General features: G+C 41.8%; 3 protein-coding genes and 3 long non-coding RNA genes across 8 annotated transcripts; 4 read left to right on the top strand and 2 right to left on the bottom strand.

Annotated features, from left to right (window-relative positions):
- Nucleotides 1-17,190: 17,190 nt before the first annotated feature.
- Nucleotides 17,191-26,486, bottom strand: LOC134099792 (uncharacterized). The gene is made up of 4 exons (XR_009941164.1): nucleotides 26,393-26,486; nucleotides 25,536-25,637; nucleotides 22,440-22,623; nucleotides 17,191-17,347 (listed from the first exon to the last, which is right to left on the bottom strand). It is a non-coding gene; the product is annotated as an uncharacterized LOC134099792 (long non-coding RNA).
- An 8,502-nt stretch (nucleotides 26,487-34,988) lies between these two features.
- Nucleotides 34,989-38,119, top strand: LOC134099790 (uncharacterized). Of its 3 annotated transcripts, none has more exons than XR_009941162.1 (5): nucleotides 34,989-35,104; nucleotides 36,596-36,659; nucleotides 36,945-37,042; nucleotides 37,198-37,387; nucleotides 37,792-38,119. It is a non-coding gene; the product is annotated as an uncharacterized LOC134099790 (long non-coding RNA). The 3 variants fall into 3 exon arrangements; XR_009941163.1 differs by having other exon boundaries at nucleotides 35,000-35,104; nucleotides 36,481-36,659; XR_009941161.1 differs by having other exon boundaries at nucleotides 35,000-35,104; nucleotides 36,481-37,387.
- An 8,570-nt stretch (nucleotides 38,120-46,689) lies between these two features.
- On the bottom strand, nucleotides 46,690-92,995 carry nectin1b (nectin cell adhesion molecule 1b). Its single transcript, XM_062551695.1, has 6 exons — nucleotides 92,043-92,995; nucleotides 62,580-62,951; nucleotides 61,517-61,816; nucleotides 60,958-61,075; nucleotides 57,995-58,146; nucleotides 46,690-50,140 (listed from the first exon to the last, which is right to left on the bottom strand). The coding sequence occupies exons 1-6, from the start codon at nucleotides 92,098-92,100 to the stop codon at nucleotides 49,644-49,646; spliced, it is 1,497 nt and encodes a 498-aa protein (XP_062407679.1). The 5' UTR covers nucleotides 92,101-92,995; the 3' UTR covers nucleotides 46,690-49,643.
- Nucleotides 92,996-97,447: 4,452 nt separating this feature from the next.
- Nucleotides 97,448-98,662, top strand: ttc36 (tetratricopeptide repeat domain 36). The gene is made up of 3 exons (XM_062551696.1): nucleotides 97,448-97,607; nucleotides 97,900-98,088; nucleotides 98,285-98,662. The coding sequence occupies exons 1-3, from the start codon at nucleotides 97,502-97,504 to the stop codon at nucleotides 98,551-98,553; spliced, it is 564 nt and encodes a 187-aa protein (XP_062407680.1). The 5' UTR covers nucleotides 97,448-97,501; the 3' UTR covers nucleotides 98,554-98,662.
- Nucleotides 98,663-101,816: 3,154 nt separating this feature from the next.
- Nucleotides 101,817-105,682, top strand: nufip2 (nuclear FMR1 interacting protein 2). The gene is made up of 2 exons (XM_062551924.1): nucleotides 101,817-102,105; nucleotides 104,208-105,682. Exons 1-2 carry the CDS (start codon nucleotides 101,958-101,960, stop codon nucleotides 105,509-105,511), a joined length of 1,452 nt encoding a protein of 483 aa, XP_062407908.1. The 5' UTR covers nucleotides 101,817-101,957; the 3' UTR covers nucleotides 105,512-105,682.
- Nucleotides 105,683-105,774: 92 nt separating this feature from the next.
- Nucleotides 105,775-111,893, top strand: LOC134099135 (uncharacterized). The gene is made up of 2 exons (XR_009941113.1): nucleotides 105,775-106,976; nucleotides 107,221-111,893. It is a non-coding gene; the product is annotated as an uncharacterized LOC134099135 (long non-coding RNA).
- The last annotated feature ends 2,111 nt before the right edge of the window (nucleotides 111,894-114,004 follow it).

The raw sequence follows: 114,004 nt of genomic DNA, 5'->3' as shown, positions 1-114,004 counted from the left end.
AGAAGAATGGTGCTATTTTGAGCATAAGTGGTTCAAAAATGTTCCTTTTGGACACATTTGGCAGCCTGCCCCAAGCACTTCCACTGGTGGCTTTTTGGATGCAGGCACTGAAGCCGGTCAAACCCAGTACTCCTTCAGTCAAAGTAATCCACAGTAGCTCTCGAGGGTGTGTTCATTTCGTTGTCATGGTCAAATAGACCCTGGGTTGAAATCGCTCCGGAATTACGCTTTAAGGAAAGGAAGTAAATGAAGGAATCTGTGCTGAGAGAAGATCCAGATACCCTACTATCAGACTATTCACTTTATTCTGCACGCAAATAGTGGAAGGCACCATCTTTGACCACTTTGTGTCTGAACATTCAAATTGAGCAGTACATCCATTGTGATATATTGAGATAGCGGAGTTCTATCGAGGTGACTGGCATCATATTGTTAGGATAGGTTGGAGTAATATGGTAGCACTGAACTACTGGTGGGGCTTCAGTGTCATCACCACCTGTGGCTAATTGGTAAATGATACCAGTCCTCTCAATCAGGAGAGATGAGACAATGGTTTGAGGCCTGAGGGGCAGGGCCTAGCTTTCTCCATTTTTTTGCTAGTCACATTTGTGTGGCCCGTGGCACTTTAGGACAACTTTGGATTGCGTTTTGATTTTACACCACTTGTGGAAATAAAATGTGAACTCCACCATCTAAGCAGCTTGTGCTGGTCTAGCATACCAGAGGAGCACCGGGCACCCTCAAAATAACTGTGAAATAATGCCCATTGGTATTCCCTGCTGAAAAAAACACCTGTGGGTGTGCAAGGATCATTTAGCATGGGTGTCTGGCGGAATAATGATAAAATGTACTCACCTCAAACTAGGAAAACAATTGTGTTGCTCCTGGTTCCTCGATGCACTCTGTGTAAGACAGTGCCCTACTGTACGTCTTCCTAACTAATACTTCTAGATATGCAGTTGAACAATGATTTCTTTCTCTTTTCTTTCATAATGTCCTTGATGCTTCCCTCAATCTTTGTCTATATTTTCTCTGTTTTTTCTGCTCCACTTTTCCCATCATGTTTTATTTGTATTAATGTGCCATTGGTGATACCACGGATATTGAACATTTATTCACAACTAAAAACATTTTTTTGAAAAGAAGCCAATTCAGCTTAGTAGTGACGTTCTTGAATGTTCCAGCCTGATTTTTCGGACTTCTGAACACATTTACTTCAAAATAATTTGGCTGATCTATTCACCATGTGACAATGAGAGACAATGAGATATTTTATGGATTGCTGTTTTCATAAGTATTCAAAAGAACTTTCTAAAAATATCAATGGAAAATTTTCCAAAATAATATTTCGTAAGGTGAAATTTAGGTCTTGGGTTTGGGACAGCCACCTTTCAATTGAAAGTACCATAAAATGTAGGATTTTATATACATTAAGTTTGATGATACCTCAAATATTATTTTACAATAACTTCCCACATATACAGCGCCCTCCACAATTATTGGCACCCCTGGTTAAGATGTGTTCTTTAGCTTCTAATAAATTATTTTTTTTTCCAAATAATATAGGACCACAATGAAAAAAAAGCGTAAAATCCAACCTTTAATACAAGTGCATTTATTTAGAAGGAAAAAATCCCACATTAAGAAATAATTATTCTTCATAAAATCACCTGTTCCACAATTATTGGCACCCCTAACAATTCCTAGGAAATAAATGTAATTAAAGTATTTCTGTCATTTCTGTCATTTCTACAGTAGTTTACAAAGTCAATCAGAGTATGTAGGAACATTTAATTAGTAATTCTTAACATCCTGTTTCCCTGGGCTATCAATATGACGTGACACAGAGGCCATTTCTCTTCAACATGGGAAAGACAAAGGAACACACTGTTCAAGTAAAGCAGATGTGTGTCAACCTTCACAAGTAAGGCAATGGCTATAAGAAAATAGCCACCCGCACACCTGCCCATATCTATGGTCAGACGAAACGTTAAGAAGTTTAAAACAACTGGAACAGTGGTAAACAAGCCTGGAAGAAGACGCATGTTTATTTTGCCACCACGCACAGTGAGGAGGATGGTAAGAGAAATAAAAAAAATCTCCAAAACTCACTGTTACAGAATTGCATCAAATGGTTGCATCTTGGGGTCACAAAGTCTCCAAAACAACCATCAGGCACTATCTACATGCCAACAAGTTGTTTGGGAGGCATGCAGGGAAAACAACCTTTCTCACTCAAAATCATAAGCACAAACGTCTGGAGCGGTACTGGGCCTTCAACTGGGACCGTGTGCTTTGGTCAGATGAGACAAAGTTAGAGCTTTTTGGCAACAAACACTCTAAGTGGGTCTGGCGTAACAAAAAGATGAGTATGCAGAACAGCACCTCATGCCCACTGTGAAGTATGGGGGAGGATCGGTGATGCTGTGTGTGAAAAAGTAGTCCATCATCTTGTTTTTTAAAAGATAAAACAGGATATTTTTTGGTAGAAAACATGGTCTTTCTTTAATTCATGAAAAAGCTTTAAAAATGGACCACGCACAATAACTTGTATATCAATCTGACACTCCTTCACAACCAACACCCTAGTCCTTTTGAAGAGCACCAACATGGGTGGAGCCTAATTAACTCATTAGCCCCACCTGCAGACAATTGCTCAGCAAATAGCATTCTAATGTGCAAAAAGCATTCAATTGAAATCAGAGAAGATGAGCCTGCATCTTCACATTACCTTCCCCTTCTTTTGAGCTTACAAACACAGTTTGAAGCGCAAAATACATAGAGATAAATAGAACAGATTGTGCAAGTCAACAGTGCTTAAAAGATCAGTTCAAAAAGTTTCTCAGGTGACTGCCAGTCTTCGTTCCCAGATCACTCCTTCTTGGCCAAACACTGCACTCTTTACAGCATACACCGCCCATCTGAATCTTCCTCATCCAGGCCTCCAGACCGCCCGCCACACCGCTCAGCCCTCTGCAATACCAGCAGATACCTGGGTCTCCGAGCACCAGCCTAATCCCAAGGCCACAGGCCAGTCTGCCACTGGATAGGTTCAGGAAATCTTCAGTCACTGCTGCTCTTTCAGGCTTGGCAATAGCTCCCCACAAGGCTCACATCAGCAACAAGGAGTTCCCGAGCTATTCCTCCTTCAGGCATAGGCCAACCCAACAGGACAGCAGTGCAACTCCTCCAGTGATCTCTTCTAGCAGGTCTCTCCATCGACCTGCCGTCCCCTTCTCCGCAGTGCACCTTCATGTTCCAAATTAATTGAAAATGTGGGTCCCCTCCACACAACTAGAGGGATAATCCCACCGCTGCCACCAATTGTGAAAAAGTAGTCCATCATCTTGTTTTTTAAAAGATAAAACAGGATATTTTTTGGTAGAAAACATGGTCTTTCTTTAATTCATGAAAAAGCTTTAAAAATGGACCACGCACAATAACTTGTATATCAATCTGACACTCCTTCACAACCAACACCCTAGTCCTTTTGAAGAGCACCAACATGGGTGGAGCCTAATTAACTCATTAGCCCCACCTGCAGACAATTGCTCAGCAAATAGCATTCTAATGTGCAAAAAGCATTCAATTGAAATCAGAGAAGATGAGCCTGCATCTTCACACTGTGGACCTGTTTCTCTTCCAAAGGGCCTGGGAACCTTGTTAGGGTGCATGGCATCATGAATGGTTTGAAATACCAGGACATTTTAAATCAAAATCTGGTGGCCTCTGCCCGAAAGCTGAAGATGGATCATCACTGGGTCTTTCATCAAGATAATGACCCTAAACATATGGCCAAGTCTACACAGAAATGGTTCACCAGACACCGTATCAAGCTCCTACCATGGCCATCTCAGTTCCCAGACCTCAACCCCATTGAAAACCTGTGTGGTGAGTTGAAGAGGAGACTGCAGAGGAGAGAACCCAGGTCGTTGGATGATTTTGCGATTTTGTGCAAAGAGGAATGGTCGAAGATCCCTCTTTCTGTTTTCTCTAATCTTGTGAAACATTATAAGACAAGATTAGGTGCTGTTTTATTAGCAAAAGGGGGTTGTACAAAGCATTTACATCAGGGGTGCCAATAATTGTGGCACACATGATTTGATGTAAAATAATTATTTCTTAATGTGGGATTTTCTTCCTTCTAAATAAATGCACTTGTATTAAAGGTTGGATTTTACGCTTTTTTTCATTGTGGTCCCATATTATTTGGGAAAAAAATGAATTTATCAGAAGCTAAAGAACACATCTTAACCAGGGGTGCCAATAATTGTGGAGGGCGCTGTAAGCCGCATTATGTATAAGCCGCAGGACAGTGTTTAATGCAAGTTAAAAGAAACAAAACCATATTAACACCATATTAACCGCCCCCCTGTACTAACCTCATAGCTGAAAAAAAAGCAAAATGAATGTATAAGCCCTGGCTAATAGTCGGGAAATTACGGTAGTTCTTAATAGATATTAAGAAAGATCTTCATACAGTATGTAGCATTTTCATATGTAAATGCTTTTTAAATATTACTTTAAAAATTTGCACACATTTGGTAGAAGGGCCCAGTAAAATGAACCTTCTGTAACAGTTCAATTTCATGTTCAAATTTGTCTTATCAATCCAAAAAAAGCAAATCATGCTTTAGACCATTTTATTGTAAAAACAAAGCACCGATACAGGCACTGGCGCTGGAGAGCATATCCACCACCCTGTTCTGTTCTCCCGGAACATGAGCCACGCGCACTGATAGGAGGTGACACCTCACCCATAACAGCAACTTTTTCGCCAGGTGACATACTGTAGGTGGGGGGAGAGAATGCTGCCTTGGCGATTGATATAGGCTACCGTCACAGTATTAGCGGGCGAAAATGCTTGAGCCGCAGATGCACTGAAAAAAATGCTGCTTGCTCCATGTCCCCCAGACCGATCGCCCCTTGCACACTGTTCCACAGCCCAGGAGGGAGGCATCCGTATTCACCACGTGACTGTGGGCTATCCTCCCCTCCACTCCACTTGAACACGTTTGTTCCTGTCCCTAACAGGGTGTGCATTGAATGGTGCAAACCATGCTTGGAGATCTTGCATGTGCAAAAGGCCGAGCATCTCGGCTACATGCAACTTCAGGAGGGTCCTGGAGTCTGCCAGCAGACCCCAGTCATTGAGGTAATTTAATATGCGAACACCCCATCTCCTGAGGGCCTAATGCTTCCTGAAAGACTTTGGTGAAAGTGTGGGGTGATAGCGCTAGCCCGACGCGCAAGGCAGAGAACTCCTGAACTCTCTTGAGCACAAAGTGACTTCTGTGCCGAGGGTGAATCGGAACATGGAAATATGAATCTTTCAGGTCTGTGGTGGCCATCCAGTCCCCCTGCTGCACGCTTTGAACTCCGGTGCATGCAAGGGGGAGACCACTGTCCGCGTACACGTGCTCCAGTGTGCACCCTGCAGCGCTGTGGCAGTGGACGGGGGTTGTTGCCCTCACTGATGGGGCGGCAGGCGAGTCCCGAGTCATTAGGGTTGATCATTTATATTTTTTGATTGGAGGTTTTTTAATTTCTGTATTATCAACAAGTGCTTGTGTAGATGTGCGAAGGGAACACACTGGCATGCTGACGGAAATAGAGGAAGGGGTAGCGCATTTATTGGGGGCTCGCTATCCTCCCAAGATGGCCACAACCGTTAACTGGTCTGGGGCTGACCAGTGGGACCAGAGCGAGAAGTAAAGCTCTCCTGGCTCCTCCTCAGGCCACGTCTCGGCTGCCCACCATGCTGCTGCTGCAGGAAACTGCTCCTCAGATCTTGGCAGCGTGGCTAATTCCCTTGAGAGGAGGGGAGACTCCTGCCGAGCATCATCCCGTACATTCTCCTCCGGGTTCTGCTCCAGCGAGCTACTCTCGGAGGTCCACAAGGGACACCTGGTCATCATCGGGAGACCCCAGAGAGCTGCCTGGAGAGGCCGAAGCAAACTCGCCAGCGGGGGGCACTGCAGCCAGCCCGACCGGCAAATTTGCCTCCCCATGCTCGACCAGCAGCTGCTCAGAAAGCGTGAACGCTTCACAGAGGGGGGTGGACTGGGAGCTTAGAAGAGGGCTGTTGGCTTCCATCTCCTCGAGCAAGCGAGCTCAGAAGAGGACAGCCTTTGGCTCCAGCAGAAATGCGGGACCCGTCTCGGCATGGGATATACACAGACAGTTTATGCAGACTGAATGTGGGTCTAGGGCAGGGATGAACTGCCCACACCCTTGGATGCAACGCTTCATCTTTCATCTGGGCGGCCTCGAACATATTTACTTTTTAGATTTGCTTTTTTTTTAAGAGAAAGAAGAATGCTTCATCTTCCATCACCAGGCATTGATAGCCAACTTCTTTTTCTTCTCTTCGTGTTTCGGTTTCAATTCTTCCTATCTTTCTGTCAGTCCAGTGGTACCAGACATTGCTAAAGAATGAAATAGTGATTGCTATCGGCCGTGCCGGTTAATACAGCTGAGCGCGCCAATAGAACCTTAGCAGGACCTGTGAGAGGTGGTGATCACGTGATTGAGGAGTGTATACCCATTGGTAGTAGTTCGACTGATAGAGAACCCTGTACCATTCACACTGGTCGTTTGTTTTGTACAGCGGTTATTACCGGTATATGGATTATATTGGATTTCCTGAATCCAATATTATTATATAGTATATTGGTTAGCTGGCAGATGACATCTTCTTGTAATGAAGAGCCACTGTGTGCAAATATCCATGTAATAGCCTGTTCTGCTGTCAGCTTTTGTGTTGATAGCAATGTAGAACAAGACTACTGTGAAAATGAAATGCACGTGCATTCAAAGGTCATTGAGTAATTGTGTTGCAGGAATTTAATCTTCAGAGTTAAATGTCAGTCATCTGGGGGCTTTGCTGCTTAGCATGTGAAAGGCAGTCAGACAATATGGCTGTTTAGTACAGTCTGTAGAAGGTGTTTTAATGATTCGGGTGGCAAGTGCTGACCTCTGCTAATCCCTTTTAACACTTTTAACACTTTTAACACGCACAGAGAAGCACAATCATAGGGATTATTGAATCAGTTTAGGTTGGTAAGAGTGACATTTCGATAAGGTTAATATAGTTGACTGCCCATCAAAACATACAGTGAGGAGAAAATGTATTTGATACCATGCTAAAGTTGCCTAAAAAGAGGAATATAAAATCGTCATTTGACAATTGATCTTAATGTCTTAATTCAAAAATTGAGTAAAAATAAAACCGCTAAGTACGCCAATTTTCTTTGTGATGGAAGAATGTTTCGTAAATAAATAAATGTTCTTCCTAAATGCTAGGGGGAAGTAAGTATTTGACCCCCAATGTAACCCTATGGGAATTCAACACATAGGGTTAACATAGGGGCGGGCAGATTTTTATTTTTTAAGGCCAGCTATTTTATGGATTCAGGATATTATGCATCCTGATAAAGTTCCCTTGGCCGTTGGAATTAAGATAGCCCCACATCATTACATACCTTTCACCATAGCTAGAGATTGGCATGGTGCTTTTTCCAGTAGGCCTATTAGCCTGTTTGATGCTCATTGAGCTCAATGCAAATCAAACAGGCTAATAGGCCTACTGGAAAAAGCACCATGCCAATCTCTAGCTATGGTGAAGGGTATGTGATGATGTGGGGCTATTTTAATTTCAAAGGCCAAGGGAAATTTATCGGGATGCATAATATCCTAGATCCATGAAATAGCTGGCCTTTAAAAATAAAAATCTGCCTGCCCCTATGTTAACCCTATGTGTTAAATTCCCATAGGGTTACATAGGGGGTCAAATACTTCCTTCCCCTAGCATTTAAGGAAAACATTTATCTATTTACGATACATTCTTCAATCACAAAGAAAATTGGTGTCCTTGGCGGTTTGATTTGTACTAATTTTTTGAGTTAAGGCATTAAGATCAATTGTCAAATGATGATTTTATATTCCTGTTTTAGCAGGGTATCAAATACATGTGCTCCTCACTGTACACGTCTTACCTGCCCTGACAGTATCAGAGTATCTAGCAGAATTCAGGAACCGCTCAAGAGCTTGTGACTTGGCAATTGGTATAGTACTTTTCCTTGTATAGTAAAAGGTACCCTATTTTATTGGAATTAGAAACTAACAAAAAACGCTATCCTTAGTGTGTTCCTACAGATAAATTCAGACACAGAAAGATTTGTACACTTATTTTGTCCTCGTCATTTAAAGATGTCCTTAAAGGGATAGTTCGGGTTTTAAGACACAAAGTTATATGGGTTCCCCGTCAGCAACGTTGTGCATCAGCACTGACTTACCCCGCAACAGCGTCCTGTGAGCCGAGATCCAGCCGGTTTTTGATGCTGAAGAAAGTAGTCCGGCAAGTTTCTGGGGTCACGAAAGTAAAGTGTTTTTCTTCTCAAAACCATATGCGTTCAAAAGAGTGATATATTTGCACCACAAAAACGTTGTCCAGGAAAAATTCAAACCTCGTTATCACTTACTTATTTTTCGCGATTCCTATCACTGCGCGCTACTGACAGCTGGACAACGTTTTTGTGGTGCAAATATATCACTCTGTTGAACGCATATGGTTTTGAGAAGAAAAACACTTTACTTTCGTGACCCCAGAAACTTGCTGAAGAAAATAGTCCGGCATCAAAAACGATCAAAAACCGGCTGGATCTCGGCTCATAGGACGCTGTCGGGGGGTAAGTCAGTGCTGATGCACAACGTTGCTGACAGGGAACCCATATAACTTTGTGTCTTAAAATCCGAACTATCCCTTTAATATTGTGTGCACTGTATGCCTGATAGGCTTGCTAATGATTAATTCTAAAAGAACTTTGCCTTGGCTGTCCTGGTTTGCTGCTAAATTAAATCCAGCTGTTCTCTGCTTCTGGCCATTGCCCAGAAATTGGCAGGCATTTTTTGCACTCTGGGTCAGTGTTTTTCTGTTTCCACTAAGAGGCAGCATAAACCTATTCTGAACTATGATCTAACAAAAAACAGCCAGCGCAGAAAAGTCTAACTGCTGAGTCACATAAATAAAGTCTTACCAGTACAAATATCATGCCATATCTTGTATAAGTTATAGACAACTTACAGTCATGGCTGAAATTGTTGGCACCCATGCTAAAGTTGACTAAAAAGTGAAGAGAATAATAGAGAATAATGTATCATGAATAAATAAATGATCATCCCAAAATACTGAGGAAAAAATATTGGCACCCCTATGTAACCCTATGGGAATTCAACACATAGGGTTAACATAGGGGCAGGCAGATTTTTATTTTTAAAGGCCACTTATTTCATGGATTCAGGATAAGTGTCAAGAGTACAGTAGTATTATGTATACAGTGGGGAGAATAAGTATTTGAACCTATGCTCAAGTTGACTAAAAAGAGGAATATAAAATCATCTTTTGGAAATTGATCGTAATGCCTTAATTACAAAATGAGTAAAAATCCAATCTTTAAAGGGATATTCCGCCATTTTTGGAAATACGCTCATTTTCCACCTCCCCTCGAGCAAAACAATCGATATTTACCTTGTTCCCGTTCATCCAGCCATTCTGTGAGTCTGACGATACAACTTTTAGCTTCAGCCTAGCATAGATCATTGAATCGGATTAGACCATTAGCTTCTCGCCTGCTAGCTTCATGTTTAAAAGTGACTAAGATTTCTGGTAATTTTCCCATTTAAAACGTGTCTCCTCTCAAGTTAAAAAGTGCAGTAAGACCAACTGAAAATGAAACCTGGCGTTTTTCTAGGCTGATTTGACATGGAACTACACTCTCATCTGGCGTAATAATCAAGGCAACTTGCAGACTACTGGCACTACTACTGCTTGTTGTCTATGGGGACTATTTTCAGGTGCTGCGTACGATATTACTGCGCCTATGGTACGTTTGCAAGTTGCCTTGATTATTACGCCAGATGAGAGTGTAGTTCCATGTCAAATCAGCCTAGAAAAACGCCAGGTTTCATTTTCAGTTGGTCTTATTGCACTTTCTAACTTGAGAGGAGACACATTTTAAATGGGAAAATTACCAGAAATCTTAGTCACTTTTAAACATGAAGCTAGCAGGCGGGAAGCTAATGGTCTAATCCGATTCAATGATCTATGCTAGGCTGAAGCTAAAAGTTGTATCGCCAGACTCACAGAATGGCTGGATGAACGGGAACAAGGTAAATATCGATTGTTTTGCTTGAGGGAAGGTGGAAAATGAGCGTATTTCCAAAAATGGCGGAATATCCCTTTAAGGGCACCAATTTCTTTGTGAATGAAGAATGTATTGTAAATTCATAGATGTTTTTCCTTAAAATAGGAGAGAATAAGTATTTGACCCCTATGTTGAATTCCCATAGAGGCAGGAAGAGTTTTTACATGTATTTATTTTTAAAGGCCAGCTATTTCATGGATCCAGGATTCTATGCATCCTGATAAGTTTTCCTTGGCCTTTGGAATTAATATAGCCCCACATCAGCACATACCCTTCACCATACCAAGAGATTGGCATGATGTTTTTTTTTTTCAGTTAGCCTATTAGCTGGTTTGATTTGCACTGAGCTCAATGAGCATCAAACTATGATTTGGTAGTTGGAAAATGTGCTTAGTAGTTGTACTAAACTATTAGCTTTAATATAAACATTTCACTTGTGAAAGGTGGAAAGGCACACTTAGGGTGTGTAGGCCATTTGGGGACCCACTTAAATATCAATCTTTATGATTTAGTCATATGGATTCCCTATCTGGGTGTTGATGTGAGGAATCCTGAAGTTGACCTACCTTTACCACATCCATCTCTCCAGCAATCAATGGCGACATGAGACATAATGGACTCACCCAACACTGTTCAAAATGTTCCAGGACTCTGCCTCCCCCATTTCTGTCTAATTCTTTTTCAATAATCCATGTTAGACACAACCCATGGGCTACAAATCTGTTAGTTAGGGTGAATGAAACTAATGGATGTGAGAGCTTGAAATGAAAATCGACGTGGCACAGCTGTCTAGGGCAGTAGATGCGACATGGACAAGGGGTTAGTTAGGGAGGCAGGTAGAGCAGGAAATTAGCAGTTGAGAGCAGGCACTGAGTAAAGGCAATGTGTGTTTAGACAAACCAACACTGAGGCAGGTGCACTAAGATTGGTACTGTTTGTGCTGTGAAACTGCAGACTGTACCTTCTCTTTCTATTTACTGAAACTGACTTTTCACTGTTGCGTTTCTTTTGTTGCCTTTTCTGTCTTCTGACTTTTTTGTCTCTCCTAAGTGCATTGCGCTGACCATTGTGAACCAACCCCTGTGTTACGCTCACATACTGTAGTTGTCTATATTTTGACAGTCTAAAACTAATGGTCACTGGCGAATATAAACTAATTTTGTGCTTTGTCCAGTCCACATTGGGTGTGGTTTAGTCATGAAACGTTATCAAACATCCAGCACTTGGCACAAGAAGGTAAGCCTTATGCTTCTTAATCAGTCATAGGTCTGTTTTAACATTAAATCAATGAAAGTGTCTGTGATTCCCTTTAACAGCAAGCAGTACAAGTTCAAACAGCGCATCAGTATTTTTATGGTCACGGGCACATTTGAAGGAATCTGCTTGCATGCGAGACCGTATGGAACAGGTATTCCATAACCATGTTTTACTAAAACCTAGCAGAGTATATAGCCTACACGCATCTGCACTTGTCTATTATTTGAACTCATTAGCAAAGTGAATCTAATTTCACCATGGTCTCATAATCAATGACAAAACAGCTATAGTTACTATTGACTGACAAGAAGTTACCATCGAAACATATAGCCTGAAAAATGACAGTGCGTCTTCAGCTGTGCTTCATACTGTATGTTCCTCTCGCCTAATCACTTTTATCCGTCATTACCAATTTGTAAATGATGATGAATAACTACCCATTGTGAGATGTATTTCGTAATATCGTCATTTTAATTGTGGTTCCCATTGTAGTCATGTAATTTGCAATGTTTTGCATGGATGTGCGCTGGTGCGCTTTCCTGTGATGAGAGAAGCAGGGTGCGTTGTGCACCCGCCTATATAATATCACTGTTGATAATGTGCCCTTAAAATAACTTATAAACAAGTCACAGATATCTGACCAGGTTTCCCTTGTTCAGCAGCACAATACGTTTTAGGTAGTGGACTATAGCGGTTTTTAGATAATGTGTGAAATTTGAGTCACAAATTTTGACTCTGCGTTTGCAAATTATGTAATATGTGTGGATTGTGGTGTTTGCATATACAAATGATATTGAAACATATCTCTCTCCATAGCCAGAGCCCTCTTTAGGTCATTAATTACCACACTCAATTGGCACGTTGCTCAATAAAAGAGACATGGCAAAAAACTCTACGAAAACTCTAAAAAAGTCTACGATAGGAATAAGCTTTGCGTCATGATGATTATAGACTTTGCGCGATGCTTTAGACTATCATGATAGGGCCCAGTGAATGCAACATAGCAATGGGGGAGCACAGTGTACGGTTTCACCAATTCACAATTTAGTATATCAAGAATTAACACAATAGCGAAAAGCAGCCTCAAAGGCTATCAAAATATCCCAAACCAAAGCAGTGCAGGGCAAACAGGCCTTCAGACAAAGGCACACAACACTACTGGCACGCAACGGGCATCTGTTGCTCTCCAGAAGGGAGGAGCATCAGTGTTTTTTAAGCCAACAGGTGACCTCTGCACCTAAATTGCTGCTAATCACACTTCCAGGACACCTGTGCAGGAAACAGCAAACCATGGCCTGGGGGAGGGGGAAGCCAGAGGGTCGCGACACCCTGCTTGTGGGAGTGTCTTGAGCAGGTGGAAGGATACTGACAGCTACGGTATATGTTGTACCCCATCCAGGAACCCTTTATTGTGGGGAGCTTGGGCATACCTGAGTGTATGCAAACAATTCCACATTCCTATTTGGTGGATAGAAGCCATTTTAAATGTCTTTTTTTTTCTTTCTTTGATGGGTTATGTTGCACCCAACACATTGAGGCGCCAGGCGCATTATTTCACTATTATTTTAAAGTTACACTATGCAATATTTTGACCTTATTATAACTTTTCAAACCCAATTTGATGGTAAAGGAACTTGCAATTGGGGAATCCTTCACCTAGCATAGCCATACAGCATAGACGTAGTGAGTTGCTATCGAAGAAAACAGCCATACAACTTCAAAAATAGTCAACCTGAAGACATCTCGGGAGAATTGTGAAACATTACCTTGTCAGTAAATATATCTTTGGAGACAGTTTTTGCCTGTTTTTAAAGGTGAACTACCGGTATTTTCAGCTTAAGTTGCCTTAACTGCTCAGTTTTGGAGTCATTGGACTGGTTATTTGACTTATTTCGGGTTGAATGATGGCTAGCTGCCTCGCTTCCCCCTAGCGCCTGTTAGCGGAAAAAACACGCAAGTTTGTGCCACCGGAATTTCGCAGCCTCGCGATTATACTCATGAAAGGCAGACTGACCGTTTGAGTAGTGTTGTAAAATGTACACACTAAAGCTGTAGGGGAAGCTCTGCAGAGAAAGCTGCAAGCATAAAACGAGAAAACGGTGAAGAAATCGCCAAACATGCATACTGTAGTTACTCTTTAATCCCTCACCTCCACAACAAAAGCTTTTCCATTGTGTAGGCCAGAGGGAACATGCCACGAGAAGTAGGCTATTTACAACGGCAGAGTAAAATAGAAGTATATGGCAACTCTATGGGAGTCTATGGAATTATTCCACCTCCCCTCGAGCAAAACAATTGATATTTACCTTTTTCCCGTTCATCCAGCCATTCTGTGAGTCTAGCGATACAACTTTTAGCTTCAGCCTAGCATAAATCATTGAAACGGATTAGACCAGTAGCATCTCGCCTGCTAGCATCATGTTTAAAAGTGATAAAGATTTATCGCTTTTAAAAAAGATTTCCGGTAATTTTCCCATTTAAAACGTGTCTCTTCTCAAGTTAGAAAGTGCAATAAGACCAACTAAAAATGAAACCTGGCATTTTTCTAGGCTGATTTGACATGGAACTACACTCTCATCTGGCGTAATAATCAACTTGCAAATGTACCATGGGCACAGTGATATGACGCAGCATCTGAAAATAGTCCCCATAGACAACAAGCAGTAGTAGTGCCAGTAGTTTGCAAGTTGCCTTGATTATTACGCCAGATGAGAGTGTAGTTCCATGTCAAATCATGTATGGAGATCTGGGTCCATGCAATTATTCAAATGGGAAAATGGATTTTGAATAATTGTGCCTGTGGGTTTTATGTTCTTCGTTTGGTTAAGATGGGGAACTCAATTTTTGCTATATGGAAGCTAACCGAAGCTAACTTGAACTTGAGTACTCCAATGTAGTCATTCCAATGTTACAAATAAATAAATAGAAAGAGTTATAAGGGAACCAAAATAAAGAATCACTACCTGAAAAACTGTTAGATCAAGCCACATTTGTGTGTGTGTGTGTGTGTGTGTGTGTGTGTGTGTGTGTGTGTGTGTGTGTGTGTGTGTGTGTGTGTGTGTGTGTGTGTGTGTGTGTGTGTGTGTGTGCAGTTGGAGGTAAGAGTGGAAAGAAATCAGGGATGGAACCAAATTATATCATTAACAGTGTGACGTTTAATGTTAAACTGCATTAATTTCTTGTAACACATCTGGAATATAATGTTAATATTTACACCAGACATAGTCCCATGTAAAAAAGACCAGAAGTTGAAATGTCTTGCATGTACTTGAGAACTCTAGCAGTGGTAATACACACAATGACTAAGAGCTCATTTCCCACAATACTGTAAACTCCAACGATATTTATCTTTCACAAACATAATCAAAGATATATAGTTCATATGTGTTAGAAAACGTAGCTGAGATGCAACAATCTGTATGTACAAAATAAAAAGGATTAAAATGGTAAACAAAACTATGGCAGCTAAAATAATTCAAGCAATAAAAAAAATGGTGTGTGCTTTAAAAACAAACAAAACAAACAAAAAACCTTGTATTGAAATATATAGTAGCAAAGGGACCTAGTTGTAAGTGATGACTGATTTGTGATAATCAGATAAAGCAACAACTATTAAGTATGTGCAACATGAAGATAACTCAATCAATCCTTTTAACACCTCTGTGACTGTAACCAGAAACAAATGTTGGACCTAATGAAAACACTAGCACATTTAAGGAAAGAAAACAATACAAGACAACAGGGTCACACAATATGTAGCCTCACAAATTTAACTGAATCAAATAACCACTGGTAAAGCTCACATTTTAACAACCTTCAACATCTCTACAATTAATTTTGTTATTCACATTGACCACAAACACATTTTTTCTTTTTTTTTAACATACATTTGACATGGCAAATAATGTGAGATCTATTGTGTGCTGTAGAGCTTGTCTGAGAGGACATCATATTTGTCATTTGTGGTACATGTTCTTTTCAGCTCTATGTTAACACTGAAATGTTTTGGGGAAATTCTACTTTTACCACTCTAACACAAAATTGAAGAGGCGTTGTTTTTTTTTCCTGCCTATTTTCTAATAACTTTTACGTGAGACTGCCATAGGCACATAAGCCTCCTCTAACTATTGTGCTCCCTAACAATAATGACCTTTCATATCAGTGTGTGTCAAGGAAATGTCCCAGATGGGGACCATACGTTTACTGCATCCACTGATGAAAGTAGGATGATCTGGTACATTTTTGGATTTTCTTATTTGCCTCCACGTACAAAAGACCATGAATGTAAACCTTAGTGGAAAAAGCAAGAGTGAATATACTGCTCTATTTCTTTGGTAACAAAGTGGAAGATGTCGAAACAGAAAGCATGCTGTTTTCCCTCCCTTCACCATTACAAGAAGCTTTCGCCCACTGATATTTTGTAGAAAACTGAAATAGAGCCCTTAATTCTCTCTCTTATGATTTAGTGAACAAAACATTCACAGCATTGGCTGCATGGACTTCTTTGAAGAACATTAAAGGAGTGGCAGAGTAGACATACAGTGGAGATATAATTGAGGAGCAGTGAAACGACCATGATTCCCAATAATCCGGTGTCCTTTATGCATCTTGATTATTTGTTTTGAAGTCTTTTTTTACGCATTTGTTCATCTTTTGAATGGCTTGAACAGCAGCTAAGATAAATACAATAATGCCTAAAACAGAATAAGCAATTTGCACACAACACAATACATGACTTTATATTTGCTGGCATGGAAGACAGTCTAAACCTTCATTATGTACCTGTAAGCTAACAACTCCATCATCATAAAATCACATTTTGTTAAGACTTTGTATAGTGGGATTCCTCTCAATGATGCCTTGTTATTGTTAATGTATCTGTTGCATATGAATGGCTAAGCTGTGTTGAAGGAAGCCATAGGTTAAAACAGGCACTGTCATTTTCCATGTAATTATCCTGTGGCTGATGTCTGTAGGGATGTATCCATGTCATTATTTTGATTAAAAAAAAAAAGCTAATTGGGACTAAATGTCATGTACTTTCACGAGTACACACTGAATCACACATAATATACATTGAAATGCAAGCAAATGTAATGTGCAAAACATAAATGTGAAGGAGCATACAAAAGTGAAACAATGAATAAAAATGAATCACTACCACTATAGGAGAGAATAAAAAAAGAACTAGGACACATCAGTGTGTACTGTACAGGGACTCCGAGGCAAAGTAAAGACAAGTATAAATGCAAGGATACAGTGACAGTGCATAGACCAGGGGGATGACACCAATGACTCATGAGTGTTCTAGAATACAAGGGAGGAGAAGTGGCCTTGGCAGGTAAAGTAGCGGTAGTGTTTCCAGAATGGGACGGAATGGTGAGGGTCCCTAACGACAGTCTTTGTAACATGCAGTGCACAATATTTAAGGATTAAGGTCCACAATGCACAAACACTTTTAATCATTCTGGGAGAGAATGCCCACACACTTTCATGCGGTCCAAATGAAAGGATGAGCGTAAAAGAGGCATAAATTCTATGGTACTTTGTAGATGGAAAACAGTATATTTCTACTGTTGTTCTCTGTTGATGCTGTCACGACACGTTCTCCTGAGCAGGACAGCACATGGAATGCGCCATTCAGCCTATCAAACAGACTGCTCCTTAGGGAAAGTATATGGGGGGCGGGGGGCAGGAGGATTGGGGGAGAAGGTGTACATGGGTGGGTTAGGAGGCTGTGGAGGATAGGGGTTCTGAGGCAGGAGGGTGATGGGAGTGTAGGAAGAGGAAGCCGGTATCTCAATACGGTGATCCTGGTTGCAGGCATGATGGTAGCTCACATATTCAGTCGGGGTTGATAGCTCTTCGAAACGGTTCCCAGTGTTCTGTAGAAAGAGAGACAAAGACACCACAAAAGAGACAACAATGCACCCAAATTCTTCAAAGTATCAAACAGACGAGTGCATTCACATTCCCACCAGAGGTGTGAGTTTTAAAAGGCACTCTGCTACATCACAACCTCTTAATGAAGTTCATGTGACATGATACATAGTGTTTACCTGTATGTCTCAGTGCTGTTGATGATTGTGGTCTTGCAATGTGCCTCAAAGAAAGTTTAATTTGTGAATGTCCTCAAGCTACTTTTATGGGCATAACTATGTCTTGAAGCAGACTAATAGTCAATAGACTAAGACTCATGAGTTTTGATGTTGTGTGGATGACAGCCGTTGTGTGAAAGATTGATCGCCTGCTGCTACAGATCAACATATCTTTATGTGGGCTTAGTTTATTACTGATAATGCCCTGCAGTTGGATACTCATTAGCATTGGCATCATTAGGCCTATGTTGGGGGTGGAGCTTTAGAGGCCCACCTACACAAAGAAATTGATCAAAGCTTGTTTGATGCAATTTGACACATCAAGCTTTCTGCCTCCGAGACAATTCAGAGCTGTAATTTCACAACCTGTGATTTATGAATCTACCTCGCACACCTTGCAAATGTGAGGTGCGTGGATCTATCTTGCACACAAAATGTGTGGAATGTTAGTTTTGACAGCCTTGCTGCTGTGGCCCTTGCTATCTAGAGGATTGAGAAAGTTAAATATGAAGAGTGTTAAATAAAAGATGGTGAAAAGTTCCTGAAAGGGTATTCCTTAAACTTCTATTTTTCTGACACTGGCAATGTCAGATGCAACAGTAGATGGCTAAAAAGCATGACTGTGCAGGATCAAGGACAGGCTGATACTCAGATTTTTAAGACATGCACAAATTCATTAAGATTCCGTTTTGTTTTTTGTCTTAGAAATTTAGTTGCAGTAACACTTGTTTCAATAAACTGTAGAGCACTGCACTGTGCTGCATGTTTAAAAACGTGGTAATACCTTAAACTTGGATACCATAAAGAACATTTGCTGCAATTGCTCAAATGCATTAAAGGTTTTTTTTTTTTTTAGCTTTATCTCTTTTGCTACTGATAAGACAAGTTCTCTAGCTCTCTGGCAAGGTCTCAATGGAACCATTTTATGACCGTCTTTTCTTTTCAACATTTAGTTTATCTCGCACTTGTTTTAAATATGTGCACATTTTTTCCTTTTTCCAAAAGTCAGTGCTCTCATCATGGTTTTCTTAATTTATGTTCCGGTAGCACGCTAGTGTCAAATAGGTGGACGCATGTAACTTCTTGCATCATTGCGTGGATATGGCTGAATGTGATGCCTGTTTGCAGTGGTGGACAGTAACTAAGTAGATATACAATAATTCATTCCTGTACTTAAGTAACTTATTAATGTACAGTATATACTTTACCGAAGTCTTTCTATTTGGTGAGACATTATACTTACAGTACTCTACATTTCAAAGTGAAAATTCTTATTTGTTACTCCATTACATTTAGTTAAACCGATCGTTCCTTTTCACCAAAGCAAATAAAAAAATTCAAAGTGAGTGCCCTGAATCTGGGCTCAGTGCACAGTTTGCTCTGAACTCTTTTCAGTTTTGTTGAGACTAATTGGACCACTGTGCAACGTTCAATTCGTCACAAGCCTGCAGCAACATGGTGAGGATGATTTATTCTCATGCCAAGCACTACATAAAAGTAAACCATGTAAATGATGGAAGAAACAGCTGACACTGACTTGCCTGAACACCACTGGCCTTATTTGTGTGAAGTGTTTAACAAACATAATGTCAGACACAGTTTAAAGACTGGTGTGCCGAGGGTGGCATTAGTATTTTCACCTAAAGTCAGTTGATTGAGCAGAAGTTTTGATATGAAAATGATAAAAGGACATTAGAACCATAATCCATCAAGGTACTTTTACTTTTAATACTTAAGTACATGTGAAGGCAGATACTTTTGTACTTTTTTTTTGTACTTTTGGACATTTAAAGTGAGTACCTCTTTTACTGGAGTAATGTATTACACAAGGTATCTAGGCTGCATGGGTGAACTTGCTCAGGCTGTAAACTTGCACATCTATCTCCCCTGCTTCCAGTCCACAACCTTTGGGTACAATCACAAACTACCTAATCCAAAAGGACTATCCAAGCGTACGATGCCCATTGATCACAGCTCTTGTGCAGTAGAAATAAATGCAGACTCCCCATTCTAATGTTCAATCTTAAAATATTGAGCTTAGTATGGTGATAGCCAGACTACAAGGTATCTCTATACTTTCACTCAAGTACGTAGTTAGTGTACTTTGTCCACCACTGACTGTTTGCATTGTAAGATTCAGACAGAATGTCTGAAGGATTCAGAAGAAGTCGAATGCGCCCACTGATGTGACACTACCGGAACATGAAGTACACTCTCTGTACACTTTAAAAGTTTACTTGGAATACTTTGATTTGTCTGTATGGGCACTCTCCACACTACAGCCAAAGTGTAAAGCTATTTTGAGCCTTGCAGTGGTTTGAAAATAGAGATTTATTTTGAAGTGGCTCTATGGCCATTGCTCCAACCATTTGGTTGCTAATGCAAACAACAGTCTCCGATTAACGTCATTTTACCTCTAAATTAAACTTGTCATCCATAAATAGACCCTAAGTTGTGCACATGTCATTAGTTAGATGTTGAACGATGCATCTATGTTAGTTACATGCTAACCTCTGTAATAGTCTGGAAAACAACATCCAGGGAATGGATAGTTCTTTACTATGCCATAACCTGAAATGGTGCGTGCAAAGAAAGCAATAGCCATTAAAGCAGAAAATAAAACAAATGGGTGTCCTTTGAGCACACCCACTGAAATAATTTGTTTCCTGCGGAGCCCCTTAGGGGACAAAAAAGTTTCTCATGTTTTGATTTGAGAAAAAAAAAAATTCTGGAGATCACGAGAGTTTTTGGTGCAAACAAGAAAGTTTCTGGTGCACACTAGAAACTAACAAAACATTTTTTTGCCTGTGTCTTCTTAAAAACAGGAAAAGAAGGATGGAATGTGAATGAATATAACTTACAAAGAGTTTCCAGTTATCTTTACATCTATGAGAAGGATGACTCCCACCCTGTTGGCAGTACTGTGTTCATAAAGAAAAATATAGTGATAAACTCTGCACTCCTCATAGGCGAAATTACATCATTATTATGGAATGCAGAGGAGAGGAATTTTACACATTAGGGTAAGATGCCAAATGCAGACATGAAGTATAAAACAAAGAGCTACAGGTAACTGTATGATATGATTATATTTTGGACTTATAATGAGGAAATTAATGTATAATTCTATAATTCTATTCTTTTAGATTCTAGTCTTAAATGATCGGAGACTCCATTTGCCATAATGTGAGTCAGAGTAGTATCTAAATGAGTTTGGAGCCGTGATTTTAAGATAGAATCGGCACTCTTTTAAAAATTTAAAAATACTACATTGCCCATGTTTTTTTGTTTACTTTTCTGGAATAGCTTTATATTACAGCCCCTTTGTTACAGTTGTAAGAGTTGTAATTACTTTGTACTTACACAATGAAGTTGTGTTCATTTATCATTTTTAATTGTATTTATTGTGAATTCTGAAATAGGACATTTGGTGATCTATCCATGATATGACATGTTAAACCTATCATCAACATTATTTTATGGAGTAGAAACCAGATAAGGTCTCAGAGTTTGTCTTTGTGTTTGTGTTTACTACAGTTAGTAGTAAAACTACTGTAGCCCATACCCTAATGTTGATGTCTACCGTAAATTGTTACTCTGAACTGTATTTTGGATCACAATTTTTTAATATAAAACATACGGTTACACGTCACTTGAAGGTACAGTATCTACATAAGGGTGACATGACACTATCATGAACGTGTCATAAACATTATAAACAAGTCATAAACATTTATGACATAATGCTTCTTTCAAGCGTTTTTTGTCATGATAGGTTAGGGTTAGGGTTGGGGTTCATGTGTCATGACAGCGTCGTGTAAATCTTATGTAGATACCTTCGAGTAAATTACCCAGGGTAATTCAATTACTTTAATTACCCAGGATTTTCTTTCTAACCAGAAAATGGCAGCGTTTCCCAGATTCGTTAAGAAGCTCTTAAGTGCTATGGTAAGATCTTCTTAGGTGCGCTCTAAGAATGTTCTAAGAGCCCTCCTAAGAAGATCTTAGCACTTAAGAGCTTCTTAACAAATCTGGGAAACGCGGCCAATAACAGTATGAACACATTTTGTGACCCCGATTTGTCATTAAGGACTAAGACGTGAGCAGGACATACTGTAAAACGAATTCTCCTCTAAAGATGACTGTTTCAAAGAAAAAAAATCTGTGTAATTTTTGTTTATTGTATAGAACCTTCACACATGCCTATACACAAAGTCATGCAAAGACTGATCATGCAATTAAGACTCACAAAATCTACCAAACTGAAAATCATCCGTGAAAAATGCGGTCAGGTCAGGTCACAGTAGAACTGAGTGAAACTATTCCATCTCAGGCGCTCGAGTCATGCTCAAATCATGTGTGGGGGTTAAGGAAGGGGCAAGCTACTACTTACTGCTTTTGAGTTATAATGACTACAGGTTATTTTTATATTTGTATTAGGTTTGTTTTTTCATTCCATAATTGGTTCTGCTTAATTGGCTATTTGTGATTTTACCAATAGTTTCTGTAAAATAAAAGACCTTGAAAGATTCCACTAAAATGTGATTGCTTTCTTTGCTCTCACAAAAGAGGGTATTCTGTGAGTTGCTGTTCAACCAGAACTGATCCTGTTTACCACTGAATGATTTTGAGAATGTTCTCCCAAAAATAGCACTGTGGTACTTTTTAGTTATTTGATTGTTGAGCTTTGTTTATCTTTTTTGGTTTGTTTTTTGTATAGCTGAAATAGAAAACCCAAGAAGAGGGGGAATAAAGAAAACAAAGCCAGGGGTAAGACACTGAGGACACATTGAAGGAGTGCTCTGTGAGAGAGTGAGGAGATCAACTAAAAAAGACAGCAAATGGAGGAGAAGTAAAGGGGGTGCGTCTGCATGTGTACCTTGAGGCCAGAGTCTTAGGGGAAAGGCCTACAATGGCATGCGCTAGTGTGAGCTAGGCTGGATGGTTGCATACTCGACCAGGTCCCCGCCAGTGTGAGCAGAGCTTCGTGGGCTGGGAGAGGAGGCCAAAGCTGCAGTATCCAGCTCCGCATACTGGACATCACAGTCCTTGTGGCCAGAGTTCTGGAGATAAGAGAGGCGAAAGGTGTGTGTGAAGAGTGTGGCTGTGAATGAGAGCGATAGATAGATAGATGGATAGAGTGAGAGAGAGAAAGAGAGACCTATGGCAGCAGAGAGAACAGAGAGCGAAAGTCCTTGTGTGTGTGTGTGTGTATGGGTGTGTGTGTGTATGTGTGTATGTATATGAGATAGACATGAAGATTTAGATGATGTGTGTTTTGATAGACTCCAGACTCAAGACCAATCAAAGAAAAGAGGACAGGAAACTAACGGAGAGGCATGACATGGTGGCATGATGATGACCACAAATAAAAGTTCAAACAGAAGCGTTTGTACAGATAAAAATGGATGTATGCGATGATTAATGTATGAATGAAAGACAAACCATGAACTACAATCAACAGACAATTTAGGATAGTTATTTGAAAAATAACAGACAAAACTAGAGGACAGCCTGACATAATCCAGATTCAGATACTTGTCACATGCATTTTGTAAAGGAAACTAATAGGAACAAAAGAGCCAAAACACAGACCAATTATATTAAAACATATTACATTTTGGCTTAGGTGGATATATTGTTTCCCATTGTGTTCACATTTTATCCAATTGTGCAAGCATTGGTATGACTGTAAAATGTGGGCCTCTGAGGGTAGTACACCATTAGACACGACAAGGGACACTTTCATTGAGGAGATGTTAAGAAAGAAAGAACTGAAACAAACAAAAAGAAGACAACACGACTGTGGTTGAATGAGGTTACTAAACAATTCAAACAGACTGCAGGAGATGAGCATGAGAGACATATTTTGGTGTCTAAATGTCAGAGTTTTTTGAAAATCATGAACCATTCTGAAAAGGAGAACACATGTGGATATTACAGAACATAGGAAAGGTTATTGATACAGTAAATTTAAAAGCATGTTGGGCAGATTTTGCCTGATCTCCCTGTATCATCTTTTTCCCGTTTTATTGTTTTTCTTTTGGCGCCTTTAAGCCACTATAGATAACTAATAGCTAGCCTAAACATAACTCCCTTGAAACTAGCATTGGGAATTGATTTGTAATGAAAAGAATATGTCACTTGATGACGTCACATATAGTTTGGTGTAGGCCTGAGTTAGTTTCTCGCTGTCTGAAAATATGTGAGCATTTGCAGTTCACATGGCAGTCAAGGTAGCATAATTAATTCAGAAAAAGGGAGAACTTATTCCATCTGAAGGTGCTTCCTGACTACACTGTTGTATCATGCTCTTGTTGAAAAATGGTCTCAAGCAACTCAAACAATTCACAGCAAATTGACAGATAGGATTATCAATTCATAAGTTAACAACGGCTAGAATAACTAAACATGAAAATGTGTTGCAAATGAAATGAGCATAACTGTATTGTTATAACAGGTGTAGCTTGAATAAGAATGCAGACCTGGTTGCTTCTAAGCATTGCACACGTTATCAAAGGCTCACCAAAGGCTATTTCCCATTGCCTTTACGGTTCATTTGCACAATTCTTGAGATGGTTTTGGTCCCTTTCGACTTGACATTGGTGATTGACTTTGTTGACATTTGTCTTTATTATGACACAAACCTCTAACGTCCAAACTTTATTGGAGTTGAAGAGTGTTGTTAGTGGTTTGAAATGTTTTGTCCTGTAGAGGGTCTATCTCACAAGGACATTTGTTTTCTTTTCCATGAACCTCCTTATGATATCAAGGATTGCCAAATCACTGAGTGCTCATTTAGTAATTAGAGTAAATAAGAGGGAAACTAACCTTTTACAAGTTGCTGGCTTTGTTTACCAGTGCACAGTCATAGCTGTTGTGATGATGTACAGAAGTGCTGGACATTTGTGCTATGTACATGGACATGAACTTGGCATGCACAGTTCGGGGTTATGTTGTAATAATCCATGTTATAGTGGTATTGGCATGTTCTGACTGAATGGATGTCTTATCATATCACTGCTGACAATCACCAATAGATTTTAACAGATATGCACTATACAATATACACATGCCAATCAAAGACATAAGTCAGAATTCAAGAAAAACAAAACCATATTTAAACTCAGTTGTCATTTCCAGTATTGAGTAGTAGACTATCACAATGTGCTACTCATTTGACTATAATGATATCCACGGCCATGTAGCCTACATGTCAAGGATGCTCAGCTGCGGACTCTTCTGCCGCTGCCCATGGTCAAAGAAATGCGTTCAGAGCTGAAGAGGGTTCCTTGTCTCTATCTGCCACCGCTGTTTATTAGTAACACCGTTTAGCGAGGACAATGAACTACCTTCAAACTTAATGCAAGTATTTGAGAACTACCTATGGTGGTATGGTCATCATAATAATTGCAATTTGCAAGAGCCAGTACCAAGGCATGCTCCATATCCCTGCAATCAGACAGGCAACACAGGAGGGAGACAACTCTAATAACTACATTACTAGCTCATAAACAAAGTTACAAAAATAATTGCTACTATTATAGCTACATTATAGCTACATTTACAAAATGAAGAGAAAAAAATCCCAAACATTATTTTTACAAAATATAATAAAACACTTTCAGACATATCATTTATACACAGAAATACTGCAGTTAGAATCACCATCTTGGATTATTATCTCGAGTTGAGGTTCGTATGTCACGCTACTTTCACTCGGATTGGCAGTTCCCATGTTGTTGCTCAGTATTTTCATAAGTCCCAACCTACTGTAGCTCGCAATGCAACGATCACTTGTCCCTTGTCGCTGCAAAATGCAACTCTGACTGAAAATGAACGGCAGCTAGTAGCTTTGTCTCTCTCTCGTGTCACTTGTCTGGCTAGTGGGTAGAAGAAATGTAACACACTATGTCTACATGCATGGGGCAGTAACAAAAGCAATCCCTTGCTATTTGTCTGGGACAATACTCACCACCTTATCAGTGAAGGCAGTGGACTCAGAGGGTGCCATGTCATAGTAAGGAGGCTGGAGAGGAAGCTTCTGCATTTCCTCATCTTTGTCCAAGTGAACCACCTACAGAACAGACAATAGCTCATACACGCGAACCTATACACGCAGAAGTGATTCGATTTCCAACTGGATCATCAGGGTGCATTAGTCTGACTATGAGAAATGTGATTTTGTACGATTTCAGTTGGACTAACATGTTCAATTTTAGTCGTTCTAACACAATTATTAGATTTCTTCTAACGTCATGTAAACTGACTGCAGTCAAATTTTGACTAATACTGCTTTTTCATGTTGTTTTTTGCTTAAGAACCTTTAATTTTGTATTGTGCTTTATGAAACAGGAATGTATCGTAGCAAAAAATACAGAAATATGCATTTAGAATAACATTAACAGTGTACAAGTGTTGTAAAATCTATACAAGTAATACAACAGAAAATACTGTACAATCCGAAACAATACTAAAAATATATAGAACTACAAATGTCAAAATATGTGTGTCTGGGTTTTGAGCTGGAACTATCCAGAATCTTTTGATATAGGCATTTTCTGACACATGAAGAAACTGCGTTTACTATGTACATTTTCTTAAATATGCCAGCAGGGAAAAAGCAATATTAAAAGCACCACTTAGGAAATATTGTTTTGTAGGAGACATGAAAGAAAAAGACACAAAGAAAATATGTATACTACCAACTCAGGACAGCTACCAAAAATAAGAAAGTAATGCCATAATGTATTTTAAGAAAACAATAATCTTGAAAATCAACTGAAGGAATTCCCCCAAAAAAATATGTGTGGATGAGATGGCGTACTGTACCTGAATATCTTCAGATGTCAGGTGGCCTTTGAGATCACTGGTCTTCTTTTTTGGAGGGGGTGGAGCTGGCTTGTGAGCAGGTGGGAGGTCTGTCCTATTGAGGAGAAGTAGAAAAGGTATTGGTTCACAGTGACGACTTTTTAGCCTGTGAGGTACTGTCTGTTTCAACACGCATGTCTGCTTCCAAAGAGGGAACACTAATTCCCTGGACTGTCTGATATTCTAATGCCATACGCAACATCTTATGCACCAGATAGGGGTGGACTGATTCATTGTGTCATTGTGCTGTGTCTAAACAACAATGTGGGGGATATATATACATATATTTTCATTCAATATATATCATTTTACCCCAGTCATTGTTGTGGTGGTGGTTTAAACTGGGCTGTGCTGGGTTGTTTTTATCAGGACTCTTCCTAAAATATACCACCTGACCAAACAGAGCAACTGGGGAGGGCCCTTGTTATGAGTGGAAACCAAGAACGGTCAAGCGGTCAACTTCACAAGGCTTTACACCGTCTTTGTAGTGATGGGAGAACCTGCTGGAAGGGCAACCAGCAGGACTCAGCAGGACTCCTCCAAACAGGTGCTTATAGAGTGTCTGGACAGAAGCGCTCTTGAGGAACACGCCCATAAAACCTGCTTTGAGTGTGCCAAACAACTCTGAGGAAAAACATTCTAGTCCATGAACTATTTGGCAGAGAATCACATCAGTTGTTGGCCAATGTATGGTAGACTTGAGAGTCAAAGATATACAAAGTTAATGGACTTCTAAAAGCAAAAGGTACCATTCCAGCGCTCTAGAAGCTGGGTCATACTAAGATATCACAGAATGAATACATCATATTGTGCTATTCCATGCCTATCTTAGTGTAACATTTCAAAATATTACATAACAATATCAAAATTCACACATCTGCACTGCACATGATGTTGCGCTTGCAACAAAGAAATCCCATTATACTAATAACTTACCATGTATCAGTCCTTATATTCCAAGATCAGGACATCATTCTGTGCATCATACATGCATTATGCTCTCAGATGTTCTCATGTCCTCACTCACTCACTCACTCACTCACTCACTCACTCACTCTCACACACACTCACACACACACACACACACACACACACACACACTCACTCACTCACTCACACACGCTCACTCACACACACGCTCACTCACACACACATTGAATAATGTGACCTTTCATCAAGGCCAGTTGACTTCTCCAGTGCTGTATGTGTATACCTCTCGCATGAGAGCACACTATCTTTGAAGCTCATTATTTACACTCCATATGACCTTGTCTCAAGACTGTGCTTTGCTGTGAAGCCACAACATGCACCAGAGAGCTAATACCAAAACTGCACCCATACATCGCTCGTGCACACAACAGAGGAATTTTAGAGAACATTATAACTGATAACAATACATTATATTCAATTCTATTCTCACTAAATTAAATGCCAAAATTGTATATTCAAAAATCATACCATTAGATTTGACTGACAGGTCATTTTGTCAAATAAGCTACTATTGTTCAATTATCTATTGTTTTAAAATACCAAATGAGATCATAAACAGCAGCAAATGATTTGATTTGGTCATGGCTTGTCTTTAAACTTTAATTTGCATTATGAGCACAAAGCTGTGGTCTCCTAGCGTCATCCTTTGGACTCCTGAGTTATTTATTTAATTATCTATTTTTGTAATCACGTTGCACATTGCACACACCACAACCTCCTGAGGTTAGACAGGGCGAGAGAGAGAGAGAGAGAGAGAGAGAGAGAGAGAGAGAGAAAGAGCAGCTTGTCAGAACTGGTTGACACTAGAAAAGAAGCCTCTGTATTTAGCCCTGAAAGCATCAATCCACTGCATCCACCAAACCTCAAAGCAGCACACGTGCAATGAAAAGGGATTCACTGTGTTTTATCTTTTCTGTGTCTACCTATCCCATTTGAAATGGCATTGCCCACAGGAAGGGCATCTCTCCTTTCTATTGCAGCCTACTTAAATGGCTAAAAATACATCTAGAGAATTGTTTGGTCATTCTTCTTACATTTCCTCATTTATTGCATTTCTTATGTTTCCTGCCCAGACCACAGAATAATTATACATATCCTGGATGGCTGGTGTGTTTATCTGTCCTTTACCTGACGATATACTTTCCAAAACAAATTAGATTAATTGTGTTTTAATGACAGCTCTAGACATCTCGTTTCAGTCTCTGGCCACCAGTTTTCGTTCAATTCGTCAAAACCACTCAATCATTTCATAATACTTGAGAATCTCATTTTCATAATGTCCACCTGTCTTCCACACCCTGAATCAACACATTTCCTTTCCAAAAGCAGCTGTTGTCATCACAGCACACAGATACGACTGTATCTCAATGCTATTTTTAATGATGACCTTTCACTTTGCCTGTTATCTACAGCTTTTTTACCTTTGTTACCTTGGTGATGAAATCAGGAGATAAAATTGCCAGTTTCCAGAATGATTTGTTAAAAAATAATCTTTTGTCTTATCTCATCTGTTACTACTAATAATAATAATTTACATTATTATAATTAGCTTATTGGATTACTATGAAACAATATAGTATGATCTTGAAAGTCCTTTAAGACTAAAAAAAACAACAAAAAAAACCTCTTGTACATACCTTAATCTTAATACATTGATTCAGATTCACAATGTCAGTTAACAACTCAAGGATTGAGAATCAGTTTCAGTTTGTCATTGACTTGATGGTGAGAGCTTGTATTTCTGTTATTTTGTGTGAATATTCCCTCTCCTGATCATATGCTTGGATGACATTTATAATTTCACTCTACACAACCACTACTTTTCTCTCACATTATTCATCAGAGCAGTATGGCACACACATGACTTAATTTAGAGTATTTGGGGGACTTTTTGCCTTTTATTCAGACAGTGCGGTGAAGAGTGACAGGAGGTGAGTGGAGACGGAGAGATGGAGTAGGATCAGGAAATGATCGCAGGGCAGATTGGAACCAGGGTCTCTGTGGACACTTGGACCCAAATGTATAATCACTGCAGTCACTTGCGGCACAACTAGAGTTCTCGTTATTGGTGTGAAGTGAACCCATAAGAGCTGGAAAAACAGTCTAACATTGCTCTGTGTTCAGCCAACTGTTAAACAAGTGTGCAGGGACAGTCTAGAGCAATGACCTTGACTCTTGGGCTCCGCACTAAGCAGTGATAGGGATAAACGGCAGAGAGCCTATGAGTATAGCGACTAAATAATTACACATGGACCTGATGGCTGGCTATTATGTTGTATCATCACAACATTGTAATATTCCATCACTGATTACATGGATAGCATTTTGTAAAGTAGAATTTAAGAACAGGGAACACATGTTGACCCAAGGTGCTGGTTTGGGAAGCGCATGTAAGAAATTATGACCTACAGTAGCTGTCTATGACACATATTCATCATGACACTGCAGGTGCTCCTTGCACTGTAACTTTAAAATGGAAAATGCAGATGTTTTCAGTATTCCACACTGCCGTAGTCTTGATTTGATTCGGGTAGCCTTAAGCCATTGAAAAAACACCAAGCATACTGTACATACAATATAGCAGTCACTGCAAGTTCAGACATACCAACATATAGACAGACCCTGTTCTCATAATACAGGACAATAAAAGACCAAAGCAAGATAGTCTACATATAAAAAACAACGGCTCATGCTGGTTTTACACCAAACTTGGTACGGTCTTTACATGCAGATGAAACGGAGCATGCAGATTTATACAAGGAAAGGCTGCACAGGAAATAGTAGCAGATTTAGCACGTCTAACTTTGATTCATAAATACTTTATACTTGACTTGAATATTTCAATATTTGATTTTTATTTGAATTTGTAACTAATGAAATGTGAAAAGCAAGACAGAGAGCGCATACCCAAACCGGTGCTGGGTATTATGCCGTACACTATTTATTTGGTGAATTTGGTTGTATGCCAAATATCGGTCAAAGAGAGAGAAGTATGCATTTACTTTTAATTAACTATTGAACCATCCCAAATTTGTTTCAGATGTATTACTCAAAGTGTTGCATTATGCTAACACATGACTTTCCAACTTCACCATGTGCTTTTTTACACCAATAGATTATTCCTATACTGTATGTATTTTGAGGGCTATCATATTAGCCTTTAGGTCTTGATATAGATGTTTAAATTCTAGATTATGTAGATGTAGGGTCTCATCACAAATGTCTATCTGTTTAGCTTTCAGGGATGGCCTGTAATTGCAACTACAAGTAAAAGGTCGGATTTTGGTCTCTTAGTACAACAAATCATAACTAAAGCTAGAAAATGATCAAATTGTATATTTTGCTGATTTTCATAGATAAGTGAAGTGAAGAAAATGTCCATGTGGATTACCACTTTATCCTCTCAATCATATAAAACCGATGTGCTAAAATACTGCTTGCACTGACACAGTGGAGCAAACAATGCTTTGTTTGGTTCTCATGCCGCTCCATCAAGGGACCTGACAAATGGGAAGGGGAGGGACACGGAGAGGGTCAGACAGGTCTGATGCGTTTACTTTCCTGGTAGGGGATTCAGGCTTCTCAGGAGGCTGAGTGACCGGTGGCTGTGTGACCGGACCTTGTGTCACACAACTATCAGCCACAGCAATGCTGGGAGGAAATGGGGAGAGATAGAGAGCGGTTACCAGCGCAACAGACAAGAGAGAGAGAGAGAGAGAGAGAGACAGAGAGAGAGAAGTGAACTGAGAAAAAGATAGTGGTGGAAATGAAGAGGAGAAGAGCGTGCGATTTTCGCTTTCCATGATTTAAGAGTGTGTTGGAGTGGCAAAAAAAACCACAATGTCTTCTAATTTACTATCAAATTGTCTTGAATAGTGTTTTTAAAGAAGATCCAAGTATCTTGAAGACTATCTCATTATCTCATCTGTAACTATCTGTGAGGGAATGTACAGTACAAATCCTGTCCTCGATTTATTAATTGTTCAATATACCTGTTGCTGAAAAATGATAGAAAATTGATAGGCATTTTATAACTTTGGTAACATGGTTGGATATGATGGCCTAATTCATTCAAAACATGAGTTGATCAGATCATGAGTTGATTGTGTTTCAATATGGAAAGTGGATCATTTCAGACATTCCAGTAGCAAGACTCTTTGCCATGATGCAGTAGGCCTACTCAAACTGAAATAAAGCAGTAAATCAATGTGCTTGTGCAATAAGATGGTGGTTCTTGGAATTTCTAAAAAAATAAGATAAATAAAAAAAATAATAAAAAGGGATTTGGGTAACACTTTATAATAAGGGTACATGACTTCTCATGAACTAATGCATGAATTAATGCATGAATTACGCATTAGTTAATCCATTAATATATCATGAATCATTATGACTTAACATGAATTCACTGATTGTCATTAATGAATTAATACATAAATAACTCATCATCTTAAGCATTAAGTACGGTTGGCACATCATCATGAATCATGATTAATTAAGCATGATCATGATGACTTTTAGTCAGACAAAATTTTGGACATCACCGTCATGGAGAAAAAAGAAAAGTAATTACACATGAATTCATGTTAACTAAATGTCATGAATTATCATGAGTTAATTCATTAACTCATGCATTAATTATACATCAAAATCTCATTAATAAACATGAATTAATAGTATGTCATTAATGACATCAGGTATGGACAACAAATTCATCTTGAGCATTAGGTACAGTGGGTAAATCATTATGAATAATGATCAATTACACATGATCATGATGATTTCTAGGTTTTTGAAATGTGCTCCAAGGGGTAAGTAAACTATACATTAACTCATCATGAACTAATTAAGACCATTTTCAGAGAATATCGAAGAATCCACTTCTTTCGTCAGTGATAAAGAAGGGTCCATTTACCACTTTAGGTGAGGGGCCACAAACATGATGAACTCATGAGTAATTCATCATTAATTAATGTAAATTGACAATTTTTGCATGACTTCAAACTTCATGCATTTAAAGCACCACCTGTTCATCACTTTATCTGAGGGGCCACAGACATGATTAACTAATGAAAAGATAATGCTTAGCTAATGAGGACATGCCTATATTTGAACGATGTGGATTCTTCGATATTCTCTGAAAATGGTCTTAATTAGTTCATGATGAGTTAATGTATAGTTTACTTACCCCTTGGAGCACATTTCAAAAACCTAGAAATCACCATGATCATGTGTAATTGATCATTATTCATAATGATTTACCCACTGTACCTTATTGTTGTCCATACCTGATGTCATTAATGACATACTATTAATTCATGTTTATTAATGAGATTTTCATGTATAATTAATGCATGAGTTAATGAATTAACTCATGATAATTCATGACATTTAGTTAACATGAATTCATGTGTAATTACTTTTCTTTTCTCTCCATGACGGTGATGTCCAAAATTTTGTCTGACAAAAAGTCATCATGATCATGCTTAATTAATCATGATTCACGATGATGTGCCAACCGTACTTAATGCTTAAGATGATGAGTTATTTATGTATTAATTCATTAATGACAATCAGTGAATTCATGTTAAGTCATAATGATTCATGATATATTAATGGATTAACTAATGCGTAATTCATGCATTAGTTCATGAGAATTCATGTACCCTTATTATAAAGTGTTACCGGGATTTGTTTTAATGTTGTGTAAGATGGTAAAGGTTGTCCAGGATGGTCGCAAGCCCAGGCTCTGAGAAGTTCAGCGATTTGTGTTGAAATATCGGTAGCACCTTACAGATGGACTATAAGATTGTTCTGTGGTATTGTGAGTGGGTAACATCATGATACACAACACAGCTCATTACAGCCAAAAAAATAATTTAATAGAGTCTAAGATGTTCCTAAACAATAACCCATGAAATGGTTTGATATGGTATTCATTTCCAATAATAACCCACTAACAAGTGATTTACTTTCATTGCAATTGCATGATATCGGGGGTATAAGATACTGATAAAATATTGAAAACATATTACCATACATTGTAAATTATTGTTTATATTAGAAACAAACTTAAAAACATGTAATAATAATGTAACAGTAATTTCTTGATTGTAATGAGTTATGAGTGTGCTATTGTTACCATGATTTACCCATTTACTTGCTACTGATCTGTAAAGTGTTCCTGCAATCACTTGAGATCCCTGTTGTTATAATGTAATCTTCTGATGGATAGGTCAGGTAAAATTGGGAGTAATCTTTGTAGCTAAACCTATAGAGGTTTTATACTTTTGGACGAGAAAGAAAACCTATACCTTGAGGTACCCCACTGAACTCACCCTATTGGAAAGGTGAAGCTATCTATCTATCTATCTATCTATAGTCAACTGATTGATGGAAAGTACCTGTATTGCCCACTGACTGACAATCACTGCTGCACAGCCAGGAAAAAGATTATGGATAGGAGGGTTTGATAGTTCAGCTGTCGATGGCAAGACGCAGCAGCACTTGCTGCACTCAGAGCTTCTGTCATGAGCAACCCAGCTGTTTCAGTAGAACAGCCTCTTCTATGGGTTGAGCATGTGATCCCATGACAGACATGGCATTAAAAAAATCTTTGGGATCTTACGATAAAAGTAAGTAGAGAGACAGTCCTGTAATTCTACACCTGAGAATGTACAGTAGTAGGATTGCTACCATACCTTTTTAAATAAGCAGCTCTGAAAATGACACATTGCGCTCAAATGCTGTAAAGGGTAGGAAAGTTCAAAGTGAGTGGGTCCCGTGTATGAGTTCAAAGGCTGTTCAGAAAAGAATGAATGTAAATAAAGGGCATCATTAATCTTTAGTGAGGATAATGGTGGAAGATGGTGGAGGCAACAAAGGAGAGGAAATGTTTGGGTGTAAAGGACCGGAGGTATGCCAAAATGAGACCAAAGGTAGGGGAAGTGTGTCAGACAGTTAAAGACAACTAGTTAAAGTACGAAAGGTCATAGCGCATAAAATAAGTGTTTGTAGGTATGTTTGTAGAAGTTCTGTGTCAGGACGAGGTCTGTCGCTTTGAATATAAAGGCTGCATATCCATGTAAGATCAAGTGAGATCTGGAGGGACACTATCTAAGGAATGTGTTTACATAGGGTAAGCGGTAAGTAGCAGTTTAGTGGAAAAGAAGACAGCACTACGTCCAGCTCATCCATAAAAATGCTGATGAAGGGTGCATGGAAAATAAACACTGACTCTGACCGGATGAGCCCCCGAAAGGCCACGGTGCTCAACTAAGGTCTACTTGTCTGAAGGCAGGAGTTGTATGAGAAGGCCTGTCCCACCTCCTTGAACAGAATATGTTGTGTAGAAAGAGCTGCCAAGATGGCCATGTTTTCCAATGTTATCCACGTTACAGTGAGAGCCAGCATCCATGGATAATGGCCAAGCAGGGATAACATCAGATTTATTGGCTGCCGACTGACAGTTCAACAACCCAACAGAAAGAGGAAAGAGAAAAGTCCGAAGGTCAGGCAGATTACATTGCCTTGCCTTCTGTTGAAGCAATGCACCTTTGTCAATTGTATGACTGGGACAGATTGGAAGCACATGGCTTCAAAAGATGGTATGCACAGGCAGACCGAGGTCCTGAGAGACAGAGATTAAAGAGAAGTGCCAGAAATGTTGGAATCTTTGCACAGGTAACTTTACTTTGCTTTATTTACTTGTCCTACGTGCACAACTGAAATGGTAGCCCACAATTAATAAACTAACCCTGTCTATCATTTAGTCACAGCAAAAGACCTTTGATTTTTGCCAATGAAAGGAAATTCCGTTTGTAAATGTAACAAATTGTGTCCAGATGATAACTCCCCAGTCCTCCATTTTGTGGTCCCAAATGATAACACACATTACCATTCTGTACCACAGAATGCTGTTTTAGTTCACATAACTGTATTGTAGAATGGTCAGAGAATTTTGTCCTTGACAGGGTCTTTGACATTATTCTTCTTATGTCACTAGTGTTTTTTCCTGAGCCAGATTATGTTCATGTGAGTGTCATGTTGTCTCAATGTTGAGTGTGTTCACCAGCCAACACCCCCTCATTCAAATCATTCTACAGCTGTGTTATCTGAGTGAGCTAGTACCTTAGCCTAACCCAGGTCCCAGAGAGCAACTACAGCGTTGAATAGAGCCTTTGGGGTCACTGACCTCTGCCCTTCTCAACCAAATCCTAGATCATTATCTCCATGCTCAGTACTCACAGGTCGTTATCTGTCTCAGTCCGTGGTTTCTGGCCCCGTCGATAGACCATGCAGATAGTTACAATCACCCCGATGATGAGTCCTGCCACAACCACCACTCCCAGTACGCCAATGAAGCCACCAGGCATGCCCTGTGGAAGAGGCTTTTCTGCAGAGGGAATGGAAAGAGATAAGATCTTAGACAATTGATCAGCCTTGGAAGATTTCCTGGTTCCAAATAAACCCTGTTCATACTTATACTTGAACAAAAGCATAACAAAATAACTTGATGATATTCATCACTCATACTCATATCGACATCCTTTTCTTGCCATCTGAAGCAATTGCAAATCAAAAACAAAATAGTATTTTTATGACAAGCCTGTCATACCAAACCATGTTCAAAGTGAGGAAATGAGGAATCGATGTCTTCTGTAAGGTTTTTGTCAAATCCACCATAAATAGACACTGTATATGTATAGTATTTGTGCTTTTTTATAAACCATGAAAGTGTGTAGAGTAAATGTGAATAGTCTGTGTTCATTTCTGCGTTTGGCAATACATTATGTTATTTCAAATAAAATAATAAAAAGATCAATATTGGCATGTGTAGATAACCTAACTCTTCATTCTTAAGCAACAAATATACACACAGCACAAGATAAACAGACTCCTAACATTACTTATTAGTACTGTACATTCTCAGATATTGTTGGTTATGGTGTTTCTTTGACCACACATCAGCAGAAGATCAATTGTTTTATTCTCTTGTAGTAATTCCAGTAAAATGTTGTTTTAAACGTGTAGTTTGTTTGTTTGTTCCAAACCATCAGTTTTGCAGAAGCCCTTTGGCTTGGTTTAGTTGCACCTGGCAGTATTCCAAGTGGACCAAACTCTCTGAGGGCACATTCAAATATGTGGTGTCATCTGTGGTATTTGCCTTGGCAGGAGAAAGTGTAGGAACTGTACACCAAGCAGGAGTAGGAACCACACCAAAACAAAGTAGTTTGAGGTAAGAACATAAGCAGGCCCGAATAAGCAAATTTGGAACACAATTCCATGCACAAACAACACAAACTAGGCTACTACAAGTGTACAAAATCACATATAGTGCATTACTGCTTTAGGCAAATAACAAAAGCAACACTGAGTAATACATAATGAAATATAATTGCAGAGCTTTTTCAGTGTTCCACTCTACATTTATAAAGAACTTCACTGTCCCCTCTTGCCAGTTTTCACATGTGTTTATCATTTAAACAAAAAAATAAACTTTATTTGTAAAAATTGTTCTCAGAGCTACCACAGAAAATCTATTGATTCTCAAAGTGATTAAAGCATCCCTCCATACCCCACATCTGATGCAGAACCAAGATCGTCCTGCACTTGACCCTGGTACAGTATGTGATCATCCAACCCCCCTGCAAGGGAGGGTATATCCTGTGTCATCGGCTGAGATGCTCAATGACCATCTTGAATGTTGCATGATGTGTTTTTATGGCTGACTCCCAAATGACTTTATCGTCCCTACTTCCCACTTCTGCCACCAGGGGGTTCCGTACAGACAGCTCTGTGTCCCCATCACCTGACATCAACACACATGGAATCGCCTCTCCCTGCAGAGCCATCATAGCATCACTGCTGCCTTAATGCTGACCTGATCCAGTTGGTCAATTCGCCCCCCAGCAACTGCTCAGAAACAGCTGACCAGAAGGTTCTGGGTAGACAAGGCCTAATTATGTGAGTACTCTGTGGCTCGCTATTCATTAGTCTGTCTGTCCCAGCCTACACCCCATGCGTCCACTACCACAGCATATGTGGGTGCATTTTTCCAGCCTTAGCCTACATTTTGTGGAGTATTTGTTTACTCTATGCACCCCACTTGTTAACCATGTAAAAACAATAACCCCCCTAACACACACACACCCAAATACTTTACATTGTGTCACTGCCATCTTTGTCATTGTGGTAATTGACTCAGTGCCTGGGTTCTGAAAAAACCCCTTGAGATTTTGTTCATTGTTGATGTTTTTCTATTAATTATTCAAATGAAATTGTATGCAGAGGGGTCCTTTGTCTGTTAGAGGACACAAAGAAGTCTCTTCAGACTCTTCAGTCTTTAATCACAATCCTTTTTTTTCCAGGGCAAGTGCTGCTTACTCATCTAATTAACTGACCAATCAGATATTTACAGGACACATTTTCACATTACAGGAAAAGTCAATATGCATTTACCCGCCCTTGTCTGGGTAGAGCACGCAGAATGTGTGCCCATTGATTTAGCTAACCACTTCCATCAGGTTGGTCACTACACCACATTAAGATCAATCTTGTATGCGTGATGTATTTTGCTGTAGCAAGAAAAACATCAGTTAGTTGTTATGCCAGACATTTTGTCTAATTAAATGACTCTCCTGACAAAAAAAACATTATACATGTAACCAGAGTCTGTAAACACAACTATTTAGTTGGATCATGCTGAAATTGGCCACTCGTCCCTGCAAGTTTTCTCCATGTTAAATAAATCACGCATCTCAATTTCTCTCCATTCCTACTTTTGCAACTCCTTGTACGCCGTACTTCTTACATGCTCTATCTTTGGTTGGTGTGTGTGTGTGTGTGTGTGTGTGTGTGTGTGTGTGTGTGTGTGTGTGTGTGTGTGTGTGTGTGTGTGTGTGTGTGTGTGTGTGTGTGTGTGTGTGTGTGTGTGTGTGTGTGCGTGCGCGTGTGTTCGTGCGCGTGCGTGTGTGGTGTGTGTGCAGTAACAGTAGTAGTAGTGATAGTAGTAGTAGTAGAAGTGATAGTAATAGTAAAAAAGCAAAAAAGGCTTCTCAAAGCACTTTGAACTGCTGTAATAAGTATTTATTTGTCATTGTCAAATGACGTGCAACGGCTGACAACACTCTGCAATGTTTAATTAACACCATTGCAACAGTTTCAATTTTGTTTCAAATATTTAGAGTGGATTGGCCTTTACATGCTCTGCCTTTGGTTGCTCAACTTGAGTGGTTTGGAACATCTCATCACAAGATATTGGTGATTGAAGTGCTTTGATTATGTCTTATGGTTATGGGCTGGGTTGATACCACATACCACACAAATACCATCATTTTGGGGGCAATGGTTGGTGAGCTATTCTGTGAAAAAGCTTCTGTTCCCTTTGAGCCTATGTGACTACGTGCCAACCCAGGGGGGGAAATGTCTGCTGTAAGCTGGTATGCCCTGTACACAACTTGATATATACATACATACATAACCTTTGACCCCATGGCCTTGACCACCTTATCTTGACACAGCATTCATCATGTGTGCATGTCTGCAAAATTCTGGATATATGGTGCAGACTTTCTTTGTGAGCAAAACTGGATGCAGGACCCCATGTGACCTTGACCTTTGACCCCTAAGTAGGCCTACCTTATCAGTTCACCGCCCACTTATGACTAAGCATGTCAGGTTTGATAAAGTTCCTTCAGTATGCTTGTAATTTTATGCCCAAACACTGTGCTGTAATAACTGGGTGCAAATAGCAGGTAGAGGCATAAGAATTGATAGTTATCGAGAGCCTGGAGCTGGTAGTGTCTACAGAAATTCAAACTATTCATATCTTGTCTATGCCTACCTCTCTCCACAACAGTTTCTCCCTAAAGGTTACTGTTTGCAACCTCATGTTACAACACATTAGCTAGCCTGCTAGTTATGGCAGGCAGATGACACAGATGACAGGCTGTTCAGACTAGTCTTCACTCTTGGTGTCAGTGCTTACTGTTACACAATATCTCTTGGTGTTATGGCCCTGTTTTGTTGTTGTTGTTGTTGTTGTTGTTGTTTGTTTTGTTTTTTGACACTGGTTACTGGATTTAATTACCCTTGTTTTATATGTACCGGTATGTGACAAGCCTCTTACCTCTGATGGACTGCTGGCAATGTCTTTAAGTAAGTGCATGGACTATGCTGCAACTGGCAGCACTTTTTGCACAACTTGCTGCGCAGATCTGAAGCCAACTTGTTGTTCTTCAAAGCAGCACTTCAAAACGTGCATTGACTTGAAAGTGTGAGAGAGCTCACAATGCATCTGCCTGCTATGCATGGGAGGTATACCGTTTTCAGGTTGTCCATCTCTAAATGTGTGGTTCTGTCTTTTACAGCATAGTGTTTGCATGATATATCCCAAGCAGGCTGAAGGATCTTCATCGAACTTGACATAGGTAATAACTAGAAAGGCCAGATGAACTGATTATGTGCTGAAGGTCGCAGGGTCAAAGGTCAAGGTCACATGGAGTCATACATGTAATCTTAAACAGACCGGAGTATGACAAGTACTTGGTGCACATGAGAAAACTGTCCTGTGTGAAGCAACAGTCAGTGACTCAATATAGTATGTCTTCCTTGGACGATTAGGATGTTATGACTTATAAACAATTTCTCAGTGGAGAAAATTAATAGTAGGCCTATTTACTTCCGGAAATGGAGAGGGCAGTCGCAGTTGAGATCTATAGGTGCTTTCTATTTCTCCAAGCCTCATAAGCATCCTATGTACGTTTCTTATAGCTAATACAACAGTCACTTTGATGGTAAACTAACCTGTTATAGAGAGATTGTTTTCTCAGCCCTACCCGTCTACAGAGAACCAGCCTTGCAACTTTGCTCTCTCCAGACCTGGAGAATAGCAAATTACTTTATGGCGATTGTCCAATAGCCTACTATTTATATGAAATCCTGTAATATTACCTTGTCAGTTGGCATAACACTTTGGAGATTATCTGGCCAGTTGTGTAAAATACAAATACTCCGCAACTGTAGGGGGAGCCCAGCAGCAGAGAAACTTGGATTGGTTTAACAGTTGATGTGGTACAGTAGGTGGCTGCAAGTGAGAAGAATTTTTAAACGTTTTAGTTGAAGTATATCTGAGTTTCCACTTTGCATCTTTTAATCAGTGTGAGCAGCAGATCTCTTATGTTAGAAGGTTGTTACATACATGTAATAACAGAAAGCTGAGCATTATTCTCAGTAATGTAGACTGCCTGTTGGTCATACATTTGTGATAGACTCTAGCCAAAAGCAGTTGTATGTTTTAACCTGCGTGGGTTGAGTGTATCTGTGTGCCCATAAAAGAGAACTCAAACTCGGTTTACTTTGGACAGCTCTGATGATGCTTTTCCCGGTTGTTGTTTTTTTTTCTTGTTTTTTGCTCTGGTCGTTAATAAAGATGAAGCCTCTGCTCCCTACTGTATGTTGTCTGATCTTTGAGGAATTCTCCCACATGCACACATAAGTAAACATTACCTATAGACGTGATCCAACAGTTCTCCAATTATATTTGTAACCCAGAACATCAATAAAAATATGAGCACAAAAACATTGAGCAGAAGAGTGTGTCGTTAAATAGAAAAGCATCCCCCTTCTACGTGCTGCCATTATTACTGTCCCCCTGTGCTCTGTGCTTTGTTGGCTTGGAGAGCCTAGACATGATTTCTCTCTTCCTCTCTTACCCTCCTTTCTCCTATATTCCCTTCCTTTCCTCTAGTGACTAAATGGCTGCTCTCTCTTCCTCTCTTATCCTCCTTTCTCCTATATTCCCTTCCTTTCCTCTAGTGACTAAATGGCTCCTCTCTCTTCCTCTCTCTGTCTTTCACACACTCCATATGTTTCCATTTTGTCTGGCATGTGTGACAAACATAACAGAAATTCCCAACGCAAAAAAGCCTTCTCCTATTTCTTTCACATTTTCTTGGCCACATGGCTTGTGACTCATATACAGTCATGATTGCTTTAACAGGCAGCCCAGGTCCATGTATGACTGGAAGGTGGTGTGGAATCATTTCTTCAGTGAAAGTGAGACACAGCAATTTGCATCCCTGTTTGACTCAGAAAGTAACTCAAGAGAATACACATTCACAGCCATGACCATTGTACCTAGACTGAGACTGAAGCCTCCACATTAACATTCACAAAAACAGGAGTAAACATGTGGGGAAAAGAGAGATTAAGGATGGCATAATATCACAGGTCATTTAGTAGACTGGCAGTATGGTACATATCAATAACAGTTGCCGTTTTCCTTTTTGTCGTGCAAGTTAGATTTGACATTCTGTCCCTTCTGCAAGAGATTATAGATATATCACTATACAGTGTACATTTAAAAATAAGGATAATGAAAAAATTGTTTAGATACACATGCACTTATTAAAAAAAAATACAACAAAATGCAATATTTCGGTGTGGGTGTGTCTGTGTCTGTGTGTGTGCGTCTGTGTTTGTCTGTGTGTGTCTGTGTGTGTCTGTGTGTCTGTGTTAAACATCTTGTAAGCAAGCATTTATTTGTATCACCATAAGCACATACATTTAGGCAGAATAGTTTCAAAGTCGCCACATGATCTGCCTCTCCACACTAATCATCACAATACCAGCAAATAAGCAGGCCACATAGACAAACAAGAAACACTCTTATAAGTAAAAATGACTGCTGATCATAACACATATGGTTATGCTCATGAGAATGTATCTTTCATCACTAAGTAGAAAGTGATGAGAGAAGAGATGATTTTCTGAGCAACAAAATCTTTGAAGTTCCTTGAACTGCTTGATGAAAGAGGTTAACTGTAATTTCTTCAGGGCTGAAAAAAACTGACTCACTAATTCCACACAATGTGAGCATTTTAATACGTTGGATTAGCTCAGGACAATAGATGTAACAATAACAGAATAAGGGGACATAATAGAACATTTCGAGGGTCTATGGTCATGTGAAGAACAGATAAAACATCTGCTGTTCCCACTAGCCACCCACAGTGTGTAGCACTGTGTCCAGGACAGACCACCCTGCAAAAATTCAAGAAGTGCTTTTTCGGAATGACATCACCAAATATAAGGCAAACAACACCAATTAGCATGCTAACTAGCTTTTATGAGAGTCAACAGTGCCATTCTTGAGCAGATTTTTGCATGGAAGTACCTCCCCAGTGCCTTTAAATGGTGAAGCCAAGTCATCTTCTAGGAAATGGGGAACCTAGATGATGTTTATGTATAATTTTCAGTGATGCAGTGAAAGGGTTTTAGATGGTGAGGCCGATTCTTCCATCAGACCAAAGAGATTCCAGAATGTGAAACACATACATTCTAAAACAGATCATTCCAGTCTAACCGAAGAAAATATATTTCTTGGCGGAGGAATGATTATTTATGAATGAAATTATTATATTTATTGTTGCTGTGTCTTTATTTTCTGAAACCTTGCCAGTTCTAGTAACCATGTTAGAAAAGCAATAAACCCTCTTTTCTGCCAGGTGTATAGTAACTGTGTAATGCAATAAGCCCCCTGCTGTACTTCACACTGTGCCTAACAACACCTTCACATTTAGATACTGTATGTGAAAGGAGGATTGGAAAGTATTGGAATCAGAATAGGAGTTGGAGTTCGGGGATTGGAGAGTATTGGAATCAGAATGAGTTTTATATATTTTTCTTGTGTCCTTACGTCAGAGTTAGTTATTTTTTGTTATGTGTTCTTCCACATATGACATGAGGAATTCTGTTCCTGCTGCCTTGTGTCCCTGAGTAGGCTATATCTGTGTGTGTCTGAGATATGGGAGAATCTGCAGTGCTGATTTGTTCTGCGTGGGTACATCCCCTACGTCAGTACTTATCTGCTCAGATTGCCTGGTTGGCACTAATCAGGGTCTGATTCAGTATGGCACGTAAAATGGGATGAAAAAATGCCAATTCCTGTTGGCTTGGAAGGATACTTAAACCTCCCACCCTTGATGTGCATCACTGTAAATAAAACTCTGTTCCTGATGTTCCCTATTGCCTGACTAGGTCTTCATTCATCTGTGGGATCCAAATCTCCACCAGCCCCTTAGCTGTTCTAAAATCACCGGAATGTCGGCTTCTTGGGGCTTATACCTGAACTATAGTGACAACCTGGTCACTTTCATTCTTTTCCAACAAAGATCAAGTACTGTAGGATATGCTAACATAAAACTCAAATATGCACTATTATTTGCATACTTAGTAGTTGCCAAGACTTGAAATGATCAAATGTACAGTAATCAGGCTATGAATGATATACTAACAACCCCTTCAGTAAAATAGGTACAGTAGGAATGCAACTGGGAAGTTTGGTGTATGCAAGTGCTACTGAAGTGGAGATTTCTGGCACCAAATATGAGAAGAAAACTCATTTCGAGAAAACGGCCTTTAAACATATGATCTTTTTTTCACTTTTTAAGAACCCCATAGGGTGATGTGCACACAACAGACTACGATGGTGATCGAACTTAGGCCTACTGTCTCATGCTAGGAACAGATGCCATGTTCTCACTGAAGGTTAACTGATCATTAGTTACAAGATTTTGGTAGTGTTTTGGTAATATCGTTATTTCATTGGAGGTGGTGGAATAACGATAATATAATGAAGTCTGACTGGTATCTTTTGGTGTGTGTGTGTGTGTGTGTGTGTGTGTGTGTGTGTGTGTGTGTGTGTGTGTGTGTGTGTGTGTGTGTGTGTGTGTGTGTGTGTGTGTGCGTGTGTGCGTGTGCGTGTGCGTGTGCGTGTGCGCGTGCGTGTGTGGTGTGTGTGCAGTAACAGTAGTAGTAGTGATAGTAGTAGTAGTAGTAGTGATAGTAATAGTAAAATAAAATCTATAATGCATCTTCAAGCACAAATGCTTGAAAAAGCACTTTAAACTGCTGTAATAAGTATTTATTTGTCATTGTCAAATGGCGTGCAACGGCTGACAACACTCTGCAATGTTTAATTAAGTTTCAATTTTGTTTCAAATATTTAGTGTGGATTGGCCTTTACATACTCAACTTGGTTGCTCAACTTGAGTGGTTTGGAACATCTCATCACAAGATATTGGTGATTGAAGTGCTTTGATTATGTCTTTCACTCGGTGGCACAACAACACAAATGAGTGGTTATGGGCTGGGTTGATACCACATACCACACAAATAGCATCATTCAGGGGGCAATGGTTGGTGAGCTATTCTGTGAAAAAGCTTCTGTTCCCTTTGAGCCTATGTGTGTGTGTGTGTGTGTGTGTGTGTGTGTGTGTGTGTGTGTGTGTGTGTGTGTGTGTGTGTGTGTGTGTGTGTGTGTGTGTGTGTGTGTGTGTGTGTGTGTGTGCGTGCGTGCGTGCGTGCGTGCGTGCGTGCGTGCGTGCGTGCGTGTGTGTGTGTCTATTTACCACTTGATCATAAACCTATACCTCAGCATTGCTGCGTAATCTAACCACATCATTATATTTCATGCAATGCACCTGGGTCATAATGTGTAGTAACATGTATAGTGAGGTTGTTTATTGAGTCAATGGATTTAGCTGTATCACATTGAGACACTGCAAATGATTGACCTGTTGTCAGATGTTATGTGAGCATTCTTAAAGGATATTTTAGTGAAAATAGGTGTTGGTTAATGGAGAAACTTCCTGCAGTTGCTGTAGAGATATCTGGTTTTTCAGGTTTATGAATCATCTACAAAGTCAGTATTGAAAGACTATTACCCACTCAACCGTCATATTTTGATAATTATGATTTATGATAATCTTTTAAATAGGGAGTGGTTGAAACCTTTTGTGCCTACAGCATCCCAGAGAAAATGATTACCAAAACAAATGGTGTTTCTGGTTGTCTGTCTTTTTTTTCCACAAATGCCAGTTTACAGTATGTCAATATCTTTACTTACTTGTGATTTTGGAAATATACATAATACATGAAGTTGATATATAAAAAATAATGTTGCTTACTTTTAAAAAAATATCAATACCAGATTAGCAGTGCTTGAATCTTACCCTGATCCTGGAAAGTTAAAGTTGCCTTTTAGATTGTTTTTTTTTTTTCAAAAACTTAACACGTACTGTATGTATCTGTACCTGTAATTCATCCATGGTTTGTCAGCTGATGTGCATGTTTAAAAGTAGTGTGCAATGTCTGTTAAATGATACTGAGGAGAAACCTTTTTGTGACTTAACTGCAGCAAAGAAAAGAATCTTAGAATATTGGGTTAAAATAGAGATGCCTGACTTAACCAGGCGAAGCCCAGAACTGCAGCAGCCAGGGCAAATGTAGTGGCAGAAATGAATGAGCTCCAGCAATAACACATATATACAGTATGTTCTTCATCTACCGTACATGTAAATATGCCCATCTTATTGTTTTGTTATTTTTATATTTAATGTGGTGTGCAGCTATTTACCTTGGTTTTGACTTTAGTTCTGTGTGATGATGGTCAATGTTTTTGCCTTATTGTTCAGTTGTTCTGCCTAACAAACCTTTTAATAAAAGGTTCATCACACAAAGACAAGGATAGCAGAAATGCCCAAAGGTGACATGAGCAAAATGTTCCAAGATTTCATTGAGTAAATAGCAAAAGCATTTGGTTTTCCACATTTAGGGGAAATTGACCCACTTTACTGCCTATTGACCTCCATTTTCTTCACAAGAGCAGTGCTTTAGCATTGCACGAATTCAGGAAAACTGTTCTTTCTTCCAGTTATTATTACATCTTTTGTATTTGTCTGTTCCCACGATTAAAAATGTATGTCTGGCAGACAACTAAATGTACAATCTGACTGAGCAGAAAATACAAAGCCAGTGATTTGGGACTTAGAAAGGTTGTTATTTAATAGGTTGAACCAATGCAATTGACTTCATTGGGTGTACAAATATGAGCGATGGACTGTTACCACATATCCCAACATCTGCAAACATACATTCAGATGGCTCTGTGAGGCTAATGTTATTTATATTCAAATGCTGGAGTCCAAGTGACTCCAATTACAAATCCAACTGAGGAAGAAATTTGGAACAGCAACCTTGACTCTGGCCAAGTCAGATTTCTGACTTTCAACTTTTCAGTTAACTGGAGTATTACAAGTCATAGAATTCAATTCAGCTAATCTTCCTGCTCTACAAAGAGCAGTAAATTCTCACCAGGCCATTGGTGTTCCTCATATAACCCCACACCCACTGCAGTTGCCAGCAGGGCACTTCATGGCTTTACTTTGATCCACCAGTAGATCCAAGGAGGACCTCCAGCTCTATACGTTTTGCTCGAGTAATCTCATGTGCATTATTTATTTGTCAAATACATTATTTACAACAAAATGACATGGGATTGACCCACACAGTGGAAACGGAAATGTAAAACATGACATAAACTTATAAACACAAATATTCATATGTACATGGTTGCATTTCGGTACCCTATAGTTTCTGCATTTCATAATATGCGACATACACATGATAAAAACAATGCACCAGGATTTAGTGGGCCATAGTTGGATGTCCTTTTCATGGCACGCCTGTTAAAGCCTCCCTGATGGTTGCATGGCTTCTGTTTACATTAAAAAATGATAGGCCAAACATGTGGTTATTCTGTAGCCAAGAAGGTTGAATGTTTCCATTTGCACTGTAACTGAGTACCATAATGAGAGATATGAAACATCACAAGATTTACTGATGATTTGGTATGATTTTTCAATATGTGCTTTATCCATAATACATATCAAGGCTCATAATCAATCCTGGATAAACTCAATGGAAATCAAACGTAATAAAATCACTTTTGAGTGTTTAAGTATGTACTGTATGTGTACCTTAAATTAACATTAAATGAAAGAACAAATGTATTACACAGGATACATAGTAGATCAACCAGATAACTGTTGTTTCTCTGGCCATCCCATTTGAAAAAATAATAATACAAAAACAGATTACCTTAGGAATGTGATAGTCTAACTCTTAAAAATGATTACAATGAATGAGAAGCACACAAGCAAGACAGTCTTTAAAAAAAAGGTCCTATACATTTTAAATGAAAAACAACAACAATTCAACACTCCAAAATACAGGGGATGTTAGGCTGATGGAACGTCTCTGCTGAAACTTAGAAGATGACATTTGTGTAAGCATCTTATGAAGAAAGTGTATTAATTATCCTCATTGCTTGAGGCAATCCATGACCTCTCTATGCTGACCTGCAGAGTGGATGTGTTTGTGTAGATGACCACTAAACCATCCAAGAGAGTGGTTCATTCAGTTAATGCCATTATTAGAACTGTGTAGAAATGTGTTGGTTGATGGCCAAAATCCCTTTGTATTGCATTTCTTAATAGCTAAGAAACATCAAACCCCATTGTTCTAACTGGTGAGGAGTTCAGACAAAGATCAACATAATATACCACAGCATTAGACATCGCTAAGGCAGAAAAGCATAGCATCGACTACATATTAACACTCCTGCTCAAAATGACATGCAAAAAAATGAAGATTAATGATGTAATAAAAAATAAAATAAGGCTTAATAGCAGTACTGGGACTACCAGGTACTGTCTATCTTTGAATTCTCTCTCAGAATTCCCCATTTATTTCTGAATCTTGTTATAAATGCAGATCTTCCAGTCCAGCAAAAAGCATCTGGATGGAACAAACAAAGGCTTCTTTGCTGTAAACCACAAGTTTGTGTGTCATCAATTGTGAAACATCAATTGTGTGCCTGCCCGTGGCTTTGGCTTGGTTTTAAGCTGTAGGAGAGAGGCATTTTGAGATTTTGTGCTTCTGCAAAGAACAGATGCCATGTGCAAAACAAAGTAACTACACAGTTTCCCCAAAAATGAGTATTTTCTCCACATATGGTTCACTTTCCTGGACTTATTGTTCATTCACTCCATTGTCTGTCAACTTTCACTGTGTCCATATTTTCGATTTATAACATACCACCACAGAAGACCATGAACATAGAGACAACCACTGACATTTACGAGATAAGAACTGCTCCCTCTTCCCACACAATTGTAGTAATTTAACATTAATAATCAATCATACTAAAAGAAAAACCAACACACATTAAAACGTTGTATATTTCATAATAAGACAAAATAAGCCATGGGGCTCTTGAGAGTTTCTCTCTTTTTCGAATCTTAAAGCACTGCTGAGATTATGTTGAACTGACACGCACACACACACCACATAGCAGCTGAATGGCATGATGACACACAGTGGGGCAGTGACCGTTCCCCCACCTCTGGTATACCTGTCGGTAGAGGCATGCACAGATCCGGCTCCAGGCGTGAAGCAAGATCTAGCCTGGCATGCAGTGAGCAGTCAATATCTCTCAACTGCCATACCCATGGTGCTAAAAATATAGACTCCTGTTGGCTTCTTGTTAGTTCAACAAAATGAACAGTAAGAAAGATCTGTATTTTGAAGGCATTCAGGAATGATTTGGGATTTCCATTGAGCTTGAAGTTTTAAGCAGTCAGAAGGGCACGTTGGAAGAGCTCACCCATAGGATACACTTCACATTCTCAGTCACAATAATACAAAATCTGCCTGGAAAGAAAGGGGTTTTTTTGTGTGTGTGTGTGTGTATGTGTATTGACATCAGTGAAAGGATGGGGGAATCAGCTCATGACATTCACACATTTGACACAATCATTTTTCTTTCTGTGAGCCAGAGACCAAATGTCACAGACATTACTCCAGCTGTGCTAATGTGTCACGTTCTGCCACCACAGTTTAAACACACCTTATATAAAAACCAATTCATATAAAAAACATTCAGTTAAAAGCAAGAGTAATGAAGATAATTAAAAAAAAAACATACATCCAGTGTTGGACTTTCACAATAGGATTAGGCATTTCTCCCATATGTTTACAAAAACTTGTTTTTACCCACTTAATGCTTTTAGAATGTCATCAGAATGACACTGAAGAGATTAAGACATCACAGACACTCCAACCTCTACACTCTCCTCTGTGTGCATGGTACATGTGATATATAATGGCGATAGAAGATGTTACAAGCGCTGTTTCTACTGTTGAACTGAAAAGGTTTGGGTGGTGGGAAGTGACACTGATACGCAGGTGTGAAAAGAGAGGGGTGAGGGAGGGCTTGGAGGAGGAGAGCTGGAGAAAGGGATGAAAGTGAAGGAGGTGAATGGGGTGTGGTCAGGTGCAGGGAGGAGCAGGAGGTTGTCTGCCTTCTTGCCCGCCACTAGACATACCACTCTTTCTTTGAAATGACCGAGCCGTCGGTTTGAGAGACCATATCGTCGGCTATCTCAGGTTCAGGGTCATACTGGTAAGCGAGAGTCCGGTCATCGAATTCGCGGCTCTCGCCCTCGTCCACAGTGAAGTAGGGCCTCTTTAAATCCTCCGATTCGCCTTCAAAATCCCCATCGGCCTCATAGCCCCCCGAGCCCCCTATCTGAGCCGGCTTCTTCTCGTCATCCGAGTCGTCGGGGTACTGCAGGTTCTTTGGGATCGGGGGGTGTGCGGGCAGGCCGCCGGCCTTGCTGTACCCGTTCCCAAAGACATGCTTCTTGGTGCTGTAGTCGCCCTTAAAGGTGCGCTGGCGCCGGCGCAGGAGCACAAAGAGCAGCGTGCCCAGGGCGGCCAGCAAGGCCACTCCGCCCACGGCCACCCCGATGTAAACGCCATTATTAGGCTGCTCCTGTGGCATCTCACGGGATGGTGGGTTGTTAGGGTAGTCTGGGTAGGAAAAGACAGATGGAAGGGGACAGTGTGTCAGTGCTCTGGTGGAAGGAGGTGCTTTAAGTGCAGGTGCTCTTTTTTTTTTTGGAGATGAGGGTAGGGGACACAGGGAAAGGTAAGAACCAGGAACATAGGAAGGGACCCTCCCACCCACAGCCCAGCTATCACACACACAAACACAGTGATGGACCCCTTGACACCGAGCAGGCAAACATAATCAAAATGTGAGACATGCATTTTCAGAAAATAAAACAAAATGGAAATTGTGAGAGAGGTAGAATGAAGTCATTTGAGGCAGAAATAGCAACAGTTTTCCCAGCCTAAAAATGAAACAGGCATCAAGCAAACCAGCAACCAGAACAATATGAAAGTCACTACAGACAAAGGTGTATGGAATAGCTTGAAACAGAGTGAACAGATAGTCAATTACTAGAGCTCAGCTTCTAAAGGACAAACTACATTTCATTCCACAACATCCCTACTGAGGCCTGTAGATGTAGCAGTAGCTTCAAAACAAACTAGTTCTAAACTCCCTGTGCTTCAAAGGATACACAATATAGAGCTGACAAGACATTAAAGCACAGCACTGAACACATCAAGCCAGAAAAAAAACGTAAACTTGTGTCAATCCACTGAAAATCACGCTCGAGGAATGCACAATTTGCTCAAGATAGCTACAATTCAAAGATTCAAAATTCTACAGTGTAGTGCACACAGGGTAGTTCTTCAGGGTAGTTTGCGTGTAGAGTGGTCTTTATAGCTAATGAATAGTGCACAGCACAAAGTAATTAGCACAAGATAAACCCAAGCACTCAGCTTCTGCCCACACAACATGTATATTCGCCAACTTGCTCCTGCATAGGAGCCCTTCCAAATGTCTTGACACAGCCAGAATGTGTGTGAAGAACTACCATCCGCATCAGGGAAAAAAATCCCTTCCAACAACCATCATGAGTGGAATATCAAATAGCATTAGCAGTTGAAGCTAAGTGGAACAGACTTAGCATTACGTAGGGGGAAAAAAAGAGAGAGAGGGGCAGAACACCACAAAGCCAACGCTAACTGGGAATTGTTTCCACTTTGCCTACAGGGTCATGGAGAACAATATGTCAACTGAATTATGCAGCTCGGGCTGAATAATGGAAACACGTTGGTGCCGCGTATTCACGACTACTCGAGCAAGTGTGAAAATTCCATTTCTCCTTTGGTCTCTGTACGTGCGACTCCCTCATATGCTATATCAGAAACATTGATGTGCATATCAGATTGGCTCAGCAGAGCCGCGGTCCCATTTTAATGGGGAGCCTAATGAGATTAAGAGGACATTGGTATTTCATGATGAGTCTCAGGGCTAGAGGAGGGTTGACCTATTGCCAGTAGCCAAACCATATAAGGGGAAGAGAGAGAAGAAGAAAGAGAGAGAGAGAGAGAGAGAGAGAGAGAGAGAGGGGGGGAGGGATAGAGACAGGAAACTCATGGCAGCCACATCCACATTTCCAGCTACCTTTTCACAGTCACTTTCACACAGTCCCTTTATCAGCTTCTCCTCTAACTATGTCCGTAAGTGCGTGCGTGCAGCGTTTACTAGCCATCGCCAAAGAAGGAAAACAGCGCAGATGTTTCTGTTTAAACTGTAGGATGGCAGCTGCGAAAGATTCTGGTGATTTGTATCACTGGCGAAAAAAGCACTGCAAGCAGGCTTGTGCAAGTTGGAGGAGCTGAATGTGATCGGCCTCAAATGAGATTCATAACTTCTTGCTGAGTGGGAGACATTTCTGACAGTGCATACTATACCCCTCCAAGCAAGGCTCTGGCAGCTGAGACGCCACGACTAGGACTGGCCATTTACTCCCACTCAGGAGCCGTCACCCTGGTTCCTCCTTAAAGCAAGGGTCAGCTTTAGGGTGGACTGCACTTCCCTTTTCAATGAAAACGACTACAAAAGACACATCCAGAGGTCGACCCTGAGCCTCCTTATCTTCACTCCTCATCCTCCTCCCTACGCACTGTGTTCCTGTTCTAACATGTCCCCTCATGACGATTCATCACTGAAAGGTCATACACTCTGGGCCTATATGTTTGCCCTGCTTTCCAAATCAACATGCTTCAACAAACACCGACTCGCTTCTCATGCTCTAGGATACGATCCCTGATTGTGTTTTCTCTTAACAGCATTTGGTGCAGTCTTGCTATGCTCAAACCCCGTCTTAATCGTGTTGCTAACACACTGACATTATAATTCAGTGAAAGGGGTAGAGAGCGGGGGAGGTTTTTACTATCAGGAGGAGTGTGAAGAGTGTAAGTGTGTGTATGAAAGGGGGTTCTTTTCAGTGAGAGGGCGCTGACACTAACACCTGCCAAGTGACAGATAAAACAGCCTCAAAGAGTTGTCCCAGCTGCCCTGATAGCGTTCCAGGTCAACAAAAGGCGCGCTTATTACCAAGCCCCTGGGGATAAACAGATAGCACACCGCCCCGGAGTGCAAATGACCAGAGCAGTTCGGCTCGGATGAATAGGTGCACTGAGGCTCCCTGAAAGGCTATAATTCAATAGACCGCCTTAAACAGCTTCATAGCGTAAGATAAACAAGCAACATTCTTTATGTGTTCATGTCAAGCAATTTTTTTGGTGTGTTTTACATTTATTCATTTGCATGTAGAAATAATGAGGGTATTCAATACATTTAGAGGATATTTTCTTTACTGGGAAAGCAAACTTGTGTGAATCTTTACTTGATGTGACGGCAGTGAGCGCAAACTGCACAATAAAATCACTATCACTATAAATCACTTAATTATTTTTGCCTGTTCCTCCTACAAGGAGTCTGGCACTTTGCCTCTTATGTTAACCTTCAGAGACTATATCACTTGAATTTACTGGCAAATCCACTGTGCATCTAAGAGCAGGATTTTCTATGTAGCTATTGCGTAACTAGACACACTGTTTGGGCAACTGGGTGAGTGAAGCATGTTCATACAAGTCCTGTCGTTACATGCAATCAGACTTGAGCACCACGCATGACTTGGAGCGTGTCAGAAGTTGGAAAGGAATGCAACAATCTGAATAGAAAAGTGAGACCTAAACAGTATAGGAGAATCAACAGAACACACCGAAAACCTGTCAAAACACTGCGTGTAAATGGTAGTCCTTGTCCTGTCCTGCTAGAGAAGGGTGTGAAAAAAAGAGCAGGGAGAGAGAAAGAGAGAGAGAGACAGAGAGAGAAAGAGAGAGAAAGAGAGACAGAGAGAGAGGGAGAGAGAGAGAGAGAGAGAGAGACTGAGTCAGTAATAGGAGGGACCCTCCTCTGCTTGCAGTGGCTTGATCTTCTGAAGTCATGGAAATGTAATGCTGTCACAGAAAATAAAAACTCGGCAGCGGAGAGAGAAAAAAACCGGAGGGACAGTTTGTGTCTCTTCATTCTAGACTCGGCATTAAGATATCCTCTCTACTCCTCCTCTCTGCATTCCCAATTCCCTTTCTCTTGTGTATACATAACATATACCCTCATCCCCCATGAGTGGGATCATATCAAGCAGCATCTCCTAACGGCCTCCCTCTTCCCCATCCCTTTAATGGCAGCACAGCCATGTCATCTTAATCGGTTTTCTAACCAGCCGCTTTTCCTCCGCCGTACTGGGAGTCCTGACGAGCCATACTGAAGACTGTGACGGCGTTCCATTAGAGTTGATCTACTGCGCGTATATACACATGCACGCTCCCGGAGTCTATGTGTACATGTGTGTGCATGTCAGAGATAAAGAGGGCAGTGTGAATATTTCATTGTGTCGTGAATCACTTGAGAGCAGTGCTGTGATGCATAACCCGTCTGTCAGGTTTGCCAAACTCATCTCCCCCCTCCGTGTCCTCCCAGCTCGCGGGCCACTAGAGGAGGGAGCCGTTAATCTGCCTCCCCCTCAGGCTCAGGCTAGACTACTGCCAAAAGAGAGCCATTGTACTATTTCTTCAATAACCTTGGCAGTGCACGTCATCTTTCTGACAAGGAGGATTTAATGACACACAGAAGACACAACCGGCCTCCGGAGCCATGAATATGTCCTCAGCTCTGTTATGGATGCGAACCCCCCAACAGAGTTATTAAGAATCCCTCCTCGGCCTGGCAGACCTGCAGCGCTGTACCTGTGCAGCATGCCATGACCCTTTCAACCTTGATATTCTACTCTGGTAGAAATGCAAATTCACCTCTCCACGCCGACATGAGGGATGAATACGAGAGACACTGCAGTGTGAAACTACTACAGCAATTTCACTTCGCCATTAGAGCTTCCCTAAATGCCTCTTTGGCTCGCGCTTTTATTTCCCCAGAACATCGTGGAGTTGAATTACATGTATTTATACTTTTTTTCATTTCCCTTCTCTTTGTCCTCCCCTCACATGTGGTTGGTAAATGGAGAGTCAGAGGGGTCAGAGGTCTGGATAGGAAATGTACTGGAGTCAGCCACTGGCATGGGACACGACATGGGAGAATTACAATATTATTTGTCTTGTGAAAGAACGGGCCAGAAAATAACCAGTTGTGAGATACGCTACTAACTATGCACACACCGACGCAAAATATGAGAGTTCACAGCCCTGACACTTTCTTTAACCTCACATTCCAAATCTGTGGGATCTGTGTGGTCCTGCGAAATCCTCCATGAGTCCTCCAGCGGCAAGAAACTGACCGGAGGCAATACCACACAGTTTTGTTTTTCTTTTAGTGAGAGGGGATACGTGACACAAGCAAACGCTTGAAAAAGCAAAGAAATCGAAAAAGCAGTTTCTTCTTATCTGAAACATTTCCTCTTATCGGTCATTAAAGTGAAAGCACTAAAACATGGCACCCTGATGGTGATGATCTGTCTTGAGTGCAATGCACTCTCAGGCCCTGATTTGTGTCGTTGCCTTAAGCCCCTTCCTGCCACCGTGCCAGCTGTCAGCATTTCTTTTCTGTACTCACAAAGATAGTCCAACTGTGTGTTTCCTGTAATGGGACAGGAAGAAGCTAAATTCAGCCCAGACTCTTGCTCTAACGTCACTGATTACATGGAGCCTGGCAAATGACAAATCCAGACCGTACTCCCTGCAGTTCTATCTAGTCACAAAAGGCACCCCACAAAAGGGATCAAATGACAGCCTGTTTCGCACCATCAGGGCTTGACTCACCCAGACCCTTCTAACTTCTAAAGTCTAGTGCTCACAACACAGCGCTGCGTGAGGAACATGATATCCCTCAGCGGGCCATTCTGTTTGGGCAACACAAAAAACAATGCAGACGGTTAATGAAAGGCTCACTTTTTAAGGAAACATATTCCCATTGGTCTCCTAAAGCACGACACCAAGGTCCTGTAGGATGGAGGAAACCTCAATCTCTTCCTTCCTCAAGGGCGATAATGAGATAATTGTTAGCCTGTCTTGACAAATGGCTCATTGGTGCTGGATGAGAATCTGAGAGTGAGGATCTGTGGTGATTCCCACACTAAACTTGAATGCCAAATGGGTCTGAGCATTTCAACAGTTCATCTAGTTTTCTTTCCCCCTTGATGAGGGCGTGGACCATGACAGTCTGACCACAAACTCATATGGAGATGGCCATAGGAATCACACAGCTGAAGCATGTCATATGCAGTCAACTGCTGAACTGAAGCTGAACTGCAACCATCTCTTCATGTTTGGAGTGCTGTTTTCATGTAGATGATTTAGATCATGATGCTCCTTTGTGAGGGCATGCTCAAATCTAGTTCTTACATTTTGTCAGTTGGAGTCAAATTTCACTTAAACGTCACTGATGAGGCTAACATGTCTACAGAATAAGTCAGTCTGATTGGTTAAAAAGATTTGGGGCCAACAGTGGCCGATAGGTCACAGTAGTCAGCCTCAGGATGTGCTGCCATTGTGCACCATTTTAGAAGACAAGGGGACCACGACAACACAATGATAAAACATGGCTTCCTGCTAGTGTTCAGTGCTGGTATACATTCTGCTTCCTGACAACACTGTGTGGATGAAAACATTCCTATATCAAGTATTTATGACGCCCAATGTTCCCAAACATCCTAGTCTACGACACTGTATCATTTGCAACTATCTACCAAATAGCAACTATAAATACACTGAGAGAACACCATGGCTACGTAGAAAGAATACATTTGTAACATTTGTGTAAGAACACTTACAATGTACTGTACAGCACCACAAACTGCTAATGTGAATGAGGTACCACCTGGATGTGTCTAAGGGAGACCATTTATATTATGCAGATTCTGAAAAACGCAAACGATTTCACGCTCTATTTAGTGAAAAAAAATTCTCACAGTATGCATGCATGCACAAATAATTCCAGCAGAGATCTCAGAAATGCACAAAAATACACACACACATATGCCTCTCTCACACACAGTTGCACACACAGATATACACACACACACACACACACATCCCTGCATATATGGAACATTTTAGTGGTTGATGAGTTGATATGTGAGAATAAAGATATCCTCTCTCCTCACTCCGTATACCTCTAGATCACAGAATTCCTGACCCCTTCCTACCTCAGTACCTAACTCACTACAATACAACATTTTGCTCAATATGAACGTCCACATTGTTAAACGCAGTTAAAAAGAATACAATTCTAAAAAGCTTAAGCAATATTTTAGAGGACACGACAGCAGCCATTCTGTCAGTAGCATGAGCATAGGAAGAGAGAGAGATATGATGCTTTGAGAACACGGATGAGTAAATGCATCATGGGAAACAGAGCGGCGACGTTATGTTAATGTTAATCCAGCACAGCAGGGGAGCAGGCCTCCCCAGCAACATCACACAGGCCCGCATGCAAAGCCACGATGCAAATCAGACGCAGTCAAAACCAAGCAGCAGAGAACTCCCGAGTTACAGGCCGAGTCAAACTGTCTCTTCCCAGCCCCTCCGCCACATGATCTGCATAGGTATCTATCTTCTTGCCTGTGTTGCACATGGAGGAAGTGTGGGGGCTCCATGGCTACATCCTTGCAGATCGAATAAAGTGAGACCCATTCTTCAATGGCCAAATAGATCAGAGGGGCAAGGGCGAGTCAGTTTTGTTCTCGACTTTTTTTCTTTCACCGTTCACCCTGCTCCAGGCAAAAGGCAGCTCAAAGAAATGTGAGTACGTCCCACTAAATGGACAACTCTGATCATTTGAAATGATTCTTACTCTCTGCAGCTCTCTTCTGCCCCGCTCATCAGTAGCACCGTTGCAGAGAGAGAGAGAGAGAGAGAGAGAGAGAGAGAGAGGGAGAGAGGGAAGGGAAGGATGCTACGTGTGCTGGGTGTTAAGGTGTGCTGTGAGGAGCCCTGTGTTGGAGCTAGAGCCAAGCCCTGCGATGTGAGAAAGTGCTGTTATTTTGCTCAGCCAAATGTGTGTGTGTGTGTGTGTGTGTGTGCGGGTGTGTGTGCGTGCGCTTGCGCGTGCACGTGTGCATGTGTGTACGTGTGTGAGTGTGTGTCTGAGTCTGTCTGAGTGTGTGTGCCACTCATCATGAGCAAGAGTGCTGGTAAACAGTGAAAGCCCTTAAACATGTACTAACACGAGGCAGGGTGTGTGTGATAAAGATCATCCAGGAGAGTGAGACAGGGTTGGGGCTAGGAGTGCATGTCTCCAAGAGCTGGGGTGTGGGAGACCTTTAATGAATAACAGAGAGTAGGAATCACTTCATTTAACCTCAACATACTTGGGGTGAGGTCTGCGGATGCTGAGTAGCTTGTTTTTCTCCTCTCACGTTTCCAGAGCTGCCAAAAGCCACTGTGCAGAGCTAATGACCCATTCCCCCCCAGCGCCGGGCAATCGGGAGCTTAAGCCAAACCACCTACCTGTCACGTTGACTTCTACCCGTCCCGAGCGGGTACCGATGCTGTTCGTGGCATCGCAGACATAGGTGCCAGCCAGGTCGTACGTCACCGGGCCCTTGAAGAACAGGGTGTTGTTTTTGATCTCCACATTGTTAGGCAACGATCCGTTCAAGCTATGAAAGGAGAGAAAGGGAAGACACCGGGTAAGAAAATGACAGGTCAAGATGAAAACATCTCAAGATGAAAGGGCTAAAAAATTATCTTGTGAAAAACAAACCGTGTCCCCAACCCTCCCCTACCCTACCCTCCTTCCTGGACTAAAAAACAACATTCTGGTAAAAAACACCCTCGCTAGTGCTGCATGTCCAAACAGGCACACACAGCTGATGCCTGAGGATGCAGCACTCCTCTTAAGGGGAAAACAAAATGGGTGGTCAAGAGAGACTCGGTTAAGTGGGAGAGGGAGGGAGGGGAGGGAGGGGAGGGGAGAGGAGGGGGGTGAGGGAGAGAGAGATGGAGGAGGGGATTTGTGTAGTGTGATTACACTCAAACATAGCTAACCACATCGTAGCATTTCTCATCTATGACCGTGTATCCATTTAACATAGGATGTGGCTTAGGGATGGGTCAGTGACAACACACATAAACGCTAGCTTCCATTTGATTTTGTTTTGGGGCGTGCTGCTTCAATGTTCATTTTCTGGTGCTAATTTCTGAACTACACCGATTTTGTGAGCAAGTGTGTGTAAAAAATACAGCCAAATCAATGGCCGTTAACAAACGACTTGAGAGAAGAGCGAAGTCGTCTCACATGTGCGGGTGATTAGATGTGGAGCCTGACCCTGCTCTGGCATGTTGGCTTGGCATAATCAATTACCACTCCACCTTTACGATCACAGGCAGCTTCAGGCACGCCAGCTGTGAACCTCGTATGTGAAACCAAATATTTACCCCGAATACCACAGAAGCGTCTTCCACTCGCATCATGACACGCACAGCCCACCATGGAGACCAACTGTGGTAGAGCTACGCATTTGGAAATATTTGTTATTATCATGTCGCTGCTTTCGCTGTGACTGAATGGCCAGTGGAGAGGCTCAGGTTTGTCGGTGGTGGTTCACAGACTGGGCTGCTGTGTGTATCGGTGTCTGTTTCTGCATGAGGAGAGATGTGCTGGAGATTTGAGAGTCTGTGGCGATTGTATTTTTGGAATGTGTGGAAGGGCCTCTGCATCCTTGTGCGAGATGTGTGAGAATAATACATGAGTCACTGCTACATGTGTGTGTGTGGGGGGGTATTGGTGTGTGAGTGTGTGTGCACGTGTGCTTGTGTGTGTGTGTGTGTGTGTGTGTGTGTGTGCACACAGCGCTCTCTGCCAGCCTGGTGCTGACCTCGATGTGGAAGCCCTAGGGAGCCTTCACAACACATTTAGCGTCTTGTTTCCACTGCTGCAATGGCCGTCCTCTCCTATCTGTCAGAGCTGTGCACTCGTCCCTCCTGATCACTGTCTTGCCCTCCGCGCTCTACTCTTCCCTATACATGTCCCCTCCCTCCTCTCTATCCCCAGCTTCTGCCTCTCATTTCCTCTCCCACTCCTCCTATCTCTCTCTCTCTCTCTCTCTCTCTCTCTCTCTCTCTCTCTCTCTCTCTCTCTCTCTCTCAGCGCGCCCTCTCTGATGTTGAGATGGAACATTCCTCCGTGCTCAGTGGCCATCACGAAGACTGCGCTGCTTCCAAAACCCAAATGTCAGCATATTGTTGGGAGGCAGGAGTTCTCTCTCGTACGCACCCTTGGACTCATTCAGAGATAAACTGGGCCTTTGCTATTATCACATCAAGGACACACAGACACACTGGGCCAGCCTCCCTCAAGTGCACTGACACATTCCTCCACCCCGGCACACAGCGATGGCAAGTCAAACGGCAAGGCTACATTTATCTCTTCGCCTCAGTGTGTACTTTCCTTTGTACTCTCCTTTGCACAGCAAACCTATCCTTTGTACAAACACTACTGGCCCACACTTTACAACATGCATGCACCACATGTATAATCACACACAGAAATGACAGACAAATCCTGCTTAACAAAGGGCTTGGGGGGGAGGGAGGGGAGGAAATCAAATGATTGTTGGCTCTGTGACTGAACACTAACACTGATCACATTTTTGTTTCACACACACAGCCATTTCAGATTTGGGCAAGGCCCAGATGGCTCTGCAGCTCATTTGCCAGGCAAAGCAATGATGTCACCCGTCCACGATACCCTCCTAATCCACACTGACTCAAATTACCAGCCGCTGCTCCGCCAGGACTCTGCCAATGTCCACAAAGCATTACAGGAAAAACAGGCCTTTCTGCACTCGGAGGAGCAGCGTGACGGCAAAGTGCCTCAAAGACAGGGAGAGACACGTCTGCTGGTGTCTCATGGGACTTTTGCCATATCACCCCTTACTTCTCCTTTACAGCGTCACCCTGGAGGCCATGACTAATAGTTCAGAAGAACTGAAAGCAAGATGTGTGAGTGGAATGTGTGAAATGCAAGTGAGAGCAAGAGACAGTTTAAGGACCGATACAGTATGTCCAGTTTAAGATCTCAAGAACTCAAACGTGGTAAGAAGTAAACGTTATTGTGTGGGTGACTTGAAAAGTTACGTAACATGACATTGAGATGGGAGAGATGGACCAGGATGTGAGATTAACGGTTAAGAAGTGACTAGACAACTGTAGGGTGAGGTGTCGGGTGTGGTTAGAGCAGAACTCAACGGCAACACCTGGTTTATTGCTCTCTTCCTGTTCGCTCCACACACCCCCATGTGAAATGACAGGACAACAAAACAATCCCTTTAAGCTGGAAAAGCTCTATTTACTCTTAGGACTGTGTCTACACCCATAATATATCTGGGGCAACACAGCTATTGTCACCACTTTACATTAGCTCAGCAGTATAAATAATCCTAATTGTGTGCTAAAGGACAGGCCCTTACAGTTTCCACTGGTAGATGGTCACGGCTGGGTTGGCGTCGGCATTGCAGGTGAGCTGGACGTCCTGACGATTCAAATACCAGTTCCCATCGAAACCTTCAATCTGGACAAAAGGCTCATCTGGACACAGAAAACAGAACTCAGACAGTTAAGCCAGGCCAACGAAGTCTTCTGTTCAGTAAAATACTCCCTTCCCCACCAAACTGTAATGCTGAACACATGTGTTAATTACTACCAGATCCATGATGGGCAACCTAAGATGGTTAGCTCTGCTTGTTACACACAGTCAAGATGGAAGGGTAACATAATGTGTATAAACCTGATTGTTTAAAATAAGGCCCAGGAGAAATATAATATCTTTAAGATGGCCAAGGCCTACATGGTGCACAGACAGATATACTACAACACACTGTTCACATCAGTAAACAATTTCCTATGCCCACATTAAGGCTGAGCACCTAATATGACATGAAACACATACAAACTAAGTAATTTTCCTTTTGGCACAAGAGTTGATATAAGCAAGAATGTGCTGTATGTCATAAACAAGGGGGCCCTTACATTGCACATTGAGAATGACGCTGTCAGTGATTCGCTCGTTGCGGTAGGTGACTATGCAGGTGAGTTTCTGCCGGTGGGTCTCGCGGCCGGGCGTCACGATGTAGCTGCTGCGCACGGTGACTGTGCCGTTGGGGTTACGCGTCTCCTGCAGGTTGAACTCGCCCTTCAGCTTGGTCTCCCACTTGATGACGCTTGGCGGCTTCCCATTGGCCGACACACAGGTGGCCACCGTCATCTTCCGCTTCTGCGACCGCGCGATGATTGTTGGTGTGGTGAGGGTCATGCGGGTCAAAGGTCGTGCTGAATAATCAAGTCAAACGGATGAGGTCTCATTATTTTCACTTCACTCAGTACTTTTCAGAGAGACAAAAACAACTTAACCATGGCCTACCCTATACAAACCACCAGTGTTTTGTGCAATTGCCTGCAGCTCTCAAAGTACTCTCAGACAAGGTGTGTGCATGCGAGTTGAGGCACAGATGAGGTCAGCTGTGTTGTCTTGGCTGAGATGTTTTGACATGTGTCTAAACACGTGTAAGATGGAGAGCCAGGGCTATGAATTGCACGCATTGTGCATTTGTGTACACATCTGTGTGAATAATCAACAAAAGTTGTGTGTGTGTTTATTTGCAGTCAATCGTGAGCTCTCTTGGGAGGTGTAGCTCTCTATCTGACATGAGTTAGTGGCAGAGAGGAGCACTTAAGTCAAGTACCTCTTGCTGGCTTAATTAAAAAAGTCATGACTTAATTACTAATTGGGGATTCAGCCTGATGCACCTTGTCTGTAATAAAGATGGTGCCATTGTGTGTCTAGACACGGTTTTCAATTATTGGCAGGAAAACCAGGTCTGAGTAGTTTAGGCTATTTGGAAATGAAAGTAAATAAGCTGAAGACAGCATTGCAAATAAAATCGATCAACTATGTCCAAGATAGACCGTCTCAACACATCAATCGTTCCTTCGTTAACTACATGGCTTTTTCCGTGAAGAGCTTCACAAAAACGACATGTTTTTTAGATCCACTGGGCCATGTGTGGTGGCAGTGTGGTCTGGGAGTCCTTACCGAAGACGGTCAGATTGACCATGTTTTCCCGGTTGCCGGCGGGAAAAGTGGTGTACTCGCAGATGTACGCCGCCTCGTCAGACAGCCGCAGGTTGTTGAACACAATGGTGGTGTCTTCCAGCGAGGGCGTGCGCTGCCGGACGGCGGGGTTCTTGAAGCTGACGCGGTCCTTGAAAGGCGGGAGCACGGACACGCCCAGCGCGGGGTTGGCTATGGCCACGTTCTGCTTGGTGCCGTTGAGGAACTTCTGCCAGGTGACCTGGGAGATCTTCACAGGGGGTCGGCTGTTCATGAACTGGCAGCGCAGCTCCACCGTGGAGCCCACAAAGCCTGACTTAATGGAGTCCATCTGTACACTCTGACCCATCACCTCTGCAAGAGAGAAACACAGAGAAAAAAAGAGATTACTGAGTTAGTACGTTACTGAGAAGAAAACAGGCACAAATAAACATACTCATCAAATTGAAATCACGTTGACGCATTTTGAGTTTTAATTGCACTTGAGAGAGATTGTCAGCCTCCAGAACTTTTAAACAAAGACGACTTTTATTTCTGACTAAACCGTCTCCTTAATGTGACAAACAACAGAAAAATGTGTGGTTGAGATGATCAGTCAGCCACCCCCATTGGGTGGGCTCCCTCCATCCGTGCGCTCCTCTGTTGACTTGTCAGTAACAAAAAAAGTGTGTGGCCACAGTCAGATTCATCACTCTGTCCTTCCTCCCACGCTCGGCCTAGTGGGCGAGCGGTGGACGCGGCGCTCTGATGTTCTTGGCTCTGACATGTCCCTGCCTGCACACTTCACTTATCTACAGCTCAACACATCTCCAAGGTGGCGAAGATCAGGGAAAGACAGGGGTGGAAACTCCCCTCTTATGGAGGTACATAACAAGTCGAAGTACACATAAACACCGAAAAACAGTAATTTCCACGAAGTGATTATTGAATTTGATGGGAGATTCACTGAGTTTTCGCATTTGTGTTTGTGTGTGAGTGTACATATAGACAGATGTCAACACATAATCTGTGGTGGGGATCTACAAAGGCGGCGGCTCTGGTGCAAGATGAGTGTACAAGAATCTCACGTAGGCCGAACAAAACACATCATTCACACAAAATGGTGGACAAGTTTGTACCTGCAGGTGTGTGTGTGTGTGTGTGTGTGTGTGTCAGATAGAAACTACTGGCCTGAGTCATCCCAACAATGTGGGTCTTGTATGCGAGTGAGAACACGTACAATGTTTCTATTCCTCTTGATTTATCCACTTCACCACACACTGTTTTACAATTAAAAAGTAAAGACTATAGGAGAGCTAAATGGAGCATACATTTCATCTTTTCTGCCCTGTCAGCGCTCAATTCTCACATCAGTTTCCTAATGACAGATGGATTAGCTAATAGTCTGTAGGCTATGTAGAGGCCAACACTGCTAGCCGTCTCTGCAGTAAGGCACCTGTGTCCCTGTGTACTCCAGTGGATGACTCCCAAAAATACACTAGGGATTACGGTCTGTGACAGTACAAAATGTTTTCTACAGCGTTCCCCTGATGAACCAAAAATATTCCATTTATAACTCGCAAGCCCCTCCGTTATAAAATGATATCAGCATATGGACGGGATGACAGATGATGGCGCACACGGCCATATGTAACAATGCCACAGCATGTGTGCTCAGAGCCAGGATGTGAGCGCAGCAGCAGCATTGCACACGGCCACACGAGTAGTGTCCAGCGCTGGAAATAGGATTGGGGATAGATGTGGGGTGATTACACAGTCATTTAAGACCCTTAAACCTAAAAACTATAATGTGGGAAATGACCGAATTCATGGGTAAAGGGATTACAGAGTCGCTCAGTAAAACCTGGGATATCCTCTACATTACTGCACACACATTTACAAGCTTAAGCTGCTACTTGTTGTAGATAATGGGGCCTATTGTGAAATGCCAACGTGCTGAGTACACACTCGTTTCCCAGAGCCAGGCATATATTATAATATACGTGTATTACAATGGAAAAGTTGGCAAATGCACAGTGCGGAGTGCTGGGGAAGTTCAGGTCTGTTGGCAGTGGTCCTTGTGACAGACTGATGAATGATCCTCGGCTCGCTCTCCCTGTATCTACTCAGCACTTCTCCTGCCACCACAGCCAGTTGGCTGTTCCACCGTCTATTGAGCCTGTAGCACGTGAAGACTAAGCATTAAATTACAACTTGTGATTCCAATTGAGTTAATATAAAACAGTACAATACCACAGAACGGCTGTCTCTTGTTTTCTGTCGCAGAGCAATTTCGACCCTGGGACACAAGGCTAACTCTATGGCCTGCGCGCCCTTCGTTCTATAGCCTGGCCCCTAGAAAATGTCCTGCTTTATAAGAAAGGTCTCGAATTCAAAAACAGTGAGATATCAATGTTTTGTAAGGTCCTGACGTCCTTATGGTTAACTTTCATTGCAACAGCTGCACATTTCCAAGACTTGCCGGGGGATCATCACATTGGACATTGATGTGACGTCAACTCTTTGGGCAGAGAGACCGCTGTCAGATGTTTAAATTGCAAAGACACAAGTGCACTAGAGATTTGCTTTATCTCTGCATGGGTACATTACACATGCCAAACCTCTCTAACTGACATTTCAAATCTAGAAATGGCATTGACTGCTTGCCTTGTCGTAACATCCTTTGCCAACCATGACAATAAGTCCAATGTGAGGTTGGCATGCCACTGACAACGTTCTCTAACGAAGCTGCAGCTCTCTCATTAAATGGAGTAGCATGCAGTGACAACAATAACTTATTCATTACCAAAGCCGTTTCCATGTCTTTGCACTAACTATTACACATTATTTCTACAGACTTTCCTTCCTGAGACTTAAGTCTTAGCTCCCTGCATGTTTGTATTATTATTCTTATGTTTAAATCTAATGACAAATATTCAATGTTCAGGATCACGGGTGCTTTAACATCCCAATTCCCACGATGATGCCTTCTTCTTTGCCATAGAAACCATGCAGGTTGTGTTGTACCCGGTTCTTATTCGGGACACAGCCAAAGCACCCCATTTGGTCCCATTCCCTCCTCTGCAGCAGGAAGCCCTCCTCAGGCCTGATGAGAAGGCCAGGCCTCATGTAGCCATGTGGGAGTAGACTAGCAGTGCCCATTTAGTGTATTGACAGAGCAGAGATCCTCTTGGCCCCATTACAGAGTCAATATTCTGTATGTTGTTCATGGTTGGAAAAGAACACAATAGTCCGTGAAACTGCTTACTGTAATGGCATTAATGATACACCGCAGTCACAGGAAATACAGGATGCTGTCCTGTTTTGGGAAGTTCTCGCAGCAGGAACGAAACACAAGAACGCCGTATCAAATGCAGAGGAAAGACAACTTGTCCTCTGAGCCAGACAGTTCTGCTGAAATGGACGAATAGACTGAAATGGATCCCAGAGTTGTTTAATTGATAAGGCTGTTTTATATAAGATTAATTCAGTTCAACTGAAGTGAACTTTGGTGCATTTACCCCTTTGGTACAGATGTTTTCCAAATGATTTCATAATGTGCATGGTCTTCCAAATGAGCTTGGTAGGATATCCAAGGAAATAGTCTACTGAGGCCAATGCAGCCAGATGCTTGCATCCATCCTAAATGGCCCTCAGAATGGATTGATATGGGCTGATGAAGTGAACATTGATAAATGTGCGATAGCCAGATGAGTGAAAAATGGTGATTATGTGTCTAACTAACTAATTAGAATAGGCAGTCCTGAGCATAATAGCACTGAGCAAACTTCTCTCTATGTGTAGACATATAGTGAGATCCCATTTAACTTTCCCTTGAGTAAATATTTGCATTCAGTGGAAATTCTCAGCAGCAGATGGTTTATAGCCAAACTCAACGACTTCAATTTATATTCCTCTTCAGGTTACCGTCTACACTGACACCATTCTACAACTCATGCCACTTTACTAGCATGTCATTTGATAAGATAAGCTTCAAGCAATATTGATTGTGTGATACACTAACGGTGGCTAGGCAAACAAGAGGAAACAAAAGACATTGTTTTTATCGCCTCATTAACCTTAAATTTACTTTAAACTAATCCACTTGTGTCTATAAGTAGGTTACAACTGGATCCTGAATAATACATCCTGAGTATTTTGCCTTTGTTTCGTTACTCTTATTGTACTATTGCTTATAATTTGCACATGTTCATATGTGGTCCATTTACTTTTGAAGAGTAAGGCCTGATGTCGATATTCTGTTATATACAAGAAATGTCGTCTAGGCAGTTCACAATGAGAAACATTGCAATCGATAATCCAGTCGGAGATCACATCGCCTCCCCATTGAGGAAATGTGCTCCTGACTGAAACCCAAACTGCTGGGGTACAGCACAATATGCTGCCATCAATCACTTGCTGTGAGAGATCCCGACCCCAAGTGAGCTATATTCATGCAGACCACACAGCTGAGGTGCTGGGGCTACAAACTCATGCATCACCACCTGAAATTCCATTTTGCTGCCTTTGACTGCTGGAGCAAACTGCGTTTTGTTCCGCTTGCTGCTGAAAATGCCAGCATTATGTGATTTTATGTGCATTGTTTGTGTCTTTACTGCCCAATGTATAACCTTGAAAACACCTAAATTAAAAAAATAAAAAAATATATAAAAAGCCTGAGTGTATATCAGCCGATACAGACTAAATGTAAACAGACAGCTCCACTGAAACCTGGATTCTCCACCCCCACACACGAGCAGTTACTCTCTAAACAAGGACGCCATAGTTTCGGTATGCTAGGGGGAAAAAACAAACACCGGGAAGGCGCTACTGACTGGATGACATCAGCCCTGAAACTAGATAACAGGTCACCTGCCAATAGAGGACAGGGGCACCGCAAAAACCCAAAGTGCACCTGCTTTGTCATATGAAACTGTCACAAGTGAAAGGGGCTGAGTGGGCCCTGTAGCATGATCTGAAACTTCATCAAATAAAGATGTACATATATGCATGAGAAGAGGAGAGGGGGAGGGTTCACATGCACTCTGCATGTTCATTATTTATGATCTCATTCACCCAAGCTGTTGCTGTGTGCTGCACCCTGGGTTAATGTGCATGAGTACACAGGCCCGAGATGGTGCCCAGTCTAAATCAACAATTATATGGGTAGAAAACACTAATCCATCACTTCATGAAAATCAGATCAAAAACATAAACAGTTTCCTTCAATGCGAAATGTTCTCATTTCCCTATAATCATGGCACGGGAAGGTGGAAAAGAAAAATACATAATTAACACCATTTCTCAGGTTATACACCTGGGACAATTTTTAAACATTTGATCAATGTTGTTTAAAAAGGCTCTGGGAGGTCTCTTAAGGGATGGATTTCAAGAAGCTAATTAGCACATTCTACTTCAGTTCTACTATTAAGCAATCCTACCCACGTTTAGTGAATATGGACGTGCTGTTTCATGTTGTCACTGCCTATCATCTAGCACCCACTGGCCATCATAGTATATATTTCTCTTCAATATCTCTAAATATGTTTCGCATGCATCTAGTGCACTGTGTGTGCACCTTTTTCATGAACACAATGGGAACTTAGGAAGGTAAAAATACAGGTAGGCATGATCATTTCTTTTCTTTTTTGTCCTGTGTGTGTGTGTGTATCCTCCTGTGGAGGCCCTCAACACGGTACTTCTCAACAGCGGACGTGATGGCAGGTGCAGCCAAGTGACGGCCCATGGGTCACAGCTCTGGCAAGCAGATTATAGCACTCAGGATATGAAGCTAAAACAGCAGTCCAGCACGGACACAGTCTAAATAGGTAATGACATCCAGCAAGAGGACACTTTTAAAAGGCCACTGTTTTTGAATAGGCATTTCTTAAATATCCACAAAAATATCAACATGGTGTTTCTTTCATTGCCTGTATATTTCTACCTTCAGGCTTATCTTAAAACTACATAGACAGATCATTTCATTTTTCCACCCCTCCCTGGGCTAACTGGAGAAATCCCCACACTGAAAAAAAACAATATACTGAGGCTGTGCGGGGTGATTTGGAAAAGCCTCCTCCACACCAGACACATTTATTTTGATATATGCAGTGTTATTTTGATATATGGGTGGGATGATATATGGGGGGAATCTGTCAAGCATGACTGCAGGCTGTTGGGCCTGTCCCTCTATTGTTTCAGCCCATGCACCATGAAATGCATCTCAAATCTGGTCAAAAAATGCTGATGACAAATTTGTCAACACCCATGCAGGACAAATCTTTTCCCTTCACTGTGTTTTTCCATGAGTTAAGGACAGGCTTGGAGAAGCTCATATACTAAATATTGTGATACCCACAAAAAACTACACACATTTGACTAAAATCAGAATATGAAGTTTACAAATGTGTTGATTGTATCTGTGGACAAAGGTGACAATATCATCAGAAAGCTTTTTGCCTGGTGTATCCCTAAACTCCGAGGATTTTATTTAAGGTGCTGTGGAAATCCTCAGATTCCACAAAGTTGAAGATTGCGGTCTCAAAAGAAGATAACATGCTTGAGTGCTTATACATTTTAAATGGCCTTGGAGAAACTATGGAAATCCCTCAACAAAGGGCACTGCTAACTGAGCCCAAAACACCACTAGAGATTAGGGCATGTTGGTACTGGTGGCACATTTAGTTTTTTTTACCTGCATTGGATCCATTAACATGACAGTAGAAACTGAAACTATTACAAACTGTAAACTAAACTGCCGTTAACATGGGTAAAGCAACCTGTTCTCAGCCAACAACAACAAGACTGCATTTTCTACAGCTAGCGTGCCTCACAGATGAGGGCAAATGGCACACTACGCCTGGGAATCAACACAGGTGCATCTCAAATCGCCAGGGCAGATAGCTTCAGTGGGAGATATGTACAAATCAAGGACATCTACTGTGCAACACCACTTAACCTCAGTATAGAAGCATTGGATGATTTGGAATATACCTCCCATACAAATCCCCAATAATATAACAAAGTAAATGTAGATGTTGCGTGCATCATACAAAAATAGTATTTGTTATAGCAGCGTTAGTTAACCTACACACAATGAAATCATAGCAAATCTTCAACAAATAATTCTCACAAGCACCAATCCACTATGTGTGACCCATCATTATGCACCAATTCATATGCCTCCAGATCTTTCAGCTCCATAGGTACCAAACATACAGGAGAAAGCAGTCCCATAAATCTCGGCAAAACTCTGAAAAGGGCCGGGATGTTTCCTTAAGAATGGGATACGGGCGAAGCTGTGTGCTCCACTAATAATCCACGGAATGCTCACCACACATGCCTGCTGCACATTCACCCTTGGCTACATGCACTCTCCAGCTGGGCCTCAGCAATGTCTCTCCCTCGGAGCGCTGTATAAGCACACTCACTCTCTAAACACGAGTAGTCCTCATCACACGTCCACAAGTAGGCCTACTCAAAAGTTCTCTTCGCTCGTAGCATTTGGGGCTTTTTGATTTTGTTCATGGTGAGCAGCGCAGCGCAGCGCTGTTCACATGGCTCAGCATTAGATGAGCGGTCTGGTATGCAGTTCTACTTTCAATTAACAGAAAAGCATCTGGCTCAAGGACTGCAGCAGAAGACCACAGAACCACAAAGCGGAGAGGGGGGAAAGACCAAGCCTGGAAAATATTGGGTAGAATGCGCTAGACTAGATTTGAGAGCCCTCCGAAGTGTAACAAAGTTAGCCAACAATCTGTGAAGGAATTCTATACTGGAAATACTGCCAAGAAAGCTGGACTTTATATGTGAAAACCCATGAAAAATAGGACCATGTGATGTGATTAAAAACCTTATCAGCAAAAACTCTTTTTTTCTTAATAAAACCCCCAGTTTTTCCCCCTTTTTACAAATGCAGATTGAATAAGTGACCATTGCTGATAAAGTAGGTTTAGCTAGTATACCACTACACTGTCACTCTTACTCTCATTGATGTGCTGAGGTGTGGTATCAGTTCTCATTGTTGATTAGTTGTCTGGGTTCATTATCTGGATTAATTAGTTACACCAGCATCACTGTCCACATGTATCTTCTCACTTCAACATGGGATATCTGTGTTTCTTAGATTGATCGCATCAGAACAAACTCAGCAATTGCATTGTGGTTGTTTTAATAAATCACATTATACTTAGCATAAAGACTTACAGGTGGAACTGCTGTGTATTTTCACACACAAACATGCTTTCTTCTATCATCAGTGAACAGAATGGAGAACCTAAGTGAGCAATGCTAGTGGCGTCAATGTGAGAGCAGCTACTGTATATAACCTGTCACCCATGAGTGTGACAGACACCAGGGCAGCAGACTCACAGAAAAAAATAGAGGCTTCCCATTTCCCTCCCTCTGCTACCTCTCTTTCCTTGTTTGACAGGATTGACAAGCTCACTAGCCAAGCTGATTAAAGGCTTAAAGGTCACTAAAGAGGGGCAGCTTTTACACAAACACCTGCCTCCGCGCTCTGGGTCAGCCAGGCAGCCGGGATGTGCTGTGATGTAGGACAGGTGGATTCATTAAACGCCTATAAAGACACGTTGGTGACAGCACAGCTGCATAAACACACTTCACTGGAGACTTCTTTGAAGATAAACTCATCCCATGATGTGCCATGAATCGCCTCATTTATTGTCTTTCTCTCTGGAGCTCTTCCCGCCACCACACCTTTTTTTTTTGCTGGACGAGTGTCATCACCCTGTATTTGCTACTAAGTACCTCTTAAAGCCTAAAACTAATGAATTCATAGAAAGAGAAACATCATCTCCATCTCTGATGAAAGAGGAGAGTTTGAAATATGAGATTCGCTTGGTCAGTACATCCATTTTCAAGACTGATTTCCAATCGTTATACAGATATTTTAGGAATGTGTTTTGACTTCAACATCTCTTGTCTTAGATGCGTCAGCATCCTATGACCTTGGAAATGAAAGGAAGGGTGAAGATGCTCTTGTCTTATTTGGCTTGAAGCCTGTTCTGTTCCCTTATGGTCACCATTTCAGGTAACAGATCATGTTGCCTTGAGGAGGGATTGTCTCCAAAACACATACAGTATATGCTGTCAGGGCATTGCTGACTATCATTTTTCTATGTAAACCTAAACTCAAATGAAACTTGAACTGCTATTTGTTCATACAGTGTTCATTCATTCATTGTTAACGATACACATTCATACACATTCAACACAGAGAATGTGTACTGTTTTGTGGATTAGTTTAGTAAAGAATTGTACACAATTGCACAGATCACTATCATTCTCAATAAGGGGTATGTTAAGTATCACATTTTCAAAGCTTTGATTAAAATAAGTTCATTAATGAGTTAATTTCATTCCAGTTCAAAAAGCAGTCCATATAATAAACCCTGTCTGCCCTTTGTATTGTATTTTTTAAGAGACATCTCAACATTTCTTGCCCTTAAAAAAGTCTGCTGGACTTTTAGATCTCCTTTCTCTTTTTTTCTGAAATTCGATTTAAATTGTTTGTATTGTGTCCTTTACAAACAAATTAAGCATTGTAATTGTTTTACTGCCATGCATATGCATCAGTCAAGTCAAATGGTAAATAACAGTTTCAAAGTCGCAAAGCACCCGTTTAGGTCATGAGATGTGTGAGGTTGTATTGATTTATTGCCTGCACTGTATTGCTTAACCATTTGGACTCTAGACAAACTGATGGCTGTAGGATGGCCAAGCTCTTTGTAAGCCACTGCATTTAGCATAGACAGGAAGTAAGGCCTGCAGCTAGCCATATACTGATATGTCCATTAGCAAATCCATGTTACAAACTACTACAGCGTGTACATCAGTTTGTTGCCATATACTGTATGTCAACATAAAGATGCACTTCATGAACTTACTTTGGAAAATACTAAAGGCTTTGTTCTGCGCTATCTCTTATATTTCCACTGTGTGATGAAAATTGGCAGCTATTACTATTCTTTTCCATCAGTGTTATTTACAATGGGAAAATTGCAGTACTTGTTTGTGGAGTAACACTGACCAAAATGGAAAAAAATAATGAATATTTATGAGTTTTTTTCCCATCAATGCACACGACCCACTCAGCTGTTATGAATTGAAACTTGTAGTGACCTACTTAAAAGAATGCCAGATGACAAGGGTATGTATTTTTTTTTCTTTCCGTTTCTGAATCTTGTCGCACAGATACTAAACTGCACATAATATTTTATTTCAAGCCCTTTATCCACCATGTTGTGGGTGGATCCAGGGCACACAGTTCTTTGCCTGATGATTAATCCACTGAAGGGCAGTCTCCTTTCTGGGCAGGGTTACAGGATTGACTAACACCCTGTCAGTCTCTTGCAGAAACGAGCAAGACTAGACAGAACTGCTTTTCTTCACCTGATTTAGCCCATCTCACTCAACTCTGACTTGGCCGCTGATCTGTGGTAAAACAGGGCTTTCAGCTAATCTCTGGTACAGTTGCCCACTCCCAGGAGGGGCGGAGATGATTCACAGCGCAGAGCAGAGGCCTATTCATATTAGAGTTAGCCAACTGGGTTTGTTGCGTGACTTTTTGAAGATATGGCATGATGTGTGCTGACCTTTTCTGTTGCGGTATCCATTAGGGGTGGATAGATTAGACTGCAGGGATGGAGAACACAGGAACATGATCCTGCTGCTTTGTGCTTCAGTATGGATATTTCCTGAGCGGTCTTATTTTTCAGGTCAATATTTACGATGATGCGATGATCATGGTGATGTATGGTACTTATAAAGCACATGAATGTAAGCTGTAGATTTCATAACTATGTCTGAGGGCTCTATGGAGTATTTCGGTGGAGGAAATGTTTTTCAGATTAACAGACCTATTTTATTTGTATGGTTTTTATCTAAGTGTATCGTATAAGTGGCTCGGCACTAACATATCATATTGCAGAATTAGAGTAGCTCTACCAGACGTTGCCGTGCCTTGAGATGTAGCCAGCTAAGGCATTGTGCTTTATATCAGTGACTCCTACCGTTATTCAATGCGTTTGCTCACATGAATGACACGTCACCATTCATCATTCACATCATCAATCAACAAACTAAATGACCAGGTCCTCTAACTAAAGCTGTGGTCATTTTAACTTCTGCCATTCATTGGCATGTTTCAGGGGGGGAAATTAGGCTTCTGCAATTACTACATTTTTGTTCCACCTACTCTCCCAGGTCTGCCATCATTTAATAAGTCAATAGAGCTGGACAGCGTTTGCATTAATAAAGGCCAGGGGGTTCTGGACTCTCTATGTTAAAAGGTTTTTGACAGACTCTCTAACATCACTCCCCTGCTGACCTTCAGAGCAAAGTCACCCTGTGCAAGAGGCGCCAGCGCTGAACTGCTACAGTCTCTGGACGTGTGTTCTTGCCAGTGTTTCCGTAAGAACAATGGACAAAACCTGGACTTTAACAGAACAAAATATCGATAACGACGGGTTTTCCTGGTAGGCTTACATGCTGTTACTGTACTACTAAACTCTGTGTCCTTCCTCTGTCGTTTGGCTTATATGTGTACAACCATTTAGTGTGACCTCTGTCCACAACGTACAAATCAATTTGTGCAAGTGCATCATATCAGAAACACACATGTGGTGTGTGTGCGAGTACACACATGAACAGAGTCTGTCAGAAAGACAGCGTGATAATGACAATGGGCCGCAAAGACATGGCTGTCGTGCTGTGCGTGGAGTCTCCTCTCAGCATGCCAAGTGCAGATCCTGTATGTATGCCTAGCGTGACATAAACCCCCACATGAGTACCCACACACTGACACTCACAAAGAACGGCACGGAACTGAATGGAGCGGACTGGCTCGGAGCAGAGGGAGTAAGAAAGGCTAAAGGAGAGCATGAAACAGAGAGAAAAAGGAAAGAGTGAGTGAGAGAGAAAGTATGTGGTGTGTCACACACAGAGAGAGAGAGAGAGAGGGAGAGAGAGAGAGGGGGAGAGCAGCTGCAGTTCATGTCAGAGGGGGAAGGGGAAATGCTACGCTTGTTAAGCCAAATGTTGTGATGGGGGAGAATGAACCATAGTGCATCAAATTTTCATATGAGCATCAGTGCATGGCTTAGAAGTGCATTACTGAAGCAAAGCAGCAGAAAAATATCCTCAAGGAACAGCCAAATGGAAATGCAGTTCATTTGCATTATGTTGCGGTCAAAGCATGGCATCTTTTCACTATAATGATTGGGAGACGGCTTCATATACAGTACACCATACATCAATGCGGGACATTCCTGGTTTGTGTACCTGATTTCTCTAAGCAGTATGGGAACATAGTGTATGGTGACAGTAGGATGAGTCTTGCCACCCTTCCTGCCCGTGAGTCAGAGGACTAGTTATGTCAGCTAAAGTGTGCCTGGTTGCTAGGATACGAGAGGACTCCTTTACGGGGCGATGGGCAGAGAGCAGGAAGAATGAAACTCATTTCATATTTAAAAGCTCATAAATCATCAATAAACCACTCAACTGCAGATATTACAACAGAAATCTCAATTTCATTGGAAGCACTTTTATTTTCCATTTGAAATGAGTAGTGTAGGCTATATAATGGCAAAAAGGTATGGTTCTGAATATTACACAGCCAGTTAACTGGATATCAGCAGAAAAAATACAGCAATGGCTATCACTATTTCATATTCATCCCAAGGCCTTCAGGCAAGAATACAGGCTGCCAATTATCTAAAGGCAATGGGCCACAAAACCCTAAATCTATGTGTATCGGATTCTGAGCATCAATTCAATCTGTTTCAGCTCATTCCACCTGACTCCCACTACCTAATCCAAACAACATTTAGAAGAGATAAGATGATCCGCCGTGCCTAGTTGTGTGAGGAAAACACATAAACGGGTCCAGTGGAGGAAAACATCGGCACGACATCGTTGGTCTTCCTTCAGTAAAGCACGACGTCCATGGACAACACTTTCCATCTTCCGCCTGTTTTCTACACGCAACTAGGGTGTGCTGGCCATTTCAAAACGTGGGCTCACTGCATGTGTACTTCATTGTCTACCTCTATTACAGGTTAGGAAGGAAGTACGGCACTGGCAGAAGGGGGAGGTGAGTCTTCAGTGACACGTGAAATATACACTCACTCATGTCACCCACGTCATCCTGCCTCTCCAGATCACACCACGGCAAGTTAGAGCATGTCAGCGAGCCTTTTGTGCTTTAACATACGTGTCTGCAATCTGTTCTCTCTTTTCACCACATGGATTTGTTTTACTTAGGGGTCAGACTGAGAGGGTCAGACAATTTTCCTGTTAGCATACACAATGAAAAGCATCTAAAATATAGATATAGAGATGTTGACATTATTGAAAACAGCCACGCCATTTTCAATCCACATCAAACACGAAGACTTGATTAATCAATGTCAGTTCATCATAGAAAAAGGTGTGTGGTTTAGAGACAGTGTGCACTGTGCACACAACAGCTTTTTTTTTATCATGCTGACAATCTAAAGCTTCATGTTTTGGACATGTTTTAATAGGAGACCATGGAGTTTCTGAGGTGATAAAGATGCAAGAAATTACATGCCCGTGCCCTCAGAGTGTACACTGGAACCTCCCCAAAGCTGTGGTGGGGTATGTGAGCCAGAAGAGTGGTAGGGTTGATCTGATAATTATACATGGTGATGATTGCTTTAAATCCTCCAAAACAGAACAAAAGATTAGAGCCATACGGGAAGAAGGGCTCTATGATCAATTTTCCACGGATTGATGTGATGTGGTAAGAAGCAAAATGGTACAGAGTGGTTAACTCCAGACAAGTACCTCAGTGATTTCCATTTCTAAAGAGGCACTAGTGAATTGACAAAGGCTTAACGGCAGTTAAGGTGTGGCGGCGACACCATCCCACGTGACCAACAACAATGGAGGAGGTTGAGGGTTTGGTTTACCACCTGCTAGGTGCACTGCTGTATGCCAACCCCGAAATGAGAAAGACAAATGAAAGGCTGCATTAGCCAAAGAAAAGAGTGTTAACACTAAATACATCTGGGAAAGAGCTGCAACAGTCCTAATACACTAACAATACAGTATAGATAAAGAAATCCGTTTGCGCGAAAGGGTTTGGTCTCAATACAAATAGAGGACAATATCAAAGTAGCCTAACAGCTTTAACACTATAATTGTAGGCTGTTTCAAAGATATTTTTCGTGTGCTACTGCATTTCAATACATGATGCGGTTGCTAATTTGAACACTGTAAAACCCCATGACGACAGGGACATAAGCTCTCAATGCAAAATCAAAGGCATGTTCTTTAATAGAGATCATCTCAGCATTGTGGTCAAACGCTGGAACCATTTCAAAGTAAGTGGGACCTATTACGGGGAAGATGAGAAACTGAGCGTGGCTGCCAACATTGTAATCCCTTTTTATATTACCATCAAAATCAGCTTAATACTTCAAAAGTCTGAGAGAGAATGAACAGCAGCTTTTGTACTTTTTGCGCTAATTACAGTTACATGTCCAATGAACTGTCCATTCACTATTGTTTATACCCCAGAGCCCTCAATGCTCCCATACATCTACAGTACCTCAATAATATGTGTCACCCTCCAAACGCAGACACTTTCCCACAACAAGCAAACCCCTCCCTGCCTGCCAAAGTTCTTCCCACCAAATCAAGTGCACACAGCCACACACACCCTTTGTTTTCTCTCCCCCCCCTCCTCTGCTCTAAATTGTCTAACGCTTCCTCTTTTTCAGCCCTTTAGTCGACCATGCCTGTCTAACATTCTTATACTAATTACGTTGGCCTGGGTTCTCAGCCTCCTTTACATCCAATCAGGAGGGAGACGAGCGCGTCCCCCTGTTGATTAGATGGCCCAAGATCCACTTGCCAACTAACCCTAACATCTGATGGTGGACAGGGGGGAAGGGAACGCTAGTGCTTGGCCTGAGTTGCCTTTAGCCCTACCTTGGCAAGCCTGTTTGTCATTGAGAGTGCGGTTGTGAGCAGGTGGTAGATGGGAATCACTAAGCCAATTATTTTCACCTATCTGCCACTCCCTGTCAGTAAACAGGATGGCTTCAGTGGCCAAGATCCACCCCCGGCTGCATTAGGGCCCCCAGAGAGAATGCTCTCAAGGAGGCACCTTGTGTCCACTGTGCACCTGAACACAAACCCACTCCATTACTGCTGGCCCAGTGCAGCTAGCCACCTCCTCTTCACACTTAACATGCCTGCTCTTTTCTGCTATACTATACTATTCTCCACTCTCTCTCTCTCTCTCTCTCTCTCTCTCTCTCTCTCTCTCTCTCTCTCTCTCTCTCTCGCCCCTCACCCTCTTTCACACACAGAATCTGTAATGAACTCTGGATGTGCTCATGGATGAGTGCATGTATGGGTGATTTTGTGTGTGTGTGTGTGTGTGTGTGTGTGTGTGTGTGTGTGTGTGTGTGTGGGTGTGTGTGGGTGGTAGGGGGTTGTGTGAGAGAAAGAAAGAGAACAAAAAAGAAAGCGAGAGAAGGATAGGGAGAGCAGTTGGAAGAATGATGACACAATAAGACAGAAAAGAAGTAAAAACGCAAGTGTGATGATTCAGGTCAGAGGCAGTGCTCTGATGAGTCTTGTTCTAAACAGCCTCATGCCTGTAGGGCGTCCTCCTCTCTGTAGAGGAGTGAGATCTGAGTACAGCACAGTCAGGGCAGGTGACAAGACCACATGATGCACGCTGAAACATCACAGGGAAGAAAAAAACACGATTCTAAGTGTGGCAAGGTAAAAATACAGAATCGGAGGCAATGATAATAGACACTTGTAAAATTTTACATTTGTTTCACAGTACAAAAAATATCAAATGTTGTTTTCCACTGTGTCAGAGTCCAAGAATAAGGATGTTAAAGTCCCTTAGTGGCCGTCTAACGCCTGGGTGTGGCTGCACAACACTGGTTTTAGGAACAAATTAAGAGTTGTGAGGCAGTGAGGACATAGGGGCAGTCACCAGAAAACAAAGCCGGCCAAACTACTAATGCATCAAGCAGCTGCAACTGCTGTAAGCATTTGCAATTATATCTTTGATCCCTAATTGGATGCTGTAAAAGTGCCGAAAAGTAAATAACTAAATAAATGCGGTGGAGAACATGAACTAAATAAAGCAAGTGGACACCCTTGTACTGACCATACGAGTCTGCACTATCCGTTCAGTTGTTGCCAATAATTGGCCCACACATTCATTTTCTATTTAACCCATCCTGAACAGACCAAGGCCTCCTTTGTCACTCTGTGTTTTCTTCTCCCTACACCTATAAAACACAGGCACTAAAATAAACCCTGTGAATACAAATCTGCCATTGCTGCATTCAAATAATGTTGAGGCCAAATTTTAAATAGCAATAGTCAAATCATGTCTGCAAATCTTTTTTGAATGTTGCATTTCACATCTGGATGGTGGAATAGTGAAGGTTTATAGACTGAATTATACTATGGTGAAGAACAGATCTGTTGTGCATCCCCAGGGCAACAACAACAACATGGTGTGGTAGCAACTGAGAAAATGCTAACACAAATTTGAATCACAGATCCAATACAGAAATTGTTCTAACACTACAAACATTATATCTGCATATAGGACACGAACAGATACGTCAAATATGCACAATTATGATAATGTAGAATCATGATTTCCTCTAGTTATTCCGCAGCTTCCACTCCAGAAGGAGAGGAAGCACCACTGTGGTGATACCCCGCCCCAGATGTCACTGTAAGTTAGCATCTGGGCCGCTCTGTCACTGTGCATACTTCTCCAGGGCTGCACTGAGCTCCCCTACACAGCTTAGCACACCACACCCAGGATGAGAAGATGGGAAAACACAGAGATTGCTTAAGCTTGCGAAATAGGATGGACAAACAAGGTGACATGCTCTACTGGATCGTGTTCTTACATTCTTATAACGTAGACATGACATTTCATTTCATAGTGTGAGATTACACTATTCTGATTACTTCATTCACTTTTCTTTTACCATATTAAAGCCCATACTCGTGATATACATGGGCGCTAGTATGTATGTATGTCATAGGCGGGGACAAAAGGAAATGACATCCACCCCTTTAGGTGATGGCACTAATACCATCACACCATCTTCTGCTAGCAGGATTGTCACACAGAGAAGAGCCCTGGGTAATGCTGCTATTCATAGTCATGGGTAACATGCAACAACAAAAGCATCCCAGTGCTATTGCAATTTTACTACTGAATTAATCATTGTCACTGTTAGAAGTACAGTAGTAGTAGTAGAAGCAGCAGTAGTAGTAGTAATGGCAGTAGTAGTAGTAGCAGTAGTAGTAATAGCAGTAGTAGTAGTAGTAATAGTAGTAGTAGTAGTATGATGCAAAGAGATTATGCCTATCTGGCTTCTGCCTGTTGCTGATTATTTGATGCAGTGCTGAGGCAACTATTCTTGTTCATTCAGAATCTCTGAGGACACATTGTATCCCCCTTAGAGAGGGCCTATATGTGTTTTCTTGGGTTTGCTTTATGTCTATTCCCAGTTCACTCATCTACATTTGTGGAGCTCGTCCTTCCCCTCCCTGGGGAGCAGACGTGAGTCAGCGCGCTGGACATGGTATTTATAGGGCTAACTGGGGCATCACTGCTTTGGTACTTAGGACTGCAGGCTGGAGGTGTGCAAATGGCCCTCACAGCTCTCCTCCCCATTATCCACTCTGGCCACTGCGTGACAGGTCCCAGGGTGAAGGATCATGGGGGCACTGGCCAAGGTAATACATGTGAATAACCTGGACGCTGGACGATGTTTTTGTCTCAACTAGTCATTCTAACTGATTAGCCTGATTAGTCTTTTTTCACAGGTCTGCAAAATCAAGAATATGATCTCTACAAACTTTCTCCAACACGGATTATAAACATAAAATGTGTTTTTTTTTTTGCTCTAGTGCAATAAAATACAATGGAAAGGCAATGAAAAGAAACTACACTTTTGTACACATTCTGTGCACTTAAACCCACCTAATATTATAACCATCTGCGGCCACATCCTGCAAGAGTGTTCACATGCAGTTGCAATGGGCAGAACACTTCCTCTGGGCCATATTCCGTCTTTTCAGAATGAACGTAGATTGATGACATCATGCTGGCCAATGCCAATTCATGTATTTCTATGTCTACGCCACTGAGTTCTAACAAGATTAGCAGTATTGTAGCTATGTCTGTAAAAAAAACAAATAACAAACTGCAATTTTGCCACAGGCAATGACTACTGGAAAGTATACTGTGCTGTTTAACAACCTTTGTATCGTACACACAGACTACACAAAATAAAGCTGTTGAGTTCCATCAAACTAGCTGCAAGAAAAGCAGTCTAATGATTGGAGTATCTGGAATGGATCCAAAAGTCACTATTATCAGCCCCCTAATCCTGGCCTGGATTTCAGATCAGCATCAGATGGAGCAATGCATTGGCCAAACCATAAAGAATGAAAACATTTAGGGTAGTCATGTGGTTATACTGCTATATGTCCTCTGTGGATAGCAGGTATCTCAATGATCCATGTGATTTAACCAACATGTCATAACATTTGCATTATCAACCAATAGAACGAGTCGTGGAGCGTTTGAATCTGACAGGGGGGTAGACAACAAGTACCAAGCGAGTAACTCTGCCCTTGGTAAACACACCATGTCACATGTCATCACATCAAAAGGGAAAAATAGGGAACATTTTGCTCCCTGGTGCAGACAGCCTCACTCCAGTGTGGGACACATAATAAACTTTTATACACAACCTTCTTTTATATGGAAAATAAATGTGTGTCCCAGAGGCAATCCAGAAGAGGCTGAAGAGGCAAGACCTTGACTTGTATTGGGGGAGGAAGAGCGTTTACAGTAAATAAGAGTGGCACATGGAGGAGGAGGAGGAGGAGGAGGAGGAGGGCTCTCAGTATGGTGAAGGGCCACATTGATGTGGGACTTGTTGGTGAGTGGATCCTGAATACCCCTGGCTGTGTGGGAAGAAGACGGCACGCAGACTGAACAGAATGCCCCTTTACTACAATGCGTAGACTAGAGACTCTGGCAGCCATTGTAAAATTCTGTTTACAAGAGTGAAATGTGTGTGTTTTTTTCTGTTGCTGATTTCCACGTGCTCGGTGCCTGTGTTTTTTTACTCGCTCTCTTTCTTTCATATGTTCAAAAATGCTAGACTGCGCAAACGAGATGCTGCAGGGTGGGGGTGAGCAGTGGCAGAGTGTAGTAATCCACTCTGACAGCTTCTTCCTGGGGATAAAAAAATATTTAATATCACTCTCTCATCCTCATGTAAAAGGGACCCTCTTCATTTTGTGCTTCCATCACTTCCGCTCCATAGATGCAAGTAATAAAAGCCAAATCCGCCAGTTAGAGGTAAATGCTCTGATAAGCTTGACGATCTTATGCAGAGAGAGAGAGAGGGGGGAGAAAACGAAGGTTTCGAGGGGAGCCATGCTCTGCCGAGTGCAGTTGCTCGTGCGAACAATGAGGTCAACACGTGACCTCCTTCCGAGCGGAGGACCACATCCCTCCTCCAGCACTCCAGGGGCCGAGCTCTAAGAGCCTGCTGAGCAGGAACACCTCGCCGGCAGCACAGCATCTCGCAGCAGAGCCGCTCCAGTCCGCTGCACCCAGCACAGAGCGCTCACAACACCTAAACAGCACATGTGCAACAGGGGAAGCCCTGCCCTCTTTGGGGTACTACAAACACAATCACTGTGATGCCACTTGGACATTGCTCTGGACTGTGGCACTTTAAGGGAGCGATGCTTACCCATTCTGACGTGTTCCATCTGTGAATGGAGTGGCGAGGCATTAGATAACATGGTGGAGTCCTGCAGAAACATGCAGAACACTTGTCCATGGAACACATCTCCATTCGATATTTAATCTGAGCGCCAATCAGCACTCTCCTTGGCCTCTGAGATGCGTAACCTTGAGTGCTCACATCACATTTCAGGCCAGTGTCCCTGGTTGATATGCAGTCAGTGCACGCATAATGCAGAGGTGCTGCAAAGAGCATGTCAGGTGGAGGAACAAAATGGCCACTGCAGACGCTTAATAAATTCATCATCATTTTACAGGCAGCAAATAAATGGCTGCTGCTCTGGCAGAGAACCAGAGCGGAAAACCAAAGCATTGTTAAAATCAACATCAGATAATTTAAACTGATGGAAGTTAAAATAATAACAGAAAATAACAGGAGTATGGTCTTTTTTTTTTCTTTTCCTAAAGTTTAGTCCTGTTTCTAACTGTATTTTTTTGGCATTGGAACATCTTAACTCGGTTAAGGTATCTCCTTGTGAAAGAGAAAGATTTCACAATAGTTCAATGCACTGCCAGGCCAAAAGGCCTGAAATTCCTTCTATTTATAATCAAATGTGTTTTCACAGGCTGCTTATCTGTAGCACAATAACCACTGCACCATTGATTTCATGAATTCACTGATTATATCATTCTGATTACAACATTCTGTTCTGGGAATGAATCGGGCTATTGTAATAGTAGATGGCCACTGGGGACTAAATGTGGTTCTGGCTGCTTTAGAGCACTCTGTGGCATCATTAAGGCTTTCTAGAATTCAGTGAATATATTTTTCTATGAGAACATATGAGAAGGTTCCCCAGCTTGTAGCTTAATGTGAAGGCCTTGTCTTTGTTCCTCATGTTTCCATGATGGAATGGCCCAAACGTCTAATGAATACGTATGTGCCACTGTGCTCCAACACACAAATACATGTCTAACCAAATGCAACAAACAAAACCTCCACACAAATGTCTGTCCGCACAAAGAGGCCTCTCAGTAACACTTGTGAGAGGGCTGCTGCCTGTTTTGGTTGGCAGACTCTGCTCTTTCTATTTGCTTTCCTCAACAGAGACCACATACTTTATATCTTGCCTCGTGTCATTCTGTGGGAATATAAATGGGATACAATTTAACTTTCACAATATTCTGTAGGTGAAAAGTTAGTGATCAAAGGTTGGTTACGTTTGTTGTGTTTGCTTGCATACTTGTTGCAAATGCAAGATAGACAACACATTTGACATGATAATCAGCTTTTGATGGGAGTCTTCTGATCACTATTCTGTGCCAAAGGCCATGGTGAATGTCAAAGTCCCTCTGATATCTTTATCCAATCAATACATCATACAATTAATCTCCCACCTTCCACCATTTGGTCTGCCTACTGTAAGTAAATCGAGTATGGCTTAGCACATCTATTTCCCAAAAGGCCATGCCATTCAACATCTCTCTTCCTCTGCCTATCTCTCAATCTTCCTTCCATTCACTGACAGTGTGATTACTCCCACAGGGCGCCTAATCCCCCCCCCCCCCAAGCCCATGAAGACAGCGCAACTCCGCAACCTCCGCTGAGCAGCTGTGTCCAGATGTGGTCCGGAGAAGCCCTGAACACGCCCCCCCCCTCCAACCCATCTCCCACAGATGCTGCCTTCACCATATTCCCAGCGAGTCGTTTCACTTTGATTTTCTGTAAAATAAGCCCGATATCAAAGGCCTCCAGTTATCACAACCACGTGTTGGTCCTCATCAGCAGACAAAGCGGCGCAGTGAAGCCTGCTGCCTGGAGTGAGTGACACAGGGGCTGTCAGGTGCTGAATCAGCCTGCTAATTCAGACAGGCAGAGTGGGGAAACAGAAGTGATGCCAGGATCAGTTCCTTGTCGGCAGCACACTTTAAGCCTCAAATGTAATGAATGAAGAACGATAAGACCTCATCAAGGAATAATTACAGTCTTTTTTAGTTATTGACCTGAACGGATATGTAAATTCTTTGCTATGGGTTGGAAAATTAAAGCAGTGCTTGCACAAAAGTCTTATTTTGTAAGTGCTTAGACTCAACAACATAGCCTATCTATTACACATGCGGATGTCCTACACCCTCCATACTGATAACGTACAATGCTTAACAACAACAACAACAGACTCCTTTGTCAGCATTTCACCAGGGTTGTCAGCTCCTTTGTCAGCATTTCATTGAGGTTGGCCCACAACACCTCCATGAGGCTCAACAGTTGTCTTTTCTCCAAAGGAACGTGTGGGCGTGCTGAGCCATGCTGTGTCAAGCCAATTCCCAGACCCTGCCCCCTCCATAATCAGGGTGAGTCAGGACACATGTCAATACTGGACACAATAACAAACAAACACACTTCAAGATATAGCATGTCCAAGACACTTCCTCAAACCAAACATGACCCAACGGCAGTCCGACAGGGTACATCTGGCCTCACCCCTTCACAAATTATCGCTTCAATTTTCCACACAAATTCACCCAATCACCAAATGAGGGTCAACAGGCTGGAACCACCATTTAAACTGTTGCTAATGGGTGGACCTGCTGATACAATCTGTCGCAGGGTTTTCCACTCTGGGGTTCAGGGAATGTGCTGTGTGTGGGTAGGTGTGTGACTGTGACTAACCACCGAGCCGCAGCTTAGGAGCGCTGTGGGGGAAGGGGAGCCCGGCGGAGCCCACGGAGCAGGGCATCCCCTCCGCACAGCTCCAGTGCCCCTCTCGCTGCCTGTGGTCTGAGCTCTGCCCCCTTGACCCCTAAACCCCTGTTGGTCAGCGCTGCCATAAAGCTGAAAAGCCTCCCGCCGTCTCCATGGCGACTGGCCCCGGTCGAGCAGATGGCGTTAGTGTGCTGATCTGCAATTAAAGAGGCAGAGTGGAGCTGGGGGGGAAAAGTGGGTCAGGATCAGGGGGAGAGGGGCTGGGAACGTGCGTCTACCTCTGCAGTGCTGCAGAGCCACTAATGCGCCTATGTATGCGCCTGCGCAGACCAGGGCACACACACTCACACACACTCACTCACACACACAGACACACAGACACACAGAGACACACACACACACATGGGCGCACGCGCATGCACACACGCTCCAGTGCATCCCTGCCTCCCAGCAGTTAATCATCCAGCAAAAACAAACGTCCTCCACTCTCTTCCTTCTTCCAGAGCCAGTGCTGTGTGCTGGAGTGGAAACAGGAAGGATGGTGCTATACGCGACATCAAAGCTTCCTCATGCACAACATGCAACATCACAATCTTAAGCAGGACTAATTCCATAACAACAACATAGTGTAAAGGAATCTGATTTCAAAAATCATCCTGAAATTACACAGGCAAAAATCCCACAGCCGGATTAACCCTTTCAACCTCCGTCATTATGCGCACACACATCCTCATGTCCTCCGTGATCAAGAATCCAGATTACTTCTACAAGAGTGCTCCTCCCTCCCACCATGATTGCATTTGCTCTCTCTGCAGTCTAATTAATAAACATATAGAGCATATCGCACGTATCTCACATATAGAGCATATCTCACACATGGGAAGTCCGACGTAGCATACTGATGACTGCAGGTGATTTTAGAAGCCGTGCATTAGTGCATTAATGCTATGGTATATGCTGGATATCCCTACATGTTTTCAGCAACGCGGAGTATGATGAAGCGTATCATTTGCATACACAGTTTGCGATATTAAAACACATGCGTGTTGGTACAGGTGTCGAGCGCTGGATCAGGCCTTGCAGATTTACCGAGCCGCCCTCCGTCTAAGAATCTCCTCTACCTTGTGTTCTGCGTTGCCCTTTAAGACATGCAGCATACTGTTTCTCTCTGATCTCAAACAGTGTTGCAGATATGATGCACCATGCATATGCAATACGGGCACCCTTGCCAACCTTTTTAGAAATCTGAGATCATTCTCAGAGGCAGGTTATTTGACATGGAACAAGCCAGTTTTCAGCTTTTGCTCTAGGTACCTTCCGAACCACTGCAAACTCTTAACCAGCGAGCTGGAAAAACTGAATTAACTTAGAGCTGTGCAAATTTCCTTCCCAAGGTCCCAAGGTGCTCAGAAACCGTGCTGCTGCCAGAAAGCCAATGTTGTGGTGAACTACAGTCGCTCCTGCACCATGCCTCCGTTCAAAGCAGCATGGCCTCTCCTTCCCTTCCCCCTGTGACTCACTCACACACACCACCCCCACAGAACAAACATGTAAATCAGGCTGTAACACAGCTCCATTTGGAGCGCTTTTAGAATGGCTTGGACAGCCCTCATCTCCTCGCCCCTTGCGCGGATGTGCAATATTTCAAGTAATTTTACAGCGAGCTTTGCACGGCCGCTGCAGCTCAGGTACAAAATACATCCTTTTTTCCCCCCCTTCTTGCTGAAATATCCGGGTGTCTGCACATTCATCTCTCTGCAAACGCCAAATCTGTGGAAAACTGTTTAAAGCCATGGAAACAAATGATCTCTTTGTCCTCAGGCTCAGGTAACTGTGGTAACTTAACTGCACATCATAAAAGTAGAAAAGAAAATATGTGAAAGAAACATACCGACAAACATGTGCATGCCTGCGCACACACACACATCAATAGACAAGGTGCTAATCCCTATAGCTGGAAAGGTTCACTATTATGGACACAGAGTGGGGACTCCAGACAAAGAGACTCTTGGTTGAGGTGAGCAGAACAAGTTAACACTAAGAGGCTGTTTAGGCCACTTCTCTTCTCTCAATCACACCACTCATGCATTCACTATGAATGAACTTTTTCACCATTGTACTCAATCTCGATCACTTACTGACTATCAACCCTCAGTCTGTTGCACACCATTACGTTCTCTCACACACATAATATGGCTCTTACGCGTATACTCACAGATCTCCCTTCACACGCCGTCAAACACTTTCCCATGCAATCAACCCAGTGTGTGAGTGATTTATAATGCTGAGCACATACGGTGTACTGTAGTCTATGAAGGACAATTTTATAGTGATTATGTGAGTTTATGGCAAAGAAGGTGCCCCAGGTTAGAGTCTGACAATGATTGAGCAAGAGTTGAATAAGTGAGAACGTTTTAAGTGAATACAACATATGTTGACAGTGTGTGAAGGGAAGTTGGAGTTTAACTTTACTAGACCATAGCTTTTAAGAGATAAGACTAGCTAAAATCTGTATGTTGGCATTGTTCTAAAAGCTGTATAATAGTATTATTATTCTAAAAAAACTCAGCGTTCAGAGGAGGAGTCGGTGGAACAAGAACAACAAAGAGCTGCAAGCCTCCACTCTTGTTCCAGGCTGTCTTTAGTGCAGGGAGCTGCTGCAACCTGCCTACTGAACTCATCTACAATTCCTCACCCTTATACGCCTTTATCCAGCTGTAACCCCCATCCAACACCTTCCTAACCATGCATCACACACATACATTGCTACCAGACAGACTGACGTTTTGAATTCTGTCATTGAAGCAAAGAGCTACCAATTAAGCTGCAATTATATCTAAACACTGTAGTTTTATCTTGACAAGAAAACCCCTGCAAACAAGCTGTAAAATCCAACTGTAGGGAGCAGTAAGCCCTTCCCAAGGAATGACAGGCTTGTTTACACAACTACACTGGCTTTGCATTATTATACCTGGTGCTGTGTTCACTTGCTTATTATCAATTAGCATGACCATACCTACTATACATGACAATTCTGAGTAATCTATTGTCTTGTTTATGATCTGTTTACATAGCTGCAATACCAATGCTTAGCTGAGGCGTGATTCTTGATTTAGGGGTAACCTTACTTCAAATTGATATATGGTCTTTTTGGCCCCCCACCCGTCCACTTCAAGGCAGCAGTGCCTGGAAGGCAGCGCTAGGGTTAGGGTTAGGGTTAGGGTTAGGGTTAGGGTTAGGGTTCGGCAAGGCAGCACTCCCTTGAGGTCAACAGTGGGGGCCAAAAAAACCCATCAGGACTTCAAATTCAGCTCTTATCTTGCTGTGGCCCATAGTTTTAGCTACCCAAACTAGCTAGAAAAACCTCTGTATATTTCAAACTCTTGTCTATTTTCCTACCACACCCCAGCAATGGAACCTGGTAGGAGACCAATCACTAACATCCTTGTCTTTCTATCCTTCCTTGTTCCTTTCTCTTTGTTTCTCTCCATTAATCCCACCGGGCCTGCTGGGAGGGGCAGAGGAGAGAGATGTGTGAGTGAAGAGTGGCTAATACAGGTGGCTAGCTTGAGCCAGCCATTTGGCTTACTCAGGTCTTTCTCTAAATGAAAAGGCTGTAGCGGGGGAATAGGAGACTGGACAATCAATACTAGACTACATCAGTTACTTTGGCACTAAACCCAGTGGGGAGGCAACAGGATCAATTCCAAACTGCAGAGCATCCTCCCTCTTATCTTGTTGTATCTCAGAGTGATGACTACCATTTGCCTATGTGAGTGTGGAACATTAAGGTAAATATGGGAGATAATGGAATCTGCTCAGACAGACAATGTCACAATCTGTTGAAATGAGATGGAACACCTCGTGAAAGAAAATGATAACCCCAATTATCAGGAGCTCGGAACAGGGTTAGCTCACAGTGATGAATGTATTCTGAATATTAAGAAAGAACGACATTATGAACGAAATGAGCATTTCGCTTAAAATGGGCAGAGAGAGAGAGAGGGAGGTTTTAGTGTGTGGGTGTGTGTGTTTGTCTGATAACAATGAAGGATCTTTAAAATGTGTTCAGATGTCCAAGGTCACTGCCAAGGCATACAAGGCCCAGACATACTCTAATTCCCCTTTATAAGCCCTAAACGTTTCCTAGATTAAATAAACCTTTTAAAATCGTTTATCCTTTAATGTTCCACATATTCCACCAATAATATGTTGCACTAACAGGCTCAATCCTGTTCCCTACAATCCAACTAGGCCACCTGTCTGTGGTCAATTGTTTTAATCTGGCTAAGATGAAGACTGGGGGGCAGATATGATGATAGCCTACTCTTCATTTATTTCACCACAGAGGGTCTAACTCTTTCTTAGTTTAAGAGTTAAGCATGAATTAGCATGACATCTCCTTTATGGACAACTAGAATCTTTTTAACACAGATCTAAATGCGATAAATATAGTTTTACAGAAAAGAGATGATATTCAACAATATTCTAAAGTGAAATATACAGAATTATTTGAATGGACAGTGGTCCTTCCCATGTTAAGAGAAAAGAAAACAAGTGGCAAATGACAAGATAATGGAGAAGACAAAACAGACACTAAGTTTCCACAATCGTCTTAGGGCAAAGACCTAGTGGTGTCAACAACCCAAAAACCTTGAAAAGAGCCTAGACTCAACAGAGGATAAGACACTGTCAACGTATCATTGCAAGTCTATTTCAACCATTGTTCAAAAAGGATTGCTTCTCAGACAGAATGTCAGGGACAGTGACTGATTAAAGGTATGACTCTCCAGAAGACCTCTCCAGCATGGCCTACACGTTTCAGCTACAGAGTCTATTATCAAGTTGCTTTCATGTAAGGCAAACACAATAGCTGCTGTATCTTGCATATGATAGAGACATATGTTTAAAGGACTTCTGACATTATTGTAAAATGCATGCACACCACAGCAGATTTCCTGTCCACGTTGTAAAAAGTCACAAACACTGGTCATGACAAGCGATACAGGTGAACTCACTAAGCAAAGCTACCCTAGGCTAATGAGCAAGACGTCTAATCCTTTAAATTCATCATGACCATTGCAAATCTGAGCCCGTCTGGCCATAGCTTTTCTTCCTCTTGGCAATGACAACAATCAGCTCTGCGGGGAGTCAGAGCTGCCTCACCGGGGGAGCTGAATCAGCCCTCATCTGCTTTTACACTCCAGCCTACAGGGCCAAGATCTGGACAATCACTTGCCCTCTTTACAAGGAGTGCCTTTACCATCCTGAAATACACATCACTAACAACCAACAGTCCTTTGCTCTCCTTACCCAATGGATGCATATGGCACGCCCATGTCTAATGGCTCTGTTTCCATCACTTCAGGACAACTGCATTGAGCCTATAGATGGACATGATGTAGGATTACCACCTTCTCAGATAATATAAAAACACTGAAGATGGCACTAAAATATGAATATTAATCTGAAGATGATATGAAAACCTACAAACCAAAATGATAAAGACTATATAATAATGCCATCTTCACAATGACATGTGAGCACACCAGTAAACATTTCCATTCTAGTCTTCAGCTGATTGTGTAAACCATTTTCAATTAAAATGTAGTCACATGTAGAAGCAGTCTAAGCTGTCTTGTGGAAAAAAATAAGTTTACCAAATGCACCCACAAGCATCTGTGTTTACAGCTGGATGTTTAAACATAAATGTTTTCACTTTGTTTTCCTTTTGTGCTCAAAACCTTACCATGGCAGCAGAGTACATTCAAAGGATTTCATCTCCTCTGCCCAGTTAACTTGTGTTAGCATTCTGCATGTTACTGAATGGAAATGGGAACTAGAGACATTCTCGGGCTATGCAACAAAGTTAACCAACACATGATGTAGCTTTCACAGGTGGCTGGAAAATGTATGTGCTCTGAATTTCGAGCTCCATATGTATCATAAAGCCATTCAAGATGGCTGCAGTAATAATAACACATCTTCTGAATTCAGATTTGTGAAAAGCTGGTCCCCTGGGCCTTGATTGATGGGTCCCTCTCCAATTGAGTACAACGCTGAAGGCAGGAGTAGCATACCTACCAACTCAAGCTTTCATTCATGACCACTGTAGCATTCTATGATTTCTGCAAGTACATGGATGCATCTGCCTGTGATTACCAAGGAAAATGTGGCTGGAAGGGGCCTGACTCCAAAGAAAAGTCACAATTCAAAGCACTGAACTAGGCTATAGGATGACACTCCCGTGGGTTTTTTTTTTTTTTTTTTTTTTTGGTGAGGGACCAACACAGATAAAATCTTTTTTCAACTTTGTACTTTGTAAATACATTTTAACAATGGGACATAAGAAAAGCATTATGCATGACAATGACAATGTACTACATGTGTGACAGCACACAAATCAATAGTTCACCTAAAGTCGACATTAGAGCTGTCTCAGGCCAAGACCATTGACTATCACACGGATCAGTCTCCTGCGCGAGCCAGGGCTGCTGTTTTGGTTGGCCAAGCTCATTAGCATTTACCAAGCCAGTTGGCTGTTCCTCAAAATTACAGCAATAAAACCAAGACCGTGGTAGTGAGTAACCTAAGTTTAGCTTATTTTTGTTAAACAATTTTGTTTACTGTAACAATATATCAAAACGTGTAGGCTATTTAATGGGTTTTCATTTGACAATTTCATTCAGAATGTCATCAAATATCTACTCATGGATTAAAGGTAGGCTAATATTTAATTTCTATTTAAATTGTAGATAGTACCATAAAGGTTCTGATGGCTCTAACATCTCTATCGCCATCTGGCTGCATTATTTTATACCCTTATGAGCAGCATCAATCCCGCTTTCTTCCCTGGACCCCCTCCCCCAGCACACACACACGAGAGAGAGAGAGAGAGAGAGAGAGAGAGACTATATAAAACAGAAACATGTTCCAACATCCTTACCTTGAGCACTCGTGGCCAGGAGTAGGCCTATTATCCAAAAACTTTCGCACATCGCCATAGCACCAATTCGTTTCCAAAAGGCTATCCGTAGTTCAGTGATTCCCAGGAGAGGGTTGACTTCTTATATCGTTAGATCTGGATGGTTAGGCATGCAACTTCAGCACTAATTCAAGCCCAACGTTAAATGAAATATATGCACCGTTTTTTCATTAAAAGTAACGGAGAATAACAAGTCATTCGTGGTTCCAAGTCCGTTTTAAAGAGCGCAAAATGAACTGCACTGCGTAACCTATCACCAGGTATTCACGCTGCTTATTAAAAGTGCAAAACACTTCTCATTAAAAACAGATGCAGGCAACAGTGAGGGTCAGTTAGTTTATCCACGTCCTGTTTTTGTCTGGTGGGGCAACAAGACGTTGAGGTGTAATATTCGTTTTTAAAATGTCACTTCAGGCCTACTAATATAAAAAAGACAATGCATTTCCTCTATCTACCACCAATCCTTTCTGATGCATCCAGCAGCCTTCTGCAGCGTAGCGTAGATCTACCCCCTCACGATTTCGGGGAGTCACGGACGGAGGGTCCCTGTCGAGAGGGATGGGGATCTCCCGATCGATGTTTCAGGAACAACTTCTAGAAAACGGATTATTTTTCTTAATCCTCAACCTCGATCGCCAGTATCCCGGTTTGATATTCCCCAATGCGTGATGTTTCCTTCAGATCGGGTCCAGGTGAAAGCCTCTCAAAGTTCAGTTGATCCCCTATTGTGCACTGTGAGGGCATCAAGTGTCCAAGTTAACTGTTTCGGAAAGAGACTGCTGCGACGAAACGCTGGTCCGTTGAATCGCGTCTCTAACCATTGAAATAAAGTCGTCTATGAAAGGTGTCTGTCATTCGGCAATACTACAGATGTAGAGTTCGCAACAATAACACCACAACCTGGACTGCTATGATGTTGCTGACAACCACTGAGGAAAAAATCCGAATCTAGTGACGTTAGATAAGGAGGGGCTTGAAAGTCCATGGACTGCCATGTTAAGCGAGCAGCCTAGGAGGTGAGCGCCGCCATGAAAATCTTGCATGGATGCAGCGCTCTCGATCTGCAGGATATTTAGGAAAGGTGTCAGCGTGACATATTTGATCTATTAGTCTATTATGGTGAATTTGCCTGATGTGTCGTACTAAAATGTATTAGAAACAAAGAAAAAAAGACAAAATCCGTTCAAATAAAGGTGGCCGTTTCAACCATTTATAACCTACATCGATGCCGATTTCCTTTCTTCTCGCAAGAACTTTAAAACCTGTGTATGATATATCCAATTATGTTTCACGTTAACTCTTCTGTGATGAATACTTATCTTAAGCGCTATTGTTTTATTGGAAATATGGCTAGCGCGTAAAAGTATCGGCATCCTGCTCAGCTCTCCAAGGGTAAACTGGGGTCTAGCGCCCTCTGTATGGTCATCTCGCTGATCTTTTTTGCTTACAGAACCACACACGTGTGTTTGAATGGCCCATATGTAAGAAAATAGCCTACAATAGCCTACATATGAATGTAGTTAGAGTCTGAAGTTCAATAAATAACATGGAAATGCCCATTCTAGTTTATAGCTGTTGTGTCACATGTGGCAGTGACATTGTGCATCTGGAATTTGTACCACATCTAATGACATTTTTTTTGACAGTTTTGTATACCATTAATAACAACCATTAACCAAGATGTCAGAGTTCATTTTAAATTGGAAATAGGAAGCATAGCTCTGGAAATCGGAAAATAATTGAGCGTAACACACCAGTTATAATACCTCTGGATCCAATGAGTGCCTTACTGTGGACAGGAGATGTTTGTATGATTTAGCCTGTGGAAGTGGCAGTGCTGAGATACCTTGTGTTGGGGATAAACCAGAGGGATGCTCCAGCCAACCTTATATTGGGACACTGGCTCCAGGCATTAATATTTACAGAATTGGACACTTCACCTAAAATGTTAGACCACTTTGTGGAAACCAACACTTTCAGTACACCAACATGATCTGACACATGTGTAGAAAAGGAGAATTTCTCCACAACCAAGGCACTCCAAATTATTTAAAAATGTCTTTATTAAACTGACATGTCCAACATGGACCTAAAAATGCCCACACGTATAGGCTGGGGCCTTCATCAGGGCATGCTCTGACACATGTTTGTCTCATGTAACTGTAACTTTTCATGTACTATATATATATATATATATATATATATATATAGAGAGAGAGAGAGAGAGAGAGAGAGATAATGAAATGGAAAAGTATGAAAAAAGTTTGTTTCATTTGATTCTTCTTCATTCTTTCAGATGGTATAGCCTTCACTGCATACAATTTGGATTACACCTTTTAACATGCAGAATGTTTTCAGTGCAAAACATATGTGTACTAGCACTCGTTTCACAATACTGAATACCGTTTCACACAACAGCTTCACACAGCTTCACACAACACAGCTTCACACAACACAGCTTCACACAACACAGTTTCACACAACACAGCTTCACTCAACACAGCTTCACACAACACAGCTTCACTCAACACAGCTTCACACAGCACAGCTTCACACAACAGTCGGTCATCCATCGTCCTCCTCACTCAGCTCTGTAAGCTCGACATACCAGTCACAATCCTCCACCCCCAAAACAAATGAAAGAAATTCAGTGATCTTGAAGTGTATCCTGTTGCATGTCAGCTGTTTTGTGATGAGATGACTGACAGCTTTATCGTTCCCAAAAAGATGATGGAATAAGCGCTCATCGTCACTTCTTCTCAAGGACAATTCATTTTAAAGAACATAATACTACTCCAAAATGGAATTAATTTGTAATGTACTCGGGTAACGGACTAGAAAAGACAAGCTCATGAAAATAGTGCAAATCTCAACATTCACATGACAGCCTGAAAAATGTTTGAAGCTTGATTTGTGACTTACTACAGCGTCATGATGTGGAATACACTGGTGCTAATTAGATTATGATGACAGGCGATGAGGTTTGACATCAGGTATTTCCTGTCCTTACTTCTAGAAACGCACACACACTGTACTCTGAAGGAAAGCAAAGAGGACCATATTGTTGAAACTTAATTTTTCGATGTATCAAAAATTCAATGAAAGCAACATTGTTGCAGTTCTGAATGATAAATACAATCAAGTTTACTGGTTGTAAAGCAATAAACACAATCATCATCTAAAAAGCTCAAGAGTAATAGTAACTTTCTCTTTATCCTACAACATCCTCCTGTAATCTCTCCTTCTGTGTAATAATCGTCGATATATATCTTAGACACCTGTGTGTCCATCTGCTGAGAGTAGCTTGTGTCCTTAACCCCTGCCTTAGCCCACTCCCCCACACTCATGGAGCCCAGCCACTCTAACTGGAGAAAAGACACTGTTAGTGCCACTTGTTGTTAATGTTATAATCAGGATACACAATCCTGGATGACTTCAGGTTCGGTTTGGCGATTACTTGTTATTGATTTCCCCTGGTTGAGTAGGTATAGCCAGGTTATAATCAGGATACACAATCCTGGATGACTTCAGGTTCGGTTTGGCAGATTACTTGTTATTGATTTCCCCTGGTTGAGTCTAAAGGTATAGCCAGACAGGTCTTGCTCTGGCATCTGCCTCTGCGTGAGGACATATTTGAGACTTAATACGATTTGTGCTTCAGTATTAAGAGGCATTTTTGATAATAACACGCTAATTATTTCTTTAAAACTCACTTATGTACACAGGTCAGGCCCTGCTCCCCCATCTCCCTGAACTTCATTATAGGCTATCTGAAGCTCCTGATATTCAACATGATAAAACTGGTATGATTTAGGCTGACGTATAGCCTATAGGACTCTGAACCATTCAAAACACTGTGTGCACACACTATGATAACTGAAAATGAGATTTCAGTTGCAGATTTCAGAAAAGCAAAGGGAAAAACAGTTGATTTGCAGTTTGATTATAACATGTCATTCTCACAATTCTTACAGCAATGACCACAATCCATAACAACAGTGCGGGCAGTTAGGTCCTTCCTTGGGCTGATTTTGGGGTATGACCCAACTGCTGTTCAGAATGTTGCTGTTTAATTTGACCCAAACCCATAGGAGTCTCCTCAGTGAGTGATGTTCTGCTGTCATGGATTCATAGTCCATGACAGAATTTAGTCCATGATGAATTTGCAACTGTTCAAAACAGTCATTTGCCAGAATATATGTAAAACAACAAAAACTAGCAACAGAAATGCAGAATATTCTTAATTGTAATTAGGATCAAACAGATGATCCACTGGCTTCTGTTTTAGTGGGTGACAGACAGATTATTGATCATCTCATGCTGTTAGAGAGCACTGGGTCATGCAAGGTCACTAACATTCTACTGAGAAAAAGCTATTTGTAAGTGCACACACCAACATACAGTAAATATATCGATACACATAAACTCACATACAGTAATTTCCTGTGTAGCCGCATTGTGTATCAGCCACAGCACAGTGTTTTATGCCAGTTAAAAAAACCCAAAGCATATGAATACCATATACCCCGTGTATTAACCTCATAGTTGAACAGATTTTGCCAAATCAATAAGCCACGGCTAGGAAATTACGGTATGCCTATAAAAGAGAGAGAGAATGGAGGATAACTAGAGGTGGGTGAAAAGATGGATATGATAGAGACTTTGTACACCTGGATTTAGCATCAGATCCTCTCAAGCTCTGTCAGGTTGGGTGCACGGGGTCTATTGGTTGACAGGACGTCTCTCTCTCTTTCGACAGATATTCGATGGGGTTCAAGCTCAGGGCTCAGGCTGACCAGTGAAGAATAATCAGAGAATTGTCTCAAAGCCACGCGTTGTCTTGGCTGTGCACTTTGGGCAATTTGCTCTGTTGGAATGTGAACCTTCAGCTGAGGTTTCTTGAAGTGTGTCCAAGTCACGGATTTAACTGTAATTTGGATTACACTTTTTATAAGGCAGAATATTTTTACCACAAAACAGATGTGCGATGTCACTTGCAAAGTCTGATGAATACTTATCTCAATGTGATATTCCATTTTTTCCCTTTTTTTTAATACATTTGCAAAACTATTAAAAACATTCCATGGCATATTGGGTTTGCTGTGGTGAAGGAAAAACAAATGTAAAGATTTCATCATAAGGTTGCTGCAGCATAAGAAAAGTGAGGAGCCTTACTTTCTGAATGCACTGTACATATTTAGACATTCAAGCAGCATATTTCCACTGCTTAAGTGAAATACCCTCACCCCACAATAGCATTTCCCCCTTAAGCAAATACAGATGTTCTCTCAGGATTTCAAAGTCCTCCTGCCTACACCCCCTTTTCTGATTGGCTGAATATACACTCTATTGGAGGAGAATTGACCAAAATACGCACTGCAGGATTACAAACTTTCTTGAAGTCATCTCGCTGACAAAAAATGGCCACGGCACACGATAAGGCTGTACTGCAGGCAATATTCAACCCTAACACTCCATTGGGGGACGTGCCCTATTTGAATCAAGAAGAGGATCTCACCGATGATGGTAATTGCATTAGAACATCCTAAATATTTCTCCTGCTTCTGATCTCACAATTACCATTTAGGAATCTACTGAAAAGATATTTGAAGTATGGAGGGATGTTACTGTTGCATGATTACCATATCATTGGATATTTTACGCATGTTTATGAATTTTACAGATGACAACTATATTCTAAAGCACCCTGTATAGTTTGCGGATTTTTCCATAGAATACCTACTCTTAGTGAATACCTCAAATCTAATATTTGTTTATGGTATGTACAAAATCTAAACAACTTTGTTATTGCCCCCAGACAGTACCTTTGACCCAAGCTTGGTGATTCAAGTTAAGCAGTTGGAGTTGCAGGGGGTGTCAGCTGCAGAGTCTGGAGACAACCAGACGGCACTCCAGTTCTTCGACCAGGCTGTTCAGCTACTGCCAGAGCGTCCCTCGGCCTACAACAACCGTGCCCAAACACGCCGGCTTCTAGGGGACACAGCAGGTGAGCCTGGGCTGTGTCCTGATACAAATGGAGTCTAATCAGGATTCTTCCACTAAGTCTTCTTGGGGGGTTTGAGTATTTGTGTTGAGACAATAGCTAATGTAACCTAACCTATAAAGTATTTGAAATCATTCTCGTCCCTGAAGCATTCCGTATAGGAATTATTTATTGCTTGATGGTATTTTCATCCCTTCAGGAGCCATTCTGGACCTTGAGCGTGCCATCACTCTGAGTGGAGGAACTGGGCGCACTGCATGCCAAGCCTTGGTGCAGCGAGGTCTCTTATTTCGCCTGGGAAACCAGAGGGAAGAGGCAAGGCAGGATTTTACACGGGCAGCTGCGCTGGGCAGCAAGTTTGCACAGCAGCAGGCTGTGCTGCTTAATCCGTACGCTGCTCTGTGTAATCGCATGCTATCTGAGGTCATTAACAAGCTACGGAACCCTGATGTGCCAGAGATGCAGTAGGAGGACAGTTTTACAGTCTGCCTCTGAAGGTTTACATTCAAAGTTTGTACATCTGTACATCAATAACGTTATATATAAAACATCAATAAAAAATCAGCATTAATTCATACTCTTTGAATATTTATTGTATCTATTTCATCTTACAGTGGATACAGTTCCTTTTTAAAAGAAGAATCAGACATGCATGTTTCAGTCTCCAAGTGACCATATGTAACATGAAGCCAGTCATAAATCACAAAGTCAATTAGTTGTAACTCAAGGTATAAGGACAGGAAACAGTTCTGTTTTAGAGGTCTATTTATGCTCTTTTGATGTCAGTGTGCATCCTACAGTATGTGCATGAGATAACCACGTTGGGTTGGCAGATTAAGTCTTATTACAATCATATAGCTACACATCAGAAGTAATACAAATTGAAAATGTAGAACAAAGTCATTCTGAAAAATGCACCTGGTCCACTTTTCCTTGTGTCTATAACCAGGCAGAAGAAAAGTTTGGGTTTTAGTCATCATGTTAGTTTTGCATGATGACATGAAATTTGTTCAAAGAAAACATTCTTCATCAAATAGATTAAGTAGGCCTATAGAAGACAAATACATTGCATATGGTCTCTGGCTGACTTGCTGAGGCTGCCTTTAAGGCCCAGATGCAGTACAAATCAGTTCATCTTGAAAAGTTTAGCAAACATTTAACTGAATTAATCATTATACTGTATATGAAGGAAATGGGAAATGTTGGGTCCAATGAATCAAGCTATATTTCTGTAAGAAATGGTGCTAGTCTGAAAATTGTTTTCAGTATTGTCTGCAACAGTTTCTTTACTGTTACTTCTGGGCTCCCTGATGTATAAATACAGGATATTATCTCAAATGTAATATTAACACTGAAAGCCAGCACAAAAAATGTCACATTGTCAGGTTCAGGACCTGAACTTATAGCTGTAGTGACACTAATTTAAATAATTAAGTTCAACAAGACAATTCAAGAGAAGGAGAGACTCCAACTGCTTGCTCCATGATGCATCCAATTTATTGTTGAACTGAAATTTCAACAATAGAAAAGAAGTTCAAAAAGCCACGAAAGACACTCAAATGCAAAAACACAAAAGAGACTTGATATTCTTTCACAGTAAATCAACATAGGCCAATGTTACTCTCAGTGTGACTTCCTCAGTTCTGGGTGAATGCAGAGAACAACGAGGTTTTAGGCCTATTCCAGATGATGTGTATGCCTGTTTAGTGCCTGTTACTGTGTAAGTTCTAGGCTTAAAGTCCTAGTGGCTCCATCTAGTGGTAGGTAAAGGGAAGACCCCATATAGCACCATGTTTCCGTATAATGTTCTTTTCAAATGAAATCCAGACGAGAAATGCAGGGAACCATAAGTTCTGAAATCCACAGCTGTCAATTTTTGAAATACACCAATGTCCTCCATTGATTAGAAGCATGCTCATTTGCTATTTAGCTGATGGAAATCCACACTGACTTGCATTTCTTTTAGCCAGATTTTTTACAAATGTGGTTAAAGGTGCTATCAGCGGTGGCACAGGACATCGCATTTGATTACGTTTATGTTCAGTCTATATTTAAAATGATGATGATGAGCAGATGCATTTGTCCAAAACAATGCACATATTTGAACCAAGGGCCAAATGAAACACAAGAAAGTGTATCTCCCCTCCTTTCAGTGTTCTCAGAGAAATGCTGTGCAGGGTTTTGGTTTTGTTAGGCCGATCATCGCCTTACAAATCTCCTTTAACAACATGTGAAATTGCAATTTCATATTCTTCTTGCTTACAAGAAGTAGTTAATTGGACTGAGAGACAATTTTTCAGTGAGTTTCTGGCTGGTTGACCATTTCAATTCCATGCACTAGGCCTATTTGCAGTATTTGATATGAAGGCCTTTCGATCCCATCAGTGTCGGGGCAGGTAAGCTGGATCTTTTTATAAAAAAGGGAAGATATGGACTTCCCCTGCAGTAACCCCTACATCTATAGATGAAGGGGTTAGAATCATGATTATAGGATCAGATTATAGGATCAGACACTTGTCATATACATGTTTTTAATAAGATGATTAGCCTACAGAATGTTATCAAACATGTTAAATGTTATAAAACATTCATGATCGGTGAGTCTTCAAACGAGATTGGACTATTTTGGTCTGTGGAATTGGATAGTTTATGACCTAATTAATCCAAATATAGGCTGATGTATTTAATAACAAAGAAGCATTTAACCATCACAAATAACAGTGGACACACACCACCACGGAACACACAGCAATGGCATCAACAGCCTCTGATGCCCCCAGCTGTGAGACAGTTATGAAGGATTGCAAAAGATTTTCTATCAATGCAAAGTTCTCGCATCACCTCCAACTTGAAACACTTGAATAGCAGTCATTTCCTGATCTCCAGCATGACTTTCACTAGACGAAAGACCCACTTAATGGATGTATAGCACTGATTGAAGCAAGAATGGCCACATCAATGCAGCCAACGTCCCTCAGAATTAAGAAAATAGGAATAGGCTCCAGAGACTCTCTAGTCCTACTGGGACTTTGATGTTTGATGACCCAGGCTAACGCTCTAAAGAAAACAAACACACAACATAGATGGACTATAGCAAAAACACATGCAGGCTCCAAACCAACTAGAAAACGGTGGCAATGGGTTCAGATCACACTAAACTTAAATAAATATTGCCTGGTCTGATCTCTCATGTTAGGAATGGCCACATCAATGCAGCCAACGTCCCTCAGAATTAAGAAAATAGGAATAGGCTCCAGAGACTCTCTAGTCCTACTGGGACTTTGATGTTTGATGACCCAGGCTAACGCTCTAAAGAAAACAAACACACAACATAGATGGACTATAGCAAAAACACATGCAGGCTCCAAACCAACTAGAAAACGGTGGCAATGGGTTCAGATCACACTAAACTTAAATAAAAATATATATTGCCTGGTCTGATCTCTCATGTTTTTTGCTGTATCATGCAGCAGGGGAAAGGCATTGAGCTGAATATGGTAGGCCTGCTACCATAACATTTTTCAGTGCAGTTTTGTCCAATCCCAGTCATAATCATTAACGCATAGTAGCCTAAATCACACAAGAATAAGGTCAAGAACAAAAAACATCCCAATAGTCTGGCTGACTAAAGGCCTAGATGTCATGCGCATGTTCAGAAACCTGAGAAGTAGGGGGCGCAGCAAATTTTAAGACATTATTTTCAAACATTTGCGTTGCCGCCGACGGCCGCATCTCCTGGCCTCCGTATAGGCAGGAAGGCATGATTCCGTCGCACTGGCATCCCTGAAAACGCTGGCGTTGATTGGGCAATACAAATGTCTAGTCATTCGGTGAGTCCCCAGTGCTCTCACTGACACTCGCACTGTAGTTCAATGGAGGAACGGCCCAACGAAGGGACGCTCGGGAGATATTCTAATCATGGAGAAGCGGAAAGCAACCCTGATCGATTGAACAAATTGGTGAATAATGATCAGTGCCACTGCCAGCACCAGGACGAGGAAACGTCGACGAAGAAAACTGGTCAGTTGTCAGAAGGAACCATCTCAAACTTCAGGCGAAGACCTTGCTTGGGTCCAGATCATGTTTTTCTAGCTAATGCTAGTTAGCTAGAGGAATCTATCAGTGAAAGTTACTAGGGAGTGTCTTAGGTACTGATGTTGAGATACTTGTGTTAGCACAATGGCTAATATTAGCTCCCTTGCTATCTACTAGCATGTGTGGACATTGACCTTGTGCACCGGTTTCTGCCCATTCATCTGAGGGCTCCTACACTAGTAGATAACTTTAAATTGTCCTGTGTTCATTAACAACATTTACAATCACAGAAGATGCTGTCATAGTTTGTTGTTCGTTTGCACTTGAATAGACTTTGCAGACGACTCCGATGCCTAGCTTTCTTAACTAGCTAGCTCAGTCGCTTCCCAGCAACTCGAACCGGCTCTCTTGGAATGTTCTTGCTCGTTCGCCTGTACTATTGCTATTTCCTGTCCGCCATGTTGGGTGCAAAATGGCATAAACCCATTCTGAAATATGCATATAAGTACTTAAGTTTTACAGTTGACATATGACTGATACCACCAACGTCGATGCCAACTATATATGCTAATCAAACGATTGTCAAACTTAAACTGTTTGCACATTAGCCAGCTAGGTGGCTACAGAGGCTACATCGCTTGGTTGCTAACTGGCGAGTCGGTCTTCAGGGCCTGTTGCTCTCGTGTCACTCTGTCAGTCATGTGAGCAGGCCTGTCAAGAATTTTAGACTGGCGAGGTTTGCTGGAAATGTTTAACCTTAGCAATTTAGGATTAACCACAGTTCGGCATTATACAACAAAAGCACGCAAATGCTAACAAAACTGATAATCTCCCCGTCGTTATTTTGGGTGGATTTCTCGATCCGTTTTTACGGTAACTTGGAAAAAAATAAGTTGCATACCGAGCAACCAAGCTAACGTGAGTTAGCTAGCAGTTTGTCTACCGAATTGGGCTAGTTGCTACCAAAAATGGTAACGCTGGCCAATTTGAGATCAGTGTGACCCGTCTCTTCATCGATTGAATATTAAGACCGTTGAGTTGCTTTCACGCAACTTGGTTTGGCCAATTTACGTTACGCGAACCGTCCACACTAGCTAGCATGAAAACTACCGAAGTAACTGTTAACGTTAACATTACTTGGCTAGCTTGCCATAACGTTGTGTGTTTTGATTCTAGAATGCAGCCAAATTGTTATCTTGTAACTATCAAGAATAAAATGGTAAAAAAAACATGGGTAACGTTAGTTAACAACCTTTATGTGCACTAGATGGGCTCAAACTAACATTGACTTAAGCAGTGATAAACCCTAGAGGGATTGTATGTGTCAGGAATACAGTAACGTTAAACATTTCTCTGGATCAATGGATGGACACGTCAGTGTTGTCGACGGAATGCACATCCATGCGCCAGTATAGTGCCTTATTTGCATGCCCATACATTTTTAACTAATATTTTCTGCGCTAGAGTGCTGAGGTGTCAGAATACCATGTCACGGATCAGTTCAGGAGTTGCAGCGCCATATTATATTTCTCCTGACGTGGTCATCTGGCTTGCAACTATTTAAAGAACTTGTAAACAGTAAGATAAGTTTGTCCCAGTAAGGATGGAGTGTTGCGGCCTAAGTCGATTTATGCCCTTTTTCAAATGTATAGGCATAATCATTTATTTATTTGAAGAATAAAGCTGATTCTGATTCTAAATAGTGCCTTGAAATGATTGAATTCTCAAATAACCTAATTTAATAATAGACAGTGTATTACATACTGCATGTGAGCCTTTATAGGATGTGTTCAGGGTGTGTTTGTAAGCGGTGGTGAGAAGTTGTTCCTTTGTTAAGCCAAGTTTTAACCTGAGAGGAATCTGGCAGTGCCTCAGGTGGACCTGGCGTTTGGCCACTTGAAACACCCTCTTTGCTTCTAGTGTTCCCATTCTGCTTGTCTGACACTCAAGCAGGCATCCACTCTGTTTTGACACAGTAGAACAATCTGGTGGTGATGGCAAGTGCTACCTGTAACTTGATGTTTATTTACAGGTGCCTCGTCGGTTACATTTGAACAGAATCTGCTTTTTGTTTTTATCTTCGGCAGGTTATGGAAAAGTAAACGGAGTCATTAGGGAGGGAGAGGAGATTGCCACTGCCTTGAATCCAGACAGCATCCATATACACAGTGGCCATGACGACAGACGCCCCTTAGAGCACCCCCTGAAATCCAGACCTTCCTCAAAGACGGCTGCTTTCCACGGGGCAGTGGAACGTAGAGGAGGAGAAGGAGGTAGCAGTGGTGACACTAAAAGCAACATGGACTGCCCGAATGACCGCCCACCTGACCTTAAGACACTGGAGGGTAAGAAGGAGGCTCTAGTGTCACTCAACGGCATTGTGGCCTCTGGTGCCAGTTCTAGCCCACTTTCCAATGGTTATCCTGGGAAGCCAGGGACACTGACGGACAACGACGGCAGCGGATCTGAGAACGGCTACACTACACCTAAGAAGCGTCGGAACGGTCAGCGCAGTGCGAAAGCTGCGGCTGGGGACATTGTGATTGTGGCGCAGACGGCAAAGGCCATGCATTCAGCGCCCGCAGGCAAGCAGCAGCCGGAGCCGCCTCCATCTGCCGAGCCTGCCGACAAACACCCATCCTCGGGGGTGCACGGCAACGGCAGGATTCGAGAAGCACCAGTCGCCCCCTCCGCTCCTGCCCTTCCCCCAGGCGAGTTTCCGCGGAAGAACTCGGAAGGCAAGGCGGCTGGTAAAAAATTTGAGGAGCGACCCGTCAAAGCCAAGGCGGCCACGGCTGCCGCTTCTGCTGCGGCTAAAGACGACTCGTGGACACTGTTCAAGCCACCGCCCGTCTTTCCCGTGGACAACAGCAGCGCTAAGATAGTGCCTAAGATTAGTTATGCAAGCAAAGTGAAGGAGAACCTCAACAGGGCTACGGCCCAAGCATGTTCTGCAGCTGAAAGGGACCCACTCCTTCTGCCTGCCGCCCCGCAGATGCCAGGCAAACTCTCGCAGGTGCCCATGTCTGCTGTGAAGACCATCACCTCGACCAGCTTTACCAATGGGCCTCTACCCTCAGCAGAGGGCGGCAACAATGGCTGCCCCTTGCCTGGTGCTCCCTTTAACACCCCAGCTGCTTCTGGTACTGCGTCCATGCTGGTCTCCCCCATCCAGGGAGGTGAGAATGTAGCATCCCCCCTGTCCTCGTCTGCCATCCCCGGCATGGGCGGCACGCCTGTGGTGGCGGAGCCCCGGAAGCCCAGCCTGTTTGTTTACCCGCATGCGGCCGGACCCCTGTCTAATATGCAACTGTCGCTCCCCAGCGGCCGCCAAGCTGACCCGCCGCCCCCATCCTCCTCTCTCCTCCGTTGCGGCAGGGTCTGCATCTAACCCGGCCTCCACTGCGCCGGCTCACCAGAAGTCACTGGGGGAGATCTTTCAGAACCAGTGGGGCTGTCTTTCATCAACGAGCCCAGCGCTGGACCTGACAGCGGGAGCAGCACTGGTGGTGGGGACGCCGTCATCCGGACAGAGGGTAGGGCAGGCCACGGTGGTGACCTTCCAGGGCGGATTCCCCTCTGGTCCTCTGCCTCCACAGGGCTCCACCACTGCGTCCCAGAGACAGGAGCACCCCCCTTTCCCCAAGGCCTATGAGCTGGAGAAGCGAACTTGCCCCTCTCTTCAGCAGAGTGGTCAACCTCCGCTCCTCTCCCGGGCCTCTGGCTCAGGAGGGAGGCTTGCTGCAGACCCCTTCCCTTCCCTCTGGAGCCCCTAAAGATGAGCCCAGGAACCTCAGTGCAATAGTGTTCAGCTCTTCTCTGCTAAGGACCTCGGGGTAGATCTGCTTCAGGCTTCCCCAACAAACACTGCCCCTGTGCTGGCCGTGGCCAGAGAGCAGGGCCATACTAAGGCTTGAGAGGAGATCTAGCTGGGGGATGTTTGATTAAAAGCTGCTGTAATTTATCACACCTAAAGCGTAATTTGGCTGCAGAGTATTTTTATTTATTTTTTTTAAAGAGGGGGGTAAATCGCAATTGTAAGTATGGGGCATTAGAGAAACCCAACACTGTGATGTGACACTCAGATATGATCCTAGGTTTCTGTGTTAGTGTATTAAACAAATGAGGGAACAAAGGTCAGCTTTTGGTCATGCTTAATTCCCGATGTGTTCTTTTAGGATACTGTTCATGAAAATTGTACAGCTTAATCAGCAGCCAGCTTAATGCTGGGAACAGACCTCACGATTTTAAGCCTGATTCTGAAAGGATGGGAACGGCCTTTCAAATGAATAATGGGAAATCTGAGGGAGTTAACGGGAGTCACAGTGTTCAATCATGGCAGGAATCGTATATGTTTTTGGGTGACAGATTTGAATCCTCTGTGTTTCTTTCCATTGTTGATCCAATCCAGATTTAATGAAACGTGTTTGATGTTATCTTGACGGGTCTGTTCTATGGTCGCCATGGTTGCAAATATTTAACATCAACTGCTCAATCGATATGTTTGTGCTCATAACTAATTCCCAATCGTACAAGACCGGATCCATTTGTAGGTTTGGTCTGCTCAGTGTCGTATGCGAGTGCGATTGAAAAATTATGAGGTCTGTTCCAAGCCTAAGTTGTCTGTTCCTAGACTGCTACTCTTTGTTCCAATTTAAGTCGCCCATCTATTTCAGCAATCACTATTTCAAACTAATGTTTCAAACTGTAGGACAGAAATTATAAGCTATTTCGGTTTCCTTTTAAGTTACGACACTGTTACAGCTGAGTGGTCTTTTTTTAGTCTTCTCATGGGTATTTATTGTTTCATTGCTCTTTTTCAGAAATGGAATATATTCTGAATTTACAAAAACAAGGTAAGGTGTTTTTGCCTTCTCATTTATGTTTGACATTTGTTGCTCCTTCAAATAATCATGGCTATTGCTCCTCTTTATTTAAAGGTACTCTCTGAAAGGTTCATATATTCACAGACTACTTAGTTCTGTTTCAGAAACACTACTTTAGGAGCCTTGTGTTTTTGAGTTCTGTTTCAACCTGAAACCTAAGAAATCCTGAGTCATATTGGTCACATGACCTAAATCATCCTCTCTCCTTCCGCAGATCCAAAAAGAATCGTCCTCTACAGAGACACAAAGGACGGACCCAAACAGTGAAGTGACAACCTGGATAACACTAAAACGTCTTCAGCTGGGACACTGCTGCTGCTGGCAGAAATGAAATGAAACAAAAACAAACAAAAAAAAACCCATCAACAACAAAGTGGAGTACATGCTGTGTGAAAGGGACATGGATACTCTTGCTAAACAAAAACATTGTTGATTTTGAGCTGAATCTTTAGAGTGTGATGGAGAAGCTGTGTGGGAAAGTTGTCCACACAGACCAATGTGTGGTTAGTCAGCAATAGCAAAATGTGTGGGGAAAGGGGGGATAAGGAGGCAGCCTGAAGAAACTGCGAGACAATCGGTGAAATGGATGACTTGAGTGGCGCGGTTGTTCCTCCTTATTCTCCTCAACAAAGCTTGATAGAAGTGGTCAGAAATGCTGTCTGTTGTCAGTGGAAGAAGCAGTCAAATGAGACTGCGGATGGTGTGTCCTTAATTTCCAAAAAACAAAAAAATAACAAAAAAATGTGCTCTGGACAACAGCATACATACACACACACACATAAACACAAACACACACACACACACACACACACACACCTACACGCACATAAACACTTTCTGAACAAAGAAATACCGTTATTGTCAAGGCGCTCAGCTGAAGCCTCTGAGTCTCATAAACTGAGGGGGGAGATGCTTCAGACTCGTCCCGTCACTGCTTCCTCTGAGGGAAAGAGGAGTTGCAGTCCTTTAGATGCCTCTATTTTTTTTTCCAGTGCGAATTCAGACCGTTCAGAAGACTCCTGAACTGTTCGGACGCGTCCTGGAATTTGTGCAGACGTACAGACTGGGAGACGCGAGTGTCTCAAATGACTGCCCTCATGACATTGAGTGGGAGGGGGAGAGAGGGCAAACACTGACGTCGGAGGGAATATGTGTCTTGCTTGAGATTCAGGTTAATCTGAGAAAACGGATAGTTTAGATGTCTTGGGAGACAACAAATTACTCTAAGCCTTGTGGGCGCAAATAATTGTCTTAATGTTAGTTTCTGACTAAGATGGGGGTCCTACATTTGTTGGTAAACACTAAACTGAAGTTTTTCTTTGTTTCGCTTTCTTTGTTTGTTAGCCTGCCTGTTCTTTTTTTGTCATGGACAAGGAGAATATTCTTGTGGATATCCAGAAAGCACGACAGATCGAAGTCCAAATCGGACCCCCATCCCCTCCCAGGTCTCCTTCATGGGCAAGCACAGTATGTCGCCGTCATTCTCCCATTGGAAAGATCTCAAAGTGCTATTGTTTCAGTTGTCTTATCAATGGCTCTCTGATACCACCAGACAGACGTTCCTGCCGCACAACATGTCGCTGTGGTAATGGTGACAAAGCCTATGCTGTTTTATTTGCGTTATTTTTTTTTTTCCTTGTCTATGTGGGATTCTGTTCACATTGTATGGACTCTTTGCTTCTCTACGAAATCAGAATCAACTTGATGCTGTGTTGTATGTTCAGAATTTTGTTTACCCAGATACTCAGAAAGGTGTATTTCCTACGTTTTTATGTTAGGCTGTCTTATGTTTTTGTATGTCTCACATTATATGCAGAATTGATTTGATTCTTTCCTGGTCTTATAGAGCTGCTGCTTAGACTCAGTTGCTTCAATATTTTTCTTTTCTCCAAGTAATTTTGCACAGAGAGAGCAGCAGCAACTACTGTTGAGTTTAGGGAGGCTTAGAGCATGAGATCAGGGGCTACTCTTTCGAAAGCCTGAAGTTGATGAGTGACTGTCTGTATGTATGGGGAAGGGTGTTTCTTCGGAAGCCTTAGTTCCTGTGTTCAGCCTGCTGCTGGGGTGTTTATCACAGCAGACAGACAGGACTTTATTTTTGTCACCCATCTTTTGATTGGCCTGTGTATCCTCGGTTGACTGTGTGCTCCTCCCCCTTTCCTCTGCTGTCCTCGTAGGATAGGTTAATGTTCAAAGGTCTTCCCTCTTGGAAAAAGAAGAGAGAAAAAAAAATCAATTCAGTGTTTCTCAGTTAAGTAATATCAAAGAATGAATACTAAAACCTTTTCTCTATCTTTCTCTCCCTCCCTTACCCATTAAGTTAATTGAGTATAAGAAATTATTAGCACTTTATCTAATTTTTAACTTCCGTTGCCGTTTTAATAAATAGACATATCACTACGTGATGGAAACAGTTCTAGAGAATAAAATATACTAACTTAACAGTAGCCTCTGGCTGGCTGTGCTTTAAAGCATATAAACATTAAAACAAGTCACTCAGGTAGGCTTAGGACGTTATTGTAATTTAACTTAAATTTACCACCAGTGTTATTGCCCAAACTGAAAACAATATCCACAGCGCCTCTCTTTTACTGTCTTCTTCCTTGTCTTCAACTGCAACTGCTTGAGGCCAAGCTCTCGTATTATTTGGAATTTGAGAGGTGAAACTTGGTTTAGTCCTCTCTCTTTGTGCTTTGGTCCCAGCTTTACACTGCTGTGTTGGGAGAGAAGAAACATGGGCTGTTTTTCAACTTTTTGCTTTTAATGGCGTCATGATGTTTGTGTCTTGGTAATGTCAGTAAAAGTGGGATGAAGAGGTAAATTGAAGCCTGATTAATCCATGCTATTTTAACTGTTAAATGCGTTTATGATGGCCTCTCACCAACACTGTGTTGACCTCCCCACTTTTTGACCCTTGTCCCTCAGCCTCCCCTGGCGACCCAGCTGACCTGCTTTGACACACAGGCTGGGTCGGATCATGTGTGTGTTATATGTTGGGCATGCTGCTCTCAGATAAGGGTGTAGCCTTACCTCGACTATGTGAGTTTAGGAGTTTTAGTTTGTATCCATATATTTCTATTACTGGTTTCACACATTTGAATAACAGTTATGTCGTTAGTGTTATAAGCTTATGTGAAACTGTTCTAAACTTGCAGTCTTTGTTCAAGTTTGACTTGCATCCAGGAAGGAGGCCCTTGTCAGTTTTCAGTCATGCACCACATGATCAGTCTGTTTTTCTGTTTCCAGGGAGTTCATAAGTAGTTCACTGCTGTTACTTCCCCCCCCCCCTGATGCGCTGTTGTAGGCTATCTAATTTTCAGACAAAGGGATTTCAACCTGTATCTTTTCATGTCACATTTCCCCCCATCAAAACGCACTATTTTAAGTAGCATGACATTGCAATTCTTGGTTTTATTTAATGCTTTTTTTTTTTTCATTTTTGTTATAACTTCAGCTTTTTCCTCATTTTAAACTGAAAACTAACGTCCAAAGAGCTGTTCCATGCTGTGTAGAGAAGGCACTTGTTGGGCTCTTCTCGATTTTTTTTGTTTGTTTTTTTTTGTTTGTTTGTTTTCTTCTTTTGAAACTTAGCAGTTGTTTAAAATGTAAACCTGTCTCAACAGTTTCTGTCAAAGCGGGAATTGACTCATTGGTTGTAGTGTTAATTTACTTTGTGCAAGGTTCTATCAGATATGACCACGTTCTCCTAGAATCGTGCAGAATGGGACTGTTGTCTCGTTAATGTTCTCTTTCTTTTGGTTGTTGGAAAAAAAAACAATGGACCTGAGGACAGTAATAACAGCTGACAGTATGGACTTGCACCTCAAAAAAAAAAAAAAAAAAAAAAAAAAATCGTCTGTCACAAAAGACTCTAATTTTGTGCGTACCTATATGCGAAAAAACCTCTGCCTGTCCCACATGCCCTTTATATGTACGTCACTTTAGAACTAAATGAGTGGGGACTCTGGACCTCTTGAGTTGGTGGCTCCATGAGGGGGCCTTCCTATGGCGTGCCCAGACACATTCTTTGTGCACAGAGCAGTTTACAATCAAAGAATTGGTGGAGTTCAGAGATGTGACTGTGATGTGTAGCCATGCTTGAAGCGAATAGGCCAGTAAGCAAAGACACTTGAAAAGGCCAGATTTCTCAACATGGTACGTACCACAGTCGTGTGTTTGAAATTTGCCCAAAGTTGGTTGCTTGGGTATCATAGATTGGAAAACCTATGTGAGTTGTCCAATCTCTCCCCATCTTCCAGGCCAAAAAAAGCAAAACAAATAAGAGCACTTGTTTTATTAGTATCAATTGTGAACGCTAATCGGGTGACATCACCTCCTCCTCTCATCATCTGGACTAGTGTAGTTTGCCGAGCTGGCGTCATCCGAGAACAGGGGAGAGAAGGGGGCGTGACCGGAACTGGACTGGGATTGTGGCTGTTCATCTGCATTGAACTCCCGAGTCCTAACATGCCTCTCATCCAGACGCTTTCTCCGTCCTGTTCTAGGATTAAAGATTAAACTCCTGGTCTTGGTTTTCTGTTTGGCTGGGGTCTTCAGCTCTATGAGTGAATATATGAGTGTGTGTGTGTGTGTGTGAGAGTGTGTTTGTTTGTCTCTGTGTTAGTGAGGGCGAGTGTCTTCATTCTTGCCCACAATGATATGCAAAGTGTAATGTTTGAGAATTGTCGAAAAAGGAAAAAAAAAAGATTTAAAAAAATATTCAGGGTGCCTGTGCTGAAAAGAAATTTGAAATGGGAATCACTTGATAATCATCCAAACATGTATGAATAACGTTCTTGCATTTTTTCCTTTATCTCCCCACTCTTAAATTTTGTGCCATGTTTTGACTGTTAAAACGTTTTAATTAAAAATGTCATCTTCGTGTCACTCTTTCCATATCCTACCATTCTTGATGGGATGGGGGGAGGGAGGGAGATCAGCATTGTTTTAAAGTACCTTAGTGTCACTGCTAATAAACTTGTTGGAGGAAAAAAGACTTTATTCTGACTTTGTTTTGTCCTAAATTTAATATGCAGCTTATACAGAAGACCTTTTTTTGTCAACTATGATTTTCAATTTAAACAAGATTTTCATTATAGATGCAGTGCTGATGAAACATATTAAGATTGAAGACTGGTGTACATTTCAACACTGACTTCTTTTTTGCTCTTTTCTGGAAGATTGATGCCGTTGATGCCTGCATGAGAAAACCAGGACATGAAACATTCACTTATATAGATACCTATACAATGGAATGTCAGAATTCAGCTCTTGAAAGATACACTTTATTTATTCATCCAATCTAAATGTAATTGTCAGATATTTGCCAGGCTGTAACCTTCAATGTGGGCTGTCTAACTGTAGTGCACATGGTGAACGTAGGAGGACATTTAGTGAGGTGCAAGTTCAGACATCTGAGATGGTGCTTTGATACTACTGATTTCTCTACGGTGTGTTGTTTTTTCATCTCAGAGCCTCTGCCCTCAGCTTTCCATAAGTGTGTTTTACATGCAGTGCTATGACCTCCCCTGCCAAAGCTAACAGTGAGATGAGCTGAATCCTCACACATGAGTGTGCTCCCCCTGGGAAAGTCCCCGTCAGCACCCGCGGGACCTGGCTGACGGCCAGGCCGAGTGACTCGCTGAGACACAGGCCAGATGAGAGGCCGGCAACTAAACTTGGACGAGGGGGGTTCTTTGGTCAGGAGATGTATGCATCTCTCATCTCCTTTTACCATAAGTATTGCAACATACTGAACATGTGCTATACTTACCATGTGTTATGATGAAACAGAAGGTAGGCTACTAAAATTATCTTTGCTGAAATTAATTTATTTGTCTGTAATGTTGGATTTTCATCAGCAGAGGACGCTATTGTACTATTTAACAAATATGGAAAAACTAGTGTAATGTTGACCATTACTTTTGAAAAGAGATTTGAAAAAAAATTGTGCTCACACTTAATTTTTGTGCTCACACTTTTTTACTATTTACTAGTATAATGTCTTTGGATAGCAATTAGTTTTATCCCTTTAGAAAATATTCAGACGACTGTTGTTGCACCTGTTAGTCTAATGCAGCAGTTATACCTCTGTTCTCAGCTGTTCAGCTGTATCAACATAAAACTATGTTTTTTCTTTCCTTTGTTCTCACCATTTATGATATAGAGGATTGAAGTTGATCTTTTCCATATCCCATTTTTATCAACACCAGCACCAAGTCTGCACATGTGTATAAAACAGTCACAGTTTATAATATTGCTGAAACAAGAAAAGGTATTATTACACACAGTATGATAACAATGCAAATGTATGTTTGTGATATCATACTGGTAAATTGTAAGTCCTCACTGTGCTATCTCATCTTTGAAGCCTACCTTTGTGGTTACTGTTAGTTTTGTTGCATTATCATGCAAACATATTCTTTTCATAGTGTAAATCTGAATAATCATTTTATGCCTTTGAAGTCTAGTTTCATGAAGCATCCCTCATCAAAAGAGGCCTGCAGATTTAATGACTTGATTTTGACTGTACACCAAAATTTGTGCTGCCTTGAAATATGTGTTTTGGTACACCGTCTCTGTGACCAGAGTTAACAGACTTCCTGGGAACTCTGGATTTCACATTTTACGGTCTCTATTTATTTTGTTTTTCGATTCCAATTCCAACGCATTCCCCAATCCACTTCAAACACAGTCCCCGCTTCATGTTATCTTATTTACCAAGTTAAAAGAATAAGGCAGCATCCATAAAACATGACAGAGGCAACATGAAAGGAAGCTGTGCTGCTCCTGCTGCTGCATCCCCGCCTTTCTGTGGAGGGAACCGAGGGCCCTGAGATGCATTAATGATGACTGCCATGGGTGTCCCTGGACTCCGAGGCTGGAGCATCCCCTTCTGGATCGCTTTTTAAATGACGGAAAGTGGAGCAGCACGGATGTGAAATCTCACACCTTTCCAGGAGCACTCTGGGGCTCCGCGCCGTTATTATCGCCTAGGA

This window comes from Sardina pilchardus, chromosome 13, assembly GCF_963854185.1.
Source record: "Sardina pilchardus chromosome 13, fSarPil1.1, whole genome shotgun sequence".
In the NCBI taxonomy this organism is placed as follows: Eukaryota; Metazoa; Chordata; class Actinopteri; order Clupeiformes; family Clupeidae; genus Sardina; species Sardina pilchardus.
Note: the sequence above shows the minus strand (reverse complement) of the source record. Positions and strands in the feature narration are given on the sequence as shown.

What these genes read in the sequence shown, in the direction of transcription:
- ttc36 (XM_062551696.1), top strand. Translation starts at nt 97,502, where the DNA reads ATGGCCACGGCACACGATAAGGCTGTACTGCAGGCAATATTCAACCCT. An exon ending in AGAGGATCTCACCGATGATG is followed by an intron (nt 97,608 to 97,899) that starts GTAATTGCATTA and finishes TATTGCCCCCAG; the next exon opens with ACAGTACCTTTGACCCAAGC. An exon ending in GCTTCTAGGGGACACAGCAG is followed by an intron (nt 98,089 to 98,284) that starts GTGAGCCTGGGC and finishes TCATCCCTTCAG; the next exon opens with GAGCCATTCTGGACCTTGAG.
- nectin1b (XM_062551695.1), bottom strand. Translation starts at nt 92,100, where the DNA reads ATGGCGATGTGCGAAAGTTTTTGGATAATAGGCCTACTCCTGGCCACG. An exon ending in CCTGGCCACGAGTGCTCAAG is followed by an intron (nt 62,952 to 92,042) that starts GTAAGGATGTTG and finishes TCTCTCTTGCAG; the next exon opens with AGGTGATGGGTCAGAGTGTA. An exon ending in CGTCATTCTCAATGTGCAAT is followed by an intron (nt 61,076 to 61,516) that starts GTAAGGGCCCCC and finishes TTCTGTGTCCAG; the next exon opens with ATGAGCCTTTTGTCCAGATT.
- nufip2 (XM_062551924.1), top strand. Translation starts at nt 101,958, where the DNA reads ATGGAGGAACGGCCCAACGAAGGGACGCTCGGGAGATATTCTAATCAT. An exon ending in AACGTCGACGAAGAAAACTG is followed by an intron (nt 102,106 to 104,207) that starts GTCAGTTGTCAG and finishes TATCTTCGGCAG; the next exon opens with GTTATGGAAAAGTAAACGGA.